Below are 144,179 nucleotides of genomic sequence, written 5' to 3'. Positions count from 1 at the left end.
CTATGTATACAGTGTTTATAAAGTCTATAGCAGTGTATGGTAATGTCCTAGGACTTCCCATCCACTCATCGCTCACTCACTGACTCATCCAGGGCACTTTCTAGTCCTGCAAACTCCATTCGCGCCAAGTGTCTTGCACAGTAGTACTATTTTTTTAATCTTTTATACCACATTTTTTTTTTAATTTTTTATTTTTTATTTTTTTTTATTTTTTTATTTTTTTAAATTTATTTATTATTATTGTACTTTAAGTTGTAGGATACATGTGCATAATGTGCAGGTTTGTTACATATGTATACTTGTGCCATGTTGGTGTGCTGCACCCATCAACTCGTCATTTACATCAGGTATAACTCCCAATGCAATCCCTCCCCCCTCCCCCCTCCCCATGATAGGCCCCTGCGTGTGATGTTCCCCTTCCTGAGTCCAAGTGATCTCATTGTTCAGTTCCCACCTATGAGTGAGAACATGCGGTGTTTGGTTTTCTGTTCTTGTGATAGTTTGCTAAGAATGATGGTTTCCAGCTGCATCCATGTCCCTACAAAGGACACAAACTCATCCTTTTTGATGGCTGCATAGTATTCCATGGTGTATATGTGCCACATTTTCTTAATCCAATCTGTCACTGATGGACATTTGGGTTGATTCCAAGTCTTTGCTATTGTGAACAGTGCTGCAATAAACATACGTGTGCATGTGTCTTTATAGCAGCATAATTTATAATCCTTTGGGTATATACCCAGTAATGGGATGGCGGGGTCATATGGTACATCTAGTTCTAGATCCTTGAGGAATCGCCATACTGTTTTCCATAATGGTTGAACTAGTTTACAATACCACCAACAGTGTAAAAGTGTTCCTATTTCTCCACATCCTCTCCAGCACCTGTTGTTTCCTGACTTTTTAATGATCGCCATTCTAACTGGTGTGAGATGGTATCTCATTGTGGTTTTGATTTGCATTTCTCTGATGGCCAGTGATGATGAGCATTTTTTCATGTGTCTGTTGGCTGTATGAATGTCTTCTTTTGAGAACTGTCTGTTCATATACTTTGCCCACTTTTTGATGGGGTTGTTTGTTTTTTTCTTGTAAATTTGTTTGAGTTCTTTGTAGGTTCTGGATATTAGCCCTTTGTCAGATGAGTAGATTGCAAAAATTTTCTCCCATTCTGTAGGTTGCCTGTTCACTCTGATGGTAGTTTCTTTTGCTCTGCAGAAGCTCTTTAGTTTAATGAGATCCCATTTGTCAATTTTGGCTTTTGCTGCTGTTGCTTTTGGTGTTTTAGACATGAAGTCTTTGCCCATGCCTATGTCCTGAATGGTACTACCTAGGTTTTCCTCTAGGATTTTTATGGTATTAGGTCTAACATTTAAGTCTCTAATCCATCTTGAATTAATTTTCATATAAGGAGTAAGGAAAGGATCCAGTTTCAGCTTTCTACTTACGGCTAGCCAATTTTCCCAGCACCATTTATTAAATAGGGAATCCTTTCCCCATTTCTTGTTTCTCTCAGGTTTGTCAAAGATCAGATGGCTGTAGATGTGTGGTATTATTTCTGAGGACTCTGTTCTGTTCCATTGGTCTATATCTCTGTTTTGGTACCAGTACCATGCTGTTTTGGTTACTGTAGCCTTGTAGTATAGTTTGAAGTCAGGTAGCGTGATGCCTCCAGCTTTGTTCTTTTGACTTAGGATTGTCTTGGAGATGCGGGCTCTTTTTTGGTTCCATATGAACTTTAAAGCAGTTTTTTCCAATTCTGTGAAGAAACTCATTGGTAGCTTGATGGGGATGGCATTGAATCTATAAATTACCTTGGGCAGTATGGCCATTTTCAAGATATTGATTCTTCCTATCCATGAGCATGGTATGTTCTTCCATTTGTTTGTGTCCTCTTTGATTTCACTGAGCAGTGGTTTGTAGTTCTCCTTGAAGAGGTCCTTTACATCCCTTGTAAGTTGGATTCCTAGGTATTTTATTCTCTTTGAAGCAATTGTGAATGGAAGTTCATTCCTGATTTGGCTCTCTGTTTGTCTGTTACTGGTGTATAAGAATGCTTGTGATTTTTGCACATTAATTTTGTATCCTGAGACTTTGCTGAAGTTGCTTATCAGCTTAAGGAGATTTTGGGCTGAGACAATGGGGTTTTCTAAATATACAATCATGTCATCTGCAAACAGGGACAGTTTGACTTCTTCTTTTCCTAACTGAATACCCTTGATTTCTTTCTCTTGCCTAATTGCCCTAGCCAGAACTTCCAACACTATGTTGAATAGGAGTGGTGAGAGAGGGCATCCCTGTCTTGTGCCAGTTTTCAAAGGGAATTTTTCCAGTTTTTGCCCATTCAGTATGATATTGGCTGTGGGTCTGTCATAAATAGCTCTTATTATTTTGAGGTACGTTCCATCAATACCGAATTTATTGAGCGTTTTTAGCATGAAGGGCTGTTGAATTTTGTCAAAAGCCTTTTCTGCATCTATTGAGATAATCATGTGGTTCTTGTCTTTGGTTCTGTTTATATGCTGGATTATGTTTATTGATTTGCGAATGTGGAACCAGCCTTGCATCCCAGGGATGAAGCCCACTTGATCATGGTGGATAAGCTTTTTGATGTGTTGCTGAATCCGGTTTGCCAGTATTTTATTGAGGATTTTTGCATCGATGTTCATCAGGGATATTGGTCTAAAATTCTCTTTTTTTGTTGTGTCTCTGCCAGGCTTTGGTATCAGGATGATGTTGGCCTCATAAAATGAGTTAGGGAGGATTCCCTCTTTTTCTATTGATTGGAATAGTTTCAGAAGGAATGGTACCAACTCCTCCTTGTACCTCTGGTAGAATTCAGCTGTGAATCCATCTGGTCCTGGACTTTTTTTGGTTGGTAGGCTATTAATTATTGTCTCAATTTCAGAGCCTGCTATTGGTCTATTCAGGGATTCAACTTCTTCCTGGTTTAGTCTTGGAAGAGTGTAAGTGTCCAGGAAATTATCCATTTCTTCTAGATTTTCCAGTTTATTTGCATAGAGGTGTTTATAGTATTCTCTGATGGTAGTTTGTATTTCTGTGGGGTCGGTGGTGATATCCCCTTTATCATTTTTAATTGCGTCGATTTGATTCTTCTCTCTTTTCTTCTTTATTAGTCTTGCTAGTGGTCTGTCAATTTTGTTGATCTTTTCAAAAAACCAACTCCTGGATTCATTGATTTTTTGGAGAGTTTTTTGTGTCTCTATCTCCTTCAGTTCTGCTCTGATCTTAGTTATTTCTAGCCTTCTGCTAGCTTTCGAATGTGTTTGCTCTTGCTTCTCTAGTTCTTTTAATTGTGATGTTAGAGTGTCAATTTTAGATATTTCCAGCTTTCTCTTGTGGGCATTTAGTGCTATAAATTTCCCTCTACACACTGCTTTAAATGTGTCCCAGAGATTCTGGTATGTTGTATCTTTGTTCTCATTGGTTTCAAAGAACATCTTTATTTCTGCCTTCATTTCGTTATGTACCCAGTAGTCATTCAGGAGCAGGTTGTTCAGTTTCCATGTAGTTGAGCGGTTTTGATTGAGTTTCTTAGTCCTGAGTTCTAGTTTGATTGCACTGTGGTCTGAGAGACAGTTTGTTATAATTTCTGTTCTTGTACATTTGCTGAGGAGTGCTTTACTTCCAATTACGTGGTCGATTTTGGAGTAAGTACGATGTGGTGCTGAGAAGAATGTATATTCTGTTGATTTGGGGTGGAGAGTTCTATAGATGTCTATTAGGTCTGCTTGCTGCAGAGATGAGTTCAATTCCTGGATATCCTTGTTAACTTTCTGTCTCGTTGATCTGTCTAATGTTGACAGTGGAGTGTTGAAGTCTCCCATTATTATTGTATGGGAGTCTAAGTCTCTTTGTAAGTCTCTAAGGACTTGCTTGATGAATCTGGGTGCTCCTGTATTGGGTGCATATATATTTAGGATAGTTAGCTCTTCCTGTTGAATTGATCCCTTTACCATTATGTAATGGCCTTCTTTGTCTCTTTTGATCTTTAATGGTTTAAAGTCTGTTTTATCAGAGACTAGTATTACAACCCCCGCTTTTTTTTTGTTCTCCATTTGCTTGGTAAATCTTCCTCCATCCTTTTATTTTGAGCCTATGTATGTCTCTGCATGTGAGATGGGTCTCCTGAATACAGCAGACTGATGGGTCTTGACTCTTTATCCAGTTTGCCAGTCTGTGTCTTTTAATTGGAGCATTTAGTCCATTTACATTTAAGGTTAAGATTGTTATGTGTGAACTTGATCCTGCCATTATGATATTAACTGGTTATTTTGCTCGTTAGTTGATGCAGTTTCTTCCTAGCCTCGATGGTCTTTACATTTTGGCATGTTTTTGCAATGGCTGGTACCGGTTGTTCCTTTCCATGTTTAGTGCTTCCTTCAGGGTCTCTTGTAAGGCAGGCCTAGTGGTGACAAAATCTCTAAGCATTTGCTTATCTGTAAAGGATTTTATTTCTCCTTCACTTATGAAACTTAGTTTGGCTGGATATGAAATTCTGGGTTGAAAATTCTTTTCTTTAAGAATGTTGAATATTGGCCCCCACTCTCTTCTGGCTTGGAGAGTTTCTGCCGAGAGATCTGCTGTTAGTCTGATGGGCTTCCCTTTGTGGGTAACCCGACTTTTCTCTCTGGCTGCCCTTAAGATTTTTTCCTTCATTTCAACTTTGGTGAATCTGGCAATTATGTGTCTTGGAGTTGCTCTTCCCGAGGAGTATCTTTGTGGCGTTCTCTGTATTTCCTGGATTTGAATGTTGGCCTGCCCTACTAGGTTGGGGAAGTTCTCCTGGATGATATCCTGAAGAGTGTTTTCCAACTTGGTTCCATTTTCCCCCTCACTTTCAGGCACCCCAATCAGACGTAGATTTGGTCTTTTTACATAATCCCATACTTCTTGCAGGCTTTGTTCATTTCTTTTTGTTCTTTTTTCTTTTGGTTTCTCTTCTCGCTTCATTTCATTCATTTGATCCTCAATCGCTGATACTCTTTCTTCCAGTTGATCGAGTCGGTTACTGAAGCTTGTGCATTTGTCACGTATTTCTCGTGTCATGGTTTTCATCTCTTTCATTTCGTTTATGACCTTCTCTGCATTAATTACTCTAGCCATCAATTCTTCCACTTTTTTTTCAAGATTTTTAGTTTCTTTGCGCTGGGTACGTAATTCCTCCTTTAGCTCTGAGAAATTTGATGGACTGAAGCCTTCTTCTCTCATCTCGTCAAAGTCATTCTCCGTCCAGCTTTGATCCGTTGCTGGCGATGAGCTGCGCTCCTTTGCCGGGGGAGATGCGCTCTTATTTTTTGAATTTCCAGCTTTTCTGCCCTGCTTTTTCCCCATCTTTGTGGTTTTATCTGCCTCTGGTCTTTGATGATGGTGATGTACTGATGGGGTTTTGGTGTAGGTGTCCTTCCTGTTTGATAGTTTTCCTTCTAACAGTCAGGACCCTCAGCTGTAGGTCTGTTGGAGATTGCTTGAGGTCCAGTCCAGACCCTGTTTGCCTGGGTATCAGCAGCAGAGGCAGCAGAAGATAGAATATTTCTGAACAGCGAGTGTACCTGTCTGATTCTTGCTTTGGAAGCTTCCTCTCAGGGGTGTACTCCACCCTGTGAGGTGTGGGGTGTCAGACTGCCCCTAGTGGGGGATGTCTCCCAGTTAGGCTACTCAGGGGTCAGGGACCCACTTGAGCAGGGAGTCTGTCCCTTCTCAGATCTCAACCTCCGTGTTGGGAGATCCACTGCTCTCTTCAAAGCTGTCAGACAGAGTCGTTTGCGTCTGCAGAGGTTTCGGCTGTGTTTGTTATTGCCCTGTCCCCAGAGGTGGAGTCTACAGAGACAGGCAGGTTTCCTTGAGCTGCTGTGAGCTCCACCCAGTTCGAGCTTCCCAGCAGCTTTGTTTACCTACTTAAGCCTCAGCAATGGCGGGCGCCCCTCCCCCAGCCTCGCTGCTGCCTTGCCGGTAGATCACAGACTGCTGTGCTAGCAATGAGGGAGGCTCCGTGGGTGTGGGACCCTCCCGGCCAGGTGTGGGATATGATCTCCTGGTGTGCCTGTTTGCTTAAAGCGCAGTATTGGGGTGGGAGTTACCCGATTTTCCAGGTGTTGTGTGTCTCAGTTCCCTTGGCTAGGAAAAGGGATTCCCTTCCCCCTTGCACTTCCCAGGTGAGGCAATGCCTCTCCCTGCTTCAGCTCTCGCTGGTCGGGCTGCAGCAGCTGACCAGCACTGATCGTCCGGCACTCCCCAGTGAGATGAACCCAGTACCTCAGTTGAAAATGCAGAAATCACCGGTCTTCTGTGTCGCTCGCGCTGGGAGTTGGAGACTGGAGCTGTTCCTATTCGGCCATCTTGCTCCGCCCCTATACCACATTTTTATTGTACCTTTTTATTTTCAGATGCAATTAGATACACAAATTATTAGCATTGTGTTACAATTGCCTACAGTATTCAATAGAGTAACATGCTATACATGGTTACAGCCTTGGAACAATACACTAGACCATATAGCCCAGATGTGTAGTAGGCTATATCATCTAGTTTTGTGTAAGTACACTCTAAGATGTTTAAATAAGGACAAAAATCACCCAACAACACATTTTTCGAAATATATTTCTGCCTTTGAGTGATGTATGGCTGTATTAAATAGGAGCCAATAAGATTTCCAGAGCCCACATAAGTCATTAATTTTAAACAGCATAGAATAGAAGTTGGAATGTTGATACCAATAAATTATCTATATGGGGTCTGAGGAGAACATGGACGGTAACTATTGCAAAATCCTATTAGCAGCACCTAGCCACAACTACTGGGATTTCAGGCCAGAAAATGTCAATGTAAGAGGCAATTAGTAGCTAAATACCAGCCTTTGATTGACACTGCCCCTGTGGATGAAGGGCAAAAAATAATTTTGAACACTGAATGCCTAAAATATATTGAAATATATTGAGTGATGTCAGATAAATGCTCTAATAGGAAGGGCAAATTCCAGAAGAGTTCTAAAAGAAAAAGGAAATGAATTATGTAAGAAACTACTAATAGGACAACACAAGAAGGTACTAACAAGCAGAGAGCCTCTTTTTCCCTAAGACTTTGGAACCACCTGAATGGTAACCAGACCCTAATGCTACTTGACTGGTGGCCACAAATAGCTCTTGGCTGACCAAAAAAGGAACTTCTTGGTTTAGAGATGACAGTCTCAAGGTGAATGGACAGTATCCGGTTTGGAAGGTTATAATTCTGATAAAAGAAGGTAGAACAAATAAGCTTGATGGGATGAACTGAGTGGTTTGCCCCTACATTTTGTTTTGTCCAGAGCCTGGCCATATGATCAGGTAACAGGCCAATGAAAAAAGAGCCTATTAAAGTGATATCAATATGGTGCATGGTCCTATAGACATCACTATAGAATTTGAGGTGTTCATTACATTAAGCCATGTTGATGCCCATCAAAGGAGCCCCCTTTCAGAATGGAAAAGTGGTCAGAAATGATGAACAGATTTCCTGGTGTGCTTGACTAAGGTGGCCACCTGGGTCCATGAAATGAGGGGGAATGGAGGTACCACAACAATGCAGATATGGACTGAATCTAGACATATTCTTTTTGTAGAATTTGCATTAGGATTACACTCTAATGCATAAAATGCCAAGAATAACTGTTCTGTTTACCAACAAGTGATACAGAGACTGCAGATGGCTATGGGGAAGACTCCCTGGGAGGAATAAGACCTTGCAATTAACTGGCAAGTTAGGCTGATGTAATTAGCTCCATGAGGCAACAAATATGTCCTAATAAGAAAAGACACTTACTCTCGACTGAAATTTGCTTACCTGCTGCTAGATGAAAATATTGAGAGTACTACAAAAGAACCAGACAGAAGATATTGCACCAGTTTGGACCAGCAAGTCACATTTTCTTCAGACTAGGAAATACACTTTACATTGGCAACAGTAATGGGTGGAGAAATGGCATTCTCAGAAGAATAGTGTGACAGTGAATTGGAAAGAACAACTGAAACATGGGTTGTTTCAAGAATGAAGGACTGGTTTACACATCTGCACTAATGTGTGCTCACACTCAACATGGGGAGGAAGGCAAGGGAGGGACCCCATTGGATAGATTCTTCCATTTTTATGTTGGACCCAAGGATCAGGGGCCAAGGGAGAATGCTGACATAACTATACAATTTTTCCCACATCACTTCAAGTTTTTAAATCTCCATATTACCTTGTTTTTTTTAACCTAATGCAGTGGTCCCAAAGCTTAAACTTCAATGGTAAGTGCAAAAGCTGGAATGATCCTTGCTGGAAGCAAGAAAGTGCAAATATAACTTTAAACCTTAGTGCCAGAGTTCCCAAGGTCCTGATGGGGTGAACCGTACCTCACCCCATCTGAAAAAACTAGAGTTGATGGTGAACACAGCTGTATGTCTTAGGGGGTAAGATAGCCCACATGTTCTGTATCCAGTCTACCCTATATGGATGGGAGTGGGCTGACAGGGAAGCAATTACTACACCAGTATTTCTGCCTGAAGTTCAGCACAGTAGCTGATCCTAATGTACCTTCCAATAGGGTAAAATCTGACTTTAAGAGAAGGAGGAATAGTAGTTGAAGGTACATAAACGAATAAATGGATTATGCAATGAAGGAAATTCAATATAACATTAATGCCTTGAAAGAGGCTCAGAGTAAGACATGATATGGTATCTCAGCTCAATTATACCAGAAGCCTGAAAACGTGAAGCCATATATTGCTGAGACCACTCCTGTTTTGAGAATTTGACAGTATAAAATGGAGGCCTGCAAACTTTAGTGATCTTATTCTGGGAAATATTTTGGTCATATGATATGATGATGAACTGGACTAATTGCTAAAGACAGACCAGGACTCTACTAAAATCCCAACATCTTCTCAGATAACATCCACCATCCTATGACTTTGGATAACACTGCCATTGTTAATAAAATTATAGTGCTGATATTGATGGTCCAGTTTAGACTATGGGTACAACACTAGGGGAAAAGTAAAGCAGAGAAGGTAGGCAGTGCTGGTGCTGAAGAAGTACATAAGTATAATTGTAAATAAAGTTGTCAGGAAAGGCCACATCAAGAACGTAACTTTGGTATAAGAAACTGAAAAAAGAAGAGAAGGAGTTGTACAGATGTCTTTGAGAAGACCATTTCAAGCCCAGAATAAAGCAAGTGCACAGGCGCTGAGGTAGGAGCTTGACCTAGGCAGTTCCAGGACAGGGAGCTTGTGGAAGAGTTGTAGGAGATAAAACGGAGAAAAGAAGAATGAAAAAATTCAGACTGTGTGTGATAATAGGCTGCTGTAATACTCTTGGCTTTTACTTAGTATGAGAAGAGATTCGAACATGAAAGTGACAGGGTCTCACATCTCTTTAAAAAATAATTTTGTTTGCCATCACCAAGAGTAAGAATGGAGGCTAGTTAGGGGGGTATTGCAATAATTCAAATGAGAAATATTGGTATTTAGAAAAGAGTTTGATAGCAAAAAAGGCTGTCACGAGTGGTTATATGGCAAAGGTGAACTGCCAGGATTTGCTGACAGAGATGATGTGGATGCAGGGAACAGAAAGAGGTCAAGGATGACTCTAAGGTATTTGGCCGAAGGAACTAGAAGGATGAAATTTCCATTCCCTAGGTGGTGGAGAACAGCCCTGCAGGAGAAGAAAAATTAGGGCATGGCAGTCTGGGCTCAGTTTTGGACATATCAGGTTTTAGAAACTTTTAAAGATATCCAAGTAGAGATGTTGTCTAAGGAGTTGAATACATAATACTGGGGTCAGGAAATAAATTCAGGCTTGAAAAAGAAATGTGGGTATATTCAGCATTGTTGCGGGAAGTCAGGGACCCCAATCAGAGGGCCCGGCTGGAGCCACAGCAGAGGAACATAAATTGTGAAGATTTCATGGACATTTATCAGTTCCCAAATAATACTTTTATAATTTCTTACACCTGTCTTTACTTCAATCTCTAAACATAAATTGTGAAGATTTCATTTTAATATGGACATTTATCAGTTCCCAAATTTATACTTTTATAATTTGTTATGCCTGTCTTTACTTTAATCTCTTAATCCCATTATCTTCATAAGCTGAGGATGTAGGACCACTATTGTCTTAACTGTACAAATTGATTGTAAAACATGTGTGTTTGAACAATATGAAATCAGTGTACCTTGAAAAAGAACAAAATAACAGTGATTTTAAGGAAACAAAGGAAGACAACCATAAGGTCTGACTGCCTGCAGAACTGGGCAAAATAGAGTCATATTTTTCTTCTTGCAGAGAGCCTATAAATGGATGTGCAAGTAGGGAAGATATTGCTAAATTATTTTCCCAGCAAGGAATATTAATAATTAATACCCTGGGGAAGGAATGCATTCCTGGGGGAGGTCTATAAACGGCTGCTCTGGGAGTGTCTGTCTTATGCGGTTGAGATAAGGACTGAAATACGCCCTGGTCTCCTGCAGTACCCTCAGGCTTACTAGGATTGGGAAATTCCACCCTTGTAAATTTGAGGCCAGACCGGTTCTCTGCTCTTGAACCCTGTTTTCTGTTGTTTAAGATGTTTATAAAGACAACACGTGCACCGCTGAACATAGACCCTTATCAGTAATTCCACTTTTGCCCTTTGCCTTGTGATCTTTGTTCTCCTTTTTGCCCTTTGAAGCATCTAATCTTGTGACCTACTCCCTGTTCTTGCACCCCCTCCCCTTTTGAAATCCTTAATAAAATCCTGCTTGTTTTGCAGCTCAGGGGCCATCACAGTCCTACTGATATTTGAGGTCACTCCCGGAGGCCCAGCTATAAAATTTCTGTCTTTGTACTCTTTCTCTTTATTTCTCAGCCAGTCAGTACTTATGGAAAATAGAAAGAATCTACATTGAAATATTGGGGGCTGGTTATCCCGATACAGTGTAGAGATAATTTTTAAAGCATGGAACTGGGAGAGATCACCAACAGACTCAGTGTAAATAGAAAAGACATCCAGGGAGTGATGTCACCAAAATAGCAGAATAAAAGGTAATCCATTCATATCCCCCATGACAAGAATTCTGCATCCATCTGCAGTCAAAAGTCTCTCTTTGGGAGCCTTCAGTGTATTGCTGGCAGAAGCACACTCCTCTTAGCCAATGATCAAGTTCTCCAGCCTCCATTCTACAGCAGATCTCAAGGGAGCCCAGTCCCAGTTCTAACACTTCCTCCTGCAATCAGGGAACTATTCTGGCTCTGCAGGATCTTGTGGGGAGATGTACGACCCTCTGAGCCAACAAGACCAGGCTCTCCAGCCTCAGCCCCATAGCAGATTTTGGGGGTGCAAGTCTCAGCTCCAACCCTTCCCACTACAGTTGGGAAGCTTTCTCATTTGTGCTGAGACCTGCTGGGAGACACATGCCAGCATGAGCTAACAAGAACAGGCTCTCCAGCTTCTTTCCCTCAACAAATCCTAAGTGGGCCTGACTAAGCTCTGGACTCTTCTGCTACAGTTAAGGAACTATCTTATCTGTCCAAGAACATTCCCCTCTGGACTAAGATCGAGCCCTCCAGCCTCTGTCTCACAGCAGATTCTAGGGGAGTCCAGTCTTAACTTTAGCCACTACTGCTGCAGTTGGGGAACTACCATGTCTGTGTGGAAGTCTGTTGGAAGACACATGCCCGTCTGAACCAATGTGACAGGCCCACCAACCTCCATCCCACAGAACATCCCAATGTGGCTCAGTAACAGCTCTCTCCCCTTTCTCTACAGTTTTTAACTATCCTATCTGTGCTAGAACTTGCAGGACAACATGAAATTCACTGAGCTAAGACCAGGCTCTCCAGCCTCTTTCCCACCACATATCCCAACAGGGCCAAGTCTGAGCTCCAGCCCCTCTCACTGCTGTTGGGAACCCATCCTACCTGTGCAGAGACATTCTGTGAGGCATGCCTATGTGGACCATCAGGATGGTTTTCTGAACTGAAATTTCTGGCCAGCATTCCCACAGAGTACCCTCCTTGGGTTTTCCCCATGTCCATGAAGACCAGGAAGCCATTACAGCCTTGGCATCTTCATGAGACTCACAGGAAGTCTGATTAGAGCATCCTCTAGTGCTAATATGGCTGCAGTGGTCACAGGCTCAGGGAACACAATAGTCAGTTGCTTTAGAATCTCTGGAAGACCCTTTGAAGAAGGACAAGTAAAAACAAAGCCAGACTCTGAAAACCAAAATAAATACCTAATCCTTCAATGGGTGGACATTGTTGCACTTTCACAAGCATCAAGAAGATCAGAAATACAACCTCATCAAGCAAACAAAGTAAGATACCAGACATCAACCCTGAAGTAATGGAGATGTATAACCTCTTAGAAAAACAATTAAAAACATGTGTCTTAAGGAAACTGGGAAAATTTCAAGATTATAACAGAGAACCAATTCAAACATTTAACAGAGAAATTTAGCAGAGAGAAATGATTAAAAAAAGAAACAGAAATTCTGGAGCTGAAAAATACCATAAATGAAATGAAAAATACAATAGAGATCATCAAGGGCAGAATAAATCAAACAGAAGAAAGAATCATTGAGTTTAAAAGAGATTATTGAAAATATAGACAGAAGAGAAAAAAGTTTTTTTTTAAAGAAAAAGCGAAGGAATAATCAAGTTTTAAGGGATCTATGAAACCTATAAGGCTAATATTTGGGTTATTGGAGTGAAAGAAAAAACTGAGTGAGGCAAAAGAGTACAAAGCTTATCCAAAGAAATAATAGCAAAAACTTTCTAAACCTGGAGAGAAATATAGATAATCTCTTCAGGTACAGGAAGTTAAAAGATCACCAATTATATCCAACCCAAATAAAAACATTTAATATTCTTATTAAATATTATAATCAAACTCTCAATGGTCAAAGATAAAGATAGGCTATAGAAAGAAGCAAGAGAAAATAATTAAATAACATACAAGAAAGAGCAAATACAGCTGGCAGCAGACTTCTCAGCAGAAATCTTACAGGCCAAGAGGGAGTGAGATGATTTACAAAGATTAATGAAGGGAAGAAAATGCCAACCAAGAATAATGTGCTACTCAGATAAGCTATTCCTCAGAAATGAAGGAGAGAAAAAAAAACACTCTCCAAGTCAAACAAAAGCTGAGGAAATTTATCACAGCCAGACCTGTCATACAGCAAATGCTATAAGGGAGTTCTTCGAACTGAAAGAAAATATTGCTAACATGATTATCATATGAATATTGTAATCATGGTGTTTTAATCACCTATAACTTTAGTAAGAATACTAAAAGACAACGCTATTAACAATACTAAAAACAAACAATTTGATAAGAGATAGGTAATATAAAAAATGAAAATTGTGACATCAAAAATTCAAAATGTGAAGGAAGAAGAGAATTAATTTGTACAAAATTTTTGGGGCAGAGGTTATTTGTTTCCTTTTTATGCAATAAAAGTTAAATTGGTATCAGTTTTAAATGTGTGTTATAACTATATGATTTTTTTAGTCCTCATAGTAACCACAAAGCACAAACCTAGAATAGATATGCTAGAAATACAAATGAAGGAATTAAAATATACCACCAACAAAATATCTTAATCCCAAATGATAGGAAGAAAATAAGTGAGAAGTTACAAAACAATTAGAAAACAAGTAATAAAATGGCAGTATAAGTCTTTACCTATTAATAATAACGCTACATGTAAACGGACTAAATCTCTACTTGAAAGACAGTGGCTAAATAAATTTTTAAAAAGACTCATCTGTATGCTGTCTACAAGAAACTTACTTTACTTATAAAGTCACACATAAACTGAAAATGAAGGGATGGAGAAAGATATTCCAAGCAGAGAAAGCAAGAAAACAAAATAAACAATAGTAGCTATACTTCTGTTAGACAAAATAAATTTTAGGTTAGAAACTGTAAAAGGAGACAAATAAGGTTATTATATATAATGATGAATGTGTCAATGATGAAAGAGATACAGCAACAGTAAATCTGTACGTACCTAACACTGAAGCACTCAAATATATAAAACAAATATGGATAGATCTAAAGAGAAAGAGAGGCTGCAATATAATAATAGTAGAAGGCTTCAATAATTCACTTTAAGCAATCGACAGAACATCTAGGCAGAAGATCAGCAAAGAAATAGTGGAGTTAAACTACACTGTAGACCAAATGGACCTAACAGATATTTACAGATTTCATTCAGCTGTTGAAGAATAAACATTTTTTGTTAGTACATGGAATATTATTCAGAATAGGCCATACATGAGGCCACAGAAAAAGTCTCAACAAATATTTAAAAGTCAAAACTATATCAAGTATTATCTGACCGTGATGAAATAATACTAAAACTAAGTAAGGAAATAAATTTTGGAAATTGTACAAATACATGGAAATTAAACAACATGCTGCTGAATGACCAATGGATCAATGAACTAATTAAGAAGAAAATGGAAAACGTCTTCAAACCAATGAAAATGGAAACACACCATAGCAGAAATTTATGGCATACAGCAAAAGCAGTACTAAAGGAGAAGTTTATAACAATAAATGCCTACAGGAAGGAAACATAAACACTCCAAATAAAAACTGAATGATGAACCTCAAGGAACTACAAAAACAAGAACAGACTAACCGCAAACCTAACAGAAGGAAAGAAATAATAAAAGTCAGAGCAGAAATTGAGACAAAAAATACACATCAACAAAAAAAAATTGTTTTTTAAAAGACAAAATTGACAAACCTTTAGCTACACTAAGAAAAAAAGAGAGAATATCCATATAAATAAAATCAGAGCTAAAAAGAAAACATTACAACTAATATCACAGAAGTACAAAATATTGTAGAGAATATTATGAACCACTATGCACAAATAATTTAAAAATCTAGAAGAAATGCTTACATTCCTGGACATTTACAACCTGCCAAGATTGAACCATGAAGAAATAGAAAACTTGAACAAATCAGTAATAATTAGTGAGACTGAAGCAATAATAAAAAGTCTCCCACTAAAGAGAAGCCCAGGACTTCATGGATTCACTGCTGAATTCTGTTAAACATTTAAAGAATTAATGCCAATGATAATCAAACTCTTCAAAAGGAAATTGAAGAGGAAGAAATACTTCCAAACTCATTCTATAAGGCCAGCATAACCCTGATAGCAATATCAAAGACACAGAAAAAGAAAACTACTAGCTTACATCCCTGATGAATATAAATGTAAAAATACTCAACAAAATACTAACAAATAGAACTCAACAATGCTTTAAAAAGATAATTCACCAAGATCATGTGGGGTTCATCACAGAAATGCAAGGATGGCTCAAAATACCCAATAAACATGATATATCACATCAACATAAACAAGGACAAAAACCATACAATCATTCAAATAGATGCTGAACAAGCATTTAATAAAATTCAACACTGTTTTATAATAAAAACCCTCAATAACTTGGGCATTAAAAAAAACCAGATACAAACCAAATATATCAAGATTACAACTAATATCATACCGAATGGGGAAAAATGGAAAGCCTTCTTACTAAAATCTGGAATAAGACACGGATGCCAACATTTACCACTTCATTCAATACAGCATTGTAGTTCCTAGCCAGAGCATTTAGACAAAAGAAAGAGATAAAGGGCCTCCAACTTGGAAAGAGGGGAGAGGGAGGGAAGCAGATCAGGGCTGAAAAACTGCCTATCAGGTATTATCCTCACTACCTGGGTGATGGGATCATTCATATCCCAAATCTCAGCATCACTCAATACCCCCATGTAACAAACCTGCATGCGTACTCACTGTATCTAAAATAAAAGTTGATTTTTAAAAATGTTTAAAGACTAAAACTTGAAAGTGCCAAGTATTAACTATAAAACTGATAGCTTCAAAGCAATTTCCAAAAGCATAACTTTATGTGCTAATTATTCACTTAAATATTTGACAAACATTCTCAAATACTGTTCAGATGTTCAGCATCATGCAAATAGAACCATGATTAATAAATCTCTATTTGAAATTTATTTTTTCTCTTTCTTGAGTTACTATTTTTTATTCAATTTCCTTTGAATATATTCATTTTTTATATTCTGGTCTCTATTGTTCTGATATCATTATTTACCTTAAAAATTATTTTTAAGATGGCTTTTTAGTGTCTTAAATGGAGACTTTCAGACCAATATAGGAGAATTTTTTTTGGTTTTACCATTTTATTACCTCCTGAAATTTTGCTGTTATAAAACAAAGTACATCATTTATTTAAACTATATAAGGGTGACTTGTATCTCTTTATCACTAAAATGAAAAATATTATTTCAAAATACCACAATGCAAAACACATTTCTGTAAAGTGGTCATTAATTTTTTCTAAGCCTCAAAGAATAGATACTCTTAGAAGTGTTCAGTTATTTCCACTCTAAATATTAAAAGTAATGACAAAAATCAAAATCACTTTTGCACCAATCTAATAACCAAGGACTCTTTCTGCCCAGCTTGCTTGGGCTTTCCCAGTATGCAAGACCTCCCATGCTAATACCAGCACAGTCCTGGGCACACCAGAATAGTTGGTCACTCATTCCCAAAATATCACCTCCTGAGTCTCTTTCCCCACTTGAATATACAATAACGGTAAAAAAATGCTGGCTCTAGAAACAGAGGACCTGGGCTCAAATACTGGTTTCATCTCTTGTTTGTTAAAGGATCTCAGCTAATTATTTTACCATTAGGATTAAATGGAAGATTGGTTATAAATGCCAAGCTGGAGGCCTGGCACAGGGTAGGTGATCAAGACATGTTACCTCTCTTTATTGTGGCTTACAGTGACAAAACTTCTTTTTCAAAAGGAAGTTATGGCTACTCCTACTCCTAAACCTTAAGCAAATAATGTTGACCAGTCAGTAAAATAATAGAACATTAAAAATGTGGAATTTAAGTCAAATAAGTGGAAGATATCCCTGTAGTAAAACCTGAATACATTAGTATCAAATGTTTTTAAACTCTCCTTGGAAGTATAAGGGCTGGGAATGAGAGGATATCATGGGAACAGAAGTTCCTTTTTATTTTATTCAAATTTTAGATTTGAGTTGGTCATATCAGGGTGTAATAGCTAATTAAGCCCTGGAATCCTAGAATCAGGTCATCTAATAAGCCATCTCATTTACATGTGAGGAAACTGAAGTCAAGAGAGATTAACTTACTTTTTTAAAAGCATCCAACCAGTTAGCAATAAAGGCAAACTTCAAGCTTTCCAGGGACAGTGGCCAGTCGTGCCTTCTTTATCTGCCCAATCAGTGTCTTCAAGAGTTCCTGACTCATAGTAGGCACCAAATAAATATCTGTTGACTGACTCACTGACTGACCAGGATGAATGAATTAATGTATGAAAGTAAGAAACAAACTAGGAAAAACCTTGGATTTCTTCATTCTCATTTTATCCTTATTTTGCACTCAAAATTGATCTGGAGACTTTTTCTCAATATGTCTCTGCCTTGCTTCTCTCCAACCTTCTCCTGAAAACACAGAGGATACAGTGAAAATAAACACACTTAACAGAAGACAGGCTTTCTGTTACAAACAGAGAGCAATGTTGAAGAACATTTTTGAAAAAATGTTGATGGATAAAAGAAAAAATTCTCAAATAAGTTTGAGATCAATTGAGAAGAGGGAACTCCTGCTGTGTTGATTTACTTTACCAAATGTCTCATGTAGCTACTGGTTTCAGTTCATTTATCTAGTCCCTCATAGCTATGCTAGACTCAGACTCTTTCATAAGAAAAAAAAAAGAAAACTCTCTCTACAAACCCCCTGCATGGTTTCCATGGTCTGAAAGGACTTATTAATGGAAAAGTAAATTCTGAAAGCAGTTCAGGGCACTGGATAGAAGCCTACACTATGAGCCAAAAGCAGCTTTATTCCTCAGCATGCCTAAATATACCTATGTAGATTGAAAATGTTGTCACTGAATTACTGCTCATGCAGAAGAGAGAAAATTAAATGGGAGACTATTCAAAGAAAATTACAACTAATAGAAACATCAGATTTACACAATCACTTCTCTGCTTCAGAAATCCTTTAGTGTCTCTTAAGCCTTAAAGCACAGGCCTTCTAATGGACTCGAGTATGTTTCAATTTCAATTTCTACACCCTTGCTGCTTTGTTGGAGGGATAGAGGAATGGTTATCTATAAGAGTTGTTGCTTTTTCTGCCTATAAATCTTGACTCTAATTCCAGTTGTGTAAAGCTATGTAAACAGTAAAGTAGGATACAGATAGTTCTTGCCAATGGTCATGAAGAAGGAAGGAAAGCTTTGTACTAAATCTGATACCTTACAGTAAGAAAATCAATGAGGGCTATTTTTTTTTCTTTCAATTTCATGAAGCATCCTGAGACCCAACAGTTTACTCTGTCATAATTAATAATTTGCCTAGAAAATGCTGAGCTTTTTCTCAGGATAAGTCACTGCCAAGATGAGTGTAACTAACTTATTTTTTATTTTTTCTCTGTCATCTTAATACAATTTTAATAAACAAATAGTATTCTACCAAAAGGTATACAAGCGCTTATGTCCAAAAATGCCCAAGAGCTTTGTGAGTTACTTTAACGGCATATACGTTTTCAGTAAGAACTACTGCTGAAGGTCAAGCCGGTCAATTGGAAACACAACTGATTTGCTCTAAAATTATAAAAAATTAGAGAAAGTGCTACCATAGCATACCCAGAAGAGTAGGCAAGGTGGATGAGTGGGGTCTGGTGACATAACACAGTAGTGGTACACACAGAATCTTTAGTCAGGTAACATATGTTCCAATTCCACCTCTAACACTTTCTGTCCATGTTAACTGGAACATGTGTTATAATCTCTTGAAGCTCCACTTTTCTTATCTGATAGAAATATTGTGAAGAATAAACAAGGTAATGAATGTCACACAGTTAATATAGTTTTACCAAACAGAATATATTTGGTAAATGTTAAATACTGAGTTGATGGTAATAATGTTGCTGAGGTTGTCTTTTAGAGTTAAAATATTTAAATATATATCTTCTATTAGCCCTGAAAAATATATTGCCTGAAATTGCTAAATTAATAGGCTAAGTACTACAGTTAACTATCAAAATATAAGTATTAGCCAGAATATCTCTGAAAGTCTCTGAATAAAAGATTCAAATAGACACAACCTGACAAGTCACATCTGAAAAAAAAAGAAAAAAAAAAAGAAAAAGAAAAAAAGATGCAGGTCAGTGGAATAGGTAGGAATTGGGAGGTCCCAGATGACTAAATTCTATTACACTATACTTGTTACATAAAAGGTCAGAGTGTGTGACGACAGAAAGAAAAATAGAGGAGCCAACTAAATACTATCCTGCTAAAAGTTTGGCCTGGAGGCTTCTCTGAATGCAGTTATTCATTACTAATGCTCTCAAGATCCAGTGATTCAGTAAACAAACTTCTACTGAGAGCTTACTCTGTGCCAGGTACTATACTAAGTACTGAAAATAAGACATGCCTCAGTTCCCAAGAATTCATCAGATATCAATATGGGTCTCCTCAGCTCCCATAAACTTTGGAAAGCTGAGTACGAAGAAGACAATAAAAGGAAAAGTTATCCTAAAAATGAGGCCCAGGATGGGTGATGATGGGTCCTAGCATGAGTGTGGTTATGAGGAGGAAACAGGGATGCCCTAGCCCTTCTTACCAGCACACATTTTAGTTGCCAACTTACTGGTCTATCTATCCCACTGGATTCTGAGCCCCCAGAGAGCCCAGTCTGTGCTTGATCATCAGGACTCTCAACCTATAACAGTATGTGACCATGAGAAAAGATGTGTAAAACTCAGTCATTCTGTAACTTTCTTGGACTACCTCAAGCTGATAAAACATGTTTAATTTTCTCAATTAGAATTGGAAGGGTCACAGGCTTTAAGATGACAATGGTCAGCAGTAGGATTGTGAAGAACGATATCAATAAAAAGGTGGGAATTCATAAATATTTTGTCAAAATAAACTGAAAGAAATTTACGGTGAAGAAAAAATCAAGAGACCAACGAAATTTGAAAACAGAACTATTATCATCTTGTAATTGAAAAATGAGAGTGTCTATATAGGATGCGTATTCTCATTTAGGATGCAAAGCAATATAAAAGAACATGTTAGAACTTCTTTTGCACTGGTTGTGTAATTAAAACAAATGAGTTTCCGTTCACACAAATTCTGCCCAAGTTATTTCAGAAGGTTCTATTTAGAAGAGAAATGGATATGTTAATGTTTTTCGGCACTAAAAGATGTGAAATGAGCATGCATGCTTTCCCTAGTGATGATTGTTTTCTTAATAAAGAACCAAGGTTAAATTAAACAAAAGACAACAGAAGACACACATAGAAACCTGGAAAAGGAATTGAACAAACAGAGATTCTCATTTTGAAAATCATTTGGGTAGTATACTACCTTTTCAATACCAGCTTGCATACTGGTTAGTTCTTGACCAATACAAAGGAAAGAAAAACAATCCTTCTCCTCCCCACCAGCTGAGAAGATAATATGACTGTGTTCTTTTCTATCATTCTTCTTTTTAGAGACTTAGATTTCTGCAGAGATCTTATCCAAATGCAAAAGGGGGCCTGGAAAGATCTGATACTTCTCAAGAAAGAATACCAAAAGAATATGCCAAAAGAAGTAAAGCCACAGGACGTAAACTTCAAAAGCACAAACTAGACCTCTAAGGATTTAAAGGACATGGGGAATTTATTTGCATTAATCATACTGAAAGGCAAGTGTGTAGCTCATTTTGCTTTTCTTTAACTTACACAACAAATCAAAAGAAAAAAATCTAAACAACAAGCAACTGCAAGTTTCGATGATGTAACACCCTAGGATATAGATATTTTGGAGACACCAAAAATCATGAAATATGAAACATTTAACCATTCCACAAGAAATTTTACAGTCTAGAAGGCAAGTTGCTGAAGGAAACTTAGATTGAGGACTTGACCTGATCCATCATGGGAGCTTACATTATTTTTCATTCACTTCACTTTAGAGGCAAAGACTATATTTATCTATAATGGAATGCTAACGAATGCAAATGTTGCAAGACCATAAAATAATGTTTTGCTCAGTCATCACAAGATAACTCCTGAAGGAGAAAGCAAATACAGAAGATAAATTAATTCTAGTTCAGGGAAACCTGCACCTTGGTACTTGCTTCATCCTTAAGAAATATGAAGCAAAAGAAATATGGTTGATATGGAAACATAAGGAATACAGGTTAGACAGCAGGAAAAACTCTCAAATCAGTTACCAAATTCTTTGAAGCTGCTCCCCCGAGGAAGTATACTGTTTATTTATATACGATAATCATATTTTAACACGAGAATGATAAGATGCAAGCTGTTCCTTAGAATACTTGTTTAAAAAACTGTATAAATATTTGTATGAGTTGTGTTTTGGGTTTGTTTGTTTGTTTGTTATGAGAGGAGATATATATATATATATATATAAAAGAACATAATATGGGAGAGGGGTGATTTTTTTAAGAATGATAGACCTCCTTTCTCCTGGAGACCTAGTGTATGGATGTCTTATCAATTATTTTTACTTAAATGACATGACTACTATTTATAAGTTTTATTATCTATACCTTAAAAACAAGAAAATAGAGGCTGACAAAATGTAAATAAATGGCTAAAAATTATATAGGAAGTAGCAGAACAGGAAGGTGAATCTGGCTTATGTTTCTCTCAAAAGCATAACCTTATTCCCCCTGTATTTTGCTGGATTTCCCTTCTATATGATCCTTAAAGATATTTCAAGTCCTAGAATTACATGTCATTTACTGTAATTGGGAGCATGTATTTCTTTATTCCTTTGAATCTTATTATTTCCATGCCATCCTTCTATAATCAAAGGAATAAGAACCACCTACTGTGGCAGTGGTCTAGATGAGAAACGCCTCAGTCCTGAACTAAGAAAACAAGATGATAGGAGAGAGAATGGTCTAGATTTGGCAATTAATTGGAATGTACAGGTCAGGAAAAGGGAATAGTAATAGTTGATGAAGAAACAGAAGTCAAAGCAGGAGGAGGTTAAAAGAAAAGGTAATCTTTGCAGTGTTGGACATGAATACTCGATAATGAGATATTTTGCTATATCAATAACTAAGTCAAAAGGGATAGGGGGGCCAAAACAGCCTTTCCTTTCAGTTGTTCTTAATGACATACTGAGATACTAGTGAATTATTTCTGTGTACCAATATAAATGTTCAAGCCTGGGAAAAATATTTGACACTTAAAATTTGTTCTTTAAAAGCAGTAATATATCCCACAATTGTGATTATATATATTAATCATGAAAATATTTCACAGCAGATTCTAAATTAATAAATGTACTGCAACACTAAAATGTGCCTCCCCCTTCCAGAAAAACCTGACATTGAATATTGAATACAAGCATACCTTTGAGATATTGGAGGTTCAGTTGCAGACCACCACAATAAAGCGAATATCACAATAAACAAAGTCATACACATTTTTTTTGTTTCCCAGTGCATATAAAAGTTATATTAACACCATACTATAGTATACTGAGTGTGCAATAGCCTTATATCTAGAAAACAGTATACATACCTTAATTTCAAATACATTATTGCTAAAAAAAAAAAAAATACTATAATCTGCACCTTCAGCGAATCATCATCTTTTTGCTGGTGGAGGGTTTTACCTCAGTGTTGATGGCTGCTGACTGATCAGGGTGGTAGTTGCTGAAGGTTGGACTAGCTGTGGTAATTTCTTAAAATAAGCCCACGAAGTTTACTGCATCGATTGACTCTTCCTTTTTTACAAAAGATTCTTCTGTAGCATGTGATATTGTTTGATAGCATTATAGACAGTACAACTTTTTTTCAAAATTGGAGTCAATTCTCTTAAACTCTGCCACTGCTTTATCAACTAAGTTTAAGGAATATTTTAAATTCCTTGTTATCATTTCAACAATCCATAGAATATTTGTCAGGTGTAGATTCCATCTCAATAAACCACTTTATTTGCTCATATATAAGAAGCAACTCCTCATCCATTCAAGTTTGATCATGAGATTGCAGCAATTCAGGCTCGTCTTCAGCCTCTACTTCTAATTCTAGTTCTCTTGCTATTTCCATTACATCTGCAGTTATTTCCTTCACAGAAGAAAGTACCTTTCAAGGTACCACCAAAGGAAGTACCTTTCAAAGGTATAACCCCTCAAAGTCATTCATGTGGGTTGGAATCAACTTCTAAATTTCTGTTAATATTAGTATTTTGGTATCCTCTCGTGTATCACAAATGTTCTTAATGGCATCTAGAATGGTGAATGCTTTTCAGAAGATTTTCAATTTATTTCGTCTAGATCTATTAGAGGAATCACTATCTGTGACAGGTATATATAGCCTTATTAAATGCATCTCTTAAATAATAAGACTTGAAAGTTGAAATTACTCCTTGAGCCATGGGCTGCAGAATAATATTATGTTAGCAGGCATGAAAAAAGCATTAATCTACTTGTACATCTCCATTAGAGCTCCTGGGTGACCAAGTACATTATCAACAAGCAGTAATATTTTGAAAGGAATATTTTTTCTGAGCAGTAATTCTCAACAGTGGACTTAAAGTATTCGTTAAACTATGGTGTCAACAGAGGCACAGTCATCCAGACTTTGTTCCACTTATAGAGTACAGGCAGAGTGGATTTAGCATAATTCTTGAGGGGCCTAGGATTTTTGGAATGGAAAATGAGCATGGTCTTCAACTTCAAATACCAGCTGCATTAACCCCTAACAAAAGAGTCAGTCTGTACTTTGAAACTTTGAAGCCAGACATTGACTTCTCTTTAGCTATGAAAATTCTAGATGGCATTTTCTTCCAAAAGAAGGCTCTTTTGTATTCATTGCAAATCTGTTGTTTAGCATAGCCATCTTCATCAATGATCTTAGCCAGATCTTCTGGATAACTTGCTGCAGCAACTACATCAGCATTTGCTGTTTCACTTGCACTTTTATGTTATGAAGATGGCTTCTTTCCTTAAACCTCATGAACCAATCTCTGTTAATTCCCAACTTTCCTTCTGTAGCTTCCTTACCTCCCTCAGTCTTCATTAAATTGAAGAGAGCTAGAGTATTGCTATGGATTAGGCTTTAGGTCAAGGGAATATTGTGGCTGTTTTGATTTTCTACTCAGACCACTAAAACCTTCTCCATCTCAGCAGTAAGGCTTAAGTTTCACTTTCTTATCATTGGAGAAGCACTTTTAATTTTCTTCAAGAACTTTTTCTTTGCATACATATTGTATGCAAAGTATTGGCTACAATACTTAAAAAACAGTATTGGCTAACTGTTTGCACAAGAGGCATTTCTGCCTATCTCAACTTTTGACATGCCTTCTTCACTAATCTTAATCATTTCTAGCTTTTGATTTAACATGAGAGATATGTGACTCTTCTTTTCACTTGAACATTTAGAGGCCATTGTAGGATTATTAACTGGCCTAATTTCAATATTGTTGTGTTTTAGGGAATATTGAGGCCTGAGGAGAGGGAGAGAGGCAGGAAAATGGCTGGCAGGTGGAACAGTCAGAACATGAATATTTATCAGTTAAGTTCATTGTCTCATATGGGTATAGTTCAAGGTGCCCTAGAACAATTACAATAGTAACATCAAAGATGTCTGATCACAGATCACCGTAACAGACAAATAATGTTAAGAAAAGTTCGAAACATTGTAATACTTACTAAAACATGACACAGAAACAGAAAGTAAACATGTGCTGTTGAAAAAAATGGCACCAATAGACTTGCTTTATGCAGGTTGCCACAAACCTTCAATTTGTAAAAAACACAGTATCGGCAAAGTGCAATAAAATGAAGTGCAATTAAATGAGGTATATCTTTACTCCCTCTAAAAGAAAGAAAAAAACCTTGCTATTCACAACAGGGATAAATTACCTCTAGTTCTACCAAGAAAGTTCCTGAATTTTAACTTCCCTGCTGCAGTCTGAAACTTCAAGTAACACCTAATCTAAAAATATAGTATACACAGTGACTACACTGCAATGCTTGTAAGAACCGAAGATCCAACATCTAGCCATGGACGTAATACTTCATTTGTTAAATATAAAATTCTGTGCAATATGAATGTAGCAATATTATACAATGAAATGCAATCTTAGGAAAATCTAAGACAGGTCACGGGTTTTAAAATTTAGCATAACCTAACTTCCACTCATTGGGAGTATAATTGATATTATAGACTTTACTTTGTAGCCTCAAAAATATAATTCCCTCACTGCTATGATATTTCGGCTCTTGGCGATACATGCCATTAAAATGTCCAATGTCTGACTCTGTTTTTCCACAGTCTTTTCTCTCAAATAAATGGTGTGAAACTTATGAATGAAGTGCCATTGTTTTCATTGTGTCTTCCATGGGATGATTTTCATCTGAAATGATTCAAGCAACGATTTCATACTTGGTATGCAGAGGAGACATAAGCTTCTTTTTGTCTTACATTCCTGACTTCAATGAAGTGTCATGTAAAGCTAGATTTGACTAAAAATATGTATGCTTGTATTTTAAAATTGACATGTAATTTCCTATATGGTGGAAAAGAAATTATTTCTAGAAATGTGGTGGTAAAAGCAGTTTCTAAATTAGCAAAGGCAGAAGGGTCTATTTTACTCTCAAATGATGACAGTTGTCATGAGAATTTACTTCATGGACACCAATCAAAAAGTTTGATCAGACAATGTAAGGAAATATTTTGTTCTTCTCCAAAAAAGCATCTTTGTGAAAGAGAATTGAGTAAACAGAGTAAAGTTTGCCCTAGAATTTCACAAGTTAAAATAGCTGTGTTCAAAAAATTCTGATGTTCACTTTCCAATCAAACACATTTGGATATATGGAGAAAGGTGGGGTGAGAATTGATAAACATTTTGTTCGAGTCTTCATTTCTAAGAGGGGAAATATCCATAACATATTTGGGCGACTGCTTTTTCTTTAGAATATAACTTTTTTCTTTAGAGTATAGCTTTTTCCCCCCAGGGGCACAAATTACTTAACGATTATTAATTCTTTAAACAGACAAGAATGAATACTAATTTTGGATCAGATAATTCAATCATAGAATAGTCAATTCTTCTAACTGCAAGGTCTGGTATTCAGACAAATTGCTGTGTATCTTTAGGCTCTAAGTCCCAAAACTGTCAGTGCATTAGAAATGCCCTAGGAGGTATTGTACTCTTTAAAAATATATTTGAGTTAGAGAATTAAAGCAAGCGGCTGGGTGCGGTGCCTCACACCCGTAATCCCAGCACTTTTGGAGGCCGAGGTGGGTGGATCACAAGGTCAAGAGATTGAGATCATCCTGGCCAACATGGTGAAACTCCGTCTCTCTAAAAATACAAAAATTAGCTGGGTGTGGTGGTGCATGCCTGTAGTCCCAGCTACTCGGGAGGCTAAGAAAGGGGAATTACTTGAACCTGGAAGGCAGAGGTTGCAAAAAAAAGAAAGAAGTAAAGAGAAATTCCATTGTAAGCATGCATTCCATAGCACAGTAATTTAGAACACAGACTCTGTGATCAAAGGAACTGAATCTTTCCTTTAATTTGGAATGGTGAGCCTCGGGTGATTTGCTTGATCACCAAAATACTATATTCGATGGCTTAGTTTCCTCCACTCTAAAATAAAGCTAGTAACCATTCTTGGATTCTTGTGTTGCCATGAGGACTGACTGAAAACATCTAAAGCATTTCAAATAGTGTCTGGCACATAATTTGTTCATCTTTACTTTAGCCTTTAAATAACAATATGGAATAGAACATGTAACATTTGTTATTGAAAAGGATTTTTTTCTCTCTTTTTCTAGGATTGTCAACTCAAATTCCTGCAAAAGTCAGGCAGACAATTTGAATGGTTGTACTGTCCAGGTGGTATTTTTTAAAGACACTTTTGCATATTAAACACATAAGGATATCATTCATTTCCACCAAAATATATTTCCCTATATTTTATGTGGCCCTCTCCAACTACCTGTTTTCCCGTACTTCACCCCCCATCTTTTGCAGAGTACAAGGAATAAAACAATCAACAATTACACACACCATGATGAAAGGGCAACAGAAACTTGGTCTGAGTTTGAGAGAAGCTGGAGTAAGAAGAGAGAACTGGACTGAAGGGATGCTGAACTGACGACATGTCACTATGTCAAGGGAACAACCACTACACACCCCTAGGCACTGCATCCTCCTGGGAATATGAACTTCCAGATCACTGGGCTTTTCAGCAGGCCAAATATGTAAGTTTTAGATATTTGCATGTTTCAAACAGATTTAAAAGAGCTTTGCAGACATTTGGTTAGACTGTGGTCAATGCACAACCTTCATTCAGCATTGTGATCAGCATCTACAACAAATGTAACATAGAAAAATGATTTTTAAATTGCATTTACATGTGTTTTTTTAAAAATTCGCTTCATAATAGAACTCCTTTATGTCCTTCAACTGAGTTTATCTGAGTTTTATTTAACATTCCTTTCCACCACACATACACACATGCATGCACACACACACACACCCCAAAACACAAATCTTATGAATATTCCATGTAGGTTTTATCAAATTTGTTGGAGAAAGTTTGTGTACATATGTGTGTCTCTGTGTGTGATGTATAAACACATATATATTCATATTTTTCCTTTGTTATATTTTTATATTGTCTCAATTTATTACAGAAATTTCCAAATATGTAGAACAGTAGAATAGCACCATGAACACCCATGAGACCTTTACCTAGATATAATTTTTGTTATTCTACCATATTTATTATATATTTTCTTCTGAATCATTTGAAGTTGCAAACATTATGATTCTTCTTTCTTAAATATTGCAACATACATTTCCTCAAAATTTCTAAAAATTTGAGCATCAACTGTGCAAAGGAGTTCAAAGTCATGAATATTATAGTGTCTTTTTTATATTCCACTTGGCTGTGCATTAATCATACATAAATTCATGTAACGAACAATATAAACTGTTTTCAATTTGTCTGATACTGTGCTAGGTCTAAAGATAAAAGATTTAGCACTAACACTCAAAAAGCTCAGTGTGGGGGCAAAGACAAGCCTTTGCGTAGCAAAACAGCAGTCCTGTGATCAAGGCAAGAAGTAGGCAGTATAGGACACTAGGAGATCCCAGAAATCAGAGGTAAGGGTTAGAGGTCAAAGTCAAAGTTGAGTCTATATTGAGGAGTACTTTAGCTGAGATTTAAAAGATAACATAGAGGTGGTCGAGCTAAGAACTTGGAATATCATATTTTAGACCCAGGAGGAACATGTGCCAAGGTTCTGAGGTAAAGATGATGTACCATGATGTAGTCAGGACATAGTTGTGGAAATCTTAATGTAGCTGTAACATTCCAGGAAGCACCACAACTACTGCCTAGTCATTTTTATTTTGTATTTACTGATGAATAATCATCATGGCCCAATGCAAAAAACATTCCAGATAAGTTTGGCAGGAAAAGATTATAAACAGAATTAAGGGCTCTCAAAATATTAGAAAGGTTGAAGCAGCAAATCAAAGCCTGGGCCTCCAGGAATAACCCACAAAATTATACAGAGTTACTAACCCTGAGGATGCTTCTGGAGGTAGATGGAATCATTAGCTGCACTGGCATGCCCCTGCCACAGGACTCCTAGGAGTCCATAGGATGGGCCCTAAATATTGCTGCAGGAAACCCACTGATTCCACAACCATATCTGCCAGGGAAAACAGTTAAATGCAGATCAAAAGATGCCCTTTGCCTCCTTTCCGCCCTCTAATAATCACACAAATGAATCTAAGTGGTGAGAATGTTTTGCTTCCAGAATCCCTGACACAATGGAATCTGGGAAATGCAGCCTTCAGCTTTTCAATCTTTTCCATTCTAATGATGACAGAATGGAATTTAAAGAGTCAGTCTAGGGTATCTACTAAAGTTGTTCTGAGACTTTCAGCCTGGCCTCATCTATCCAGTCTCTTTCTTAACTGATGCACCATTAAGACTACTGATGAAGTATTCAAAGGTGCATATTGTCGTCAAAAGTGTTTCCTTTTGCTTTTCTGTTTAGTATAAATTACATTATATAATCTTGGCCTTTAAGGTACAGCCATGCAAAAAACTTAACAGCTCAAACAGTTAACTTTTTGTCCAATAGCTTTAAATGTGTAATCTTTTAGTTTGGAAAATGGTAAAACATAAACACTGGGAATCAACTTATCATGTCAGCCAAAATTTTAAGCTAAAACAAATATATATCTACTGAAGTAGGTTTATTGACTGTTAGAGCCATTACCACATCTACAAATGTGATTAATTGTAAACACCTACAAAACCAAATATTGCTGTTTGGGATGCAGAGATCAGTGTTATAAAACCATCAACGCATATAACTGATAAGGATTCAATAATTGATAAGGACCTTAGAAGTTATATATTTCAAACCCTATCAAATACAATATTTTTACAACGTCTGCTTCAAGTGGACATCCAACATTTACTTGCATATTTTAAGAAATTATAAATTACTTACTTACCTAGTTTATTTCAACTTTTACTAACCTATGGTAAAATGTCTCCTAAATTCTAGCCTCCAGCCATGGTTCTATACTTTAGAGCCATTAAAATTAAGTATACTTCCGCTTCTGAGTTACAACCTTTTAATATTTAAACTCTGCAGTCACATGCTCCCTAAATTTCTTCTCCCATAAGCTAAATAATTAGTTATCTTCAGTGATAGTTTCAGGCCATCATGACATCTTCCACTGCCCTTTAGCTTGGTCGAGAAGTGGTCAGATAATTGTGGAATATAAAACAATTACATTTAGTGTAGCAAAAACATGAACTATAATTTTGTAGGTAAATTCACACCATGTGTTGCTTTGAATTAAGTTTACCATCAATTAAAAATTAGGTATTTTTCCAGTGTACTTTTCTTAAGCCATATCTCTCCACTGTATACATTTTCAGTTATAGTATCTGAAACTTCATCCCAGAATTTTATTACTATCAGTATAGATTTGTTAAATTACATTCATCCTTAGCTTGATGACTTATAATTGCATGATCAAAGATGGCTGCTATACCTTCAATTCTTATATCTTATTCTTAGCAACAAGAAATAAGAAAGATAAAGGGCAGAGGAGCAGTGGCAACAAATTTTACCTGTATCTCATAGGTCAGAAACGTGTCAAATGTCCACCCTGAGTTGTAAAAGAGGCTAAAAATCAAGTATTCTACTTCTAAGCCTCTTTGATATAGAACAACAAGAAGTGAGGTGGTTAAAAAAAAAGGTTGATTATAAGCCAAACTACAGTATCTGCCACAATGTGCCATATACAAACTCATATATAAACTCCTATATAAACCCATTGATCACAGCAACTTGTACTAAGTACTCATAATTCATCCTTTTAATTATTCATGCTAGAAACTTTTCTATGATTATAGCCATTCTCTAATGTTAATATGTTCTCTAATGTTTACATTTTATCTGTTTACATTATAATGTTATATTCTATGATTATAGCCATATATCTAATGTTTATAGATACATATTTTTTATTTCATTTAGAAGTATGAATAACAGTTTCTGGTGTCCAATCTTCCATCCCTTGTATCTTGCTCTATAATTTTTTCATTTTTTACGTTTGTTTTTCATCTATAAGTTCCTTCAGGACACTAGAATGCAATTAATCTAGTTAAGAAAAGTCAAAGTCATTTACAGCAGTCATGTGCACGTTTGCCTTCTCTTCAATAACTTGACTTCATTTCTCTATTATCAATAAATTTTCTAGCCTTTTGAGTGTGAGGCTTATTCTCTCCAACAGAGAAATGCTGCAGGCAAATAAATGAGACTTATTTACTGTATTTCATTTTTAAAAAACATTTTTCACATCTAGCCCCAAACATCAAGCCTAGGCCTGCCTTTGTCTTCTAAATCTAAACAGAAAAAATAATGTTCAAGACACTTCTAGAAAGAAGACATACAAGTGGCCAAAAAATGTTAAAAAATGCTCAGCATCACTGATTATCAGAGAGATGCAATTCAAAATCACAATGAGATATCAGTCAGAATGGGTATTATTAAGAAGTCAAAAAATTCAACATTTGGAGAAGTTGCAGAGAAAAAGGAACACTTACACACACACTGTTGGTGGAAATGCAAATTAGTTCAGCTTTTGTAGAAAGTAGTTTGGAGTTTTCTCAAGAAAACTAAAGATAGAATTACCATTTGACCCAGCAATCCCATTATTGAGTATATACCCAATCGGAAATATATCTTTCTACCAAAAACACACCTGCACTTATATGTTTATCACAGCCCTATTCACGATAGCAAAGTTGTGGAATCAACCCAGGTGCCTATCAATGATAGATGAGATAAAGAAAGTGTGGTACCTACACACCGTGGAATACATGCAGCCATAAAAAGAACAAAATAATGTCCTTTGCAACAACATGGATGTAGTTGGAGGCCATTATTCTAAGCAAATTAACATGGAAACAGAAAACCAAATACTGCTTGTTCTCACAAGTGGAAGCTAAACATTGGGTACACAGACATAAAGATGAAAACAATTGGCACTGGGGATTCCAAAAGAGGGAAAGGAGAGAGAGGCAAGGCTTATAAAACTACTTATCGAGTCGTATATTCACTACTGGAGTGACAGGATCATTAGAGGCGCAAACTTCAGCATCACACAATACACCCATGTAACAACCCTGCACAAGTACCCCGGGAATCTACAATTTTTAAAAAATGTTCTAAAAGAACAAACTCTGGAAATAAAATATCCTGTTCAGGCTTCTTTCCTCTTGAAATATAAAATCATAATTTTCTCTGAATTTGTAGAACTGCCTTCCTAAAGTCTAACAATCAAATCAAACTAACACATTTCCACTGTATCACAACTAGCATAGACTGTGATAGTATTTATTTAATTGCTTTCTCCACCTCCACAACAACATACATACAGAATTACATGCAAAGGAATAGCAGTTCACATCATTTTCTAAACTCCCAAGTTAACAAATCATGAACGCAGGAGAACATCATGGTAGAGGAGGAGGTAATTGGTAGATTTCAGCCAACTGCACTCTTGTCATATTCATTTCTTATAAAAGGTCAGTACAGTATAAAGAGGTATGGAGACAAAATGGTTACAAAATAACAAAATTCTCATAAGTCCCAGTGTGTTGACCTCAGGTTGAATGTAGTGGAATGTTCTATATCTCATAACTTGAAACTGTGAAAGTCAATGGATGAAATGTCATGAATATATAAAGGTAAGTGCATTTCCTTTGTGCTCTCGCTGTCCAGGGAACAGTCTGGAAAATGACGAAAGTGACTACCCATCCCTCCTGTGGTTAAAATCTTTGCTAAATATCATAATACGCATATTAGAAATAAACAAAAGAATCCATGAATAAGGGTCTTTATAATAATTACCCTATTTAATGTTGTTCACCTTGAAAAAAATCACAAAAAAACACTACATGATTAATGAGCCTGAAAGTTTTAGCTTCATGAAAACAAGTTTGCTAACTCAATTTTTTTATACCAGTCTCAGCAATTGGAATAAAAAAGGGCTCTACAATATGATGGTCTAGCAAAACTCAATTCTATAATTATGCAAAAATTTTTCAAAGTGCTAAAATATAAACATTTACAATCTATTATAGACACTGTATGAAATTATTCAGGCTCACACATGGGATACTGAAAACGATTTCATGTTTGTCGCCTGACAGTTAAGGTCAATATCTCTGTGTGTACTTAGGGAGATGTTATGTTTATCACTGTTTCTATAACTTGTAAATAGATTGAAACAGATGGTGTAGGTGTACACTGGTACCCATTAAGATGGGGTGATTTATTTTTAAGTAATGAACTTCAGAATATTATGAAACATTCTATTTATTTATAAGATATTGGGTAAACTATTTCTGGAAAACAAAAACAAAAACAAAAAAACCTTGATTCTTGTTTATATTATGCTCACCTTGAGAAAAAACACCAAATCACAATGGCATAAGATTTATGTATATGGAACACAAAGTTAGTCCTAGTGAGTGAAGAATTTTTTTTATTCTTGCAAGGCTACTTTGTACACCTAAGTTTGAGGAAATTGAACTACCTCAATAATATTGAATAGCAATTTGGTGTGGTCTTACAAATCTGATTTGGTTTTTTCTAACTCTGCTCAAAAATAATTATAATTGCCTCAACATATTTTGTTCCTTTACTTTAAGGCACAACATGTCAAATTCACAATTCTTTTAGGATGGCACTGTTAGCGCCTTCTTAATGACAAAAATTCTTGAACCTTAAAAATGTAAGGCTCCTGAAAGAGGTCACCCATTTTATAAGTGGCAAAACAATGATTCAAATCTCTAATCTGAATTAGGAGGTCACACTATATATACCATAGTACCTCAGCAAGAGTGATAACTTAAATGAATGTCAGTACCTCATATAGTTCCATTATATACTCCTTGTATAGTTATCTTATTATTTATGTATTTTTGTGTGTATCTATATTGTTGGCTAAGAAGTTAGACCTTCAGTGCTACAGACAGTAACATAATTCTTCTTTATTCTCTTCTGCACTAAGGACAATGCTGAGTACCCACTAACACCTGATTAATGGATATATCCAGGAAAGTGATTGCTTCATTAAAATATAGTACATTGTGAAAACCCTTATTGTTTTTAATTTACTCTCAACTGGCTTGACTTAAGGAAAATAAGACACTTAGATTATAGAACAAGCTCTATCCTCACTGATATCAAATATGTAAGAACAGTTAAAATCATAATCTCTATACATAGAAAGGTAAAGACGGAGAAATTTTAAATACCAAAACTGTTATGAATAAAGTACATGGAAATAGAGAGATGATATTATAAGAATTAAATTTAAGCTTTAGTCTACTGGAGATATGGCACTAAGAAATTCTGTGAAGTTATATTATGTTTATTACAGTGTATAATATAAAAGAAAAAAACAAGGGGAAAAATGACCCAAGTGCAGAACAGGATACTGTACAATAAATTGTGAACTAATTAAAAATGATGTAGTGTAATTTTTTTTTTAATATGGAGTCTCACTCTGTCACCCAAACTGGAGTGCAATGGCGCAATCTCGGCTCACTGCAACCTCCACTTCCCAGGTTCAAGTGATTCTTCTGCCTCACTCTCCCAAGTAGGAGGGACAACAGGTGCCATACCTGGATAATTTTTGTATTTTTAGTAAAGACAGGGTTTCACCATGTTGGCCAGGCTGGTCTCAAACTCCTGACCTCAGGTGATCCATCTGCCTTGGCCTCCCAAAGTGCTGGGATTACAGGTATGAGCCAACGCACCTGGCTGTGTGCAGTATAAATGTTTAATGGCAGAAAATATCCATAGCATATTAAATGAAAAGTCAGCAGCAAAGCAATCTATAAACCATGATCTCATTATGTATGTGCATGTACATGTGATTTTGTGTGTGTGTAACAGGATAGAAAATGAGAATCATTCCGTATCAGTTCTGACTAAAGTTTCAAGACCATAAATAGCAAATAGTTCCACACTATCAAGGCAGTCACTTAGGCACAAAAGGAGTGACCAATATCAGTGTTTTGAACCTCAGATGAGTACTCATTTCATCTGAGTCTCAAGAACGACCAGCAGCAGTGTAGGAGCTTTACTGAACTATCCTCCAGCATAATGACTGGTAGAAGGTTCTTCCCCTTCTCCTCAAGCCTTTTATGAAGATGTTTTCAGGAAGACCACTCAGAAAGCTTGATGTGTGACCGAGAAATTCAAGGCACAGATTTACACCTGAATAATTATAATGAGTCTAAAACTGGCCAAAGCAGTTTATCAGCCAAGAGTAGAGAGCTGTATTTGGGACATAACAACAATCCCAGACTGGGGCAAAGGTGTTTATTTCCTGTAGACCAGATCTGGGTCACGTGAGAATGAGTTGGACTGGGTTGCTGTGGACCGGTCTTGCCATTATCAGGCATCTATCGTTGCATAACAAGTAACTACAAAATCAGTAGCACACAAAATAAGCAATTGTTCTCACACATCTGCAGGCCAGCTAGAGGTCAGTTTGGGGTCAGCTGGACAGTTCTGTCTTAAGCTGTGGACCCGGTGGAGTTGGCTCCTCCGTCAGTTCTACTCCACCTAATCTCATTGTGAAGCTCAGGCTGAAGGGGAGGAGCTACCCAGTGACAGCATATGGAATTAATGTTTGAACTATTTACTGTTCCCCCAACTACCCTTACTTCCACTGAAAGATCTTTTTTTTCCTTTGGCCAATGGGATGTTAATAGATGTGAAGAATCAGAGATTGAAAAACATCTGTGGCCTTGAGTTCACACCAGGACCTCTGTGACAGCCGTGAAAAGGACATCATATGGGTGAGGTTGCTAATCTCAGAGGAGGGTGAGAGGACTGGAGAGCAAAATAAAGAAAGAGATGCAAAGTTGCCTTCCCCATCTTTCCCAATGAAGGTTTCCCATGGGAACCAAGTCTGAATTAGAGAAGGAAAGAGGTTACAGTCAAAAAAGAAAATACAAACATGACATTTCAATTATGAAAATAATTGCCTTGAGATAAATTTTCTTGTGAATACTTCTTGTTATCTAAGAATTGACAGAAAGTCTGCTAAAGATTTTACTCAGGACCACAGGATTTTGAATAACCTGGTGTGGAAGGAGAGGGGGAGGGGGAAGGGTGGGAAGTTTTCTGATTGCGTTTTAAGAGTTCTGTTTATTCTGTGAAATGTTTATTTTTTCTCACGTATGTATATATGTGTGTGTGTATGGGAGAGGCAGGAACTGAAAGTGAAAAATTAACAGTAAAATTTAGTGGTTAACAGATTTCATTACATGCTTTATATAAACTAAATCCATCATTATTTTTATTAACATAAAAAACTATACTTTTAAATTACACAGCTCAATAAAATTCCTATACTTATCTCTTTTTCCCCCAAACAAAATAATAATAAAACATGTTCTAAGCTGTTTCAGTATTTTTTAAGTGTGTAAAAGTTTTTGGAGAAAGAAAATGGTACAGCAACTTTGGCAATCAAACAATCTTTAGTGTTTTATCCCCTCATCTGGCAGCAGAAAACGTCTCAGTCCTCATTGTGGGGGCTGACTTGCCTCCTTCTGCTCTCTCTCTGTTGAGTAGTTTTTGTAGAAACTAATTAGGCCTACAGGAAAGAAAAATACCTTTCCTACCAGCTCTAATTTCTACGTTCCACAGGGGCCTTCTGAGACATGTGCTTTTTACTGAGTCAAGGCATTAAACGCAGCAGATTACCCAGGAGAGGGAAAAAAATCAGCTTGGTTCTCCATTAGCTGAGGTTGCTCTCTTTGATTAAGCCCATTGCTGTCATGCACCTGTGGACAGGGCCTGGAAGCAAGGGAACAGGGGTCGTTTACTGAGAAAGGAGAAGAATCCAGAAGTTCTAGGGAACAGCATTCCCTGAGAAACTAGCATGTGGTAGGGAGGCTCTCCGGTAGCAGGGGTTATCGGGAGGATGGAATGACCAGTAACAGATAGAATGGTAAAAAGGATAATAGGCCTTACTCAACAATTTCCCTCACAATGCCCTACCAAAGAGGCCAAAATGAGATATGCTGTAATGTAGTGTGTAAATTAGACTGTACCTGAGAGGTTGGGAGTAGAGAGTTGAATCAATTTAGAATCTTCTGCAGCTAACCCTTAGGAAAGAGGAAATAAGTATATTTTGCAAAAGAGTAAGGTCCACAAATGGTGAAATGTGACATATTAAAATTTGAAATGTCACCACGTCTCTCTCTCTCACTCTAATACTTTCAGCGGCTACTAGCACTTGAGAAAAGTTAAAACACAAAACATTGCTATGGCTGTGGCTAAAAAGATACCATCAGATCTCAACCCAACACAGTTCCTTTTCAGTACTGTCTCTGCACATCACATGTCCTATCCGCGAGTGAATGAGGACTATTCAAGACAAACCCATTCAGAGTCTATTATACACTGCATTAACTTTTACCAGGTTATTAAAACAAATGCCTCATATCAGTACTGTATCCTGGCTAAGGCAGTAAAGAGGAGAGAAATAAAACCTCTGACACTTTGACAAGAAACACATTCAAGTGAAGAACAGTGTCAGAATAGGATTTCTTTCCTTAATTTGAGATGATTTATCTGAAAAAGTGGGTCATCATTTTTGAATGCTATAACCATTAGTTAAGTTCCCATACAGATTATAAATGTCTGTTCCTTGCTTTAGACTGACCTCCATGTATGTATCCTATGCCCTTTGTCACAAGGGTGAAATATTTTTTAAATCGTATGTGCATAAACAGAAAGAATGGATTTTAAACCTCAATCATGTATGTCACTACATTTACATGGAAAATATATTGCATACTTCATGTGTTGGACAAACAATAAACAATTAACATGGGCCCAGTGACAACTGTAATCCCAACACTTTGGGAGGCCAGTTCAGAAGGAGTGCATGAGCACTTGAGAACAGGAGTTCAGCCTGGCAATAAAGCAAGACCTTCATCTCTACAAAAAAAGAGTTAAAAATGATAATAATAAGCTGGGTGCTGTTGTGTGCCCTCGTAAGTCCCAGATACTTGGGAAATTGAGGTGAGAGGGTCACTTGAGCCCAGGAGTTCCAGGCTGTAGTGAGCTATGATCATGGCCCTGCACTCCAGCCTGGGCAACAGAGAAAGACCTTATCTCAAAACACACACACACACTCAAACTCAACATGTACTAATTGTTTTCTTGACCTTCCAAGTGCTTTCAAAACTAAACTTTCTAGACAGATATAGGAAATCTTTACAAAGATTATCAACAAAGAATGATTTCTTTTTAATGGCATCTTAACAGACTATTCTGCATTTCTTCATGGGTTCTTATATCAAGGGAGCAAAGCCTGTTAGTTGCTGCCCTCACAGAGCCAACAGAGAAACAGCAAATGTTCTTGGTGTTAATGAGTGATTACTCATATGTCATCACTACGATTAAAGGAATCCAGGCATTTTGCTGAGGGCTGAAAAGCACCAGCCTGGATTCTTGGTATAGCTGCTGATGAGAAATCTCAGCACTGGGCCTGAGCATTTTCACAACTCAGCCTTCCATTCAGACTTCCTGCAGCTCCTACACAGAGTCTCAGAAATCACAACTATAGACCCAGGTTTCTCCACTGGAAGCTGTCTGAATGGCTAAGGCAAAAGATAACAAGTATGCCAGAATTCGGGCCTTCACCTGAATGCCCACTGACGTTTTGGGCATCCAGTAGGAACCTTATTCACTGACTGAAACCCAGAGGCATGTAAATAATATATAGATAATACCAACTGAAGAATATACAGATAATAATACACAATATCAACACAGGAGATGTCCTGGCTTTTTTGTGTATGTTTATATGTGCTATTGCCTCTATCCTTAGAACTTGGAGACTTCCGAAGATACAGGCAATAGCACATATAAACAAACACACACAAACACAAACTCTGTTTTATTAATAGTGTGTGTTTGCTTCTGGAAAGGAATATCAGAAACTTAATTTCCATTTAGGGGATCCAAGGATTGTAAACCAAGTTAGGGAAACATGCCAACTATTTACAAAAATAAATAAATACCTGAAACTTCTGAAATTTCAAAATTTGATAAATAACTTTAAAAAAGTAGATATGTCACCTATATTAGGAAAGTATCTAAATCTGGAAACAAGTGCCTCAAAGAATTGTTGATGCCAGATAGGATCTCTAGGAAGGAAGGGAGAAGTAGCAAATCTAAATATTTTAGGAAAAGAAGAGTCAGAGGCCAGGCCAGCAATGGACATAAACATCAGAGTGGCTTGCTTGTAATGAAAAGCACTTAAGCACATACTCAGTCACAGGAAAGCTACTGGAGTGGACAAGGATGAGTGGCCAGCAACCAAGTGGGCTCCAATAACAGAAGACGCTGTCTAAACATCAGCTTCAAAAAAGGACCTAGATTTGAAGGCACTTTTATTTGACAGTTTGAGGTATTTTCATGTATTAATAAATCTCCGTATCGTGGAAGACACACTGCGACTGTGTCTTGCTTGAAGGTTTGAAGACACATATTTTAAACAATGAACTGTGCCTGTAGGAAATGGAAAAGTCGAAAGACAGCAGAGTATTTTCATGACCTATTTCTGATTTCTGTGATGGTAGAATGTGGGTCTCCCCTTTTTCTATGGCAACACAGAAAGTGGCTTTGCTGTGGACTGAACTGTACACCATGTCCCCAAATTCAGACGTTGAAGCTCTAAACGTTAATGTGACTATATTTGGAGGCAGAACTTTTAGGAGGTAACTGAGGTTAAATATGGTCATAAAGCGAGTTCTCAATCTAATAAAACTGGAGGAGGAAGAGGAGAGGGAGGGAGGGGAGAGAGAGACAGAGAGAGAGAGAGAGAGAGAGAGAGAGAGAGAGAGAGATCCCTCAACCACGATGAACAGAGAAAAAAAGGCTGTGTGAAGACAGAGCAAAAAGGTAGCTATCTGTAATCCAAGAAAGGAGACCTCACAAGGAACTGAATCATCTGGCACCTTGATCTGGGACTTCCAGCCTCCAAAACTGTGCAAAAATAAATTTCTGCTGCTTAAACCACCCAGTCAATGGTATTTTGTAATGACAGCCTAAGCAGAGTAATGCAGGCTTCATTCCCCTTAGGTGGGATGACAGAAAGTGATGCAAGACGGAGGAATCCCTAAGCCACAGGGGAATGAGGAAGACATGAATAAGGCTATGCCTAAGAGAGAACTTCTGAGGACGTGGACAAAGATTCATGAAAAAGGAGGATATCACGATGCCATTTGGAACAGTTGAGGGTCACTAGCCGTACCAAACTAGAAAGAAGGGGGAAAGGCTCTGAATCCTCCTCTTCAGCTCTCACTTCTCTAATTACAATCTATCTTTCTGCTCAATGCCCTTTTCATTCTCTCTGTATTCTCTTTCAATCTTTACTTTCTCATTTTTCATTTTTTCTTCTTTTTACCTGTTTCCATCATCCTTTTCATTCTCTCTTCCATTTATTCATATATGTCCAAATTAAGTAGACATTTTATATTATTTTGTTTGACCAATCAGGTAGTAACAATGACTTTATGGAATGAAATTTCCAGGACAAATGTAACATTCTTAATGTAAATTGTAGATGATTTATAGAGTAAAAGATGGAGGTAGCAAAAGCTAGTTTGGTCATTCACTAGCACTGGCAATCAATCCTCTTTTACCCATTTCAACCAAGCTGAGTGAATTTCTAAGAGTATAAATCTAATGGCCTTTCTGTAGTTAAAGTGCATAGAATATACTACGTGAAAGAGTATACGTTTGTGTGAGATGGAGAGAAAGAAAAACAGAGAGAGAACAAAATCAGGCTTATAAAGAAATGGAATTAATAAAACCTTGTGCATAAATGGCATAACCAAAACACCTAAGTCCATACTCCTCTTACCTCAGTCCTGCTGACAACAAAAAGCATTGCACCTGTGCAATCAGATAAATGCTGAAGCAAATGAGCATGAGGTTCCAAACACAAAGTATTAATACTAGGAAACTTTATGTTCATTTTACCTTACTATTAAGATTTTACTTCGCTTATCAAATACAAAGTTACTTTTGCAACTCTTGGACCTGGCCTAGAAGTGACCTTTAAAGGCTACTGCAACCTTTAAATCCTTCTGCCCACACATATATTTATTTAACTATTCCAAGCTGAGATGGTTAACCAAGTGAACAAAAGGGTTTGGAAGTGTTGCTGTACCATAAAGGTTATCAGAAATATCAGTGTAGCTTGAACCAAATTAGCAGATCAGCATGCAAGTGGTTTTATAGGTGTAGTTCAGTGTATTCATCACAGCCCTTCATACAACGTTATAAGAAGGCTAATGTAATGAGCTTTCAAGCAAATAATGTAGGGCATCAAATATGCTACCCCAGAAAGAAACTTGAAAGTCATGCCCAACTGCTTACTATGTCACATAACAACAGTGTGTATGACAATGAGGCCACGCTTCAGAATTCACAAAAAACTTTCAGACTCATACTCTCTCAACAACTTTTCACTAGGCAGAGTTGCTATTGCTGTCTCTTATTTTATTTTATTTTATTTTATTTTGTTTTTTGTTTGTTTGTTTTGAGATGGAGTCTCATTGTGTTGCCTAGGCTGGAGTGCAGTGGTGCACCCTCAGCTCATTGGAACCGCTGCCTCCTGGGTTCAAGTGATTCTCCTGCCTCAGCCTCCCGAGTACCTGGGATTACAGGTGCCTGCCACCACACTGGCTAATTTTTGTGTTTTTAGTAGAGACAGGGTTTCACCATGTTGACCAGGCTGTTCTTGAACTCCTAGCCTCAAATGATCCACCTACCTTGACCTCACAAAGTGCTGGGATTACAGAGGTGAGCCACCGCACCCAACCACTGTCTCACCCAGCCACTGTCTCTCGTTTTAAAGATTAAGAACGGAAATTCGGGAGCATGTATCCAGCAAATACCAGAGAAAGATGCAGAGCCTAGTTGTCTGGCTCCTGGCCAGTGTCTTAGTCCATTTGTGCCACAGTAGCAAAATAATAAAATACCTGAGATTAGGTAGTTAATAAATAATAGATATTTATTTCTCACAGCTCTAGGGGGCTGAGAAGACCAAGATTAAAGTACTGGCAGGTTTGGTGTCTGGTGAGGGCTACTCTGCTTCCAAAATGACACCTTATTGCTACATCCTCTGGGGCTGACAAATGCTGTCCTCACATGGTGAACGGAACAGAAAGGAAAGGACACACTTCCTCAAACCCTTTTACAACAGCTCTAAATCAGTCCATAATGACTCCACTCTTCGAACTTAATCACCTCCCAAAGGCGCCACTGCTTAATAATCTATTAGGTTGATGCAAAGGCGATTGTGATTTTTGCTATTAAAAGTAATGGCAAAAACCACAATCACTTTTTCACCAACCTAATATATTGGTGATTAAGTTTGAACCCATGAATTTTGAAGAAGATTCAGATCATAGCATTCTGCCCCCTGATTCCCAAAATTTATGTCTTTTTCACAGGCAAAATTCATGTATCCCATCTCAGTAGCCCCCAAAATCTGAACTCTTTACAACATTAACTTTAAAGTCTAAGTCCAAGTCTTATCTATATATAAAATCTAAATGAGATATGGGTAATACTCAAGGTATGATTCATCCTGAGGCAAACTGCCCTCCAGCTGTGAGCCTGAAGAAAAGAAAAATGTGTGCTTTCAAAATGCAGTGGTGGGACAGGCATGGGATAAATATTTCCATTCTGAAAAGGAGAAATGGAAAAGAAAAATTGAGTAACATGTCCCAAGTCCAAAACCCAACAAGGTAAACAACATTAAATCTTAAGGCATGAGAATAATTTTTTCTCCATGTCCTATCTCTGGATACAAAGGGGCCAGTGTTGGGTCTCCATGGCTCCAAACAGCTCTGCCCCCATGTCTTCATTGCACATAACCCACACAACAGTTCTCGGGCATTGGAATCAGGTGTTTTCAGGGTCTCCCAGACTGGTATTGAATGCTGATGCCTCTATAGATCTGAGGTCTGGGAGGTGGCCCCGCGCCTACAGTTCCACTAAACATCACCCTAGCAGGGCCTCTCTGTAGTGGTTCCAACTTGACTGCTCTGCTTGGCAATGACATAGTAGGGGCTCTCTGTGGCAACCATACACCTGTAGCCATTCTCTATCTGTGCCCCAAGGCTCTCTATGGAATCATCTGAAGTCTAGGTGGAGATAGCCATACCCTCACAGCTCTTGTACTCTGCACACTTGCAGAATTACTACCACACAAACACTGCCAATGCTTACTGGTTGTGCCCTTTAGAGGGGCAGTCCAAGCCACACATGGGTCTGCATGAGCCATAGCTGAGGCAGCCAAGGATCACCCAGCCAATTTACGTGGAGCAGAAACTTGAAACAGCCCTGGGCAGTGAGAACCAAGTTTCTACAGGAGCCCTGGGCCCATCTCTTGAAACCATTCTGCCCTCAAGGACATAGCACTCTGGACCTGCAATGGGAGTACCAGCCTTGAAAATCTCCCTAATGCCTTCAAGGGCCATTCTTCTATTGTTCTGATGAATAGCATCTGGCTTCCTTCTATCCATACTAACCTTATCTTGGCTATACTTTTGGTGTTCTATTCTAAACATACCATTTCATTCTTTACAACCTGGCCAGGCTGAGAATGTTCCAGCTACTTCCGTTCTGCTTCCTTTTTGATTATTAATTTCATCTTGAATACATTTTGCCCTTCTTACAGTCCACTATAAGCAGTCAAGAGAATCTGTGCAGTACCCTAAACACTTTGCAGAAATTTCTTCTGCAAAATCTTAGTTCATTGCTCTTAAATTCTACCTTTACAAAACACAAGTACATAAACACAATTTATCCAAGTTCTTTGTCACTTTAAAACAAGGATGGCCTTTCCTCTAGTTTCCAATACCTTGTCCCTCACTGCCATCTAAGACCCCATCAGAATTGCTCTTTATCATCCATATTTCTATCAACATTCTGATCACAATCACCTAAGTAATCCCTAAGAAGATTCACGCTTTTCCTACCTCTACGATTCTGAGCCCTCAGCAGAATAACCCTTTGTAGTCTAGCCTCTATCCATTACCCACTTCCAATGCCACTTCCACCTTTTCAGGTATTTGTTATAGCAACATCCCACTCTTGGTACCAATTTCTGACATGGTCTAATTGTGCTGCTATAACAAAATACCTCAAACTGAGTAATTTATAAGTAATAGACACTTATTTTTCACAGTTCTGGAGGATGGGAAGTCTAAGATCTAGGAACTGAATGAATGGTTCAGTGCCTGGTGTTGCCCTCTGCTTCCCTGTTGTTGCATGCTCTGGTGGGGATGAGTGCTATGTCCTCCCATGGTGGAAGTAAGGAAAGGGAATGAACCTGCTCCTTCAAGTCCTTTTATAAGGGCCCTAATCCCCTCTTAATCCAATACCTTCCTGACTTAATCTTAATGCCTCACATCTTAATACTGTCATAGTGGTGATTAAATTTAGGTACGCAAATTTTGGGGAAAAATTCAAATCATAGCACCCAGTGTCTTTCCACCTTCCCCAAACTTTGATCTACATATGAACAAAACTGCACATTAAGTTGTACTAATTTAGACTTCTATGATCTTGAGTACTGATCATCTGAGGTGCTCTGGATTAAACAGAAAGCGGTACTTTCTTATCCAGCAGCATGAAACTCCTCATTAAGTATTTTTGTTGAATTGAGTGAGCCTCAAACTCTTGGCCAGCTTCTTTGCAATACAGAGGAGCAAATTGACAGTAATGGCTATTGTTCAGTGTTATGCACAGCTGCAATGTTTTGATTAACTGTATGTATAGTCCATAAGTATTAATATTCATATTTAACAAGCACTTAATTTTATATTTTATAGAGTAAACCAATTTTTTGAAAAACTGGGACCTGCCATTCAATTTATTCTTTTCCCTATATAAGAGAAACCAGAGTATCTATTTGTTTAAGACTAATTGAAACACAGTATCAACAACATTGGTAGCATGTTATATTTAGAAAATGAAAACTTATTTAAGCTATACATTTATATGAATATATCTGGATAAATATAAGAAATAAATTTTACTTTGTAATGATTATGTTTCTCATTTTTACATTGAAATTGAAATAAGCCTCTGCATTATGTTTCTCTTGTGGGAATATTATAATTATTAACAAACACTTTATTTTTTGCCCCTATGAAAAAGTATTTCATTCTTACTCAACTAATGTGTAAAAATGTTACTATCAGCAGGGCGTGGTGGCTCACGCCTATAATCTTAGCACTTTGGGAGGCCAAGGCAGTTGGATCACCTGAGGTTGGGAATTGGAGACCAGCCTGTCCACTGAGGCAGTTGGATCACCTGAGGTTGGGAATTCGAGACCAGCCTGTCCACCAAGGCAGTTGGATCACCTGAGATCGGGAATTCGAGACCAGCCTGGCCAACATGGTGAAACCCTGTCTCTACTAAAAATACAAAAAAAAAAAAAATCAGCTGGCCATACTGGTGGGCACCTGTAATCCCAGCTACTTGGGAGGCTGAGGCAGGAGAATTGCTTAAACCTGGGAGGTTAAGGTTGCAGTGAGCCAAGACCACACCATTGCACTCCAGCCTGGGCAACAAGAACAAAACTCTGTCTAAAAAAATAAGAAAGAAAAAAAAATGTTACTATCAAAGAAAGCCTAGTGGTGTGTTCTACCTCTACAGATATTCAATGGTATTGGTAATACACAAAAGTGTGTCATCATAGATCATAACTTTCAAAAGTAGAGATTGGGTTCTAGTCTGTGCTATTTGATAAGCAGATACAGTCACTGAAAGCTACAGAAAGAAATTACTATTTGAAACATTCTAGGGAAAAAAAAATCTTCAAGCATAGTAAACCTCTTTTAATATTGAGTACACTTCATAATGTACCAGAAAAAATAAAGCTGACATTTAACAAACATTGTACTTAATATCTGCTTCTGTAGGCCGGAAGCTTAGTCACATGTGTGTTTTATGGCTTATAGCTTCCGTACTAACTAACTCATAGTTGCAAACACATGCTGACCAATTTGATGATGTCCTAATGAAAATTTTGTCAGGAATTTTCTCCAACATTTCCCACTGAGATCAAATCACCATTGGACTTTCTTCTGTACAGTATCTTCCATTTCAGCCCATAATGTTCAACAGTGCTTTCCATTTTATTTAATTAATCCTACTGAGGACCGTATTTACTGCTGCCACCTGAGAAACAAGGTATGATGAGACAGGCTTTTGCAGTCATTCTTGGCTCAGAATCCTCTTTTCAACATTAGCAACATATGGGCAATGTTGGCTGCTTAAGATCACACCCATCTGCTCAGATGCTGAGAAATCTGCAGGGAAGCTACTTTCTTCCTTGCCTTAGGGTTTAAGTGTCATAAAGTGATAGGTGCATATGAACAAGTTGTAGGGCCTCTGACAACAATGCCTCCATTTCATCTAGATCAAAATGGGGGCCCAAACTCTTCTTTCCTTGCTGCTTTTCAACACTTGCTAAAATATACTGGGAAAGGGAGCCAAAGTATGAGTGTTTTAGGCTGCCAGGAATAATAATGCTACAGGTACCTTGGAAACTTAGTTAAATCCTAAGGCTGACTGCAGGTGAAAATAAACACCTGATATGGAAAAGCTGAAAACAGATCCACTATGATCATTGTCATACTAAAAGTGCATATCTCTCAGGTGGGAATAACAGTCCATGGTTCATAGTTTTCTGTCCATGTTAGGAAATTGTCATTCCAAATAGATAGTAAAGATATATTAATACATTGACTTCTAAAAAAATCAACAGCATACCTAACATCCAGTCAATGAAAATATAATGCCAAATAATTTGTAAATTTCCCATACGTTCAATAAACAATTTAAATATGCAAACATATTTAACCAGAGTATAATATGAATTAAACACTGGTAGACACAAAGAACGCATGACTGCACAATGACAGTACCTTAAACCATCCCACCTAGGCATCATGTCTTGTCAACCCTGCCAGACTCACAAACCATCCAACATTCAAGGCAGTCCTCAACACCTCTAGTATCTATTCACCAATTCTTTTAACACTGACTTTCTACTATGAGTCAAGTACTGAACACAGATCTCTCTCCATATATGTATAACCTCATTTAATCTTCAGAGAGCTCTTTTTGCTTGATCGTGTCTTGTTACTCAGAACTCACGACTACATTTATTCACCTTTAATGCATGCCTCAGTCCTCTCCAGATTTCACATCTGTACTAATGTTCATCCAACAGAAAGGCAGACAGAGACCTAAGCATAGACGTGCCTGACCAAAAGGTAGAGATGTTGAAATCCATGCCAGAGGACACCAAAATGCAGATGGCCCTGCTGTATGAAAATCCTTTAAAACATATACAATTATTCTATGTAGTCTATATAAAGTACTGATGAACCACTGTGGTGAGGGGAGGGGAGGGAATAGAGGTGGCATTTGTGGGTGAATAAATACCTGAACTTGGTAATAGTAGTAGTAGTAGTAGTAGTAGTAGTAGTAGTAGTAGTAGTACTGTTTATAATACAGTATTTTGTATTTTTAGATTCTACCTTGATGAAAAACAAATGTTCTTAGGTTATCACAAAACAAAGCAATTTAGGTAACAGGTTTTCAACATTCTTATTTTTGTATTCTTGGGTGTCTAAATGTTATGTTGTGATGTTGCAAGGATGGTGGAAGATACTGATTGGATTATGGGGTTGACAAGGGTTATCTTCCGCTTCCAACAAAATACATATATAAAACCAATCAAATATCTGGATAATAACTCTGGATACTAGACTATGAGATCTCCTCTGAGAAAACAGCTAGTAAGGCATTTCAGTAGTACAACAGTGAAAGCATGGAGCTCTGAACTAAAGCTGCTAACATGGGGGCGGGGGGCAGAGAGCAGTTGACTGAGAGGAGATACATTATGGAGGCAAAGTCAGTGAGACATAGTTATGGACTGGATGTGTAAGAAGAAAGAGAAAAGGATTCCTAAATTTGCATAGCTGGATAATTTGCTGACATTAATTGAGTTAGAGATTTAAAGAAAGAAAGTAGGTATAATAAAAATATATATATTGAATTTTATTTGACTCAATAAATGTACATGTACATGAAAATATCCACTGACAATACCAGTAAGATGAACTGGGCTGACACTGTGGAATATTGCTTTGTTCTGAAAGAGATAAAAGCTTTTTCCTGCCAGGCATTGGCCTGAGGCCCATGTGTCTTCAAAAGTGCAGCCTAGGAATAACACATGGGGCCTCCTAATTTGCCAGCAGACAGACCAATACTCCTAATTAGGCAGTTTTAAGGAGAGTTGCTGCTAAGTCTTACTTATTTAAGTTCCATGCGTAGAGAGCCTATTTCTGTTTGCAGCAGTAACTTCCTGGCTTTCTTGCCAGTGGTCACGGCAAAGACAACCACAGACATGAGAGCATTTCCCATTGTTTGCACATGTATGCTATCAGAGATAATGTGGAGGAATTTTGGAAGTCACAAATATGGTCTCATTTCATAAGAAGATGCCTTGCATGCAAGAAAAATTATGTGGATTTGTGGGGACTGATTACAGGGCAAGATGAAAATAAGTAGTAGGAGCCACAAATCTTTATTATGGGATCCTAGATACCTCTTTTTAATGCTGTTAATGCCCATATTTAACACCTAATAACCAGAACTAATTTAATCAGTTAAAAATAATCTCCCTAATCTGGGAAGCCATAAGTGCAACTGGTGGTTTCATATTAGACAGAAGTGGTGGAGACAGTATGTGTTTCTTGAAGAACTAGTATATTTGATGCCAAAATGATAATGACTATTTGATCAATACAGCCATGGATTTAAGAAGGAAGGAGTAGTCAACAGTGCTCAATGCTATAGTTCTTCCTAAGTGGAGACTGAAAATATTTCACTTAGATTTGAAAATTCTCCATGACCTTAACAAGAGTAGATCCAATACCATCACAAGGACTGAATTAGCTTACAATATAAAGTAAAAAATAAAAGCAGGTCTTTCTTTTATCTTCCTATATTAATCTGCTAGGGCTGCCATAACAAAATGCCACAGACTGAGTGACTTGAACAACATAAATTCATTTCTCACAGTCTGTATGCTGGGACTCCAAGGTCAAGATGTCAACAGACTTGGTTTCTCCTGAGGCCTCTCTCCTTGGCTCGCAGAAGGTCACCTTCTCACTGTGCCTTCACATGGCCTTTTTTTTTCTAAATGAACTTCCCTAATGTCTCTTCCTCTTCTATAAGAACACCAGTCCTATTGGATTAGGGCCCATCCTTATGACCTTATTTAACCTTCATTACCTTTTCAAAGGCCCCATCTCCATACAGTCACATTGGGGGTTAGGGCTTCAACATATAAACTGTGTGTGTGTGTTTGGAGGAGGGGAGAACAATTTTGTCAATAACAGTTCCCTTCCTTTCCTTTCCCTTCCTGAACAACTTAATCCAAAAGCCTCTCATTAGGGTCAGGCAAGAAAGGCAACAGCCTAAGGATTGGGTGGTACTAGACTACGTTGGCCTAGTGTAGTGTGTCAGAGCCTCTGTGGGTGAGGATAGTGACCGGAAGACAGCTACAGTACACTAAGGGTTTGAGGAATACCGAGGTTCAGAGTGTCAAGGTCAAGAAAGGGAAAGAGAACACTCATGTCAGGAGTTAGGGAAGATGGCTGATCATAGGTTTAGTGGTCCCAGGCAAAGACAAGAAGTGTTCTACCCAGCATGGAGGCCCAGCACAAGGTGTCAGGTACAGGCAGAAGAAGGAAAGTATCCACTCAGGAAGGGTGACAGCAGCCAGCACAGGATAAAGGAGGTCAAGTTGAGGTAAGAAGGGGACCCTGCTAGTGGAGGGAGTGCCTTGCATGGGATCTCAGAGCCCTATTGTGGTGAAAAGTACATGGTAGTGGCAGCCTGGCACAGGTTATCAGAGCATGAGTGGTGTTCATATCCATTTTGCGTTGATATAACAGAAGGCCACACACTGAGTAATTTATAAACAGTATAAGTTTATTTGGCTCATAGTTCTAAAGACTGGAAAGTCCAAGAGCATGGCACTGGCATCTGGGGAGGGCCTTCATGCTGTGTCATCCCATAGCAGAAGGTGGAACGGCAATAAAGGGAAACAGTGAGAGGAAGGAGACCAGACTCATCCTTCTCAGGAACCCATTCTCATTATATCAGCATTAATTCATTCATGAAGGAAGAGCCCTTATGACTTAATCACCTCGTAAACATCCCACCTCTCAACACTGTTGCATTGGGGATTAGTTTCCAGCACATAATCTTTGGTGAACACATCTATACCATAGCAGAAGGATATTCATGGGGTAAGATGGTCATGGCAGGAATGAGATCAGTTACATACAGGAAAATGTATCAAATAAGTAAAAATATTTAGAGTAATGGGAGCCTGTTTTTCACTGTCAGAGAAGAGAGTTACAAATCTAGAAATTGAAAAAATTAGAATGAACTCTGTGGTGGTAGACTGGAATTGGAAATTTCAGTGTGAATATATGGTTTCCAGTATATATGGAGGGAGTTACAAATGTAGATGCAAGTGAGAGTGTTTGTGTGTGTGTGTGTTTGTGAACTTGCATGTATTCCCTAGTCCTGTTCATTGAGAGAGCCTGGAAGCAGTGTTTCATTCATAGCCATGAGTGTAACCAGATTTTGCATACTAAAAATCATTTTCTTTTTAAAAGAACCAAGGTTCCTAGTAGAAATGTTTGATTCCAGGCATGGGACAAGAAAAGTAAGAGGTGAGTCTGAATCTTCTGTTATGCCATAAAATAAGTATCAAAGACATGTCAAAAGGACAAAGAAGCCAGCACAAAGGAGCTGGCCCTGGTCAAATCTTTGCCAATTTGAGTATCAGAATAAATACTAGTAATTGATTTTAATTTATTTAATAAAATAGAAAACCAGAGTTCATACAAATAGAAATAAAGAAATATGTAATGCTATGGTTTGGATCTGTGTCCCCGCCCAAATCTCATGTCAAACTGTAATCCCCAGTGTTGGAGGTAGGGCCTGGTGAGTCTAGGGGTGGTTTCTCATGGTTTAGCATCATTCCCCTTGCTGTTGTAGCAAAACAATGCGACTTGGTTGTTTAAAAGTGTGCAGCACCTCCCTACTCTCTCTTAATCTTGTTCCAGCCATGTAAGATGCACTTGCTTCCTCTTTGCCTTCTGTCATGATTGTAAGTGTCCTGAGGTCTCCCTAGAAGCTAAGCAGACACCAGCCTCATGCTTCCTGTATAGCCTGTGGAATTGTGAGCTAATGAAACCTTTTTCTTTATAAATTACACAGATTCAGGTATTTATAGCAGTGCAAGAACAGACAAACACATGTAATTTAAAAATTTGGTAAGAAATGAGATATTTACATAGATTTAAATTACCACCCCATGAAATATTTATTAATTGCAAAGGGACCAAGAGTAATTTACAGTGGAAAGGCCTGAAAGGTAGCATCTTAATTAAGTGATCATTGTGAGCACTCTTAATAAAGGGACAAATTAATGTCATAAGCCACCTGACAGGATGCAATGAGCAGAACACAATATTACTCCTGGGATTGTCTTACCTATGATGTGTAACTTGAATCTACTCATGGGAAAATGCCAAATAAATTTGCAAAACAATTTATAAAATATTTGACGTGTACTTTTCCAAGATGCCACTGTAAGGAAAGTCTGGGCAAGACTGAGGACTAGTTCCAGATTAAAGGAGGCTGACAAGAACTGTAACTGAATGCACTGTGTGATTCTGAACTGGATCCTCTTGCAATGAGGGACATTTATGGGTGAAAATTTATTGGATCCTGAGAATTAGTTGTTAGTATTGCTTCAGTGCTAATGTCCTGATTCTGATAACTGCATGTGGTCCAGTAGGAAAATGTCTTTGCTGGAGGAAAAACACACTAAAATATTCATACTTGAGGGGGTAACAGGCTGGCAATTTAAACTGGTTCGTGAAAACATTTTTTACACTGTGTTTACAAAAAGTTTCGAAGTTTGAGGTTGTTGAAAACACTTGAAGAAGAAAAAAAGACAGGAAATATGTAATGTACCTGTATAGAAATCAGACAAATGTGGAGAAAAGCAGGCCAAGGATTTACTGAAAAAGGGCATGAAGAAACTTCCAGGGATGATGGAAATGCTTTATATCTTGAACGGAGTAGTGGTTATTTAAGTCTATAAATTAGTCAAATCCCATAAAACTGTATACTTAAGATCTATGCACCATGCTGCATTACACCTTAATGAAGTTAACAACCATACAAAAATGAGGCAGCAAGTTCAGGCAATTCATCCAAACTGCTTGGTTTAGAAAAAGAAAAGAGAAATAAAGTATAGCTAGAGGCAGATCCAGAGTCAAAGAAAAAAGCTTTCCTTTTGTTTCTCTTTTGTTTTCCTTTTGTTTTTCTTTTGTCTCTGGATGTGTCTCTGGAACATGTGACTGCATCATATGAATCATCTGAGCACATGGAAGGAGAAAGCCAGTGCAGAAAGAGAGGCTGGAACTAAGGAGAGAAAGAAGATCCAAGACAAGAAGAGGGCAGATGGCAGATCAGAGTCACGGAGCAGGCAGAATAGGATTTGGTTGGAAGTGCACCTCACTCTTAGGGCCAAATGAAAGAAGCTTTAGGATATGGTGGCTATAGGTAGCTGAGAATCTTCTCATTGAATATCCCTAATTATTTGTGAAGTAAGATTTGGGGTTATCTTTTGAACACGAAGAGTTAAAAGTGGCTAAAGGAGTTTCAAAAGGTGGAGCAAGCTTGAAATTGGAATACAGGAACCAGGATAAGGATCTGGCTAGGCATTCTCATAATGTAATGGGAATAGTGTGTCTTTCCTCATTAATCTAGACTTCAGCAAGAAGAAAAGGTAATTTTCTTAAATCTGTCCTTAGTCTGATTATGCAGCTTCAATCATCTTAATTCCTTAAATCCACCTTACAGAATAGCAATTTGTTCAAATAAAAAGGCTCTGAAGGAAATAAAGCAACAGGCCTAAAAGAAATGCATCATGTCCCGACCCACTCAGCAACCTGCTCAATTTTACATGATTCATCTCTGAATGAACATGATGATGATGTACTTTGTGTTCTCTTAGCCTAACAGTGTGAAGAGGTTGAGCAGGTGTAGAAATTACTCCTGAAAGGGCTAAGGGAGATAACTTTTGTAATGGTTTATAGACTGCTTATATGCTTTTCCAGCTGGTGACAATTTTTTTCTTTCAAAGCATATTTTTTTTTGGTAACCAATTTACCAGGATGCTGTATATCCCATAGACTTTCATTAACAGATTTACTAGTTTAATCAGGATTGAAAGTTCAAAAACTACATATTAAATAGCAAATCAGAATATTAACAGAGAACCCAGGTTTTTCCAAGACTATATACTATATCAAAAAAGGAACTGGGCAGCCTAAGTTTTTAGCCTTCCTCTGAGTGGCTCTCACCTCCTGAGAGGGTATAATATTCTCATTGTTCTTCTGGAACTTGGCTCAAATCCACTGGGCCTTTTGCTCAAGTAGCTCCCCTCCTGTAACAGCCAATAGTATCAGCTAAATGGCTTGAGGATTCCATTTTGACCAAAATTTAGAATATCCTATGCAACTAGCATAGGTTTATGATAATTCTAAACAAAATGATTGCTTCCTTTCTGAAACTGAACTGTAACAGTATTATTCAAAAAATGTATTTTCCCAATAGAAACAAACAAACAAACCTGGTGAGTTTATTTAATTTCATTACTGTTATGAAGGAAATAATAAGAAGGCAGTGCTTTGTTTCTAATGTGTATTCAAGCAGCCTACTCAGTGATATCAGTGGAAAAGATGTTTATTAAAGTTGCATTAACAGCTAATTTAAGTAAGGAGAATTGAGTCCTTTGCTTTAAATACAAATTTCCCCGTAGGTGCAATTTATGAAATTGTTTTACTTCTGGGTTTTTTCATTTTTGTTGCATGATTTGGTTAAGTTGGAGAACATCAGGCAATCACTTTTTTATAGCCAGCTTGGAAACCAAACATTCTTGTTCTAATCTTTGAAAACACATGGAATTGAGAAAAACAGGTTTTTTTCAATATCATTGGATCCAAAATCTCATAGTGATATTCATCCTACAACCTTCAAACCATATGTGTCTCACAGAATATTTCATGCTGCTCTCTGCTAAGTCACATTATGGAGTCAGACAACTTCCTTTGGATTGTGATATAACAGTTGACCTGGAAAATGGGAGATTTAAAACAGTCATCTCAACAGACACAGATGGACTCACACTAAGGCGAGTGGGAGGAATTCATGAAGCCAGCTGTCTGGAAATGAATGACTGACTCTCCTTGACTGATCTCTCCTTCAACCTAAAATAATGCTCCTCAGATCATAACCTCTATATGGCTGTTTTGATAAATTTACTTTTAAGTTTTACCATAAAAACTGTAACTATACATGACAGTAATTAGGCTGAATTCATCAGTGATGTCTCAGGACCCCTGATGATGGAGGGAAAACTGATCTTCAGCTATTTAGGAGAGGCAATGTGTTATAATAAACAGAGCACAGGATTTACAGCCAGCCAGCCAGGGGTTCCATTCTCACCTTCACCACTTACAAGCTCTAATATTTCAGGTCACTCATTTGTTCTATAAGGTCAATGTGATTGGTACAGAGATGCTGTTGAGAATCAGTGACATAATACCTACAAAACAATTAGAATGTTGGCAGTGCCCAGTAATTGGCAGTTATTATTCATTTATAACAGGCTTGTTATCACTTGGCACATGTTGTTGTGCCTTAGATACACAATAAATGAAAGATTAAATTGTTGATTTTTAATGAGTTCCTGTTAGCCAACTAAATCAAGTAATTTCATATTGAAAGCATTTTATAGGTAAATCTATATGTTAAAAATAAATGTTTTAACCGGATTCACTCACAAAAAAAGCTGACAGAACTGAAACATTCCAAATACACTGCTACTAGTTGTTCTGATATCCCAATGCAATTCCAACCTTATTAAAAGGGTGGGAAGTTATGGAGGATAATCCTCTTTTGATTTTTCACTGGCTTATATTGTGTTTAAGAGAAGGAATCATGGAGTCATAATATTTTAAAGCTAGGGATAGGCCTTAGAAATCTCTAACCCCTTCCTTTTATAGATGACTAAACTAAGGGCTAGGGAGACGTAGTGACTTGCACATGATCGTATCAGAAGAACCAAGATTAGAAATCAGGTCACAGAAATCTCAATGCAATTTTCTTTATTCTACATCATCCTGCATAAATCAAACCTATGCTGTAGTGATATGCTTTTGTGCTTTAGAAGAGAACTCTGTGGTGAGTTCTTATGGCACAAAAGGCATCTTAGATCAATGTAACTCAAAGTGAGACAGGAATCATACCTCATTCAGTCAACAGTTTTTAGGGGACTGATAAATTTAACATCACCTTTGTTCTGCTCCTTGGCATAGAGTCTGTAAATTATTCTAACATAAAATCTGGAGTCTTACAAATAATTGGTATTAAACACATGTTTTTTTCCAAGGTAATGGTAAATGGTTCTCTAGAAAGAAATAAACTATTCTTCAAAGCAAGTTTTGCTTTTTGAGGTGGTATGGAAACATTCAAATGCATTCTTCTCCTTCAAAGGCAGAGTGAGTTAGCCTCAGAACACTTAATAAATGGATGCTCTTTGGAGGACACTCAATTGATTTGGGCCTAAGTTTGCTTCTCTGTTCATATCATGACACTAATACTAGTTATACAGTTATCATATGAATTAGCTGAGATAATACATGTAAAGGACTTAGAATGATAGCATAAGAACTTAACAAATATTAACTGCTACTGTTATTGTTGTTTATTAGCACTATTGTTATTACCATACTTTGTTAAAAACAGATGCTATTCACATTTAACAATATTAGATTTTATCCTTTTTCCTCCGTATACCTCATGAGTGTAGCTCTCTCACCTTAGGTCCTTCTATCATCTGGTTAAATGGTGCCATTAAATTTTTAATCATAGTCAACACCTATGCTTTTCGCTACTGGGTTTCAAGGCTTCAAAAGACAGTGACAATTAATAAACATTTATATTTGCTTCAATAGAATCTTCATGCTTTGAGAGTCCTCTTACTTTTCTTGTCGTTTTCCAAGTCTGCTAAGCTCCCCTTCATTTAGAAATCAAAGTGAACTTAAGAAAGAAAAATTTGTTAGATATTTGAATAAAATCAGAAATAAATTTAATGTAGGCTATTCCTAGGTATCTGTAGGAATATTATTTCAAACTGCTTTAAATGATGGCATATAACTCCTTAATTGGCTGTAAGAAAAATAATAGAAAGAATCAGAAAGATCTTTTTTGCATTCTCTATCACCTCAGAAAGGGTCTCAAATAAATAGACCTCTATAAATATTTTTGAATTAATAGATAAGAAATACCAAAATGACATGGCAAATTCAAGTGTCAGTCAAATTATTTGCAACTGTAGCATTTCTTCAGTACAGGGTTTTGTCTTCTTCTTTACACATCTTCATTGGTAACATCTGAATGGATGAGACTTTCTTGCCAAGACTTGTAATGTGTATACCATTTGTCACTTTTAAGTAGACAATTAGTGGGTATTCATCATTCACATGCCTCAGTTGATTACACTGCAGGCAATGCTAAAGAAAGATTACCCTTCAATGTATTAACAACAGATTCAGGACACTGAAAAACCAATTCATTTCTCAAACACAGCACCTTCTTTCTCTTGATAAAGTATATTCTCCAAAGTTAGATCATTTTACAAAAAGCCTAAGGTCCTGACTATGATTACATTAAAGAACATGTGGTCACAGGACATATATTACCTACATTTTTAACTGTATATGCTCGTTTTATACTCAACTCTGCACTTTTATACCAAAACTGGAGTTAGTTGACTCTGTTCAACAGGCATTGCCTAAATTAGATTGCTAGGCAAATATACTTAAAAAAAAAAAAAAAAAAGACTACTGAGTACTATAAGATTTCAGGGCAAATATTCTCATTCTGAGTATAAATTATATTTTATTTAGGATGGATATCCATTTAGGATGGATATAAATTAGGTTTGATTCCAGAAATACCACCAAAAAAATCCCCTAATTTATAAATATGTTTTAGGTGTTAAAAATGGAATGAAAGCCATTTTTCAAAATTATAGATCTATAAAGTACATTGAATAAAGCCCATTTTAAAATAATCTGTATAAACTAATACTGACTTCTCTTCTTCCCCTGGGACACAGGAAAAGAAATTTTAGACTTTACCTGAGAGAAAATCATAGAATTTTCACTAACTCAAACTGAAAAAATAAGTCTCTTGGATCATTATTAAAAATGCTTAAAATCTATTGCCACAAAATACTTTCTCTGATAAACTCAGACCAATGTCTTCATTTTCCATTTACCTTGAGGCATCTGCCTTAAGACAATTTCCTAATGTAGTTGGACTGCAAAGTCTCAGAGTCTAACAGCCTGAGAATCAGAAGCTCCAATGTCCAAGGGCAAGAGAAGATGAATGTCCCAGATCAAGAATAGAGAAAATAAATCTTCCTTTCCTCTCCCTTTTGTTCTATTAGTGTCCTTGACAAATTGTATGATGCTCACACACATTAGAGAAGGGAGATCTTCTTTTCTCAGTCCACTGGTTCAAATGCTAATCTCTTCTGAAAACACCCTCACAGACACACCTGGAAATAATCTTTTACCAGCTATCTGGCCATATCTTAGACAAGTCTAGCTGACACAAAGAATTAACCATCACACCTTTGAAGGGAAGGCCAAATGCTGAATGGAATCCAAGAACAGCCAAACGAAGAAGGAGTCAGCTATGATACATTATTCACCCTTAATAACAAGCTCTCACTAACTTCATGGAGTTCCCAAAGTTTCATAATAACAATTAGCAATTGATAGTACCAACCCAGAAACTTTTGTCATACTTCATGACTACATCTCTAGAATCCCCTGAGAATCACAGATCAAATTTAAGAGGGTCAGTTCAGTATCACAGCATGAGGAATCCCAGGAGCAAATATTGTTCACCAATTAAATAACAGAAGGAAGACGTCATCTTACTGTTTCTATCAGACGTTTTCAGAAAATGCATATGATTTTCAGGAAATCAAAAATAAAAGCAAACATAATCAGAGTTAAATATGTCACATCTAAATAAAACTGATCCTTGAAACTGATCTAGAGCTGTTTCGTGATTCTAAAAACAATAGCATGACGGCTATTTGTCATGAAGTAGGGAGAGATGCTTTTATTCCAAATAAGGCAGGGAACAAACACATGTTACCTTTTAAAAAGGTCAACAAAAGGCACAGATGAAATAATCACATTACAAATACCCATAATAAATAATAAAAATGTACATTTCTTGGAATTAATAATTAAAGTAAAGGGAAATTTCTCTACTGACAACATATAACTTATGTGAGACATAAGGCTCTTTTGATAGCAAGCTGGTCATGATTCACAAACCTCTGCACTGACTATGGGTACTACTCTCTGTTACCAGACACTCAGCTCAGAAAAAATGCTGGCTGATGTGCACCTGTGAAATTGAGTTGCACCCAATTCAACCTCTCTGGACAGAATCAAACACTGAGAACGATAAGAAAGTTATGTGAATTTGTAAGAAATACACGTATGCTGTTGAAGTCTAATAGAAATATTTTAACCACTGGCCTGAATCCAATCTGCACAGTAATTTAATAGACTATCAACCACGAATGCAATCCATAAGGCAAGTGAATGGGTATGAAATGCAATAGGCAATTTTCTCGGAAAGGGATTGGTAGAATCAAACTAATCTATGTGAAAAAGGAAGCTGCCTGGCAATATCACATAGTCAGAATTTTGAATAAGAAAGTGTAACCAATCATATCCTTATAATGTATTGCTTTGAGAAAAATTTTGATCAACACCATAGAATCTAACAAATCTGGAAAAATATATTATTCTTAGTCATCAAGAATTTCTCTTTCATTCCAGAATATTTTATTTCATTAAATGTATAGAAACTCCATTGAAACAGGGCTTGGAACCAGTATTTTCTAAGAAACATGTAAGCATACACGTGTAAATGATTTTTTTCTCTCAAAGCAATTTACTGCAACTTGTATCATTTAGATACTATTTTAAAATATTTTCAGAAAATATTTTCCGAGTTACTTAAGGAGCCATGCAAGGAAATTAATCTTATGACTTTATCATCATAATTGAGAGAACATAAATTCAGAAAGTTGTGATTAGCTCCATTCTAACTCTACTAAATAGAAACATGTAGACTAGGTATAAAAGTATTTTGTAAGAGAAAAATATAAAAAATCTTTTGTAGGAGAAAGCCATGAGTTTTTCTTCATAGAAAGATTTCACAACTACACTAAATTGCATTATTTCAAAGACCTGGAATTGTCTAAAGAGACAAGTAAACTTCATGGTCTGAATGTCCTTTTTAGCTGAGGATTAGATTATTTTCTATTACATATTTATTGCATCATATATGTAGAACATAACACAAATATTACTCATCAGTTCACGGGTTAAATGCAGTATTCTCTGCCAACCATATGATGTCATGCATATAAATACTCGCTAGTGTCTTTCCCTCCAAGGATGCTCAGAATTTTTTTTCATGTGAAGTAGAATAATGAAGAGAGTTTGGTTATAAAAGAGAGCTAATTTTTGCATTAAAGACTAGACCACTAAGAAGACTAAATAAATTTGAAAATAACTCAAAAAATCCAATACCAGATTTTATTCACTTATTGAAGCAACAAACAGGTATTGATAAATTATGTTGCAGTATTCTAAGCATTGGCATGCAGAAATTAATAAAAGAGACAATGGCCTCTGTCCTCATAGAGCCTGCATTATTATGGGAGGACAAATATTAAACTAAATTACACAAATAAATGTATAATTAAATGTTCTGATAAAGTCTATGATATAAAAATGTAAAGTACTTTGACACAGAAAAGGAGAAGATTAAATTTATATTGAAAAATTAAAAACTGAATGTGAGTTTTGCAAAACTATTAGGATTTTCCAAGTGGATATCCACTTCAGCAGAGAAAGCAGCATGAACAAAGGTCTGCAGCATGGGAAAGATCTTGACACTTTCAAGGCATTAAAAGGTAGGCAGTGAGGCAAATCATCATTAGTGATGAAGAGTACGTAGGAGATGTGAGGCTGGAGAAATGGGTGAGGGCCAGGTCATACAGGGGTTGGTAGGACATTGTTTAAAATAAAAACTTTAGACAAATTAAATTTAGCATAATTTATTTGAGGAAAGAATGATTAAAATTAATTGGGCAGCACTCAGAACCAAAAAAGGTTTAGAATACTCTGCCCAGCAATGTAGGAAGCAAGATTTTCATAGGCCAGATACAGAAGCAAAGTAAGGAAACCACTTGATTGGTTACAGCTAGACATCTGCCTTACTTGGGCTTCATATGAGTAGGCATCCACCTTATTTGGACATGGTGTGATGAGGCACCTGTCTTACTTGGATATGGTGGGATGTGACACCTCTCTTACTTAGGCATGGTGTGATAAGGCACCTGCTTGACTTGGGCATGGTGTGATGAGTTGGCTGCTTGTAACTGGCTGAACCTCAACTGCTTATGACTGCCTGAAACTCCACTGTTGGTTATACTTCTAAATTAGATTTTGACTTGTTTAAATACTAAGTTAGGTTGCAGTTTGCTACATAGCAACTCAAGGTACAGAGGCAATCTCAAGCTAAACTGAGGTTGATTTAACAACATATTAACAATGATGGCTCTTTTTCCTAAATGCAATTAGAAAATATTGAGGAATTTTAAATAAGGGAAGGACACAGTCAAACTTACTTCATAAAAAATTTGCTGCAGCCCTGAGAGTAATGGGGGTGGAGATGATGGTGTGTGGCGTGAGGGGATGGACTATAGGAAGCCAAGAGTGGTTATGACACTATTGTACTTGGACTCTGGTGGTTGGTTTCAAAGGAGATGAAGAGAAGCAGACAGGTTTGAAATACATCTTGTGTGGTATTACAGTGTAAATTTAATGTCAACACATAAATTAATGTCAGTTGCTTTTTCCTGATTTCTGATCAAACTTGGCGATAACTTCATACAAAATAATTTAAACAAAACATTTTATTGTAATCATTTACAGAAAACAGAATAAGGCAGCTGCATTTATAAAACTAATCACATATTTACCTGTCATGAGAGCACACTAATCCATAGAATATCTTCTGATGAATACAGATTAATGTCAGTTTTCTATTGTTATTAGTTCCTACTAGGTGGGATTAATATCAGAATTTACCAATTCGTGGTGAATGGACTTTTATGTAGTTAATCTATGTAATTATGTAGTAATTTATGTAATCTAAAGGCTTAAGGAAATAGCAACAAAGAGAATATGCTTAGTCAGATAAAAGGTTTAAGTCAAAACAAATTATTTACTCATAAGCAAATATACATAAATATGACAAGGAAATCATTAAACAGGATTTCCAACTTGTTCTAAAGTACTTGTCCCTGAATGTGACTAGAGATCTGGACACATAAAACTGAAAACAGGTATGTGCGAATACCCATATCAATAAAAGTTAAAAAGGTTTGAGCGATGTTAAGCACAGCCCTCGGGGTAAGCTAATTAGTAAACTAGAGGGTCTTAAAACTCTCAAATGCTATCTTTGAACTGAAGAAGACACCTACTAATGAAGTCCCCAGTGGACTCAAAGTTTAAATCTGGTAGTATGAGTATTTCTGTATCTGAATTTCAACTATGTTGTTGCAGTAAAAGCAATATGAGATGTCATTCAATAAGGAAAAACAGGGTAAAAATGTTCACAGTAGCATGAGCTGAAAGCATTTCATTTTTAATTCCTTGTTTATATAGAATGCATACAGAACAGTCATGAGCAACTAAAATATCTTATAAACAGAGGGAGGAAAGGTTAAATTTGGGGTTATACTGTATTTGGTTGGACTTACAATAACTGGTAGAGGCAGGGTAGATATTTGAGGGAGAACATAATGAATTAAGTCTTTGACTCATTTACAAATTTAAAAAATATAGAAGTAAAATTTGCTCTTTTAAGAAGCCTGGTACACTACAAATATCAGCCTTTATCACCAAACAAGCTATTACTTCAAATAAAACATTTTAAAGCAGCATAATCAGAGCAGATATTTAATTTGAAAATCCATATGGATTATCTAATTGCCCTAATCTTGACAAAAGGAAAAGGATTGTTCCAACGGCTAACACTTTCTACTTATTACCAAGTGTATGATTTATTACACTTCATAGAAAAGTCATTTGCTATGAGAGTTGTGTTTTTAATAAGCAGCCCACTATGACGTGGTACAGTGTTTTCCTTTTTCAGCAGGAGACTCTAGAGACACTGAGTAGGTTTCAGAGACAAGAAAACTTTGCAAACATCACTATCCTGAACTGACTTTCCAAAAGGGTTGTGACACACAGGAGCGCAGGCTTAACTTGTGGACAGCATGCCCTTTTCCTTCCCTGAAGACAGAAGGAAGATAGCATACCTCCATGTCTATAGTTTGGAGAAACTAGAAATGTATTAACAAGGCAGAAACAAATGAAAAGAAAAAAAAAATAACGTTTCCACCAATACTGAACAAGCTCAATTAAACTAGCTCAGTATGCTCAGCACAGCCTTATTGTACCCACACCTATCCCAGTCAGGAAGATTTCCATGACCCTCTTCCAAACGGATTCAGACGTCTTCATCAAAACCTCACACCCTCCCCTCCACCTCCCCTCCACCACCCCTCCTTTTTTAACGTTTGTCTTTGTAAAGGCAGAGAAAAGAAAGGAGAAAAAAAGAGAGGGATGGAGGAAATAAAAGAAAATAACAACACTTTCTTAGCCTGCTTGAGACCATCACCTCACTTTGGTACAGAACTCACAGGGACAACAGTGCAGAGCTGCTAAGAAAGGAAAAAGCCCAGGAGAGCAATGAGCGATCAGTTTTCAGTCAGGCAGGCTTCTGAGAGTTGGGAAACAGCAGTCATTACATATGTGTGCCTGCTGCTTGGTATACCTGCATCTTACATATTCATCTGGCCTCTATTCTTATCTTTTTGTCTTACCCAAAATAGAACTGTCTTCGTGGGTTTACTTTTACTTTATTTGTAAACTCCCTGTAGTGTTGCACTGGCACTCAACATTTTATTGTTGTTGTTGTCATTTGGGATTTTAATATCCCTGATCTCGCTTATCAGTAGACATGTAGTAGTGTAATTCAGGAGCAGAAAGTTCCTTCTATCTCCTACTAACTAGTATGTCTCCTGGCTAGTTATAACTGAAGTCTATAATTCTACCTGAAAATCAGAGAGTGATCTAGGTTCCAATGTTTTCATCTTTTGAAATGAAAATCTCCCTAGCACCTTATGCTGAGCTATCCATCACTGACATTTCAATGTAAACTTGTTAAAGTGGATTGCAATCACTTTCTAACACTTTGCCTGTGCCATTTATACTGCAGAGATGAGTTTCATGGAGGTAACGAGAGGGGTCATATATAAACCAGAGACACAGACCAGGGAGTGCTGGCATAAACAGTGACTCCAGTAAACAAGAATCTTGTAACATGGGAACACACACTGACTCTGAGGGCAGGAAATGGTGGAGGGGGCAGAAGAATGGCAAACTTTATATGCTTTGCAATTTTGTCTCCAACTGGCCGTGGGTCCCACTGTATTTATTATTAAAACCTTCCTTTAACTCGTCTTGTTCTTTTCCATTATGACAGGTATTTCTTAAGGTCATAAGTTGGTTCTAACTGCAGATCTTTGATATTTTATCAGTGCTTAGAGAGTTGTTTAATCTTGGGCTGAAATGCAAACATTAATAAAAATAGTAGAATCATAGGGGAGACAGAAGTTTTCAAACAACACTTTTTTCAGAATTGGTAGAATGGAGAAAAATGTCGACTAATGGTCCAAACACTGAAGGAAGATGAGGGGAAGAGAAGATAAACAAATGGGAGACAAGGGAAATAGCTGATGGGGTTGTATCAATCAAAAAGTAAGATAGTAAAAACAGTGTTTTGTTCTTGGATGAGAAATGACCCTCTAGCCAGGGTGGAGTTTAATGCAGTAGGGGGATACTAATACAGAGACAGACAGCAGAAAATGTAGAAACCAGAGGGACAAAGCTATTGGATTTGAGAAAGAAAATAAATTTATCTGTTTTCTCGAGTACAAGAAAACTTTAGGATGTTCTTAAGGAAAGATGATGGGTAGAAAAAGAGAAGACAGGAAAAAAGCAGCCTTTAAATGTGGTTTTAATCCTTTCCCTTCAAGAAAATGTTTAAAATTTTTCATTGATCTTGGTCTGAACAATTGCAGGTATTATGTTTGTTTGCTTGCTTTTGTTTCTTCACATTCTCTAGGTCAGTTGCAAGAGTTAGTTTCAGACAGAGGCAAGGCTGCTGTTAATCTTAAAGCAGTCTATTTTACTTTTAGGAAAAGTAAAAATCTCATTTTCTTTCAGACAGGGTTGATTCTAATGGGAAAAGAAAAAATAGGATTGAAATATATTTTGTTCTAGATGGTACTATATTGCAGTAGACAAATAAGATGTGAAAATAAAAGTTTGTCGGAAGAGGCATGAGGTAGATAGTCAGCAATTGTTAGTACATATTACCCCAAAGTGAGGAAACTTTACTGCACAAACCACACATTCAGCCCAACATTACTCTGTTAGCCTATAGCATACTAAAAAAAAATTTTAAGTATCTTCTGAAAGTATCTTTGTTTTCACTTATTATCTATCTAGCCCAAACCTATTATACAGGTTTGTTTTTCCTTAATAATTCATTATCTATCCATCTTTATCCTTCAAAATGTAGAATATTTTCATTTCTCCTCTTTTCTCTTCATTTATTTCACTCTGTCTCATTCTCTTGAGCTCCGTCTCTCTCCTTTTCATTTATCTAGCTCTGCCTCATTCTCTTGAATGCCAAAGAGCTGGAAAGTACAAGTGTGGTTTTTTTCCTGCAAAGACTTTAAATCTAAACCCTTTTCAGCCTCAAGATAAACCACTCTCCTCAAAGTCATCCAAATCACTCTTTCCATTAGTAAATATCTCCGGGTCACCCATGAATGAAAACTGATTACTCTTTTCCGGTGTTCCAGGGAAACCCCAACCTTCAGTTCTCGAACAGCACATTCTTCTACTCCCTTCAGTCCTCGTCTATAATCATTTTTGAGTGAATTTGTTACTTCAGGCTTCTTCTTGTTTTGAACTCTTACCATTTTCTTTCAAATGTTGCCTAGCTTTTTTTCAAGATCCCCAAAGACCACTTTTTATTTTATTTATTTATTTATTTTTTTCACTATGGACCTCTCTTCTAGAAGGATGCCTCAACCCCTTCCCCAGATCACCTCACCAAGTCTTTATTGCCAGGTGATTTTCCCTTCCAACATTTACGTGGATGTTATCTTCACTTCCTCTCAGGTAAATGTTACCTTGACCTTTAGAGTGAAGTATAAAGTGTACGTGAATGTGAGGTTTTTATAGGTTACACATCACCTTAGGACAATTCTGGGATAGTGTTTTGAAAAAATCGGAGAATGAACTGTAGGAGGAGGAATATACTAGAAAATTACCACAAATCCAACAAACGAAAAGACTTACTTACACATTCAGGCAAATGAAGAAAAACATGCAGCTAAGAGAAACAAAGAAATTGATATAGGAAGGAAATGAATATATGTCAGGGAAAAGAGAGAAAATAGAAGAGAGAGAAAGGCAGGGAGAGAGAGAGAGAGAGATGCAAAGTTAAATAGACTTTTTTAGGAAAGTAGATTGTTAGAAAAGGGATAGAAACTATTGTTGAGGACCCTAAATAAAAAGATTCATATGAACCAAATACATTCTTCCAATTCCAATGCATTTTTATTTAATCTGTTTCTGATTGTTCTCCCTTATTCATAAATGTTTTAGGGGTATAATATTATTTTATTATTTACCAGTAGCCATGTGGTAATTCATTGCTTCAAATAAACTATTTTATACATTGATTAAAATATTCTGGTACAACAAATAATGAAATAGGTAATATTTATTGCATAAAAACTCTGTGCTAGGCACTGCACTAAGCAATTTACCTAGTTTTTATCATCTTATCCTTACAACATCCCTATGAAACAGATACTAGCATTTTTATTCAACAACTGAGTCAACTGAAACTCAGAGAAGTTGAGTAATTTATCCAAGATAAAACAGCAATTAAGGAGAGAAGTGGGATTCAAACCTATACATATCTAGCACCAAAGTCCATCCTCCTCACTACATGCTACTACAGGCTATCAACTGAGTTCTATTAGCTGGTATTAACATAATTTTGTGTAGCGAACCATTATGCTCAGGTCTAAATGGATATTGCAAGATAAATATTTCAAATCACATTACCTCATTCAAAAAATGGCTAAAGATATATGTATGTTGCATAAATAACGCAAACTTCAAACTTACTAAAATATATACATATATGTATACATTAAATATATATATATATTACATATTATAATAGAACCTTGCTTATCAGGTTTTAGCCAGTGATCTAGCAAGGCTCTTTTTGATTTAGGTTCTATGTTTTCTGCCATTTATGTAAAATTAAACTTATCTAATTTAAACTGCACAATTGAATGAGTTTTGACAAATGTATATACTCATGTAACTACCACCAAATTCAGCATTTTTATCACTGACATTTTCCTCATGTTCCTTTATCATCAATTCTCACCCTACTCTGGCTCACTGATGTGCTTTCCGTTTTCTATTTCCATTCACTATGTCTTTGCCTTTTCTATGGCTCACTACATGCCATTACAAGCTATTGACTAAGTTTCATTAGTTAAGTTTTATAGCTATGGCTTTTCAGCCATACTATATGATTGACAGAAATATAAATTTACATAAATGAATCATATAGTATGTAGTCTTCTGTGACTGTGTCATTCCTGTAGATCCACATTTTTACCTAGTATTATTTCTCTTCAAATATGAATTAACTTTCTTTAGTCATTATTCTTTGTAATAGGGATCTAATGGCAATATATTCTCTACCCTTTTTAATCTGAATTTATTATTCCATTTTTATTTTGAATGATAGCTTCACTGGATATAGGTTGATTTTATTTTCCTTCTGCATTTTAAATATGCTTTTCTAATATCTTTGGGCTTTCGTAATCTGATGAGAAGTCAAGCATGAATCTTACCTTTTTCCCTAATAACTAATGTGTTATTTTTCTCTAGGTGCTTTCAAGATTTTCTACTTATTTTGGCTTTTAGCATTTTTTTTTTCAGACAGAGTCACACTCTGTCACCCAGGCTGGAGTGCAGTGGTACAATCTCGGCTCACTGCAACCTCTGCCTTCCAGGTTCAAGGGATTCTCTTGCCTCAGCCTCCTGAGTAGCTGGGATTATAGACTTGCGCCATCACGCCCAGCTAACTTTCGTATTTTTAGTAGAGGTGGAGTTTTGCCATGTTGGCCATACTGGTAGAAAACTCCTGGCCTCAAGTCATCTTCCCACCTCAGCTTCCAAAGTGCTGGGATTACAGGCATGGGCCACCATGCTTGGCTGCTTGTAGCAATTTGATGATGATTTGTCTGTGGGTTTATTTCTTTGTGTTTAACTTGCATGAAGTTCTTTGAACTTCTTGGATTTGTAGGTTAATGTTTTCCATCAAATTTGAACTGTCTTGCATCTTTTTTATTTTCTTTTATCTTGTCTCTCTTTTTGGGATTTAAATTATATGTATGTTGTACCATTTCATATGACCACTTCATATTTTCCCACAGATCTTAAGATTCACTTTATTTTTCTTTATTCATTTTTCTATTTCTTCTTTAAAATGTATAGTTTCTATTGACCTATCTTCAAGTTCAACAATTCTTTCATATGTTATCTGCAATCTGATGTTGAGACCATCAACTCATTTTTAAAATTTCATTGATTGTACTTTTCCACTCTAATGTATATGTTTTAGTTAATTATCATTTCTCTGTCCCATCTGTTTGTTCATTAAGGTCATATTTTTATTTAGTACTTCGAAAATATTTTCTTTTAATTCTTTTAAAATAATTATATGCTTTGAAGGCTTGATCTGTCTAATCCAATATCTAGGTGTTTTTGAAGTTAGTTTATATTGACTGCTTTTATTTTTCTGGTTATTTTTCACATATAGTTATTTTTTGACACTGAATTTCTGGTTGAAAACCAAGATTTTGCAGATAATATATTGTAGTGACTCAAAATTTTATTATGTTCTCCTAAGAATTATTCTCTTCTGTTTCAGTAGACAGTTAATTTGAGTGGAATCAAATTGCAAACTCTGTTGCCACCCCCTAGTCTTCCACTCTGCCTTTTCCACTCAACCACCCTCCAGATCTGGCAGTATGCAGCTACTCATACAGATACTTTATTATAATAACTTCCCACTGGTGCATTTTTTCCTAGCTTTCTGTGGATCACCCCATGCTTGACAAATTTGTCAGTGTTTTCCCTTGCTTCCAGGGGATCTCTTAATTTTCAATTGCTCTGTTGACTTTTGGCTGTGTACTCTGACACTTCAAACTTTCTGCTGACTGAACTGGCCATGGTTCAGGAATATAGCCAGTTATGAAAATTATCAAATTCAAAGATCTAATTCCGTGACACCCCACATTTCAAGGGTATATTTATTTCTGGTCTCTGGCTGATTTCCCATCATGCCTCCTGAGGGCTCCCCTATACATAAGTTATTTAGCTTTCAGACAAATATTTGGACAGTTTATGTTCAGAATTTGGGTCTCCTTGCTTCTCATACTGCTCAGGATTTCTCCTATACATTTTTAGTTGCTTTTCCAGTCTTGAACTTTGATCTCTGGCACATTTAGCTTGTGGCCAATTTAGACAGTTTTGCCCTGTGGGAGGATGACACACTCAAGTCAGGAAGCAACAGACTCAAATTTCTTACCCATTCCAGTTGTAGTTTTATGATTTTAACTGTCTTCTGGCTTCTGGAGTTTTTAAAAATGCTTTCCAGTGCCTTCATATAGTTTTTTGTTTATTTTAAGTGTTATTCAGTGTTATAACTCTTAACTAGTGGATGTTCACATGACTATTTCACTCCCTTCCTTTCTGAGGTTCTACAATCATGCTTGGTAAAACCAAATCTGACAAGTCTTTCAAAATATTGATTTTAATTATTTGTGATATGCCTTGATTTTGGTTAAAATATATTTTATCACATAAATCATCTTTACCATGTTCATCTTTCTTTGTATGACTATTATATGTCTTGGGTGTGATATCTTTTTTATAAATTTTGTCACTAACACATTCTCTTCTAAATATAAAATCATAAAAATGACAATGTACCTGAAACAACCAATCACTGAAAATTTGTGTCTTGGATATCCTGTGTCAATATGCAACCAATGGTCCTGTACTAACCAAACTAAATGGGGAAGTAAAGTAAGGTACCTTACATCAATATAGGTATAACAGAAGCGTTGACCATAAAGAAGCCAAACTCTGTAAAATGTTTAAAGATACTTATTCTGAGACAACTGTGGGGGCCATGGCCCATGACACAGCCTCAAGAGATCCTGAGAACATGTGCCCAAGGTGGTTGGGTGACATCTTGGTTTTATACATTTTAGGGAAACATAAAACATCAATCAATACATGTGAAGTACACATGGGTTTGGACCAGAAAGGTGGGACATCTTTAAGCAGGGAGAGGGGAGTAATTTCAGACCATAGGTGGATTCAGAGATTTCCTAATTACCAGTTGGTTAAAAGAGTTAAGTTTTGCCTAAAGTTGAAGTTAGCAGAAAGAAATTCTTAAGGTGAAGATAAAGGGAGTTGTGCAAGCCAAGGTTCTTGTTATATAGAAGACACTTCCGGGTAGTAGGATTCAAATAGAACAGATAGTAAATGTATCTTATCAGACCTTAGAAGGTACCAGGCCCTTAGCTAATCTCTTCAGGATTGGGTGGGCCTAAAAGGGAGAAGATCTAGTTATGTTAATAGAGATTCTTTACATATGCAAAGAGCCATTTCAAAATATGGCAAAGAACTATATTTTAAGTAAAATATTCTGATTTTCTTCTTTATCTGTCATGTGATGTTATACTAGAGTAAGGTTGGAATTTGGCATCTTACTGCTACAAAGAATCTCGTTTGTCAGTCTTAAAATCTCTGTTTTAATGTTAATGTGTGTCAGTTGTGTCTAAACTTTGAATGAGAGAGGGTATAATGAGGCATGTCTGATTCCTGCTTCCCTTCATGGCCTGAACTTGTGTTTCAGGTTTCTTGGGAATCCTCTTGGCCAAGGTAGGGGTCCATTTAGTCAGTTTGGGGGCTTAGAGTTTTATTTTTGGTTTATAAAGGATTTATGAGACAATCTTGATTAAGAAAATATTCTGGAGTTAGAGGGGCAAAGTACTTACCTATTGGCTTGTGCAAGACTTTTTTCTATCTCTGATGTTATGAAAATGATCATTAGATCATACGGTCTCAGTGATAATACAGAGAAGGAGTTGTATTTATATTGGAGGTGCTTGCTGAGATTGAGTCCTGCTCTTACATAGGATAGTTACCAACTAGACTCAGGTTCAACCTCAAGCTACCCTTAAGACCAGAATGTGACAGCCTCACTAACTTGGCCTCTACCATGTATTACATACAGTGAACACAGCAGCCTGCTTTGATCTTTTCCTGTGAAGTGTCTCATCCATAAGACCCTGCTGCAAGGCTAAATAGGAAGGGGACAGGCTACATCTGGGGCTTTTTTTTTCTTCTTCTTATTCTGAGTGAAGTATAAATTGGCTTCTTGTTTTGTTTCAGGAGTTTAAATGTCAAGAGTGTTTAATTTGATCTGCTTTACATATGTTAAGAAGGAAATTAGGAAGTCTATTAAGGGCTGAGTGCCAAGAGTTTTCATTAGTGACATGAGTGTATCTCGGTATCATTTTTTAAAATATTTGTAAGTTATTTTAGAGTTAAGAAATTTGTACCAATATGATAAAGTCAAAAAAAGATCAAATCATAAGGATCCACAGCCTAAGGCACTACTGTCTTTGATCCTTTGAACACACTTCAGCCAGGAGGCTATTGGGCTTGGAAAGGAGATTAGGAAAATCAGAAAATGGTTAAATTGACTGAAGTTAAAAAAAGTTTATGGAGATATGGAAAAGAGATTTTTAGTAGTAACTGATTAAGGGGAATAAGTAACAAGAATTAACATTGGAGGAGCTGAGCTACAGTAAGGAAGGAGTTGTGAGGGAAGGGATTAGTGTGCCTCAGATTTTTATTTGCAAGGTGTACAGAAGATAAGCAAATAGGGAAGCTGAGATTTGGGCAGCTTTGATGAGAAATGGGACTTTGAGGAAGAAGTATTTAGGTATTATACTACCTAATATACAATATAATGACCTACTCCAACTCTGAGTATCTTAAAATACAGAATTTCTCTTTAACTTCTTTAGAATGAACTTTTTTTTTAATGCTACAACATGTCGTGATGGCTTTTAAAGTCATGAAAAAAAAAAGACAATTATATTAGAGTAACTTTTCAGGGATTCATAGAATTTTAGACGTAAGTTGATTTCCTAGCTGCACCTCTGATGAGCCAAGACTGCCATTTTCATCATGACAGTCAGGTTGCTGAATTTGACAGACAAGCCAGAGCAGGTACAAGCCATAATTGAATTACCACAGTAAGGTACCACTCTGACACTAGAAGAATGCCTGATCTGTAACTGGATATATCAAATGGAATAGAGAGCCTTAGAACTATGTGAGATTGCCAGACTGTGGAAGTCTAAGAAACCCCTCATGAGATTACAGGATAGAAATTAGTATTAAGCCACACCTATACACACATAATTTATTGAAACATTTGAGTCTTTTCTATGAAAAGATAAGAGGTCTGTGGCAGGCACAACTGAATTGTTTTAGGGTCTTTTCCTGGACCCACAGGCTAAGATCTGATTCACTGGTGCTTGGAGACCTCAGAGGGCTGAAAAAATTCTTCCCTAAAGAAACTGGAGTAGTTTTCATAAATTAAATTCAAGGCTGGGAGAAGGGAATATGTTACTGAAATACTACAACAGTGACAATTCTAAGGTGCTGAAAATTAACAGAGATTAAAAGGGATAATGATAGATAATGTAGGTTTTGCATTAAGAATAATTCCAGGATTCAAAGCTGTAGGCTTCCATATCCGTGACTGAATGCCTGTTCGTCATAAAAAGAATGCAGAGCAAGACAGGGAGTTTATACGATCAATTTATAAACATGTGTCAGAGAAGGGCAAGAAGTTTTCTGCACAGTGTTGAGATCCAGGGTCTTTAATAGCACATCACACAGTTGCCCCAATGTATTAGTCCATTCTCACACTGCTATGAAGAAATACCCAAGATTGGGTAATTTAAAAAGAAAAGAGGTTTAACTGACTCACAGTTTTGCATGGCTGGGGAGTCCTCAAGAAACTTACAATCAGAGGGGAAGATACCTCTTTACTAGGTGGCAGGAGAGAGAGAGAGTGAGTGCCAGCAGGTGAAATACCAGACATTTATAAAACCATCAGATCTCATGAGAATTCACTCACTATCACAAGAACAACATAGGGGAAACCACCCCCATGATTCAATCACCTCCCACCAGTTCCCTTCCATGACACGTGGGGATTACGGGGATTACAATTCAAGATGAGATTTGGGTGGGGACACAGACAAACCATATCACCCAGAGCATAGTTTTGCAAAGGAGGAATGTCTGGATCAAGTCAGTACAAGATATATTTAAAGCCAAAAGTTTCCATTCAAACTTACTTTCTTCCAGAATCCTAAGAGGCCACCTGTATCCTCAATGCCAGTGAATGTAGCTACAGAGGAGGAAAAGTGAGCTCCTGTGGCAGCCCTCAGGGACAGAAGCAAATAGAAGGCTTCTGGATAGAGGTGTCAGGGCAGCCATGGGGGCCAGGAAAACTGATACAGGAAAGAAAACATACAAAGAAAGAATCTTTAAATGGATAGGTCCTCACGGACATGGATAGAAACATTTCTTCACTTGCTATAAGGAGATTTTCAGAACCAACCTGGTGACAATGTATGGATTATGTCTCCTAATTTATATCCTATTCATAGGTATTGATCATTGATGGCATCTCTGGCCATTTAGCACTACTAATCCCCTGAATCATATCAGAACCTAGATGTAGGAAAAGATACTTTAACTGACCTAAGTCATCTAAGAACTTTGGGATGTAGCAACATCCTATGTTTGTTTTAGTTAATGGCAAGGTCAAACATTTGTTGGCATATAATACCTCAGAAAAACAGTAATCAATGAAAACATCAATTATCCTCTCTGATTGCATAGAAAATACCTTGGTGAGCACAATCAGTTTGAATCAGAAAGAACAAGGGCAAAAGCAAGAGAAACACAAAGGCACAAACCCCAGTAGAAGGAACAGAACTTCAAAAGATTGAGATTTAGATGAAAAGAGATGCTGGGTGTCAAAGTATACATTACAGTCCTTTTGGATAAAGGGTAAATTATAACACAGTCAAAAACTTTATTAAAATGTACGTCTTACACCTTTTCCCTCATCATAACATCTTAGTATGAAGCTCTTTAGTTTCATACTGAGCTATTCAGCTCTAAGGCCTTTGTCGAGCTGGGCTGAACTGTGGAAAAGATAAAGATAGGGAGGTAGCCGGAGACATTAAGTTGAACTATACTGGAAAGAATATGGCAGTAACTGGAGAATACACCTGGAAAAATGCAGAAAGGAGTAACTAGAGATTTCTGAAGGAGCTAGAGTTATATATTGAGTAGAGATTCATCATGGGTTAATTGGGAGGGGGATATTTTATTTTAGTTTTATTTATTTTTGCTTGGAGGACAGAAGGAAAACCATGATAGTAAGTGAAGGTATTTCAGTTTCCATAAAGAGTAGAAATATGGGGAGATAGATATGACTCCTTCTCATTTTTCAGTTCTCAAATGTGACCTGCCTCCAGAGGTCTTTCCTGTTCATTCTGTCTAAAGAAACCACACACACCACACCTCCCTCCAAGTACTCTCAGTCGCATCAATTGTTTATAAACTTCACAGTAGTTGTTATCACAATCTATAAATAATCCTATTTATATATTTATTTACTTATTGTCTGTCTTTCCCATGAAGATTTAAATTCCATAAAGTAAGAAGCTTTTTCTGTCTTGTTGGCACTCTTCACAACCATACCACAATTCTTATTTCACAGATTATATACAATAATTATTTCATAAATGAATGACCAATTGAAAAATTGACTGAATTAATTAGTGAATGGGTAGAAATTTTCTAGAAAATTCTGCTCTGTTATGTACAGTATAACCTTTTAAGTCTTGATTTGCTCTGATTACATTGGTATAAAGAAAACAAATAAATACAATCATGATTTACAATTAATCATACTCCTTCTATTTTGTAAGAATCAGTCAATCCTCCAAGTTTAAAGAATAGGACAAAATCAAAGAGGAATACATCTACACTCACAAGATTGAGGATTACATATTACTGTCATTTTATAAAATAAATAAATATGTACCTTAATCCATATTTGCTTTTTTGAAGAAAAGCTTTAATTCCTTGATCAGCTTAGCAGCTTGTTGCTCAGCAAAATTTTATTCCTTCGGATACAGTATGTAAGGGTATTTGCCAAAATTAACCTTAGCCCATTTTCTCTATATCATTAAAGGATGTAACTTATCCTCCCTACATTCTTATACCTAACTGATATGTTAATCATTTTAATTGAGTTATTACCTTTGAATTCGTGTAAGAACGTAGATATTCTACTCTAATCACCTTTTCCACATAGAACTACATCTAAACATAAAACTAAATATACAGGATTGTCCTTCTTTACTTTCTTATTTGTCAACTAATTTCATAATCCAATTAGGCAACCTTGCATCAAAGAACTTGAGTTTGTCTTTGAAGTAAATCCCTATTCCCTAGGATTGCCTATCACTGGTGTATTCTCAGTCATTACTTGCTGATCTCTGACAACTCCCTTTCATATCCTTGACAAACAAAAATATCCACGATGATATTATGGCTTGCAAGCTTCTGATTATGAATTTATTTTACAGTCTTTCAAATGCAGCTCCTTTCTTGATTCCAGTGTTAGTAACCAAGATAAAATCTTCAGTAAAATGTATCAGGACTACTGAAACACTATACTAATTGGTTTTCCTATTTCCAGGTCAGAAGCACTCAAACTAGCCTAAGACCTTCTGGAGTGGAAGGCTCAAAACATTTTGGGTTGCTCACTTCTTGGTAAAAAGAATCTGGTGTGTGTACTCACAACATATGTGCATTTATTTATTTATAAATGATGTGCTTGTTTTATTTTACTAATGCATAATGTACAGTTTTAAATATACAAAAAGAAACTTAAAGGTGAAGTAAAAATAAATAGAAATTCTAATATTTTATTCCTGAAGCCCAGTGACTCATAGATGTCTGCCCCAGGATGGTGATTAGATGACTCAAAAGTCTGTAACTCCTTGTATTTTATATGGGTACATACAGCATTCAGGTTATCTATGGCCTCTTAAGATCCAATGACTATGTCACACTGCCCCTGATAGGTTTTTCTAAAACATAGATCTTATATGGACACCCCCTTTCTAAAATTCTGCAACAGTTTGATAGATTACAGTCTCTCTTCTTTGGTTAGCAAACATAATTCTACAAAATCCAAGGCCAAATTTTGTCGTGTGAAATCTCCTAACAGACTTGCTGACCAAATGGTAGACACCCTTTTTCCAGCACACTGCTCATGCCACGCTTTTCTGGTCTTTTGTGTCTACATCTGTATGAGGCAAACTACCAGTCATATTTAAGTAGTAATTCCAGCTACCATCTATTACTTAATTTGGGTTACACATGTTCATTATCTCATTAAGTACTCACAACATTACAAGATAGGTATTTAAGTTTCAATTTACAGAACAGACAGAAGAGTAAACTATAAGTCATAAATTGTATTTTACCACATATGACACATTTGTTGTTGATGTTTTGTATCTTGATTTTGTTTTTGTTTGTGACAGGTCTTGCTCTTTCACCCAGGCTGGAGTGCAGTGAGTGACATGTTCACAGCTTACTGCAGCCTCAATCTCCTGGGCTCAAGCGATCCTCTTGCCTCAGCCTCCTGAGTAACTGGGACTACAGGTACACACCACTACACCCAGATATATATATATTTTTTTTATTTTGGGGGGCAGCTATGTCGCCCAGGCTGATCTCGAACTTCTGACCTCAAGCGATCCTCCCACCTCAGCCTCTTGAAGTTCTGGGACTGCAGACATGAGCCACCATGCCCAGCCCAAATATTACATATTTGAATTCAAACCCAAGCCTGAGTAATTCAAACTTGATTATGTTACCACCACACTGGCGTGCTTCCATACCTCAAGTTCCATCTCAATTGTAAAGCTTGTCTTGATAGTCCAGCCCTACCCCCACTTCATTCCTCTCCAGGCAGCATAAGAAGTTATCTTTCCTGGTTTTTAATCTCTTTATTCATACATATAGGAACTTATAATCAACATTTGAGTACTTTATATGTGTGTCTGTGTCTTTTCTCCCACCTATTACAAACCACTAGAAATAAGTACTTTAAATTTTTCTGGCTCATCTATCTGGCATTTAACAAATATTCATAGATACTCTTTTAATGATATAATAAATTATTGTTTGTGAATTGGTTCACATTTTATTTTTAAACAATGGCCAGTGTCCTGATTTTCATATTTCTGTATCCAAGTTCTTATAACCAAGAGAAGCAGATGTTATCAATACTTGGGATCACTTCCCATCCAAAAGTAGTGATAGAGAATGAACTAAACTTTTTCAAAAACCATTTAAAATCTACAAATTTCCTCAAAGTCAATGACAAAAGTAGAGAGTTGACACATGATCTCATACTAATAATTCTGAAAATCTTCCTACTTCCAATTTTTACATGCTTTGGATAGATTGTAGAAAATGCATACCATAAATCATAGCAGAGATTGTATTACTGTCTTACTTTTTTAAGGATTTTATTGGTTTATTTTATTTTAAGTTCCAGGGTACAAGTGCAGGATGGGCAAGTTTGTTACATAGGTAAACACGCGCCATGGTGGTTTACTGCACCTATCAACCCATCATCTAGGTATTAAGCCCAGCATGCATTAGCTACTTTTCCTGATGATCTCCCTCCCCCAAGGCCCCCCAACCAGACCCAAGTGTGTGTTGTTCCCCTTCCTGTGTCCATGAGTTCTCATTGTTCAGCTCCCACTCATAAGTAAGAACATGTGGTGTTTTAAGAATAGATAAAGAAACAGAAAAATCTGAATTGAAGCATATTCTGCAAAACAACTAACCTGGACTCTTTTAAAATATCAATGCCAAGAAAGACACAAAACAGCTGTTAAACAATTCTAAATTAAAGTATACTAAAGATAAATGGATAAATGTAATATATGAAAGGAGGGAGCTACATGAATGAAACAATTAGTAAAAATTCCTAAATATCCTTAGGTCACCATTGAACTGTCTGATCAATGATCTGAAATGTCTGTTCTTAGGTGAAATACATGTCGAAGTATGTTAGTTAATGAGTTTGGTAAGCTTCTGAAACTAATTTGTAAGTGGTTCTAAAAATAAGGTAGGATAAATAGAAGAAAAAATGAAAGAAATAGTAAAGGAGGAAGGAAGGAAAGAAGAAAGGAAGGGGGGAAAGGAGGAAGGTAACACGGGAGAAATAAAGAAATAAAGGACATTTTTCAAGAAACATATAAAGCTAGTGTGGTAAAATGTCAACAACTGATGAATCAAGGTAAGTGTACATGAGTTGTCATTGTACTATTATGGCAAATTTTATGTACGTGAAGATTTTTCAAAGTAAAACTGCAAGGATCAAAAGAGAAGATGGTATTAGTCATCCATATCACCCATAGGAGAAATTCAGTATTATAGTGTGTATTACGTGGTCTGAACAGCATGGCCCCCCAGTGGGCTCTGTATGGTGAGCTAGCAGTAACATGCACTGGAAACTGAACAAAATCATCAGAGATACAGGGTTGTTTTATATTTAAGATACAAACCTTGAAAAAGGTCCACCAAAATCAAACTTTCCTGACTTAACATTATTAATATTGAACATAACTTTCCCATTGTAATTATTTAAGTGAATGGTTTTCTGCACATATTACTGGTGTCCAATAATAAAGCAAAATCATTGGTGAAGAATGTGATGCTCATGCCATGTTTATGGCAGGAAAAACATGATTTAATTTTTTTAAACTATAAAATATTTAACTTTTTATAACTTTTAAGTTCAGGGATACATGTGCAGGTTCGTTACATAGGTAAACTTATGTCATGGGGATTTGTTGTACAGATTATTTCATCACCCAGGTATTAAGCCTAGTGTCCATTAGTTGTTTTTCCTAATCCTCTCCCTCCTCCAAACCTCCACTCTCTGAAAATGTGTGTTGTTGTCCTCCATGTGTCCATGTGGTCACCATTTAACTACCACTCATAGGTGAGAACATGTAGTATTTGGTTTTCTGTTCCTGTGTTAGTTTGCTAAGGATAATGGTCTGCAGCTCCATCCATATCCCTGGAAAGGGCATGACCTCATTCTTTTTATGGTTGCATAGTATTCTATGGTGTGCATGTACCATATTTTCTTTATCCAGTCTATCACTAATGGACATTTAGGTTGATTCCATGTCTTTGCTATTGTGAACAGTGCTGCAATGAACATATGCATGCATATGTCTTTATAATAGAATTATTTATCCTTTGAGGAATTGTTGAGTCAAATGGTATTTCTGTCTTTGGGTCTTTGAGGAGTTGCCATATGTTAAACAAAAGGGATTGGAACAATTCAATTTTATACAAGATTCAAATGTAAACTACCCTCTTGCAAATATTTATCACTTACTTATTTAGAATTACTTATTTTCTAGGTTTTATTTTCTAGGCTTTGTAAAGAAAAAAAAAAAACCTGAAATCTATGCTGAAGTATTGCAATTTGATCCATGCTGATTTTTTAAACAATAACAAAAGCTAATAATAATTTAACAAACTTTTCATACTTCTAGGATATTCTGGGCTATGGTTCCTCTAAATACCAGACTTGAGCTCAAAAAGCCTACAAATTTCAATTTAAAAAATATGCTTATTGATATGACCTTGAAAAAAAACTAACAGAATTAATCTTAACATGAGTTTGGATTACACCTGGAGCCAAACTGATAAAAAAACTGAGTAATATGGACGGACTACAACGGATTAATATTAATATGTTACTATCAGTGCATAATATCTAGGGCACGTACTATATGTACAGTATTTGGTTGTTCTAGCTTTGAGAGTAAAGCCTCCTTGAGAGTGAATAATCCATTGGTATAGCATTAATATCTTTAACATCAGTTTGCTTATAGAGTTAGACATCTCCTTATTCTACCTTAGCTTCTTAAAATTCTGATTCAGTACAAATAGATTCTAGATAGCTATACCAAAGAAAAGAAATTAGAAAAGTTATATCTTTCACCAGAATCTAAATCATACATTTTAATAAGCACAACTTGCACTCATAGGTAAGTAGCCAATAATACTGCCACCACTGCTTGAGGCAAAATTCAAATTCAGTCTAGACTTGTCCCACAGGTGATTAGCTAACAATATTAAGTGTGCTTATGGGTAAATTTAGTTACAAGTTTTCCTTTATAATCTTGGAAACTATTTCTACAGAAACATTGCGTGAGAAATCTATCTTCCAGTGATCTTCTAATGATAAAATTCTAGCAAAACATTGTAAATTGTATCGGTTGAAACCACCTTAACAGAAATGACAAGACAATTAAAGAATCTATTACATTTTTGCAGGATAATGGTTAAGATTAGTGTGGTCCTATAAAATATCTGAATCATGAACATCACAAATATTATCTTATTATATATGCCTTAAAATTGTAAAACTATTTTTCTAAGATTACAAGTTAAATAACTTTTTTGACTTCTAATAAAATTTGTGTTATTCCCAGTTAAAAAAAGCTTAAATTTAGAAATAATAGGTGATTTATTTTGCAAAATGCAGTTTTCTTAGACATAACCATTCAACTGAAGGAAGAGGCCAAAAATACAAGGTTCCTTTTTTTTTCATTGCCATACTTATCAGCAATAAATCACCAGAAAAAAAAAAAAAAATCTTTACACAAAGGTATATCTCAGCAGCCCACATGGCAAGAGAATAAATAGCTATTTACTTACCTTTCAGAATTTGGAGTTCGTTGACCCCAAGAACATACCAATGAAATTACATTTGAATAATTAATTTTAGTAATAATGTGGTAATGCAGTGTAATCAGGATGAACTGATACTCATTTCAATTTTTTAGCAAAAAGGCTATAGGCTTCAGATCCAGACCCACGTGGACTGAAATCATGTCTACTAGCTTTGCAACTTGTAGGGGACTGGTCCTCTCCTGCTTGAGCATATCTTAGAGCTAACAGTGACAGGAATATTTTCGCAACTCCCTAATGATGTTGGGGACTATAGCTTAGCTACAGCACACTTCTTTTGAGTAATTGGAGGACATAAAGAGATTTGGTAAGACCTCAGACTCAGCAAATCTTTATGAAACTCTGCCCTGCTGAAAGTTAATTCAGCTTGATTATGCTCATTTTAGGACAGTACACTTGGCCTATTAATTTTTAGGTATACAAATAATATTTTTCAGATACATGAAAGAACAAAGGAAGTTGTATGCGTGATGTAGTGTAAGGAGTCAGAGAAGTTTTCCATTTCTCCTTCATTTTTAAATAAGCATGTGCAAGGCTGACTTCTCCATAATGAGATTAGTTCGAGAAATTGTTAAATGTTCTCATTTTCCTGCCAAAGAGCCCTCAGAAATTCACAGCTCATTAGAACCTTCAGAGTAGTTAATAAACAAAGCTTGGTATTATTACCTAATTAAAATATATCTCATTTCAACATTTTATTGCTCACTATTAAGATTCTTCTGCTACAGAGGTTACATAAAAATTCTTCTTCTTCTTTCTTTTAATTGCAAGTTTCACAGAGTAGTTCTTTTATATCAAAACACATAGAAATTACAGAAGGAAAGTCATGTCACCAATCTAAATTCATTTACATGAGCTCTGAAACAATATTCTGAAAGCAAGATTATCTAGGAAATTGACATCAGCATTTCTACTTTAATGGTTGTTTCCATCATGTGCTACTGAGTCACAAATACCAATAAGAATTTACATTTAAAACCCATCTATTAGGGCATTTTCTATATCCTTATTATTCTTTCACTAAAATATCTTGATGTAGTGGAAGGAGCATTAGAAGGGGGACCTAGATGCTAGTCCTCACTCTGTCAGCTTCTACTAGTGCAACTCAGGAAAATCTACTCATTTTCTCTGTACCCCATTTTCTCTCCTTTAACAAGTGGTTACAACAATACCTGTCCTGCACACCTCACATGATACTTACAAGGATAAAATGGATTGAACTCATACAACATTTAATAATTTTTTTTTTTATTTTACAGGCATTTCTTCTTATGGCTGTGAGGTGGTATAATGGGCCCTGCTAGGACCCCTAGGAGACAAAGTCCTAGTGTTTAAGTGAGAGTACATGCTTCAGGGAGGTCAAATAAGTGAAAACAGAAAAGTGTTTATTGAATTTGGTAAGTTTTTACCTTTATAAAAGAAGTTCAGTCTCAATAATTAAAGTGGAGAGAGTCCATGAGTGAATATTCACTATGAATATATGAAAGTGATCTTGACAAGCCAAGTTATAGGATGGATGCTCTAATACCATAAATATCAAAATAGAAAAGACTCTTACATTAGAATGTGGGAGGCGGAAAGTGTTGGGGAGCAAAGAGAATACTGCTCTTACCTCCAAGATCCATACATGTGTGTTAGTAGAGACTACATGAGCAGCCTCAACGTGGGATTGCTATAGGAGGTGTGTTATAGGTTCCATTTGAAGCAAAGAAGAGGAAAAAGAAGGATTTTCTCAACAGCCTAAGAAGAGTGTAGAGATTACTTCTAATGGGAGGAAGAGATGAATGGACAAATGAATTGGGGGAGAGGAAATAGTAGGTATAAGAGAGAAAAATAGATAACCTGAGTTTTGAGTACTGGTAAGAAACAGTGGGCTGAAACAGTCTCAGAATTCTGAAGCGGATGCCGTAGCTTTGAGGCTGTGACTGTGTGGCTGCAGGTGATTTCAGAGGCTTAGTGTTGTGAAAAGCCAGAAGCCCTGGAAGGGGTATCCTTATGACCCACACAGGATGAGGACCCATGTACTGCTGGGGCTGTGTGATACTTGCATACAATCCTGACTCAGAGTTCCTCATTAAATGTCAGTCAAAGGTTAAAAGGGTGCCCCTGAGAAACTCCAGTCAAAGGGATAGGGAATGTAGGATCAGGTGTTCTCAACACTCTAACAACGTGGTCGAAGTAGAAGTACCCAGTAGTCAAAAGAAGCCTGGCCTCCCAGTAGGTTAGCTGTGATGCAGAATTATGGAAATTTCTGCTTAGAAGAGCATATTGACCTGAGGAGATCATGGCTAATTTGTTTTTAAATATTGACACTTAATTATTTAAAGATTTTCTGACTTTTCAGTTCTAACAGTGCTCTTCTATAAATAGATAAAAGTGACAAAAGGATAAAAGTATGAAAATAAAATCATAAACTTCCTAGACTATTCATACTCTTTTCATAAGTTGAAACTCATCTTTAAACTAAGTCTTTATGTTGTTTTTGTTTTTTTTTTTTCAAGTCTATGATAATATGATATTTGCCTAGAGCAATGTTCTCAATCCTGGGCAGTGAGTTTATATCAGAATTGCCTAGGGAGCTTTTTAAAATAACATCTTTTTTCTCTACCCTGAAAGTGTACTAAAATGGTACATGTCTGGTGGCAGGTGGGGGAAGGCATTGCTAATGAGGAGCCTAGATTAAGCAGGCCATTGAAATTTATGTTGAAGAAATTCTCTGGGTGATTCTAATAATCTCCATCCTCATTCTCACCCCATACCACCCCTAAAAACTGCTAGCCTAAATGAAGTCAAATTCCTACATGACAACCTTGCTCAAAGTCAGGGTAATCTGTGGGGTTAATGCAACCAGCAGAACACTAAGATTGTGTTAGGAAAACCTACCCATGTCATAGTTCCAATTTTATAACTATTAGCCATACAATCTCAAACCAGTCATTTTTTGCATGTATAGCTTCATGGTCTTCAGCTTTAAATTGATTGTTTTTAATTAAAGAATATTTAAGATTCAATGATAGCATGAGATGGCTCCCTTTACTATTTTTTTCACCAATCATTTCATGTAAGTTCCTTCAGATAATCTCTATGAAACTTGGTGATTTCTTCAGAACAACAAAAAATGATAATGTAAAGGACCTTTCTACAAAATAGCTCAGAACTTTCTGAAGTGGTAAGTAATTATGAGGAAATTGTTATTTAAGGGAGAAGCAAAACAACCCTGAATAATTTCCAAAACTGAAATCAACATCTGGGGCTCAAAGTCATGATTCTCCTTATTGAGTCTTAGATTATCTAAGTTAATTTTTACCTTACCTCTTGACAAGCAAGAATCGTTTTCTTTTTACAGAATTTTTTACAGTCATTCAGTTAATTTGACAATTAGTCATTCAGCTAATTTGACAATTAGTCATTAGTCAAGTAGTACTGATTAAACCAGTACCGGATTAATTCACATAATACCCTCTTCATTTTTTTTCAACATTTAAATAGCTTTTCAACATTTAAATAGCTTTCAATCTTTCATTCAAATAGAAATTGTGTGAATAATCTAGAATCCTACCTATAACTAGTAGCTCTAACTTCCTCCCCTTAAAATGTATTGCCTGACATGCTAAAAAATAGAAGACTGCTCTGGTCCTTGTTCTTTGTTCAAAATACTAATGAAATATGAGGCTGAAACAGAAGGAAGACAAACAAGGAATAAGGAATCAAATTCCACATAACATGGGTTGATTATCTCATTTCTGACTTCCCATAATGTTAAGAATTCTATCTGTGGAACCCCAGTGTTTCATTTCAGCATGGAATTTTTACACGATATCTGATTATGTCTTAAGGATCTTCTTTTCTTTTCTTTTCTTGTCCTTTTCTTTTCTTTCATTTTCTTCTTTTTTTGACAGAGCCTTGTTCTGCTACACAGGCTGAAGTGCAGAGGCACAATCATAGCTTACTGCAGCCTCGATTTCTCCATCTCAAGCCATCCTCCCACCTCAGCCCCGTAAGTAGCTAGGACTACAGGCATACACCTCCACACCTGGCTAATTTTTTAAACTTTTGTAGAGATGGGGTCTCATTATGTTGCCTAGGCTAGTCTCAAACTCTAGAGCTCAAACAATCCTTCCACTTAACCACCCAAAGTGTTGGAATTACAGGCGTGAGCCACCATAACCAACCTAAAGACCTATTTTTACAACTGAAATTTAATGAATATGTGGTGTGCAAAATGTTTTCATTTGAATGAACCACAAAAGAAGTTTGTGTTTACTTTGATATCTGGAAACTAAAGTACACAATCTTAAAAGGGGCAATAATTCTAAATTCTAACTCAGGTACCTTACTACATGGTCAGAAACTACAGATTTTCAGTCATTCAAAACACCTTTAGAACATCTATAATATTGTCTGCCAACTAAAAGACAAACTAAGATATACATTTGGCAATAGAGTGAAGCTGTAAAAACACTCTATTTTTTAATATTTTAAAAACACTGAAGACTCTAGCAAAACATATCTATTTATATAGTTATTATTCTTAGACATGAAAAATATATTTGAAACTGAATATTCATATATGTATATATTAATATGTATACACACAGATACATTTTACATAAGAGAAAGGAACTATATATACTGTTTTATGTGTGGTGGAAGCTCCCAGGTAAAGATGGTCTGAGGAGGATCAGAGATCCAGTACAGAACAACATGCCTCTAGTCAAATACTTGAAGGGAGAAGCTCTTAGGTATATCAGAGATATTGTTCTGTATGGGCTGAGAAATAAACCAATCAATGTGTTATACCTATGAGGAGATAAATTTCAACTCAAAAAATTATTTTAATTACAGAAATAGGAGCTCATCAAATGTGAAAAAATGGAATAGGACTGATTTCAAATTATTCTTATTTCTCTCTACCTATAATGTCGGCAATCGGTTTGATTTAATTTTTTTTTATTATACTTTAAGTTCTAGGGTACATGTGGATAACGTGCAGGTTTGTTACATATGTATACTTGTGCCATGTTGGTGTGCTGCACCCATCAACTCGTCAGCACCCATCAACTCGTCATTTACATCAGGTATAACTCCCAATGCAATCCCTCCCTCCTCCCCCCTCCCCATAATAGGCCCCGGTGTGTGATGTTCCCCTTCCCGAGTCCAAGTGATCTCATTGTTCAGTTCCCACCTATGAGTGAGAACATGCAGTGTTTGGTTTTCTGTTCTTGCAATGGTTTGCTAAGAATAATGGTTTCCAGCTGCATCCATGTCCCTACAAAGGACACAAACTCATCCTTTTCTATGGTTGCATAGTATTCCATGATGTATATGTGCCACATTTTCTTAATCCAGTCTGTCACTGATGGATATTTGGGTGGATTCCAAGTCTTTGCTATTGTGAATAGTGCTGCAGTGAACATACGTGTGCATGTGTCTTTATAGCAGCATGATTTATAATCCTTTGGGTATATACCCAGTAATGGGATGGCTGGGTCATATGGTACATCTAGTTCTAGATCCTTGAGGAATCGCCATACTGTTTTCCATAATGGTTGAACTAGTTTACAATCCCACCAACAGTGTAAAAGTGTTCCTATTTCTCCACATCCTCTCCAGCACCTGTTGTTTCCTGACTTTTTAATGATTGCCATTCTAACTGGTGTGAGATGGTATCTCATTGTGGTTTTGATTTGCATTTCTCTGATGGTCAGTGATGACGAGCATTTTTTCATGTGTCTGTTGGCTGTATGCATGTCTTGTTTTGAGAAATGTCTGTTCACATACTTTGCCTACTTTTTGATGGGGTTGTTTGTTTTTTTCTTGTAAATTTGTTTGAGTTCTTTGTAGGTTCTGGATATTAGCCCTTTGTCAGATGAGTAGATTGCAAATCTTTTCTCCCATTCTGTAGGTTGCCTGTTCACTCTGATGGTAGTTTTTTTTTTTTTTTTTTTTTTTTTTTTTTTTTTTTTTGCCATGAAGAAGCGCTTTAGTTTAATTAGATCCCATTTGTCAATTTTGGCTATTGTTGTCATTGCTTTTGATGTTTTAGACATGAAGTCCTTGCCTATGCCTATGTCCTGAATGGTATTACCTAGGTTTTCTTCTAGGGTTTTTATGCTATTAGGTCTAACATTTAAGTCTCTAATCCATCTTGAATTAATTTTTGTTTAAGGAGTAAGGAAAGGATCCAGTTTCAGCTTTCAACTTATGGCTAGCCAATTTTCCCAGCATCATTTATTAAATAGGGAATCCTTTCCCCATTTCTTGTTTCTCTCAGGTTTGTCAAAGATCAGATGGCTGCAGATGTGTGGTATTATTTCTGAGGACTCTGTTCTGTTCCATTGGTCTATATCTCTGTTTTGGTACCAGTACCATGCTGTTTTGGTTACTGTAGCCTTGTAGTATAGTTTGAAGTCAGATAGCGTGATGCCTCCAGCTTTGTTCTTTTGACTTAAGATTGTCTTGGCAATGTGGGCTCTTTTTTGGTTCCATATGAACTTTAAAGCACTTTTTTCCAATTCTGTGAAGAAATTCGTTGGTAGCTTGATGGGGATGGCATTGTATCTATAAATTACCTCGGGCAGTATGGCCATTTTCACGATATTGATTCTTCCTATCCATGAGCATGGTATGTTCTTCCATTTGTTTGTGTCCTCTTTGATTTCACTGAGCAGTGGTTTGTAGTTCTCCTTGAAGAGGTCCTTTACATCCCTTGTAAGTTGGATTCCTAGGTATTTTATTCTCTTTGAAGCAATTGTGAATGGAAGTTCATTCCTGATTTGGCTCTCTGTTTGTCTGTTACTGGTGTATAAGAATGCTTGTGATTTTTGCACATTAATTTTGTATCCTGAGACTTTGCTGAAGTTGCTTATCAGCTTAAGGAGATTTTGGGCTGAGATGATGGGGTTTTCTAAATATACAATCATGTCATCTGCAAACAGGGACAATTTGACTTCTTCTTTTCCTAACTGAATACCCTTGATTTCTTTCTCTTGCCTGATTGCCCTAGCCAGAATTTCCAACACTATGTTGAATAGGAGTGGTGAGAGAGGGCATCCCTGTCTTGTGCCAGTTTTCAAAGGGAATTTTTCCAGTTTTTGCCCATTCAGTATGATATTGGCTATGGGTTTGTCATAAATAGCTCTTATTATATTGAGGTACGTTCCATCAATACTGAATTTATTGAGCGTTTTAAGCATGAAGGGCTGTTGAATTTTGTCAAAAGTCTCTTCTGCATCTATTGAGATAATCATGTGGTTTTTGTCTTTGGTTCTGTTTATATGCTGGATTACGTTTATTGATTTGCGTATGTTGAACCAGCCTTGCATCCCAGGGATGAAGCCCACTTGATCATGGTGGATAAGCTTTTTGATGTGCTGCTGGATTCGGTTTGCCAGTATTTTATTGAGGATTTTTGTATCAATCTTCATCAGGAATATTGGTCTAAGATTCTCTTTTTTTGTTGTGCCTCTGCCAGGCTTTGGTATCAGGATGATGTTGGTCTCATAAAATGAGTTAGGGAGGATTCCCTCTTTTTCTATTGATTAGAATAGTTTCAGAAGAAATGGTACCCGCTCCTCCTTGTACCTCTGGTAGAATTCAGCTGTGAATCCATCTGGTCCTGGACTTTTTTTGGTTGGTAGGCTATTAATTATTGCCTCAATTTCAGAGCCTGCTATTGGTCTATTCAGGGATTCAACTTCTTCCTGGTTTAGTCTTGGGAGACTGTAAGCGTCCAGGAAATTATCCCTTTCTTCAGGATTTTCTAGTTTATTTGCATAGAGGGGTTTATAGTATTCTCTGATGGTAGTTTGTATTTCTGTGGGGTTGGTGGTGATATCCCCTTTATCATTTTTTATTGTGTCTATTTGATTCTTCTCTCTTTTCTTCTTTATTAGTCTTGCTAGCAATCTATCAATTTTGTTGATCTTTTAAAAAAATCAACTCCTGGATTCATTGATTTTTTGGAGGGTTTTTTGTGTCTCTATCTCCCTCAGTTCTGCTCTGATCTTAGTTATTTCTTGCCTTCTGCTAGCTTTTGAATGTGTTTGTTCTTACTTCTCTAGCTCTTTTAATTGTGATGTTAGAGTGTCAATTTTAGATCTTTCCAGCTTTCTCTTGTGGGCATTTAGTGCTATAAATTTCCCTCTACACACTGCTTTAAATGTGTCCCAGAGATTCTAGTATGTTGTATCTTTGTTCTCACTGGTTTCAAAGAACATCTTTATGTCTGCTTTCATTTCGTTATGTACCCAGTAGTCATTCTGGAGCAGGTTATTCAGTTTCCATGTAGTTGAGCGGTTTTGATTGAGTTTCTTAGTCCTGAGTTCTAGTTTGATTGCACTGTGGTCTGAGAGACAGTTTGTTATAATTTCCGTTCTTGTACATTTGCTGAGGAGTGCTTTACTTCCAATTATGTGGTCAATTTTGGAGTAAGTGTGATGTGGTGCTGAGAAGAATGTATATTCTGTTGCTTTGGGGTGGAGAGTTCTGTAAATGTCTGTTAGGTCCGCTTGGTGCAGAGTTGAGTTCAATTCCTGGATATCCTTGTTAACTTTCTGTCTCGTTGATCTGTCTAATGTTGACAGTGGGGTGTTGAAGTCTCCCATTATTATTATATGGGAGTCTAAGTCTCTTTGTAAGTCTCTAAGAACTTGCTTTATGAATCTGGGTGCTCCTGTATTGGGTGCATATATATTTAGGATAGTTAGCTCTTCCTGTTGAATTGATGCCTTTACCATTATGTAATGGCCTTCTTTGTCTCTCTTGATCTTTGATGGTTTAAAGTCTGTTTTATCAGAGACTATATTGCAACCCCTGCTTTTTTTTGTTCTCCATTTGCTTGGTAGATCTTCCTCCATCCCTTTATTTTGAGCCTATGTATGCCTCTGCATATGAGATGGGTCTCCTGAATACAGCAAACTGATGGGTCTTGATTCTATCCAGTTTGCCAGTCTGTGTCTTTTAATTGGAGCATTTAGTCCATTTACATTTAAGGTTAATATTGTTATGTGTGAACTTGATCCTGTCATTATGATATTAACTGGTTATTTTCCTTGTTAGTTGATGCAGTTTCTTCCTAGCATCGATGGTCTTTACATTTTGGCATGTTTTTGCAATGGCTGGTACCGGTTGTTCTTTTCCATGTTTAGTGCTCCCTTCACGGTCTCTCGTAAGGCAGGTCTGGTGGTGACAAAATCTCTAAACATTTGCTTATCTGCAAAGGATTTTATTTCTCCTTCACTTATGAAACTTAGTTTGGCTGGATATGAAATTCTGGGTTGAAAATTCTTTTCTTTAAGAATGTTGAATATTGGCCCCCACTCTCTTCTGGCTTGGAGAGTTTCTGCCAAGAGATCTGCTGTTAGTCTGATGGGCTTCCCTTTGTGGGTAACCCAAACTTTCTCTCTGGCTGCCCTTAACAGTTTTTCCTTCATTTCAACTTTGGTGAATCTGACAATTATGTGCCTTGGAGTTGCTCTTCTCAAGGAGTATCTTTATGGCATTCTCTGTATTTCCTGAATTTGAATGTTGGCCTGCCTTACTAGGTTGGGGAAGTTCTCCTGGATGATATCCTGAAGAGTGTTTTCCAACTTGGTTCCATTTTCCTTCTCACTTTCAGGCACCCCAATCAGATGTAGATTTCGTCTTTTCACATAATCCCATACTTCTTGCAGGCTTTTTTCATTTCTTTTTCTTCTTTTTTCTTTAGAGTTTTCTTCTCGCTTCATTTCATTCATTTGATCCTCAATCGCTGATACTCTTTCTTCCAGTTGATCGAGTCGGTTACTGAAGCTTATGCATTTGTCACGTATTTCTCATGTCATGGTTTTATCTGTCAGTTTGTTTATGGCTTTCTCTGCATTGATTATTCTAGTTATCCATTCTTCCATTCTTTTTTCAAGATTTTTAGTTTCTTTGCGCTGGGTACGTAATTCCTCCTTTAGCTCTGAGAAGTTTGATGGACTGAAGCCTTCTTCTCTCAACTTGTCAAAGTCATTCTCCATCCAGCTTTGATCCGTTGCTGGCGATGAGCTGCGCTCCTCAGTTGAAAATGCAGAAATCACCTATCTTCTGTGTTGCTCGCACTGGGAGCTGGAGACTAGAGCTGTTCCTATTCGGCCATCTTGCTCCGCCCCCAAGCTGAATTAATTTTATAATTAACCAAAATAAATCTTTAAACAAATGTAATGATAGAATGAAGTCTCATGAAAAATAATGTTTCCTACTACCATCATGATTTTACATAAATAGGCTGAATGACTAATTGTGAAAAATTCTGTAAAAAGAAAATGATTCTTGCTTGTCAAGAGGTAAGGTAAAAATGATCCTTGCTTGTCAACTGGCCATCCTGCTTTGTCTGCCACTATGCTGATTTTAGCTTTGAAAGTTCTACATCCTTAGAAATCCCTCGGTCCTGGAAAAGCTCGAATTGTTGGCCACCCTACTTGAGTACATGGTTGAATTAGACAGCTAAAAGGCAGTGGTCACATACAAGTGCAGCTGACCATGCCAGCTGTCACATCAGAACTGCCAACCAAAGTAGATGAAAGGAGTCATTACTGCCAAAAAATCCTGCTGTGTGGCAGCTAGGGGCCTGAAGGAATCAGAGAGCACTCCCCACACTGTAGCATTTGCCTTTAGATTTTACTACTGCTTTTTTCCAGACAATTCAGTTCTGTTCAGCATTAATTGACATGGTCTATGAATTTAATCAAGGCATTTCCCTGCTAAATCCCTCCAAAGACTTCCCATTGCCCTTTGTATACAGTCCAATATCATTAGTAAGGCATCCAAGAAAGGTCTTCTATCATCTGGTGCCTGATTTCCTTTCCAGTCTCACCCACTGTCACATTGTTAGTTTGCTATAATCCAGTAACCTTGATTATCTCTCTATTCATCTGATATATTGTACCTTCTAATACAGCATCTTTGATGATGCTATGTGGCCCCCACCCCCCACCTTTTGACCTAGAGAACTCCTTCCTATGCTTCCTATTGGTTCCACTTCATGGTCATATCTCCTGACCTATTCAAACCATAACAATAGAAATTTCCCTTTTCTGCTTAGCTAGTATCTTGGTCATTCTCTTTGTAACATTTTGTTTTAATGGTAATAATTTTTCTTATTAAATATCTTCTAATCGTGTGTCTCCTTCGTTATATAGAAGAGTCTATGAAGGCAGGGATGATGTCTATCTTATTCTTTGCTATATTCTGAACACAAGCTGGGATGTTGAACCAACATGGTCACTATATTGTGCAGCTCAAGCTATAGAGTGGTTGATCTAACATCACATGATACTAGAGCCAATTCAAAAAATCCAAGACATGTGGTTACTGAAGCTATGAGAAGCCTGTGATTTAGAATTCATAATTCTAACTCCTACTGCAACAAAACAAGATATATTCCTGAAATCCCAGTCAAAATTCTTAATGCAGATTCCCAGTGAGCTGGTGCTAATTAAGTGCCATAATATTTAGTACTCCACTTCCTTTGGAAGTAACTTCTATTTGCTGGTCTGGGAACTCAACCACTCCTTTAATCATTGCATTCCCAAAGTCCCCTTCAATAAATAACAAAAGAACTTTAGGAGAATACAAAAGAACTTTAGGAGAATAACTCATCTGTAATTTGGAAATTGTCTATATAGTGTCCTCTGAATTCATCATGATTTATTATTTAATGTCATTATATAAGCATAAATTACTCCAATTTAAAGTAGAGGTAATTTGAAATAGTTTTATGGTTATTAAGACTAGCAACAAATATCTCATTCTAAAAAGTGTAAGAAGCCAAATTGACTTCCCGTAAAACTCTATTTATAAGCTTTGAATGTTTACGATTTTATGGTTTGAAATGTTTATGAAGTTCTTTCAAAATTTTTTTGCCTTAAACCATTTTTTCAATTTGCTGATGATGTGGTTTATTAAAAACCCAATAATTGAATTTCACCAGAAGAGACTGTGAAATACTCCAGTGTATTTATTGTGAAGGCATAAAATAGTTTAAGTCTTTTCAGATAATACTGCCATGTAGAAAATTATTTTTTATTATTGGAGAGTTTTAAATGTTTTTTTTTAAAAATGTGGGTATTAGGTCAAATATGACCATGGGAAATTCTGCATCTAATAAAGGTTTTAAAACCACATTTACTTAATAGATATAAAGAATTTTACCTACTGAATTACACAGTCTATAGTACTGGTTTGAACTTTTATTAATAAACTATGCACTATGAGAACATTTTGTTGAAAGAAAAGCAATACTGGATTATCTAAACAACCTTAACACAAATGTGAGTTTAAAGTCTCTTTTCAGGCCAGGCACGGTGGCTCATGCCTGTAATCCCAGCACTTTGGGAGGCCGAGACAGGTGGATCACTGAAGGTCAGGAGTTCGAGACCAGCCTGGCCAACATGGTAAAACCCTGTGTCTACTAAAAATACAAAAGAAAAAAATTTACCTGGGGCTGGCTGCATGCCTGTAATCTCAACTACTCAGGAGATGAGGCAGGAGAATCGCTTGAACCTGGGAGGCAGAGGTTGCAGTGAGCTGAGATGGCGCCACTGCACTCCAACCTGGGTGACCGAGCGAGATTCTGTCTCAAAAAACAAAAAACAAAAAGTCTCTTTTAATAAAAATTTACTTCAGATTTTAGCCACATTTTTCTTCACTACCACTATATTATGTAATGTGGCTATCGTTTTATAAATAAAAATGTATTAGGCCATAATAGTCATTTATTTGTCATAGGGACAAAAAAGAGAGAGAATCTATGACTCCACAAAGATTACAGAATGAAATAAAACTACAGAAATATCAACATACTGGATATTTGAGATTTGTTCTAAGGAGTTCTTGAGTACAAATATGTAACCCAGCTATTTACCATAGACTGAGGAAAGGGCAATTTCAGACCATTAAATACTTTCCACAGCTCAACCCAAATATAAACCATTCTCAGCCTGAGAATCCCAAACTGCTTTTCTCATGTATTTCCCAAGATCCTAGAAAAGCCCTGACAAGAGCTTTTCTCCAAGCTCCACACCACCCTCCTAACAGTGCAAAATGGAATTCAACTAGGAAGGGAAAGCTTTCGGCCTTCCTTTGTATATCACTGTGCCTGTCTTCCCACTCGTACTTTGTTATCCATTCATACACTCACTTCTTCTATCAGGCATTTAGTCAGAAAACGTGTACCTATTGTTTCCTAGGCAGCTTATAAGCATTGAAGACATAAGGTAACACATGCTGTTTGTCCTTGGAGAACTTTCAATATAAAAGGGTCCACGGATAGGAAAGAGATAATTGCACCACACGAAAAGTGTTAAGATAGACTGTGGACAAGCGCCTAGCAAAGCAGAGAATGAGGTCCCCTCAATCAAACTCAGGGAATTAAAGGATTTCTTAGGCCCTGTGATACTTTTACAGGGTTTTGAAAAATGAGTAGAAATTAAACAGAGTAAAATGAGGACAAAGGTGTTCTATGAATAGGAATTAATATACACAACATCCAGGATAAACAAAAGAGCATGCTGCTTCCAGAAAAATTTAAGTATTTGTTTATGCTAAGAGCAATGAAAATTTGGGAAAGACTGGTAGGAGACAAAATAAAGAGACAGCAGGAGATTACAATGGGCCTACATGCCAGGCTAAGGCATCTATTAATATTACGATAAAAACTATGAAAGTCCATTGGTTTTAAGCAGAGGAATGGCACAATCACAGTTAATTTTTGGAACTATTACTCTGACAGCAGTGTGGAGAATGAACTAGAAGGGCTCCAAATAAACATTAGGAGACCAGTTAAGACAATTCTGCTATAATCCAGGCAAAAATAATAACAATCGCAGTAACTAACATTTATGAAGCACACATTGTATGCTGGATTCCATTCTTAATGATTTTATATGCATTAGCTTACTCACTTCCACTATCACTCTACAAGTCAGGTTGTGTTCTTATTTTTAACTTTAAATATTAGTCAACTTAAAATAAAAAAGATAAGTAACTCGTCAAAGCCTACATAATGAGTAAGCAGCTGAATTATGATTTGAACTTAGGTCTATCTAGCCTGGAATTTCATCACCATGCTCTAGGAATTAGTATCCGACCTTGAGGACCTGAGGAGTGAGATTAGAAATGTAATGAAAAAAAAAATATATATATATATATTTGAATATGAAAGATACATATGAATATGCATAATACATGAAACGTGTGAATATATATGAAAGATATATATGTGAATATATATAATGTATGAAAGATATATGAATATGTATGAAATATATAATGAAAGGATTTCTATAAAAGATATACAGATATATAATGAAAATATTTTATTACATATATATGTAATGAAAGATATAGAAAGAAAGACAGAGGGAGAGAGATTGTTATATTATGAATAATTTAAATTCAGCTTAAATTTTGTAGTCCTGGGATGATTAAATATATCACAAAAATTAGTGAAATAGACTCTTCAGAAGTCTACTTACATGAAAAAATTGAGGAAATTCCTTAGAGAAAAAGAGCTCACTTTGGAAATATAGAAATTCAAGGTGTAACTATGGCTGCAAGTGAACAAATCCAACAGAGTAAGTACTAATTGATTGGGAAACCAATTGGGTATCTATTGTTGATTGCTTATTATTTAACTTTTCCTCTGGTCTATCCCTTAAGGATACGTAGGGAAGTAACTCATCCTCCTGTGTTTCTTCATAGGACATACAAGTGCCAGGTATCCATCCCCTAGCTCCAGTGCAGTGCTGTGAGCAGAAGCATAGATGAGAGAAGTGGTGGTGGTACAAATTCACAAGAACAGTGCTGGCAATAATGCCTGTGGGAGATGGCAGAAGATTATCAACGTCAGTAATAAACAGTTATTCCCTAGCTAGAGGAAGATCATTTGGGTTCTGTGCAATTAGTTAGTGTAACATATTACAAAGTGAATCCAACAGAATCATCACTAGGAACTGTAATCTCTTCATGCCTGGACCAATTGGTGAGTATAAAGGTGAGGAGAAAAGTTCATTTAGGCTCTAGAAAAAAAACTGTGTCTGATCTCTCAGGAAACCTAGAACGGACTGGTGCATAAAATGATTGGAAAATAATGATTGAAAGCCTAGCCTGAGCAGCTAAGTCATCCTATATGCATAGGATGCAAGACATGGATAGTGTCCTCTGCACATGCCACTTCTTCAAGTAAGTTCTCAGTGGTGAGTGGAGGTCTCACTGCTGGCTGCAAGAGGTATAGGTGATGTAAGTCAAAACTCTCCCCCTGGAAATAATCTGTCATTACCAGTTGTGGGATGTATATGAAACACCGTCAGAGCATTGATTTCCTTCTACTTCCCTAGTGTACCAGAAGGTGCCACATCTGTAGCCTGTCCCTGTGTCTGAGAGTCTGTCCCAGAAGAAATGGTGGAGTGGCTCAAGTCAAAAACATTTTATATTTCTATTATTCCAAGTTGGGATTCTCAGGTATGGCACATAAGAAATTTGAAGTATTTTACTGGAAAAAGAATGTAGCAGAGATTCAACCTTAAGCCTAAGTTCTGTTTGCCTTAGGATTCAGCTGTATTTGGGCTTATTTGGAAGATAGATTTCCCTAAGTCTGCCAAAGTTCTAATTAAATAAATAATCTGGAAACACTTTAAAGAGAATTAATAACTTGAAAGACTTTGCTTATACAGCAATCATCAGGCATGCAGTAGCAATAATGAACTTTAACAGCAACACTGGGAGTCATGATATATAGTGTCCTAGACACTAAGCGCCAGCATTCTTGGTATATTTTGTTTTAGGTTTCCACTACCTTAATGCAAATAACATGAACATCAGAAGTAGTAGCAACATTTTTATAAGGCAGCAGTAGTGGCTCTGGGGGACTTCTGTACTATGATATTGCTGGCATAATTTACTATTAATATCAGAAGCAATTGAAGATATAAGGAAAAGACACTAGGTGACATCAGCAAGATAGCCACTATGGTTTGAATGTTTGTCCTCTCCCAAACTCACTTGAAATTTAATTGCCATTTGTAACAGTATTAAGAGGTAGTACCTTTAAGAGGTGATCAGGCTATGAGGCTTGGCCCTAATAAGTGGATTAATGCCATTATTGCATGGAGTGGATTTGTTATCATGGCAATGGCTTTCTTACAAAAGAACAAATTCAGTCCCCTTTTATCTCTCTCTCACTCTCACTTTGCCCTTTTGCCATGATGCTTTATGCCACGTTATGATGGAGAAAGAAGGCACTCACCTGATGCTGGCACCTTGATATTGGACTTACCGACCTCCAGAACTATGGGCCAAAAAAATTTCTGTTTATTATAAATCATCCAGTCTGTGGTATTCTGTTATAACAGTTCAAAACATACTAAGGCAACGACAGAACAGAAGTTTTCAGCTCTTATCCTCTCTTGGAAACATCAATTTAAAACGAGTATTCATGCAAAAAAAATGCTTTTATAAGAGCTAAAGAATCCAGGTGAAAAAGTACAGCATCTAGGTGGAGGACAGAAATTTTTTAAATGAAGAATTGAAGAAAGTAGCAAGGACAGCTTTTCATTACCTGTGTCACTCCTCCCCTAAGCCTGGGAAACAGAGAGGGAGGAGAAATACACTCTGTGTGGGGAAGGAGGGAGTAGAGTAAGCACACAACTTTGCCTCAGACCCTAGCACCAGACTCGCCCCAGCGACTCCTGGTGCAAGGCTGGCCTCTGTGGCCCCAGGTTCCAGGCTGACCACTGTGGACAAAGAATCTAGGCCTGCCCTAGCATCAGGCCAACCCACAAGCCCAGCCTTGAAGCCAACCATAGGATAAGGCGAGCTCAAATGGAACTAGGCTCTATGCCCACCCCATGGACCCAGGATCCACATGTTCCGCCACTGATCCAGATGCCAGGCCCACCCCAGTGAATGCCAGAGCCAGGTCAACTGCCACAGACTCAGGACCAGATTCATTTCCAAAGACCCAGACTCCAGACTCACCCCAACCCCAGGCTGGCAGCCCTAGACTAGGGTTCAAAGCCCACCTATGTGTCAGGGTTGCCCCATGTGGACCTAGGCTTCAGGCCTGTTCTCACAGACCCACACACATGAACAATTGACCTGAGGACAGTATTGGATGCCCTGCCTAGAATATCTAAGCAGATGGGGTGCTGAAGTGCTTTTCCTGTTAAAGCCAATCTGTAAAGACTAGAAGAGGTGTCTACTTCAAAAGGGCAATTCAAGGATCAAAAATAATCAGGGAAATATGACACCACTAAAGGAACAAAATAAAGCACCAATAACCAATCCCAAAGAAATGAAGATCTACAAATTGCCTGCCAAAGAATTAAAAATTATTTTCTCAGTGAGCTACAAAAGATAGACAACTAAATGAACAAATGAGAAGTTCAAAAAAGAAATAGAAACCATAAAAAAGAACCTAAAAGAAATTCCAGAGCTAAAGAAGACATTGACAGCACTGAAAAATTCCACAGAGGGCTTCAACAGCAGATTTAATTAAACAAAAGAAAGAATCAGCAAGCTCAAACACAGGTCATTTAATGTACCCAGTCAGAGGAATGAAAAGAAAAATGAGTGAAAAACATTGAAGAAAGGCTTATGGCTTTGAGACACCATCAAGAAAACTAGTATATGGATTATGGAAATTTCAGAAGGAACAGTGAAGGAGAAAGGGACAGAAAGCTTACTTAAAGATATAATGTTAGCTTCCCAAATCTAGAGAGGAAACTGAACTTCTAGATCCATGAAGCCAAAATAACCCAAATAGACTGAAAGTGCAAAGATCTTCATCAAAAAAATTGTAATAAAATTATCAGAAATCAAAGAAAAATAATTTTAAAAGCAGCAAGAGAAAAGTAATTCATCACATAAAAGGGAACTCAGCAGAAACCCTGTATACCAGGAAAGAGTGGGATAATAGATCCAAAGTGTTGAAAGAAAAAATATTGGCCAATAAAAGTTTATACCCAGTGAGTCTGTTTTTCAGAAATACACAAGAACTTTTCCAGAAAAACAAAACCTGAGATAGTTTATAACCCTTAGACTTGCCCTACAAGAAACCTTAAAAGGAGTTTTATAAGCCCATTCTACTAAGATACTAAGACACTACTACTGGATCATATTATAGCTCTATCCTAATGTTTTCCAGAATCTACATACTGTTTCCCATAACGGTTGCAATAATTTACATTACTACCAATAGTATGCCAGTGTTCACTTCTCTCCACATCCTTGCCAACAATTATCTTTCATCTTTTTGACAGTAGTCATTTTAACACGTGTGAGGTGATAACTCATTGTAATTTTGATTTGCATTCCATGCTGATTAGTGATGTTAAGCATTTTTTCATATATCTGTTGGCTATTCTATATATTGTCTTTTGAAACATGTCTATTTAGGTCCTTTCCCCATTTTAAAAAATTGGGTTTTTTTTTGTTATTGAGTTTCTTAATATATTTTTAGATGTTAACTCCTTATCAAATGATACTAAGCCCAGTCAGTGTAATCCCTACATAAATTCCAGTGCCATTATTCACAGAAACAGAAAAATGATTCTAAAACTTACATAGAACCATAAAGGATCCCAAATGCAATCCTGAGCAAGTAGAACATAGCTGAATGCATCACACTACTTGATTTCAAAGTATCCTACAAAGTTGTAGTGATCAAAACAGTACAGTATTGGCATAAAAACAGACCCACAGACCAATGAAACAAAACAGAACCCAAAATAAGTCCCTGCATTTATGGTAAATTTATCTTCAACAAAGTTGAAAAGACATACAATGCAAAAAGGATAGTCTCTTCTATAAGTGTTGTTGGGAAAACTGGATATTGACTCTTGGAGGAATGAATTTGAATCATTATCTCACACTATATGCAAAAAATCAACTCAAAATGAATTAAAGACCTGAAATTGTAAATCTGCTAAAAAGAAAACTGAGTGAAAAACTATGCTATTTAATACGTGCAATGATATTTTTTTGAATATGACTTCAAAAACACAGGCAACATAAGCAAAAATAGGTAAAGAGGATAGCATCAAACTAAAAAGCTTTTGCATGGCAAAGGAGACAATAGAGTGAAAAAATGACCTGTAGAATGGGAAAATATATTTGCAAGGTGTTAACATCTAAAATATATTAAGAAACTCAACTCAATAGCAAGAAAACAAATAACCCCATTTTTTAAATGGGCAAAGGACATAAATAGATACTTCTCAAAAGACATTATACAGAATAGTCAACAGATATATGAAAAAAAAATGCTAACATCACTAATCAGCATGGAATGCAAATCAAAAGCACAATGAGTTATCAACTCACACTTGTTAAAATGACTACTATCAAAAAGATGAATAATAACTGTTGGCAAGGAAGTGGAGAAAAGGGAACACTGGCATAACTATTAGTGGTAAGGTAAATTGGTACAACCATTATCGGAAATAGTATGTAGGTTCTTCAAAAAATTAAAATAGAGTTATGGTGTGATCCAGTAATCCCATTTTTAAGTATTTTAAAGAAAATAACATTGGTATATTGAAGAGATTTCTGCACTCCCACGTGCATTGTAGCATTCTTCACAATAGCCAAGATATGAAATCAACCTGTGTCCATTGACAGATGAATTTGGATAACAATGTTATTCAGCCTTAAAGATAGAAAGGAAATCTTTTCGTTTGCGACAATATGGATAAATTGGAGGACCTTATGCTAAGAGAAATAAGCCAGGCACAAAAAGACAAACATCACATGATCACACTTATATATGGAATCTAAAAATCAAATTCATAAAAGAAGAGAGTAGAATGGTGTTTGCCAGGGGCTGATAGATGTGGGGATTGCAGAAATGTCAAATGGTGCAAAGTTTCAGTTTTTCAGGATGAGTTAGTGCGGGAGATGTAATATAAATCATAGTGACTGTACTTAATAATACTGCATTGTATACTTGGAATTTCCTAAGGGAGTAGATCTTAAATGTTCTCAGCACAAAAAAAAAAAAAAAATGGTAACTACTTGAGATGATGGATATCTTAGTGAGCTTGTGGTAATCATTTAACAATATAAATCAAAACATCATTTTATACCACATAAATATATATAATTTTCATTTATCTGTTAAATCTCAATTGCATTGTGGGGAATAAGAAGCTAATAACAGACTGATCTCAAAGGAGTGTCAAGTTCTTGAAATAAATATGAGACACTCACTGGAAATACCAGGAAAAGTTCAGGAAGAACTTGAAGGAAACCAGAAATTTCCAAGATTAAATGGGTCCAGTGTCAAAGAAACAGTGTTTTATGATTTACTGTGTAACCTTGAAAGGAGAAAATAACTGACGGATAATTGTCTGAAATGACTCCAACTTTTTGACTTAGGTTGTAGGTAGATAGTAATGCTAGTCACCAAGGTAAAACTTCTAATACAAAGGACAAATTTTGGGCAGGATAAGGAGGGATGGATAGCTTGGGAGATGATAAACTTAGTTTTTATTCTGAGCACTGCACATTGTACAGATAGAGAATGTTCATTATGTAGCATACAATAGTCTTGATCTCGGAAGAGCAATCAGTAATTCCAAACACACAAACAAAAAACAAAAAGTGAGGAGGCGGAGCAAGATGGCCAAATAGGAACAGCTCCAGTCTCCAGGTCCCAGCGTGAGCGACACAGAAGACAGGTGATTTCTGCATTTTCAACTGAGGTACTGGGTTTCTCTCACTAGGGATTGCCTGACAATCAGTGCTGGTCAGCTGCTGCAGCCCGACCAGCGAGAGCTGAAGCAGGGCGAGGCATCACCTCACCTGGGAAGCGCAAGGGGGAAGGGAATCCCTTTTCCTAGCCAGGGGAACTGAGACACACAACACCTGGAAAATTGGGTAACTCCCACCCAAATACTGTGCTCTACCAAGGATCTTAGCAAACGGGCACACCAGGAGACTATATCCCACACATGGCCGGGAGGGTCCCACGCCCACGGAGCCACCCTCATTGCTAGCACAGCAGTCTGTGATCTACCAGCAAGGCAGCAGCGAGGCTGGGGGAGGGGCACCCGCCATTGCTGAGGCTTAAGTAGATAAACAAAGCCACTGGGAAGCTGGAACTGGGTGGAGCTCACAGCAGCTCAAGGAGTCCTGCCTGTCTCTGTAGACTCCACCTCTGGGGACAGGGCATAGCTAAACAACAACAACAACAACAACAAAAAGCAGCTGAAACCTCTGCAGACGAAAACGACTCTGTCTGACAGCTTTGAAGAGAGCAGTGGATCTCCCAACATGGAGGCTGAGATCTGAGAATGGACAGACTACCTGCTCAAGTGGGTCCCTGACCCCTGAGGAGCCTAACTGGGAGACATCCCCCACTAGGGGCAGACCGACACCCCACACCTCACACGGTGGAGTACACCCCTGAGAGGAAGCTTCCATAGCAAGAATCAGACAGGTACACTCGCTGTTCAGCAATATTCTATCTTCTGCAGCCTCTGCTGCTGATACCCAGGCAAACAGGGCCTGGAGTGGACCTCAAGCAATCTCCAACAGACCTACAGCTGAGGGTCCTGACGGTTAGAAGGAAAACTAACAAACAGGAAGGACACCCACACCAAAACCCCATCAGTCCGTCACCATCATCAAAGACCAGAGGCAGATAAAACCACAAAGATGGGGAAAAGCAGGGCAGAAAAGCTGGAAATTCAAAAAATAAGAGCGCATCGCCCCCTGCAAAGGAACGCAACTCATCACCAGCAACAGATCAAAGCTGGATGGAGAATGACATTGACGAGATGAGAGAAGAAGCCTCCAGTCTATCAACTTCTCAGAGCTAAAGGAGGAATTACATACCCAGCGCAAAGAAACTAAAAATCTTGAAAAAAGAGTGGAAGAATTGATAACTAGAATAATTAATGCAGAGAAGGCCATAAACAAATGGACAGAGATGAAAACCATGACACGAGAAATACGTGACAAATTCAAAAGCTTCAGTAACCAACTTGATCAACTGGAAGAAAGAGTATCAGCGATTGAGGATCAAATGAATGGAATGAAGTGAGAAGAGAAACCTAAAGAAAAAAGAAGAAAAAGAAATGAACAAAGCCTGCAAGAAGTATGGGATTATATAAAAAGACCAAATCTACGTCTGATTGGGGTGCCTGAGAGTGAGGGGGAAAATGGAACCAAGTTGGAAAACACTCTTCAGGATATCATCCAGGAGAAGTTCCCCAACCTAGTAGGGCAGGCCAACATTCAAATTCAGGAAATACAGAGGACGCCACAAAGATACTCCTCGAGAAGAGCAAATCCAAGACACATAATTGTCAGATTCACCACAGTTGAAATGAAGGAAAAAATCTTAAGGCAGCCAGAGAGAAAGGTTGGGTTACCCACAAAGGGAAGCCCATCAGATTAACAGCAGATCCCTCGGCAGAAACTCTACAAGCCAGAAGAGAGTGGGGGCCAACATTCAACATTCTTAAAGAAAAGAATTTTAAACCCAGAATTTCATATCCAGCCAAACTAAGTTTCATAAGTGAAGGAGAAATAAAATCCTTTACAGATAAGCAAATGCTTAGAGATTTTGTCACCACCAGCCCTGCCTTACAAGAGACCCTGAAGGAAGCACTCAACATGGAAAGGAACAACTGGTACCAGCCGTTGCAAAAACATGCCAAAATGTAAAGACCATCGAGGCTAGGAAGATACTGCATCAACTAATGAGCAAAATAACCAGTTAATATCATAATGGCAGGATCAAGTTCACACATAACAATATTAACCTTAAATGTAAATGGACTAAATGCTCCAATTAAAAGACACAGACTGGCAAACTGGATAAAGAGTCAAGACCCATCAGTTTGCTGTATTCAGGAGACCCATCTCACATGCAGAGACATACATAGACTCAAAATAAAGGGATGGAGGAAGGTCTACCAAGCAAATAGAGAACAAAAAAAAGCAGGGGTTGCATTACTAGTCTGTGATAAAACAGACTTTAAACCATCGAATATCAAAAGAGACAAAGAAGGCCATTACATAATGTAAAGGGATCAACTCAACAGGAAGAGCTAACTATCCTAAATATATATGCACCCAATACAGGAGCACCCAGATTCATAAAGCAAGTCCTTAAAGACTTAAAAAGAGACTTAGACTCCCATATAATAATAATGGGAGACTTCAACACCCCACTGTCAACATTAGACAGATCAACGAGACAGAAAGTTAACAAGGATATCCAGGAATTAAACTCAACTCTGCAGCAAGCAGACCTAATAGACATCTACAGAACTCTCCACCCCAAATCAACAGAATATACATTCTACTCAGCACCATATCACACTTATTCCAAAATTGACCACATAATTGGAAGTAAAGCACTCCTTAGCAAATGTACAAGAATAGAAATTATAACAAACTGTCTCTCAGACTACAGTGCAATCAAACTAGAACTCAGGACTAAGAAACTCAATCAAAACCGCTCAACTACATGGAAACTAAATAACCTGCTCCTGAATGACTACTGGGTACATAACGAAATGAAGGCAGAAATAAAGATGTTCTTTGAAACCAATGAGAACAAGATACAACACTGGAATCTCTGGGACACATTTAAAGCAGTGTGTAGAGGGAAATTTATAGCACTAAATGCCCACGAGAGAAAGCTGGAAAGATCTAAAATTGACACTCTAACATCACAATTAAAAGAACTAGAGAAGCAAGAGCAAACACATTCAAAAGCTAGCAGAAGGCAAGAAATAACTAAGATCAGAGCAGAACTGAAGGAGATAGAGACACAAAAAACCCTCCAAAACATCAATGAATCCAGGAGTTGGTTTTTTGAAAAGATCAACAAAATTGATAGACCGCTAGCAAGACTAATAAAGAAGAAAAGAGAGAAGAATCAAATTGACACAATAAAAAATGATAAAGGGGATATCACCACCGACCCCACAGAAATACAAACTACCATCAGAGAATACTATAAACACCTCTATGCAAATAAACTAGAAAATCCTGAAGAAAGGGATAATTTCCTGGACACTTACACTCTCCCAAGACTAAACCAGGAAGAAGCGGAATTCTTGAATAGACCAATAGCAGGCTCTGAAATTGAGGCAATAATTAATAGCCTACCAACAAAAAAAAGTCCAGGACCAGATGGATTCACAGCTGAATTCTACCAGAGGTACAAGGAGGAGCTGGTACCATTCCTTCTGAAACTATTCCAATCAATAGAAAAAGAAGGAAACCTCCCTAATTCATTTTATGAGGCCAACATCATCCTGATACCAAAGCCTGGCAGAGACAGAACAAAAAAAGAGAATTTTAGAGCAATATCCCTGAAGAACATCGATGCAAAAATCCTCAATAAAATACTGGCAAACCGAATCCAGCAGCACATCAAAAAGCTTATCCACCATGATCAAGTGGGCTTCATCCCTGGGATGCAAGGCTGGTTCAACATATGCAAGTCAATAAATGTAATCCAGCATATAAACAGAACCAAAGACAAAAACCACATGATTATCTCAATAGATGCAGAAAAGGTCTTTGACAAAATTCAACAGCCCTTCATGCTAAAAATGCTCAATAAATTCAGTATTGATGGAACATATCTTAAAATAATAAGAGCTATTTATGACAAACCCACAGCCAATATCATACTGAATGGGCAAAAACTGGAAAAATTCCCTTTGAAAACTGGCACAAGACAGGGATGCTCTCTCTCACCACTCCTGTTCAACATAGTGTTGGAAGTTCTGGCTAGGGCAATCAGGCAAGAGAAAGAAATCAAGGGTATTCAGTTAGGAAAAGAAGAAGTCAAATTGTCCCTGTTTGCAGATGACATGATTGTATATTTAGAAAACCCCATCATCTCAGCCCAAAATCTCCTTAAGCTGATAAGCAACTTCAGCAAAGTCTCAGGATACAAAATTAATGTGCAAAAATCACAAGCATTCTTATACACCAGTAACAGACAAACAGAGAGCCAAATCATGAATGAACGTCCATTCACAATTGCTTCAAAGAGAATAAAATACCTAGGAATCCAACTTACTAGGGATGTAAAGGACTTCTTCAAGGAGAACTACAAACCACTGCTCAGTGAAATCAAAGAGGACACAAACAAATGGAAGAACATACCATGCTCATGGATAGGAAGAATCAATATCGTGAAAATGGCCATACTGCCCGAGGTAATTTATAGATTCAATGCCATCCCCATCAAGCTACCAATGACTTTCTTCACAGAATTGGAAAAAACTGCTTTAAAGTTCATATGGAACCAAAAAAGAGCCCACATTGCCAAGACAATCTTAAGTCAAAAGAACAAAGCTGGAGGCATCACGCTATCTGACTTCAAACTATACTACAAGGCTACAGTAACCAAAACAGCATGGTACTGGTACCAAAACAGAGATATAGACCAACGGAACAGAACAGAGTCCTCAGAAATAATACCACACATCTGCAGCCATCTGATCTTTGACAAACCTGAGAAAAACAAGAAATGGGGAAAGGATTCCGTATTTAATAAATGGTGCTGGGAAAATTGGCTAGCCATAAGTTGAAAGCTGAAACTGGATCCTTTCCTTACTCCTTATATGAAAATTAATTCAAGATGGACTAGAGACTTAAATGTTAGACCTAATACCATAAAAACCCTAGAAGAAAACCTAGGTAATACCATTCAGGACATAGGCATGGGCAAGGACTTCATGTCTAAAACACCAAAAGCAACGGCAACAAAAGCCAAAATTGACAAATGGGATCTCATTAAACTAAAGAGCTTCTGCACAGCAAAAGAAACTACCATCAGAGTGAACAGGCAACCTACAGAATGGGAGAAAATTTTTGCAATCTACTCATCTGACAAAGGGCTAATATCCAGAACCTACAAAGAACTCAAACAAATTTACCAGGAAAAAACAAACAACCCCATCGAAAAGTGGGCAAAGCATATGAACAGACAGTTCTCAAAAGAAGACATTCATACAGCCAACAGACACATGAAAAAATGCTCGTCATCAATGACCATCAGAGAAATGCAAATCAAAACCACAATGAGATACCATCTCACACCAGTTAGAATGGCAATCATTAAAAAGTCAGGAAACAACAGGTGCTGGAGAGGATTTGGAGAAATAGGAACACTTTTACACTGTTGGTGGGATTGTAAACTAGTTCAACCATTATGGAAAACGGTATGGCAATTCCTCAAGGATCTAGAACTAGAAGTACCATATGACCCAGCCATCCCATTACTGGGTATATACCCAAAGGATTATAAATCATGCTGCTATAAAGACACATGCACACATATGTTTATTGCGGCACTATTCACAATAGCAAAGACTTGGAATCAACCCAAATGTCCATCAGTGACAGACTGGATTAAGAAAATGTGGCATATATACACCATGGAATACTATGCAGCCATCAAAAAGGATGAGTTTGTGTCCTTTGTAGGGACATGGATGCAGCTGGAAACCATCATTCTCAGCAAACTATCGCAAGAACAGAAAACCAAACACTGCATGTTCTCACTCATAGGTGGGAACTGAACAATGAGATCACTTGGACTCGGGAAGGGGAACATCACACACCGGGGCCTATCATGGGGAGGGAGTAGGGGGCAGGGATTGCATTGGGATTTATACCTGATGTAAATGACGAGTTGATGGGTGCTGATGAGTTGATGGGTGCAGCACGCCAACATGGCACAGCTATACATATGTAACAAACCTGCACGTTATCCACATGTACCCTAGAACTTAAAGTATAATAAAAAAAAAAAAAGTGCTGATTAAACTTGGTTTTATGAGTTTATTGAATATGATGAGAACATTCCTAGGGAAGTGGTAGAGGTGGAAGCCAGATTTTTATGTGCTGATGTGACTGCTTGGTGAGGAAGAGTAAACTACTATTTTTTCTTTCTTTCTTTCATTTTTTTTTTTCAAAATTCTTAACTAAAAGAATAAAGAATGATAGGACACAGGAAAGGTCAAAATATTTCTAGGTTGATTTATTACAAGTTGAATGAGGGAGAACTGGAAAGTGAAAACAAAATGCTATATAAATAAATGGGTACTGACATCAGACAACGTGAATTTGGGGTAGAAATAAAGGGAATTTTCAAAGCTATGAGCCAAAATGCCAAGTCAATTTAGACCACCTTCAGAGTGAGGCTGCTATGGTAGCACATTTCTCTTCCATATTTCAAGCCTCTTTGTGCCTCAATATTTATTCTTTCCGAGGAGAAATACACATTCCAGCAGACCTTCAACGTAGAATGGACCACGTGCTTTGATTGCTTAACAGAACTATGACACAGAGATTGAAAAAAGCTTTAGAGTTATAGTTTATCTTAAATATCTAGATACCTTGTGATTCCCAGATGAAAGAAAGCAAAAGAATAACAATCCTAAATACATGGCACATATTCACAAGAACAGTGTACTGAAATACAGACGCGGTGAACTCAGTGGAGCTGATGCTGCCAATGCCCTATCTTTACCCCTCATCCCACTTGTGTGCTTTGGTAGTGGTCACATAGAATTTTCAGCCATCTGACAAGTTTACATCTCAAATGTATTACCTCTCTTATCATTCTGCTCAGCCACAAGTAGCCATTTTCTGGAGTTAATAAACCTGGAACAACCTTCAAAGAAAGCAGATAGTAACAAATGTATCAGTGCCTCAGCTTGCCAATCTTTGTAGACTGATTCTGAGTGTGTTGCATATGGTTTCTCAAAGTGTCCCTAGTGGAATTCGGTCCCTGTTACCCACAGGAGTAATCCACTTATTAAAGCACCTTTCATTAGTTCTTCTTTTTTCTCCATCTCAGTTTTTCCAGTTCCTCACTTGGACATGCTGGGATCTTCCAAATAAACCCCTTGCACACAAATATTTGCCTTAGGGTTTGTTTGGGGGCAAACCCAAATTGAAAAACTGGGTAACTCATCATCTGGGGATCTATCTTTAAGAAAACAATTAGAAATACTGGGCAGGGGGGGACCATTATAAACAAAGATTGATCTCTGTGGTTTTAGTCAGGTGACCCAATACTCCTCAAATCTATCATTGAAGTCCCATTAATATTGACATTTCAATCCAAATACCTAAACCATGCTAGCTCTGAGCTCTTCAAAAATACTTGTTTATGTACAAAAGTAGAGTTTGCATTTGCCTCCTGAACACTCAGAGTTGTCACTGTGAAGCTTCTCTCTGCCTTTATTGCTTTGCTGGCCTCCCTTGTTCTGAGCTGTAGGCACTGCACTTTTTCCATCACCAGTGCTCACCAGCAATACTGCAGCTCCTTCTCAGTCCCCTCTTGAAGCCAGGAAACTAATGCCAATGTGGAGTTACAGAGCAGATTTTGGGAGTATTACCTAGGTATCAAAGAATTACCAATAGAGTCCTTCAGTTTAAACACACAGCACTTCCTCTCCTTTCCTTCAAAGCACACAGATCACAGAGCATCTGGATTGAAAAAGCTGTTGACACCAGCTGTCACATTAAATCCAAAATCCATGTTGCCGAGGCAGCTGAATTGCAAATAGATATTAGACATTCAGTTTGATACAGATACTCATTTCATTTTCAAGCCTAGCTTGTTGAGCAGGCTTTAGACATCCCCACACCTCCAATCTATCCACAAATCATAGATGTATTCATAGATACACACTCGCACACACATACAGATCTATACTACAAAAACATAAACCCATGCATGCACACAAAAATACACATGCATACTCACACACAAACAGGCATGCACATACGCATATACATACATACATATATATAAACATGATTCAAGGGTGGTTTTTTTTTTTGAGAGATGTTGTTGCCATCATGGTTTTCTACCTTGTATGAGGTTCCTCAAAATTGAAAATTAGTGGATATAATATTCCCCTTAAGTAAGGAATGTCACCTATCTTAAAGCTCCAGCCACATCTCAGTTTTGATAGAGTTCCTATTAAAATAAGAAGAAAAAAGAATAATAGAGAAAAAAAAGGAATGGGGCAAAGTAAAAAAAAAAAAAAAAAAAAAAAAAAAAAAAAATTAGATAAAAGAGAACCAGGAAAAGAGAGAGAAAAATTAAATGCCCCAAATATGGGAAATGGTTAAATAAAAATGCTTAAATAAACTATGAAATTATCCACTTTGTGAACTCTTTGGATATATTTAAATGATGCCTATAAAGAGTTTACAGAGGCATAAGAAATGGTTGTTATAATTATAAATTTTAAATAAGAAACAAGATATAAAATATGGGATGATAACAACTACAATAAATAAAAGTATGAAAAATCAACAGAAAGACACTAGCAGTAATTTTCCCATTATCTCTTGGTTATAGCAATACTATTCATTTTTCTAACTTTCTGGTTTTTCTACAATTGTCAATTTTTAAATTAACTATATATAACTCATTATATAATATAAACATACATATGCAAGTGTGCACATATATATACTTGTGTGTGTATGTACGTGTGATGAACAATTGTATATATTAAACTTGGTTTGACAAAAGAGAAGGACTGAGAACTGACACTTTTTGGCTTGTAAGTCCTGGGTCAGCACCTTAATACAGTACACTGTTGGGAATTGTTCTTTTTTTTTTTTTTTTTTCTATTACTGTTGTTCTTCAATCCAGATTTCCATTTCACTTAGAGATTCACTAAGAGAGATATGTAATCATGGCACATATGTAATATAAATGGGCTCCTTTTAATTCCTTTCTTCTTTCCCAGCATCACAGCCCTAGCAAAATAACAAAGGTAGGGTAAGAGCTATATTTCCAGGTTTCTAATGTGTTTCTCACATTTTACACTAAAGATGGTAAGTCAGAAGTGAGCAACAATTATGGGCTTTCTTACTAAGCAATACTGAGCAAAGGTCTCAAGACACATGTTCAACCTACTTGTTTCTTTTGAAGTGGACTGGAATCTAAAGATAAGAAGTGTCTGTACAGGTTAGAGAAGACATTTTTCTCTAAAACCAGGAACAATTGGTTGCCACTCTGTGTATTACCCTACAGACTCTAGAGGACTTTGAGGTACACAGTACTCTCTTGAGATAATTTATACCAAACACAAAGAGTAAATCTCTGAAGTACTACAAGCAGTAAAAGGAAGCTCTGGAACAAGGAAGTAAACACAGTGTTTGCTTCCAATCGCAGAAGAGGCCATGAGCACCATATATGTGTCAGGCTCATCATCTGAATCAAAGAAAGGCCAATCCTTCACCTTTCTTATGACTCATATAGGCTGCAATATTTCAATTGCTCATAAACAACCTAATATCTCGCACCTAGTAGTATTCATTGACACAGAAAGGGAAAGAGAGAGACAGGATGAAGAAAAGAGGAAAGAGAAATTTCCCAAGATACAAATTTAATATTTTTTCCAAAGCATAAGAGCAATTAAAATATACTTCTCTGTTACAGTTGTAGGATAGATTTTCCTACATCATTGTTCAGACATCCTGGAAATAATATCAGACTTTGTAAAGAACACAGAATATTTTTATTCCTAATTAAGAGAACATTCCTTCTAAGGGGTTTCAAGAACTATGAACACAGGCATCAGTAAAAGTACTTTGGCCTCCCTTGAGCTCTGATGTGTAGACTGCTCACATTTTCATCTGCTTTTGAGACCTATTTCTGTAACACTGAGGACAGATGGCATTTGTTTTTCCAAAGATCTCTCAATTTTTTCTTCTTATAGTTACTTCTTGATAAAATTTAAATGACAGAACTTTAAAGAAGTGATGTCACTCTTTTAAAGAAAGTAGCTATTTCACAATATAAGAATATTGTCCTCCAATTTACATTCTTCTATGACTCATATTTTGCTGCTTTCACTGTATACATAACTCAAAGCCAAGCTCATTTAAAGTTCACATTAAGGAAAATTTGTTTGCCAGGAAATATTTAATTGAATCACAATGCTGTGATAAATCATTTTAAATGAGTTACTGATAGTCATACCTTTTTTATACCTTTTATTAGAACACTGAGAAATTCTGGTTTACAGAAATATATCACATAGCACCCGAAAATATAACATACCCATGGATTAAAGAAAGGTAAATTTGTAAGGAAAAGATTGCTTTCAGTGCTTGCAAAATGAATGCTAGCTCAAGGCTGCCACATAAATTTTAAAAACCAGTGTTTTTAAGTGGGCAGGAATTCACAGATGATCCATAAAATGTATTGACACAAAGGAACACAGAACTTATGGTTCAAATGAGAGAGATAAAAACTATAAGGAGGAAAGGGAATCACAGCGGGAAAAAAGAACACATGAGATGTTTAGAAATGCTCAAAATCATGGAAGCCCATATTGCAAACTAAAAAGCTAGGCTGTAATCCTAGGCACACTCCTCATTCAGTATTCAAATTGGTCTTATGATTGTTGCCTCAATTCTCTCTTTCCTAATCTTACTAAATTGCTTTTAATTATAGCCCTTAATAATTGACATGCCTCACTATTCACAATAGCAAAGACTTGGAATCAACCCAAATGTCCATCAGAGACAGATTGGATTAAGAAAATGTGGCACATATACACCATGGAATACTATGCAGCCATCAAAAAGGATGAGTTTGTGTCCTTTGTAGGGACATGGATGCAGCTGGAAACCATCATTCTTAGCAAACTATCACAAGAACAGAAAACCAAACACCGCATGTTCTCATTCATAGGTGGGAACTGAACAATGAGATACCTTGGACTCGGGAAGGGGAACATCACACACCGGGGCCTATCATGGGGAGGCGGGAGGGGGGAGGGATTGCATTGGGAGTTATACCTGATGTAAATGACGAGTTGATGGGTGCTGACGAGTTGATGGGTGCAGCACACCAACATGGCACAAGTATACATATGTAACAAACCTGCACGTTATGCACATGTACCCTAGAACTTAAAGTATAATAATAATAAATAAATTTTAAAAAAATAATAATTGACATGCCTCTCTCTTTAGGGTTAACAATCTCCATGTGATTATAAATACTCGTGAGCTCCTAGTTGCTAGGAGTTAAATACCAAGCTCTTTAATTCTTTGAATCATCTCTCCTAGAAGCAATCCTGGCAGTTCCTAACCACGATTATTGCACGTCTCTGTATTTCTTCCATTTTGACTATAATTTCCTGGTAATAAGATTCCCCCAAATAGAAGTATTATTTATGATTCCAATTGTGATCGTGTCTCAGAACTGTGAACAGGCACAGCCCCCTTCTCCTTGGTAATGGGATGCTTCCATAGATGTGCAAACCATAACAGTATTCCTGTGTGCCAATACATTTCAGCCGCATTTCCAATTTGTTTTTCTTTATTACCATAGGCATTTTTGATGATATCATTTCCAGGTTATTTTTCTTCCTCTAAACATGTTGTTTTTAATTATTTTTCTGAGATCTATGAGCCTCCTTTTATCCATACAGAATTCATCTTCTTGTTCTTTGTCCATATTTCTTCTGTCATGAAAATACCATGTTCAGATATGTTTGCACTTATCAGTGTTTGCGTTGCTTTTATTTACAATAATATCTGTGAAATACTTTATTTATTTTTAATTTCCATCCCTTATCACATCATTGAATCAAATTTACTAATTCTGGAGGTTGTTTCTGATTAGGTAACCCCATTTTTGCCACATCTATTTCATCTTGCACATTATTATAAAGGTTTTAAATGGTCTAAAACCCATCCTAATGTCCATTTGAGAATTACTTTTTAAGAAGACTACTTCGATGAATAAATGTAGTTAAACAGCAAATCAAGATGTTACAAAATACAAGGCTCATGAATTAGCGTTTATGCTTTATACTTGCAGGGAGAGTAATCACTATTTGGTAATAAAGATGAATCTTTGATCTCAGGAAAAGTTTCACAAAGGAAGTGGAATTGTAAAAAGTCTGAAACAGCTGATAACTTTTGGATATATTTATACGACAGTTAAGAACTATTTTTTTTTTAAATCACAAAGCAGTATAGAGAAAGGTTAATGTTTCTTCAAATGTGAAGTAAACAAACACGAAACTCACACAAATCCAAGTCCCATTCTAACTCTGCAGATAATTGGTTGTGGATCTTTGACGAGTTAAACTCTAAACTGTACTTTCTTCATGAGTAAAATGAGCATAATATACTCACCTTCACCACAGAAAATAATGTAAATGAAGTAATTTATATAGTCCCTAACATATCTTAGAAAGGTATTAATTGTTCAATTAATACAGAAAAAAAAATCCACTGCATAGGACACCTGTATCGTAATAGTTTGCTTTTACCTCTATGGTACACCAGGTCTACAAAGGTGAGTCACAGGTGGTTACTTCTATGTTTTTCATTTGATTCATTACTTTATTGTCAAAAGTTTGTCTAATTTCAGCAGTCACAGCTCTTAGAAGTAAAATTTGGGGAGAAAGGGGCTTTTAGTTATGTTTGTAGTCTCTAATTTATACTATAGCAGTTTATATCATATTCTAATTATATATCATATAACGTCATATTATATATCATATATTTTTACCGTCAAAATTCCTTAAGGTTCAAGTGTCATGCTTAAATTACTTCATCTACCTCCTATTGAAGAAGATTTTTATGTTACATATATATCTCACAATAAGCATTTTTAATTGCTCACTTTTTAAATTTCAACTCTATGGCTCATCAAATCTTAACTATAACACCACTTGGTATAATCTTTTCTTATTCTTCTTACAAGAGACTAGCACAGAGGCACTAATTTGGCCTTTGAAATTAGTTGAATTCAAACCTTTGCTATTCTAATTTCAGCCATGCCATCTTGGATAAATTAATTCATTTGTCTTAACCTATGGAGTGTGTGTGTGTGTTTGTGTGTGTATGTGTATTCAGTCATATAACAAATGCTCATTAAATGGCACCTATATATTCTTTTGTTTAAATTTTCCATCCAGGTTATCTCTGGTTAGAAAACAATTATCATTTGCTGATGACTTTCTTATTCTTCACCCTCCCTCTCACATCTACATAGTTACTTTGATCCCACTGTCATTGCACATCTGGGCCCTCACCCTCAAATGTCTAAGTGCTGATATCAATGAGCTCCCATCTGTTCTCTAGGCCTCTAGCCTCTTCCTCATCAAATCATATTCCTGCCAAGAGAAGGCCTTATAAAATATTTTGGACGACGTCACCCTCCTTAAAACATTCACTGGCTTCCCCTTGCCCAGGCCAAATTTTCCAAAATATATTTCACATAACACTGGTCCCCAAGACGCTTCTTAGAAATGAGCTTCTAAGAACACACCAGAAAACACAGCTCACTCTATCCTCTACTTGAAAATTCACAGCTCTTTGGGGGAAAGGATGGATAGGAGGCAGGACTAACTTGTGGCTCCCACTCAGCCAGACAGAGCAGCATGTGGAGACTCACATCATGAACTTCTGCTCCAATAACTACCTCAGGAACATACCAGGAAAGCTGACAGAATCTACAGACCCTTTGAAGGAAGCGGAGTGTTGCCGCAGGCCCCAGGTGACAGCCAAAAAACCGTGAATGCCCAAAGTGTGAAAGTGTGAGGAGGATCATCCACCCTTGAGCACACACTCTCACTGGGGAACCTGAAGGTATAGATCATGGGAGGAGGGTTTTGACCTTACCTGGAACTGCAATAACTTTAGAGAGTTGAGCAAAATATAGGGGTGGAAGAAGCAGTGGGAAGAGCCCTGCTGTCTCCCTCAGTCCCCAGGGAAGTCATTTCTGACTTTGTCTCACAGGGGTCCTCCGGGAAGGCTGCCAGAGGAACCGGAAAAAAACACAGGGACAAGGAAACTTCTAGCTGCACTTTGTAACAATTTTGACCAACCATGAAGTTTCCTGGACAGAACCCAGGGGAAGAGGTGAACTGGGAATGCAGACACAGCACAGAAGCTGTGGCAGGCAGGGAGATATGAAACCTGGAAGCCCTGCTTGCTTTATCAGCTGGAAGGCTGGTAGCCTGAGGAAAGCTCTCAGCCCTGCTCACCTGCTGCCCGGAAACAAACTTGGTGCTGCTTCAGGGAGGGCCATGGTGGAAGTGAGACCAGCCCTTTCGGCTGTGCAGGAGCTGGGGGAGACCTGTAACTGCCAGTTTTCCCTCATTTTTCTGGCTACCTGTATGACACAGCAGAGGCAGTCATAATCCCCCTGGGAACATAACTCCATTGGCCTAAGAACAACATCCCCATCTGCCACAGCAGCCACAGCAAGCCCCACCCAAGGAGAGTCTGAGCTCAGACATGCCTAACACTGCCTCCACCTGATGGTCTTTCTCTACCCGCCCTGAGAGCCAAAGACAAAGGACATAATCTCTTAGGAGCTCATGGGCCCCATCCACCACCTGATCCTCCCTATACTACCGGAGCTAATGATCTCTTGAAAACACCACCTCCTGGCTAGAGGCCAGTCAACACAAAACTAGTGCAATAAACAAAACTACAACCACAGACCTTCACAGAGTCCACTTCACTCCCTTGCCACCTCCACCAGAGCAGGTACTAGTATCCATGGCTGAGAGACCTGAAGACAGTTCACATCACAGGACTCTGTGCAGACACTCCCCAGTACCAGCCCAGAGCCTGGTAGCTCTGCAGGGTGGCTAGATCCAGAAGAGAAAAAACAATCACTGCAGTTTGGCTCTCAGGAAGCCACATCCTGGGGGAAGGAGGAGAGCACCACATCAAGGGAATGCCCCATGGGACAAAAGAATCTGAACAGCAGTGCCTGAGCCCCAGATCTTTCCTCTTACACAGTCTACCCAAATGGGAAGAAATAGAACAATTTTGGTAATATGACAAAACAAGATTCTTTAGCAGCCCCAAAGGATCACACTAGCTCACCAGCAATGAATCCAAACCAAGAAGAAATCTCTGAATTTCCAGAAAAAGAATTCAGAAGGTTGATTATTAAGCTAACCAAGGAGGCACCAGAGAAAGGTGAAGTCCAACTTAATGAAATAAAAATAATAATAATACAAGATGGCTGGGCGCATGGTTCACACCTGTAATCCCAGCACTTTGGGAGGCCGAGGTGGGAGGATCACAAGGTCAGGTGATTGAGACCATCCTGGCCAACATGGTGAAACTCCATCTCTACTAAAACTACAAAAATTAGCTGGGCATGGTGGTGCATGACTGTAGTCCCAACTACAGTCTGGGAGGCTGAGCCAGGAGAACCCTGGAGGCAGAGGTTGCAGTGAACCAAGATTGCACCACTGCACTCGAGCCTGGTGACAGAGCAAGACTCCATTTAAAAAAAAAGGGGGTGGGGGGAAACAAGATATGAAGGGAAAAATCTTCAGTGAAATAGATAGCATAAAGAAAAAACAATCACATCTCTGGAAATGAAGGATGCACTTAGAGAAATGCAAAATACACTGGAAAGCCTTAGCAATAGAATAGAACAAGTGGAAGAAAGAACTTCAGAGCTCAAAGACAAGGCTTTCAAATCAGCCCAGTCCAACAAAGACAAAGAAAAAAGAATATTAAAAAATTAACAAAGCATTCAAGAAGTTTGGGATTACGTTAAACGACCAAACCTAAGAGGAACTGGTATTCCTGGGGAGGAAGGGAAATATAAAAGTTTGGAAAACATATTTGAGGGAATAATCAAGGAAAACTTCCTGGCCTTACTAGAAATCTAGACAATGAAATACAAGAAGCTCAAAGAACACCTGGGAGATTCATTGCCTAGGCACATAGTCATCAGGTTATCTAAAGTCAAGATGAAGGAAAGAATCTTAAGAGCTGTGAGGCAAATGTCTCAGGTGACCTATAAAGGAAAACCTATCGGATTAACAGCAGATTTCTCAGCAGAAACCCTACAGAAGGCTAAAGGCGCTATCTTTAGCCTCCTTAAACAAAGGAATTATCAGCCAAGAATTTTGTATCCAGTGAAATTAAGGTTCATAAATGAATGAAAGGTAGTCTTTTTCAGACAAACAAATGCTGAGAGAATTCATCACTACCAAGTCTTCACTTTAAGAACTGCTAAAAGGCGCTTGAAATCTTGAAGCTAATCCTTAAAATGCACCAAAATAGAATCCCCTTACAGCATAAATCTCACAGGACATAAAAAATAATAATACAATGAATAAAACACAAGGTATTCAGGCAACAAACAGCATAATGAATAGAACAGAACTTCATATCTCAATACTAACATTGAATCTAAATGGCCTAAAAGCTACACTTAAAGATATAGAATGTCAGAATCAATAAGAATTCACCAACCAGGTATCTGCTGTCTTTATGAGGCTCACCTAACACACGAGGACTCACAGAAACTTAAAATCATGAAGTGGGGAAAGCACACCATACTCAACAAATGTTGTTGGGATAATTGGCAAGCCACATGCAGAAGAATAAAAATGGATCCTCATCTCTCACCTTATACAAATATTAATTCAAGCTGAATCAAAGATAACATTGGAAAAACCCTTCTAGACATTGGCTTAGGCAAAGACTTCATGACCAAGAACCCAAAAGCAAATGTAACAAAAACAAAGATAAATGGATGGGACTTAAACAAAAAAGCTTCTACATAGTGTGAGAAACAATTAGCAGAGCAAACCAACAACTCACAGAGTGGGAGAAAATCTTTGCAGTCTATACATTTGACAAAGGAGTAATATCCAGAGTCTACAAGGAACTGAAACAAATCAGCAAGAAAATAAAACAAACAATCCTATCAAAAAATGAGCTAAGGACATGAATAGATAATTCTCAACAGAAAAAATACAAATGACCAACAAACATATGAAAAAATGCTCAACATCACTAATGATCAGGGAAATGCAAATCAAAACCACAATGAAATACCACTTTACTCCTGCAAGAATGGCCATAATCAAAAAATCAAAAAACAATAGATGTTGGTGTGGATGTGGTTAAAAGAGAACACTTTTACCCTGCTGGTGAGAATGTGAACTAGTACAACCACTATGGAAAACAGTGTGGAGATTACTTAAAGAACTAAAAGTAGAACTACCAGTTGATCCAGCAATCTCACTACTGGGTATCTACACAAAGGAAAAGAAGCCATTATACAAAAAAAGATACTTGCACATACATGTTTATAGCAGCATAATTCACAATTGCAAAAATACAGAACCAGCCCACATGCCCATCAATCAATGAGTACATAAAGAAATTGTAGTATATATACCATGGAACACTACCCAGCCATAAAAGGGAATAAAATAATGGCATTCGCCACAACCTGGATGGAATTGGAGGCCATTATTCTAAGTGAAGTAGCTCATAAAAACATTGTATGTTTTTACTAATAAGTGGGAGCTAAGTTATGAAGATGCAAAGACATAAGAATAATACAATGGACTTTGGAGACTCAGGGGAAAGGGTGGGAGGGGGTTGAGGGATAAAAGACTACATAATGGGTACAGTGTACACTGCTCAGGTGATGAGTGCACCAAAATCTCAGAAATCACCACTAAAGAACTTATTCATGTAACCAAACACCACCTGTTCTCAAAAAACCTATCAGAATAAAAAATTAATAAAAAAATAAGTTTTTTAAAAATAAAGTGAATGACAACCTCAAAAATGGAACAAAATATTTGCAAATTATATATCTAATTAGAGACTCATATCCAGAATTAAGAACTCTCACAATTCAACCACTTAAAAAAATACTGGACAAAGAATTGGAATAAACAGTTCTTCAAAGAAAATATAAAAATGGTCAATATGCATGACCATGGAAACATGCTCAACATTATTAGCCATCAGGAAAATGCAAGTCAATACCACAGTAAAAGACTTCTTCACATCCACGGGAATAGCTGTAATCAAATAGATAATAATAACTATTCATGAGAATTTGGAGAAATTGGAACCCACACACATTACTGGTCAGAATGTAAAATAGTGCAGACATTTTGGAAAACACTTTGGCAATTCCTCGAAAAGTTACACATAACATTACCACGTGACCTGAGAATTTCAATCTTAAGTATATACTCAAGAGAACTGAAAACATTTATCCACACAAAAACTTGTATATAAATGTTCATAGCCATTATTACTCATAAGAGTCAAAAAATGAAAATAACCTAATGCTCACCAACTGATGAATGAATGAACAAAATGTGATATATTCATACAATGGAATATCAGTCACACATAAAAAGAAATGAAGTTCTGGTCCATGCTTACAATTTTTTTAACTGGCGAAATTCTAATAAGATGTGTCATTTAGTTATAGTATCATATAAATGTTACATACCCAGTCCTGAGAATTGCTCCATGTCATGTTGAATGTTAACACTAGGAGAAGCTGGGAAATAAATATATAGGAAAACGCTATATTATTTTTTGCAACATTTCTGTTCGTCTAAAATTAGTTCAAAAAAAGTTAAACAAAAAGCTAAATTTACTCTTTAAATAAAATATAATGACAATATATTGTAGGGTTTATAACATATGTAAAAGAAAATTATTTCATAATACCATATAAAGGACAGGAGCAGGAAATGGATCTGTGCTTTTTAAAGATTCTTCAGTTATATGTAAGTAGTATAATGATATTTGAAAGTATACTCTGATAAGTTAGGATGCATATTGGAACCCTAGATCAACCCCTAAAATGTAAAATAAAACAAAAGCAATAGCTAAAATCCAACAGTAAAGATAAAATAGAATACTAAAAAATAAAAAATTCATCAAAAAGAGAGTGCAAGCAAAGAGAAAAAGAACCGAAGGGACAAATAGAAAGCAAATAACAATATAATACATTTAAACTCAACCAATTCCATTAAATATAAAAGGTTCCAAGACTCCAAATAAAATGTAGAGAATGCCCATTTGGAGAGAGAAGGGAGGAGGGAGAGAGGAGAAACAGATAAAATATACAGATCTAGTGTATAGTACATTAGCATTAATATGTATAGATGAAGTCTACTACTCTCAATATAAAGACACAAGTTAAAAGCTAAATGATGAAAAAAAAATCCACACAAAAACTAATCACAAAACAGTTGAATTAACTATATTATTATCAAACAAAATAGAGTTCAGATCAAGGACTATTACCAGTAATAGACATATTCAGAAATAATAAAGATATCAATATATATGGCGTATAGCCTCTCATCTTTACATTTCTCAGAAGTGTTTATAAAACTTGTCCTCTGTGGCCCCCAAACAGCTCACAGAATCTCCAGGAGAGACAGACAGTCATGTCTGAATGAGACATGGCTTGAAAGATACCATCCAGAAGTATGCTCTGTCATATATCTATATATATATGGTAGGTACTGCTAACCCATACTTCAAGAAAGATGTTGGTGTAGGCACTGAGCAAGTGAAGTATGTGGTAGATACTTCACTGCTACCATATACTTCACTTGCTCAATGCCTACACCAACTTTTTTGAGTTTCCTTCCTATACTACCCAGACCAGAACACTAAACAGCTGCATTACCATTAATTTGCAGGTAGGATGCTAGACATGCTGTAAGTTCCTTGCTAGCCAGGGAAAAAGCAACAGCAGGTAGCAGCCATGAGTGGAGAGATGAGTTCTTGTCATAAGCAGAGACCTTTGATTCTTCAGGATGGTTCTGGTAGAAGTTCGGGCATTTGGTCCAACATTATAAATTATAAATTATCTCTGTGAGACAGCAACAGCTTTTTTCTGATATAAAAATCATTTCTGTGATGAGGCTGGGTATTTGTTGTTGCTGCTTTATAGTCCTAGTTTTGTATCATTCAAAACTGGTTTCCTGGAACAATCAAGGGTGTGTAACTAAATCATAACTTGTAATTTATTCCTGGCTGCTTAACCATACAATGAAGAATACTAACCAATACATGGAGTGTATTCTCCAGAGACCTCTCTTCACATCGCCACAAAAAAAAAAAAAAAAAAAAAAAAAAAATCACCTACATTTGTGTTTATGAGGTGAATGCAGCTCCTCAGAAGGCTATTTCAGTCTTGCTTTGCTCCTGAAAATGTTCCAGTGCATCTTCCACCTGTTTCTGCCTAGGTCTCTTCACCTACTCACATGAGCTTCTTAGATAGGATCTAAGAGAATGTTAGGCTAGATGTCACTCATCTAGCCCACTGTTGGCCCTTGGGAAATACTTACAAAAACTTCATACTTAGTAATTTGTGGAAATGCAAGTTAAACAAATACAGTCAGTACAATGATTTTCTACAGTCAGAGAAAGGAACTCTAGACTTAGCCTCTGATATTTACATTTCTCAGATGTGTTTATAACACTTGTCCTCTGTGGCCCCCAAACAGCTTACAGGATCTCCAGGAGAGACAGTCATGTCTGAATGAGACACGGCTTGGATGATACCATCCAGAGGTACGCTCTGTCTCACACCAAGCTTTCTGATTGAAACCCCTGGCATTTGAGGAGAGGAGAGGACACAGCAAGCCCCTGCATCGTCATGAAGGGACACTCTCTAAACACCAACTCTTTGCTAGCTTTATAACCTCTTGTAAAGGCTATGTGTGGGAGGAGGAGTAAGGTTGTCAAAACCAGTTCTGAGATAACGTATTCACAAATCGTGCTAAGGTGGCCTAATATTTTAATTTGGGATATGGGAATATCTGCCATGTAATTATTTCATGCTCAGTCTTTGAGTATAAGCAGAAAATTAGATGAAAGACAGACACTTGTATCTTATATAGTTCACCATGGTTTTTTTGTTTTTGTTTTTGTTTTTTTTTTTTTTTTTTGCCTATTCTACCTTTAAAAGTCTGCTTAGAATCCCTAAAATATCACATATATTGCCATATTTTCATCTCTGCTTATCCTCTTTCTATGCACTTAAATCAACTCTTAGTTAATTTTAGGACCTCCTCATTTTTCAAGACCCAGCTCACATGTTACCTCTTTCATGTTGACTATTCCAGTTTGTCACTTTGGATTTCAGTGCCTATACCACTTATGAGGCTCTTAGACAATGACATATCACCCAAACACAGTATGAGTGTTTTATTTCCTCCTGTTGTGCCCATGACAGACATCACTAGTCATTCTTGATACTCTTTCTCGCTCAACTATTATCAAGCTATCTCTGTTGAAGCATTATGTGAAACCTATTTCACATTCTTGAATTTTTAATAGACCTTTTATAGACATATCCCACAAAATTAGATTAAAAGAAGCCAGAAGGTATATACAAATTCTTTTTATAGCCCCAGTAACAAAGACAAATTAGGCCTCAGGAATGTCTGATGCTTGTTACTACAATGATTCTTAGCAGTGGTTGACTTTAGCTCATTTTCCTGTTGCATTGTCAATTAGTTAGTCTTTCAGGGCAAACACAGAAATTTAAATATATTTTTAATGCTCTAACCTTTACATTAGTGACTGATGATATTATAATTTCAAAACATTTTGCATGTTTGAAACATTTCATAAAAAAGAAAATGGTGAAGAATAGAATCCCAAGAAGGAAATAGTAGAAATTACTATCATGGTGCATGAAACCACATGGAAGATCTACAGGACACAGATAAGACACACATTTAAATAAAACAAACAGAAGCTCAGGTGCACTTTGCTAAACAGCACACCAGAAGCAGCGTGTATCTAGAAAATGCAGAATGATATTCACAGGCGCAGAATTAAAATCTTGTCCTTTTCTGGTCCAATTTCCCCACGATATAAATGATAAGTCTCCATGGTTAGGTCATCCGAAATTTAACTACCCTTGCTGAGGGTACTTATACTGATAAAAAGTATCGAACCTACAGAAATTCAATTAAAATGTCTTAGGAAACAAACATAAAGCCCACCACTTTCTTGTTTAAGAATTATAAGATCACCTGTTTGATAGTGGGTTTCGTGTATGTTTCCTTCATATCCCAGCACCTATCACGATGCTTTTTTAGGGGGCACCAAAAATGTACTTTGTGACTATTTGTTGATTTAAGTTAATAAAAGCATCTTTCCCTGATTATGTTGAATTCTCTCTTTTTTTTTTTTTTTTTTTTTTTTTTTTTTTGAGGTGGAGTCTCGCTCTGTCGCCCAGGCTGGAATGCAGTGACGCAATCTCGGCTCACTGCAAGCTCCGCCTCCCCAGTTCCCGCCATTCTCCTGCCTCAGCCTCCCGAGTAGCTGGGACTACAGGCGCCCGCCACCGCGCCCGGCTAATTTTTTGTATTTTTAGTAGAGTCGGGGTTTCACCGTGGTCTCGATCTCCTGACCTTGTGATCCGCCCGCCTCGGCCTCCCAAAGTGCTGGGATTACAGGCGTGAGCCACCGCGCCCGGTCTAATTTTTAATTAAGAACTTAAGGTGGGGGCTTGTCATGGATACTTTTATGCATTTCTCCATCACTAGCCCTGAACAAGTCTTTATTAGTAGAATGAAGGGATTTCATGACAACTGGATTTTATTCAAGCTCTAATGTCTATGATTCTTTAAGAAATGTCCCTGCAAATAAGCAAATCAGCAAGCTCAGGTTCTCAATGAGAACTGCATAAGCCTTCCATTCAGTTATCCTGAATGCTAAACATTCTTCTGCAAATATGGGAAGAATCACTTGATTTACTCCTTCATTCATTCATTCGAAAATGTATTGGTTGCCTACTAAGTAAACTGCTGGTGTTGGGTGCTTTGTGGCAGCAAAAAGTATGAACTATAACTCACTGGAAACTAATTTTTAAGGGTAATTGAAGCAATGAAAAGCTGTGATTGTCCTAGACAATCTCTCCTTGGACTTTTGATAGCTACACTGACATCTTCTTTAAATCTTATTGACCTTTTGGTTGTTTACATATACTTTGAACTTTCTCTTTCTCTCTCTCTGTTTTATTTTTGTTTACTTCCCTAGCTTTATCACTATATTTTATGGATACTCAGTTTCATTTCTTGGTCCGCAATCTGCTTTCTTTGTCTGCTGCTTTCTAAGACCCAGGTTAATAACTGATGAGTAATCCAGACATTAATTTTATGAGACCAGGGAAAAGAGAACGGTCAGTATGGCTGGGGGAAATGGAGGTTACACAGAAGTTCACAAGGGAGGATACGGATAGTGAGTATTTGCAGGGAGAATAGGATTTTTTAAAGTGCAATTAAAAGCTTAGTGTAGTTCAGACATACAAAAGTGCATGAGCTAAGGCAGGCAGACAGTCTGATCAATGAGGTAAGTTAAAGGTTTGGGAAAGAACAATCTGCTGCAAGAATAAATTTGAGTATTTGAAAGATAAGTGATGAAAACTAGAAGCAGCTTGATCCCAGCCTAATTAACATAACCAGAGGTGGGCACATATTGGAAACTGCACAGGATGGCAAAACAGCCTGAGAATCCTTCCACTATTATATGGGCCTCTCTTCAAATAGTAAAATAAGAGATGGTCTGTTGACTATTCTACCCAGTCCTTTCCAGAGTTCCAAAAAGTAGCAGGAAATCAGAAAAGACACCTCTGGAGAAAAATAGTCCACAAAACCAATATGTGTAAAATTCAATACAAGATTTTTGGGTAGCACTGACTTTTCTTTGTTTAAAGGGCTTATTCAAACTAAGATCTCCTTTTGCCTATTTCTAAAGAACTCTCAATTGCTTAGTAAATGTTTTTGACAAAAACTGCCACCCTTCTTTTCTCTTATTCTCTCCCACGCATACTGCACCTATTAATTTTGACATTCATTATAAGAATCATCCCACTACATCTCAATTATGTGCATTAAAGCACAATGTATTTTCTCTATTACTCTTTCTTGCTTATGTTTCTATTTTATTAATGTACAAAACCCTGTTCAAGCTAGATTGTTTCCTTATCTTAACCCATCATTTAATTTTTAGGTCAAAATTATTATTACTGTTGGTGAATTGTGCCTTATAAATACATTATGTATAAATATACTACATGTCTGAATCACAGATGCATATTATACTTAGATAGTATATTATATCATATTACATACCTTCATGTTACTTAATGCTTCCTTTAAATTTTGTCTTTAATATTTAAAAGTCACTTAAAGTATGCTGTTTGGCTTTTATAACATTAACACTAGTGTTAGTGAAAAATATTTGTCTGAACTAATAAATAACTCTTCCCGATTGGGGAAACAAAGTATCTTTTTTATGCCTTCGAAAAATCATCAGTTTACTTGCTTCTTAAATCAGACTATTTGTTACATAGGGAAACCCGTTGAAACACTAATGATATCTCTATCAGTAAGAATTTCAGGAACTACCAAGGAGCCACAGACCAATGAATCTTACTTTCATACCAGGAAAGCTGATTGAATTCATAGTAAATGTAAATTCAGAGTATGCTGTAGCAGGCATAAACTTAAAAGGAGAAGTAACATGGCAAGAAACCAGGTCTGACTACTTCAAGATATAAAATAAGCATGTTAAAAACAAGTAGATGTGATTTATTTAGTTTAGAAAATATTTAACAGCTAGACTTTGGTCTTATTCTGAGTTCCTATTTATCTCTGTATACTCAATGATTATCTAGGCAATTAACATTTGTTGGGTGCTCAAAAGATGGTTGTAAAGTTCAGTAGACCACACCAATAAAAATGTAATTTCAGCCATCAGGAATTTACAGACATGATTGTTTGTTCATAGAAAGATAGTTGAGTTTTAATAAGATATCAATGAGAAGAAAACATTAGTTCTTCCAGATAATAAAGTTCAAACTACTGGCTCCACAAGGGATCAGAATTTCATGAGTACTAACAATAAAACAGTATCAGTACATTTCTTTAGTTTGCAGAAGATAGTAAAATATCACCCCAATAAAGATAATTTGCAAAACTATCATGCTCTGTGTGTGTGAAAAAATAAAATGGCAGCTGAGTTTCAATATGAGAAAAAAAACCATGTAAACCCATACAGTTAGTAATGAGCTATCCATTATGATCCAATATTCATTAAATGCATGACTTGTTGCATTGTACCTGTGTTAAGATCCTTGGAGAGCTTTGTTATTCTTCATAATACTTTAGTGTGGATCACTGAGGATAATTAAGCTGTAAGAAAAAAAAATGTAAACTTTTGGGCACACTTTAGACAATGTAATTAGTTATAATCTCAGAAAGTTATCAAAAATGTACTACAAACTGCTCCTCAAAGAGGAGTGACGTTGTAGTGTCACTATTTGTGGGTCAAAAAATTTAAGTTGTTGGCCGCGCGCGGTAGCTCACGCCTGTAATCTCAGCACTTTGTGAGGTCTAGATAGTTGGATCACTAGGTCAGGAGTTCAAGACAAGCCTGACCAAGATGATGAAACACCGTCTCTACTAAAAATACAAAAATTAGCCAGGCATGGTGGCAGGTGTATTCCCAGCTACTCGGGATACTGAGGCGGGGAATTGCTAGAACCCAGGAGGCGGAGGTTGCAGTGAGCCAAGATCGTGCCACTGCATTCCAGCTTGGGCAACAGAGCAAGATTCCGTCTCAAAGAAAAAAAAAATGTCTTCAATAAAGTTATTAAAAACCAACAGAGAAAACATTTACTTGTATAGACATATGTAATGTGTTTATTCCTGAAACAAAAGTCCAAGTGAACACAAGTGCCTAGTAATATCTGCACAAGGGTAGCATAGCAATCACAGTTCTCTAGAGAAATAAAACCAATTGGCAATTGGATATACACACACACATTTATTTTAAGGAATCTGTTGATACAATTAAGGGGAATGGCATGTTCAAAACACAGAGGGAAAGCTAGCAAGCTGGAAACTGGAAACTCAGGCTGAATTTCTATGCTTCAGTTTTAAAGTAGAATTCCTTTTTCTCCTGGAAATCTCAGTTTTTGCTCTTAAGGCCTTCAACTGATCAGATGAGATCCACACATATTATGGAGGGTAATCTTCTTCTCTTAAAGACATCTACAAATACCTTGACAGCAACATCTAGACTAGTGTTTGAAGTGTTTGACTAAACAACTGGGCATTATGGCCAACCGAAGTTGACACATAAAATTAACCTTCATAGGCAGCAAGGACAGTTAAGAGTCTACTTTAGGAGAACAAACAAAAGGGGAGGGGGAGTTTTGGAAAGACAAAACAATATGATTTGTAGTTTTGTGTCAGTTTATACATGATTTTACAGAACTTTATACGTGTGATTTTGGGAAATTGCTACTACGAAAGGAATGTATCAAGTAGCCAAGATATCCTAAAATACTGATTGTTGATGACACTAAAATCAGTAACTGTCAATCATCTTTGGTTTTACTACACAAAAGTAATTACAAAACTAACAGGATAAGAAACATTACTAGGAAAACTTACCATAAAGATGATATTTGTTTAAAGTGAGAATGAATGAATTGATATTCCTAAGACCACTATGTTCTATTTTCTTCTAACACCTGTAGCCAGAAGGAATAATTTTGTGTCCCTAATATACTTTATTAGGATCTCTTGGCAACAAGGGCTCTATCTGCTTTCCTATGCAAATGAGGGTTCTCACAACAGTCAAATTCCCTCTGCCAAAGGATTGGGGGTCTCAGTTCTATTGTCTATTACTGTTTCCATTATATTCATTTAACTTGTTGATATTTGAAATTATTTGATTCATTTTATTTTCTAAATCAGCTTTCAGTGATACCAGAGTTCCTTTCTCCAGAGATTCAAGGAAATCTTAACTCAAACTCTGATTTACTGCTTGGATTTACAAGTTTCTGGGTTGTCCCTGCTTATGATAACTAATTTTCTATGAAGTACTTGCCAGAACCTCGTAGGTGCACTGGCCTCCCAGTACTGTCTCCGAATGGCCTTATCTTTTCTATTGCTATCTAGATGACCTCACAGCATAGGATTCTCGAAATCAATTAAACCATTTAATCAAGAACACAATATGACACTCTTTATATTTTTAAAATATCATGCTGACAATTGCATGTGAAATCAAATGAAGAAAACATAGCAGGTCCAACTGGAAAGCAATATCAGTAGTCCAAGTGAAAAATCATGGTGGCAGTAAAGGTAAGGAAGTAATCAATTTTGAGATATATTTTAATGAGTACAACAGGGGCCATCCAGCATGATTGCACAGGTTTGCACATGCACAGGGGGACACATCTAGGAGGATACCACCAATATCATAAACATGAAAGTAGTAGATAATCTATCAACAAGAATTTCTGACAGGTTGAATGAAGAGGATAAATTAGTAGAATTAAGGAAGAGTTGCCTGTTTCTGCTGTTAAAACTGTGTGAAACATATTGTCTTTAATTATGACTGGGAAATTCATAAAGAAATTGTTTTTGGAGTGGGAGAAATATGAAATAACATTTTGGATAAATTAAGCTTGGGATGACTGACATCCAAGGGAGAATGTCAAAGAGGTAGTTGAATTATTTGAGTCTACAAGTCAGAATGGAAACCAGGGTTTAAGATACACAAATCAGGCCGGGCGCGGTGGCTCAAGCCTGTAATCCCAGCACTTTGGGAGGCCGAGACGGGTGGATCACGAGGTCAGGAGATCCAGACCATCCTGGCTAACGGTGAAACCTCGTCTCTACTAAAAAATACAAAAAACTAGCCGGGTGAGTTGGCGGGAGCCTGTAGTCCCAGCTACTCGGGAGGCTGAGGCAGGAGAATGGCCTGAACCCGGGAGGCGGAGCTTGCAGTGAGCTGAGATCCGGCCACTGCACTCCAGCCCGGGCGACAGAGTGAGACTCCGTCTCAAAAAAAAAAAAAAAAGATACACAAGTCAGAGTTACTAGTTTATAGATTGTATTTCAAATTGTGACACTACACTTGTCACTTAAGGAGAGGACAGAAAGAAGGAAGCCTATGGAGACCCTGGAGCAACCAAATATTTCGAGATGAAGGTAAGTGGAGGATACAATTAAAAAGACTGAAAAAAGTTGCCAGATGCGAAAAACTTAGAAAGTAGCTTCAGGTGAAAGTAGTTTCAAGTAAAAATACAGTTGTCCCTTGAACAACATGGGTTTGAACTGCGTGAATTCACTTATATTTGGATTTTCTTTTGCTTCTGCCACCCCTGAAACAGTAAGACCAACCCCTAATCTTTCTCCTCCTCCTCAACCACATGAAGACGATGAGAATGAAGACCTTTATGATGATCCACTTCCACTTCATGAATAGTAAATATATTTTTCTTCCTTAAGATTTTCTTAATAATATTTTCTGTATCCTAGCTTACTTTAAAGAATACAGTACATAAAATATAAAACCCACAGAACATGTGTTAATCAACTGTGCATATTATGCACAGACTTTTGGTCTGCAGTAGGGTATAGCAGTTAGGTTTTGGAGGAGTCAAAAGTTACGCATGAATCTTTTACCACACAGGGGATTGTTTCCCTCAACCCTTGCATTGTTCAAGGGTCAACTGTAGTTTCGGAGAGGCCCGAAAAGGAAAGTTTTTGCACAGCAGTCAGCTGAGTTAAATGTCCCTAATCGAGTAAGATGAAGATGGTAGACTGTCCTTTAGGTTTCGAAATATAACAATTTGTGATTGCCATACTACAGCAGTGGAGCAGTATGGGAAGAAACCAAATTGGAGTGGGTTGAAGAGCAAATAAAAAAAGGACTTGGGTATACAGCTTTGCCTTGGAAAACAGCAGAAAAATAGGATAGCAGCAAAGTCAAGGATGTGAAGTCAAAGAAGAGAGTTTGTAATTAAAATGGGAAATACTAGAGCATGAGAGTTCAAGTGAAAGAACTGGACCTTCATAGGAACAAGAAAAATTTTTCAAATATAAACGAAGAAAATACGAGAGAGGATGGATGAAGGTGCAGATAAGTTTGACTTAGAGATGGGAGAATGAAGCACTTGCCATCTGCATGTATTTGATGAAGTATGAAGAAGGCTATCAGCTTACACTTGAGGGAGCACATAAGGTGCGGGAAGGTTAAGAGGAAAAGAAACATTTTTAAATAATTCTGTCAAAGAATGGTAAAGCAGATTTATCAAAAAAAACCTGAAAGTATTGCTGGACATTATTAAGTGTTACTCAGGTTTGTGGTAATTAAAGTAAAACCAGTTATTCCAGTTTGCTGATTTTTTTCCCCCAGAAGTTTCAGTTGTCCTGTTAAGGGCATGGAGAAGATAGAGTTGGAACAAATTATGTTAGATCTTTTACAAGTGCATGTGACTGGAGAAGACAGGAGGAGAAAAGTTATTGAGAGCAGTCATAAGAGGCAATCCTAAAAACAAAATATGGAATCTAAATTGGATACGGAAGTAAATCAGAGCAGGAGGGAGATGATGGTTCTCTGTAACTAGAATTTGCATGTAGCATGTTTCCAACAGATGATATTTTGAATTGGAATAGAAATACATATTAAATGGAGTCCAGACCGAAGGAGAAAAGACTGGAAGGAAACACAAAACCTGAAGAAGCAGAGCAGAAGCTCCTGGTCCCGAAGTAGAAAGCAGTATTCTGAGAGTAGGGGTGACAGAGTAGCATGATTACTGAGAGAAATGGAGGCAGAGTTTATTGTGGACAGTGATAAGAGAGTTGGGTAGCACTGAGGGCCAACTGAGATTGGAGGTCATCGGTTTAAGGTGGCACAAAATACTCAAAAGTGTGGTATTTTCTCAGGATATATTCAGTATTCAAGATATTGGAATAAATAGGGCAAATTGATCAACTGTTGTTGATTTGTGGGGCAGATACAATGAAAAATCAGATGCTAAGAAAATATATATTTCTATCATCATTCTTATTCTCATTACAGATTTTGACCACTTAAGAAGACCTTGACAGGGTACACAAAGGACCTCCTGCCTCCAACTGTATGTCATATTCGCCTCTTCTAGCTCTTCTCTCTGATCCTGCTTCTCCCAGCCATTGGGTTCAGTAAATACATTTCACAATTGAAACAGCTCTGCCTAATTTTCTTTTGGTTTGGAAATTGGATGTTTTCTGGCAGAAAATAAAAATTTCAAAGTAGTCATACCTTTTTTTTCAGCAGTTTAATATAGACTTATAATGCAATATAATCATATTCTTTGAACAGTCATATGACAGTTTCCTCACATGGTCGGAGTCTAAAAACCATGTTCATCCACTACAATCTTGTTCACCAAATTCTGTAATAGCAGAATTAAAGGGCATCCCAGGAAGCCTAAAAGCTGTAGTTATAAAACAAAAAAAGTAAAGTGCTAATTTACACAGCAGGCAGTAAGCTCATGAAATGTATTCCTTTAACTGGTGGAACAACCCAAAAATACAATTTCCTATAAATTTTTGGATGATAAATTTATAATAGGTTATGAACAAAAGTAAGACATTTGATATACAACCCTAACTTTTCAGAAGTTGAAATTATGAAGAACAAAATCATTTTCTGCCCCCACAAAAATTTTCATACCTATCAAAGAAAAAGTCCTGAGCTAAAAAAAAAATCACAGGCCTGAAGAATTGGTTCAATCCTCTCTCTTCTGATAATATTTTACATTAAAAATATGTGCAGATAAGTATACAACACAAATATTAGTCATACTATGGAAAATGCAACCACTTGATTTACTTGACCACTCCCCTCTTTGAGCTAGCTTAAATTACATATGCAGCATACTTATACAGAACAAAGATTCATATTTTAATTTTAATAAATTAAAATAAAATAGTGACAACAGAATGTATTTTAGTGAACTTGGCATAGATAGGAACAAAGATTGTAATTGTGAAAGATTTTTTTTCACTCCTGAAAAAAATCATGTTACGTTGACTTTTAAAAAGAAAGAGAGAAGTAATGGGTACAAATATACCCTTAAAAGAAAGAAGATCCGATGTTCAATAGATTGGTAGGATGACTATAGTTAACATTAACCAATTGTACATTTCATAGTACCTAGAAAAGAATAATTTGAATGTCTCCAGCATAAAGATAAGTATTTAAGGTGATGGATATCCCAAGTACCTTGATTTAAAAATATGAGGGCATCAAATTATCACATGCACCCAAAAATATATACATTTAATATATGTCAATAAAATTAAATAGAAAGTAAGTAAAGAAAAGAAAACAAAAAAGAAAAGAAAGAAGTGCATACTTGGAGAACACTGCTGGCAACACATCAGAGTGGATGCAATTCCATATCCTACCTCAAACAAAGGGATCCTAGATATAATGCAACAAACAAAAGTTAATACATAGCCAAGGCCAAATGGAATAAAGCACAACAAAAAAGTGTCATTAATTAAGAGGGAACTTCAACCTAGAGCCCTAAGGTATGAACAGGCCCCGTAATGGTCTGTTGGCTTCCTGGAACCCTACACATGTGCAGTATACTGCAGCTAGAATCAAATGCCCATGCAAGAACAAAACATCACCTTAGGCTCTGAAAGCAAAAAACAAGAATGCATATCTTTGCAAAAAAAAAAGAATAAATATAACACATTTTTAATATAAAACATAAGTCTCTGTAAAGGCTGTTTTTCTTAGCATCATCTTAAGATTCACCTTAATATATGCAATAACCAGCACCACTTTAAAAATTATTAATGATTGAATGTATAATACTTTGAATTCAATGAATACAAAATCCACATTCTTTTTAACTATATATAAAACATTTACATTTGTATTTTCCACATACATCAAAAAACAGAAAACTAAACTTGTTTACTACTTTATAGCATTAAAAAACATAGAATTCCAAGTAATAAATTAAAAGATATGCAAAATCTCCACCCATAAAATATAAACATATCAAGAGAAATTGATAAGAACTAAATAAATTAGAAATTAGTAGTATACATATTCAGTGATTAGATGACTCAATATAATCAACATGTCAAATATTTTCAAATGTATCTATAGATTTAACACAAACCCTATCAAAATATGAAGAGATTTGTTATAGGAAATTACAAGCTGTTTCTAAAATGTATATGGAGATGCAAAGGGCAAAGAATAGCCAACACAATCTTAAGAAAGAAGAAAGTGAGAGAATTTATCCTACTAGTTAACAACAAAAACAATTTAAAAACTTCAGCAATTTAGAACTTTGGGCCTGGAATAAAGAAAGATACAGAGACCAATGAAATAGAACAAAATGCAGAAAAAGTTCCCAATCCAGAACCTTTCTAGTGTAGATGTGAGTTCTTCATTTACGGCAAAAATAGCTCCTCACTGCAATGTGTAAAACCCATCTTTCAATAAATTATGTGGAGTTGCTGGATTTACATATATTAAAAAACTTGGTGGTTCCTTACACCACTAACATTAATTAATTCTGGGTAGGTTGTAGATGTAAATATGACAAGTAATATAGTGACACTTCTAAGTGATGAAGCCAGAGAACATTTGCATGACTTTGCAATAGATAAATATTTCTTAAACAGGACACAAAATATGCTAATTATAAAGAAAAAGACTACATTAAACTTAAAATTAAGAACTCCTAGCTGCTCTATGGAGTAACCATTATGTATTCCTTTACTTTCTTAATAAACTGGCTTTCACTTAAAAAAAAGTGTCCTGTTCATCAAATTATAACATTGAGTGCAAAGACAAGCATCAAGTAGGACAAGATATTTGCAATACATATAATCAATAAAATGCAATACATATAATAAATGTAGTATCCAGGATACTATAAAGAACTTTTACAAATTAATAAGAAAAAATACAAGTAATGCAAACTTTAAAAATAGGCAGTATACTTGAATAGGCATATAATAAAAAGAACATTTGACTTGTGACTAAACAAATGTTGAAAAATACTGTAAGTCACCAGTGGGCTGGAGAATGCAAGTTAAAACCCCAATGAGACAACACTACATATACAAATTCGGCCAAAATTATAGACTGGCAATACCAAATGTTCTTAAAAATTTGAAGTAACGGGAATATCAATCACTGATAGTGGAAATTTAAATTAGTAAAAACACTCTGAAAACCATTTAACAATGTCTAATGTATTTATTTTGCAATCACCTTTTTTTTTTTTTTTTTTTTTTTTTTTTTGAGAAGCAGTCTGTCTCTGTCACCCAGGCTGAAGTACAGTGATGTGATCTCAACTCACTGAAACCTCTGCCTCCTGGGTTCAAGTGATTCTCCTGACTCAGCCTCCCGAGTAGCTGCGATTACAGGTATGTACCACCACGCCCAGCTAATTTTTGTATTTTTAGTAGAGACAGGGTTTCACCATGTTGGCCATGCTGGTCTCCAACTCCAGACCTCAAGTTATCCACCCACCTTGGCCTCCCAAAGTGCTGGTGCAATCAACCATTTTTAGAGAAGCTTTAAGTTTACAGAAATATTGAGTAGAAATACAGGGAGATACTTAAAAACTAAATTTTTTAGTTTGTTTGGTTGTCTTATATCATTAACTAAGTCCATTGTATATTGAATAGTAGTTATGATAATTGGCATATTTGTTCTGTTCTTAACTTTAATGGAATTATTTCTAACCTCATATTATTATATTTTCCATGAGTCTCTGATAGGTATACTTTACCTTAAGCCCATCTCTTATCAGACTAAGTACATTTATTTTGCTAGAAATTTGCATCAAATATTGTGTTCTATTTTCTTTTCAACTTTTTCCAGAGTGATCATGAACTTTTCTTCCCAATAAAATATAATGCAGTAAATCGCTTCCATAAATTTCCTAAATTGAATAATTTTTACATTTATAAGATGTATATGTTATGATATTAGTCATAATATTCTTTTTCAATATTGCTAGATTCTACTTACCAGTTTTTTTTAAAGTTTTGCATGTGATTGTTAATGACATTAGCTTATAGTTTTCTTTTTTATTTCAGAAATGTCCTTCATTGTACCGTAACAGCAAGCAATCTTGCTTTGCAAGAAACCGGTTTTCTCTCTGTAAACATCTTTTGGTTTTATTTTTATCCTTAATATTTTGACATTTTGCCACACTTGGTCAGAATCTGATTTTTTTTCATTCATTTTATTGCATGCTCAGTGAATCCTTTCACCAAAAATTATCTTTCTCAGTCCTTTGAAACAATCTTTCATTACCCTTTTGATTTTTTCTTTACCTTTGTTCTCTGCACCTTATTTATTAACAACACATGTTTGAACATCTTAATTTATTCTTTCTGTCTCAGTTTTATTCTGTGTTTTTAAACCTTTTGTCCTTTTGCATTGTATCCTGTGAAAATATTTTTGTTATTTTCTAGTCTATCTTTAACGAAATTCATTCCATTTGGGAAGCATTTTTACATTTCGGTTATCATATTTAATTTCCAAGAATTTTCTGGATGCAAAGCCCTTCCAAATTTATCTAAAATTATTCAGTACACTTAATGTAAAATATTATCCTCTTTGCTATGCTAACCCTGTTTCTCATTCCTTCTTTATTGATTTTGATGCCACCGTTTCATGCTGTTGGTTTCAATCAAACCTTGGTGATTACTGAGTGTTTGCTCATCTTTGCATGTAAGATTCCCCATGGACTTGGGTGGATATTGTTCTGCTCATTGTAGCCTGTCTGTGATGATTTTGGGAAAGGGAGATGATTTACTGCACTTGAGTTGTTGGTATTTTTTTCAGTCTGGGAGATAGTTTCTTTTCACTTATGCGGATCAGTGGCTTTCCACTCTTGCTCATAACTTTCTGAATCTCAAACAAACATTCATTGCTTTAGTCTCAATGCAAATACCTTTGATGCCTAAGGTTTAGCACAGGCATAGGAAAAAGGAAGAATCAACAGCCGTAACTGTTCTAAACACCGTTCCACAGCTATTTATCATTACAATTCCTCCAGCATCCACTTCTGCACCTCATATTCATTCTGAGAAGGCCATTTCCCTAAAAGCAATCCTTCCTCTGGAGCAGTTTTCTCCAACAGGGACCTTTAGTCATTTTGTTCTTTTTTGCTCTAATTCAGGCTAATTTATGCCTTTTGAGAATTCCTTAGAATATCAAACTATGGAATCTATTTTATTTATTGGTGTATTGAAGTATTGGTACTTGCTTATAGATCTTTCTTTTCAGCTCAAGAAATTTGGAGCAGAAGTAAAAGAAGATAAATGTACTCAGTCTCCTACCTTGTTCCAAGTCTTACTAAATTTTTCATTATTGCACTGGTATGGACCTGATAGTTTTTCATTTTTCAGTGACACCCAAGATGTATCCATATAATCTGTGTAATTAGCATTTGCTTATTACTGCCATTTCTTTTATTCTTTGATCTCATAGTCTGTCATCTGACCACTACAAATAAGAGTACTTTAATAATCCAGTAGAATCTGTCATTTGTAAGACTCTTATAAAGTATAAATAAAACTCAAATTACTAAAAAAAGCAGCTGTTGTTATTTTATTGTTATGGTTTCTTTCTAATTTGATCTTGAAGTCTCTTTGTCAAGACTAGCCATAAGCCAAGATACCCACTCTCCTAAGAGACAGGAGTAAAGTTTAGGTTTGGCTCTATCAGTCAGATGACAATGAGAAGAGAAAAATCAAAATGTATATTAAAAAATTATTACTTACATGTCCCAGAGATACAAGAGTGCCAACAGGAGGCCTATGGGAAGTTCAGGTGACAGAGAGCTCAACCAGCAGGTGGGGGTGAAGAAAGAGAGAGACTCTGTGGGACTACGCCTTCATTACAGGCCTCCATAGGCATTATTCCTTAGGCTTTCCTGTGGGAGTTGTGGATTTGCTACTTTAAAGAAAACACGTGTGTGGGGAACTTATTTACGTGACTCTGTTGTTGATCACTGGGTTTTTATCGCGGTCAGCAGCTGCAGGTGTGCTGTGTTTTGAGGTAGTGGGAGGAGGAACAAGAGGGCTGCATCACAAACAACCCACAAAGGGAGGGCAAGTTTTAACTAGGCCAAAGGTGATGGGGTATGATTGGATTTCAAAAACTTATGTTAGGCCCAGAAATGGATGGGGAGGCAGCAACTATATTAAAAATACTTATGACAATAGCTTTCAAATCATTGAAAGAAGTAAAACATAAAATACCTAACTCTAATCAACATTAAAATGATCTGGTCAGGCGCGGTGGCTCACACCTGTAATCCTAGCATTTTGGAAGGCCTAGGCCGGTGGATTGCCTGAGCTCAGGAGTTCGAAACCAGCCTGGGCAACACGGTGAAACCCCATCTCTACTAAAAATACAAAAAGAAAAAAAAAAAAGGCCCGGCGTGGAGGTGTGTGCCTGTAGTCCCAGCTACTTGGGAGGCTGAGGCAGAATTGCTTGAACCAGGGAGGTGGAGGTTGCAGTGAGCTGAGATCGCACCACTACACTCCAGCCTGGGTGACAAAGCAAGACTCTGTCTCCAAAACAAACAAACAAACAAAACACAAAATGATGCTTCTGTCAAAGAAGGTCACTCTTTAGAAGAACTACATCACAGCCTTCGGATAAGTTTCAGAATACTCTTGCTGGAATCTTGAGAACTGGAAATTCTCAAATACGCATCTTTGTAGAAAGTTTATAATACATGGCACGAAGTCATGCAGAATATGTATTCTCAACATGTATGAGGAAAGTCATATTCTCCATTTCAAATAACTTTAATAAGGAATTTATATTTCCAGGAAAACTACATTTTATTAAAATGTCATGGCAAATATTAAACCTATTACTTTTATGCTCTTTACCAGCAAATACTGATACTCTGCTGAGTTATATAAGACTACCCGGGCCGGGCGCGGTGGCTCAAGCCTGTAATCCCAGCACTTTGGGAGGCCGAGACGGGCGGATCACGAGGTCAAGAGATCGAGACCATCCTGGCTAACACAGTGAAACCCTGTCTCTACTAAATATACAAAAAAGGAGCTGGGCGTGGTGGCGGGCGCCTGTACCCCCAGCTACTCGGGAGGCTGAGGCAGGAGAATGTCGTAAACCAGGGAGGCGGAGCTTGCAGTGAGCTGAGATCCGGCCACTGCACTCCAGCCTGGGCGACAGAGCAAGACTCCGTCTCAAAAAAAAAAAAAAAAAAAAAAAAGACTACACCATCATTCCAAAAGTTCAAGTTGAGTTTGTGGGTCTCCATTCTATTAAGAATATTAAGCAATGTGTAATAAATATACAAAACATCACATTGTAGATTATACATGTTTTCCCAAGACAATAGATTATTTGTTATATGTAAATGTCTACATCAGGCTACATCAGGGTTCTATCTAACTCGTTTATAAAATAAAATTGTGCATATAGTACGGATAATAGCAAATTATTAATATTTTTAGATTAATAATTATTTTAAATTTAAATTAAAAGTAGAGATCATTTGGAGGTATCAAAACCAAACAAGTTTTAATTGAATGTAGATTTTCTTCTGAAAAAAATAATTTTCTCTCTCATTTGCAAAATCTTGAATGTATACCTAGGTAGTGGTTCTCTAACTTTTGTGCCTACAACAGTTTTACATACTAGCTGTATCACCTCAGGAACATTAGTTATCTTAAATAGTATATGCTTCATATATCATTTCATGATAATTAAATGAGATGAAACATGCTGGCACATGGTAAGCATTCAATAAATGTTGGCTATATTTATTTCTATTTATTGTGATCATTAGTCTCCATTATTCTGTCAAAGAATCCCATATTACAGAAAGGCCATTCTTCTGAGATAAACATTACGAATTGAGAATCATTATTGTTCAGTAAGATTGAAGGAGACAGATGAAAACATGGAACACAATTGCTGAAGTACATCTTACGGCAATGGCATTAAAACACACACACACAGTATTAACTCCTTTGGGTCATGAGTTGTGCTGAAGTAGTTGCAAGGACCTACCTAAAGATCTGTAAAATTATACCCTCAGCAGCTTTATAATAAAGATATTGCTTCTGTCAGACCCAGAACATCAAATTCTATCAGAGTTAACTAGTAATATGACTTTAAATTGTGGTCAGTAGGAGATGATCTGTCAATGCCAAGAAAACTACAATAAGGGAAAGGTAAATGCACAATGCATAATTCAGACCAGAAGTCAACCATGCAGACACTAGAGTGGCAGGGTGAGATGGGCAGAGTAGTAGAGGTATCAATACAAATGCTAGATATGCAAGATTACCAAAGGCCAAAATAAAACTCAAAGACAACTATAGCTGGTAGGAGAATGCATATCATACTCCTAGACATGCATAAAGACTAAGGGAGGAGGATCACCTGACACACAGACTACTCTACCCACCAGCATATATACTTTGACATTCATTACAAACTAATAGATCATATATAATGATTGGAGTCAAAAAATAAAAAAGTACATAATCTGAATATTCAAGTCAATATATTGCTTCTAATTTTAAAAAGGAGGATGGGAAGTTCCAAAGCGCAGAATAGGGATAAATCAATGCCTCGAACATAGTAGGTGCTCAAAATGAATGAATAATCAAAACAAGCAGTGGCAAAAGTGCTATAATCATTGAATAAGTATCTAATATATTACTATAGGAGTCTATACATTTCTACTACTTGAAATACAAATGTCAAATTCTTTTTTTTTTTTTTTAATGGAGTCTGGCCCTATTTGAGCTATCGCTCTTTAACTTTGATTTTAAGCTGCCTCTTTTTTTTTCTGTTTGGATCACATCATCATTGACTGTTTACTCTCTGGGATCTACAATATTTTGAAACTGCCCCTTTGTTATATTTCTTGAAGCATTTTTAACTATTTAACAGGCAGGCTCATGAGAATCTTCCTGTAATCTCTGTTCTGACAACTGGGAACTGACATCCTAATTTCACTTAACTGCTTACATCTAAATAACTATAATGATACTTTCTATAGCATTATTACTTACTATTGCTGCTACATTTCTAAGCACTTACTGCTTAATCTCACAGACTCCCTGGATGCTTACATAGTTTAGCTTTCCATTTGTTTTTCTTCCTTCAGTCCTGATGGCCCTGCTTTGTTCCTGGTCAACTCCCTGATTCCTTGGTTTTAGAAGCAACACTGTGATACAATGTGTATTCAGGTGAGTGAGGATGCCTTTCACACTCTCTTCCAAGTGGCCCAGTTGAATATAACCCACTTTCCCAGACTCCTGGTCTCTCTCTAATTCAAGAGTTCCAGAAACTTTTTGCCTTATTCTTTGCTTTATCTTCCTACCAAGAGTCCATTTTTATGGAGATTGAAGAAATAGCTACTTTTTTCACAAAATACAGTATAATAACATCTAACTCACTACCAGATATAAGATTTCAACTTAATAATTTAACCAGATTAAAAAACTACAGTGTATATTTTCTTATTTCTTTGGAAAAAAAGAAGTCTACTTCTTAGTTTGCCTATCCACATATCATCCTACAAAGATCTGGAACAGCATCAGGATTAGTTTTTACTTGAAGTGTGTGTCTATGTGTAAGAGTGTGTGTGTGTGTGTGTGTGTGTGTATGTTAAGGACTTGCTCTTATTCCCCTAATTTTATGAACCTGGGCTCTGCATCATATATGAAAAAGATCTACTAGGGATCCTTACTCTTAGTTTATATTAATTTTTAGTCTTGCCTGTGCTTTGGAATAATCTAGAAAGATTCTGAGAAATATCAATGCCCAAGCTTCATCCAGACCTATTATATCTGAATCTCTGATTATATCTGAATCTCCGAATGTGGGGCACCAGCTTCAGTGTTTTTCCAAAAGACCATATGTGCTGTAATATACAGTCAGAGTTAAGAACCACTACTTTAGACTTCATTTTCTGGCTTCTCTTCCTACCCCCACTATACTCCCGATCACTGACTCCAAAATCTTCCCCGTCTTCACACCACTTGACCTGACAGTTATCTTGAGTATATCTAATATCCAATGCATTGGGTAAGTGTAACTTCGTCTAGCACCCCTAGACCAACTTGCCACACTCTATGATTTTTTCCAAACCACAAAGGACATCAGACAGAAAGAAGAAATTAAGACAAAGGGAATAAATAGCCCAAGTAGAGGTTGTTTGGAAATCATCACCAATCTTCCTTTACTACTCTGTGTACTGGTGTTATCTGCTATTCTCTTAATTCCTCATTTTTATCCAGATAGCTGATGCCACACCCCTGCCGCCTATACCTGACCTCTAAAATTGCTTTATTCTCTGGTTCTGACAACAAATTATTTTTCTCTTTAGTTCAGCTAAGAACATTTTCCCCACTTTTTAAATTGTAACATCATTTAGAAAGTAATGGCAATAGAAAATAAGGTCAACATATGAAAAATCAAAAATCTTAAAATGCAAAATACTAAAACACAAACCCTTAGTGAAAGATTGGCTTTAAGAATAGGCTCTACAATACACATGACCCAGTTCCTTTACCTGAGCTACAGCATGCATCATAGCCACCACTTAGCCTCCTCTGTGTGCCTGGCATCCTATCAGGAGCTCTAATCTTTATGACATTACTGCAAAGTAGTTATTTCTCCAGTTTCATAGCTGAGAAAACATAGGTCATGGTCACATAGCTAAGAAGTAGCTGAGCCATGATACAAACTCAGGTCTCTAAAGCCAATTTGGTGTATGTTCTTTCCACTCCCACACTTATGATAGACGGAGCTAGCTGCCCTTGAAGGTGAGATGAACTTGATTTGGATCTATTCCCAGGGTCACGAGTTCCATCCAGGATATACTATCTAATCTTCTCTTGTAGAACCTCCACCCACACTCCACCCTCCTCATCTCTATTTTTGTCTCTCCTGCTTTTCAGCTTCATAGTCACTTTAGTTCCTAGGACCAGTTCTAGTCCCAAGCTTTTTCTGATTATGAACTTATAGTTATCTCCTTTTCTCCTCCTACAGGCCATCTGAAATTTATAAGCATTATAGTTTCATAAGATCAAAATTGCATAACTATAATCTCACTTATCACATGAGGGCAGAGCTAATCTTACACAATGCATTTAGCACATGTGAGGTCACTCCTGTATCACGCCTTTTTAAAAACAGAGCCTCACTGGTATTTTTAGATTTTAAAAAATCCTTATATTTATTCACCCAACTAGATTGCAAGATCCCTTTTAGGCAAGGATTTGGGTCATACACTTCAGGTCTTTAATGCTAGCTGTATATAAATAGAGACATAATAAAATGTGTTATGTGAACTTAATCTACATTTTAGTAAAATGTCAGAATCCAAGAGATATCACAGCAAAAGGCAACATAACTCAACATAAATAGCCCCGAATTAACTTTCAAAACCATAGTTTTTGAGTTATCCTACTGAAGACAAAACTAGACAGCTACTAGATACAATGCAAATAGAAAACAACTCATCTGCCATACAGAACTCAGTTGCCAAGTATAGCACAGCTAAAATGCCCTGCTGTGGCCACTCTCAAGAGAAAATAAAGAAAAATAAGTGTGAGGCCACCTCCTCTTTATAAGGTTGAGAATTCAATCTCAGAAATAAAACAAAGCTTAACAAAAGAAGATGAAGCAGAAGAAAGGCTGGCACAGACAAGTGAGGGAAATGCAGAAGGAAAATGCACTGAGACTCCTGAATGTAGCACAACAATAGACACAAAATATGGATGCTTTGAACAGAGCAAAGAAGGAAACTTACCAGCATGTTTGAGATTCAAGACACTGTAATGCTTGAATTCATCATTTTGTTTTCAAAGACAATGCCAGATCTAAAAAGAGGGTTGGCTATAGCTATGGAAATTCAAGGGCGCTTTTCTCATCGCCTTTGCTTATTGATAACCAATCAAAAAGACTGAAGAGAGACCAAGAAATGTGGAGTTTGTCAGTGTAATGTACACAGTGATATATTGTGATGACAAGAAAATTGTGCAGTTAGATGTCCAGGGAATGTATGCCTTATATCTCTCCAGTTCCTTATTCCCATTTGGGGCTTTCAATTACTTGAGAGTGAAAGACAGAGCAGTATCTCATTTTTTTTCCAGGAACTTTCTCCAACAAAGGTCAAGTCGATAGAACCCAAGTCAGCTGGAGAAGTTCACAGGCTCTCCTCTGATTTTAAGGCCTTAAATCCAACTCTAATTTTTCTTTGGCTCAAGAAGGAGCTGTTAACATAGAACCCTCTGACAGGCAAAAACTCACTCTTTGTAAAAGTGCAGGCATATAAGAATGCAAACACACACAGGCAAACACACATAGACAAACACACACATTGGGGCATGCAATTAAAACAAGAGTTACCTTGTAGAAATACAATAGGAAGATCGAAGAGATACCATGACGAAAACAGAAGACAAAAGTGGGGGAAACAAGTATATAATTAAAAAAACACAAAAATACATCGCAAATTCACCCTAATGTTCATTTTTTAAAATGTCAGGTTACCAGATGCCTCTCCGCAGGTGTCCAGAGATGCTGGACATGGAATCAAGTAACTGCAATGACAATGTATTCTTATTTGGTGGTGGCTGTTTCCTGTTGGGCGTGAAAACATCTCACTAAGAAAAAAAGCTGCTAAGGGCTTCAAAACAGAATTCAGGATGGGAAAATAATAGCACAGGAAATTAAAGAAAAAAAAAAGAATGCCTCCAAATCTGATAGTTGCTTTTAAAAGTGGAAAATCGTGGTAGTTTGGATCTTATCAAGAACTCACATTACGAAAAATCAAGAATCTTATTTTAATAATAATCATATATATTTATTGATTACCAAGATAGGAGGAAAAGTACTGTCCACGGTTTGCCTCTATAAAAGTACATTTTGCAGGCTTGAGTGCCTCGGAATGATCTTCAAGTGATCTTTCCTAAAAATATTTTTACTATACAGAGTGAGCTCATCATGATAACTTATTTTCCAGAGTTAACAAATTAGTTTGACCCATGTCAGGTGCCCTGGATGACCTATGAAACTGGGCTTGACTAAGATTTGAGGAAAACCTGTATACTTACTGAACTCACACTGTTTATTTTATTCGTATTAACTGACTTACTCAACTATGTTACCTGGCTACAGAAATAAATGCAAATGGGCCAGTTGCATTGGCTCATGCCTGTAATTCCAGCAGTTTGGGAGGTCGAGGTGGGTGGATCACTTGAGCCTAGGAGTCCAAGACCAACCTGGCCAAATGGGGAAAC

The sequence above is a fragment of the Macaca mulatta genome, chromosome 4 (genome assembly GCF_049350105.2).
Source record: "Macaca mulatta isolate MMU2019108-1 chromosome 4, T2T-MMU8v2.0, whole genome shotgun sequence".
NCBI lineage: Eukaryota > Metazoa > Chordata > Mammalia > Primates > Cercopithecidae > Macaca > Macaca mulatta.
The sequence above is the reverse complement of the archived record's forward strand: the minus strand, read 5'-3'. Positions refer to the sequence as shown.